Raw genomic sequence first — 144,179 nt, forward strand, 5'->3', positions numbered from 1 at the left:
CTGAGATTCTTCTATCTCTTGTATTCTGTTGTTGATATTTGCATCTATGGTCCCTGATTTCTTCCCAAGGTTTTCTATCTCCAAAGTTGTCTCCCTTTGTGCTTTCTTAGTTGTTTCTACTTCTGTTTTTAGATCCTGGAAGTTTTTGCTCAGTTCTGTCATTTGCTTGTTTGTGTTTTCCTCTAATTCTTTGATCGATTTTTGTGTTTCCTCTTTCATGACTTCTGCCTGTTGATCAAACTTCTCCTGTATTTTTTTAAGTGATTTTTGCATTTCCTCCTTATTGGCTACTAACTTCTGACCCATATTCTCCTGAATTTCTTTAAGTGATTTTTGTGTTTCCCTGGTAAGGGCTTCTAGCTTTTGATCATTTTTCTCCTGAATTTCTTTAAGAGATTTATTTATGTCCTTCATGTGTTCCCCTAACAGCATTCTTACCAGTGCTTTTAAATCCAACTCTTGTTTTTCTGGTGTGTTGCGGTATCCAGGACTTGCTATTGTTGGGGAACTGGGTTCAGATGCTGCCATAATGCCTTGGTTTCTGTTAATAACATTCCTATGTTTGCCTTTAGCCATCTAGTTCTCCCTGGTGTTAGATGGTCTTATTGTCACTGGCTGGTGCTTCAATCTACTGTGGATCTTTAAGGTTATTTCTGCAACACTGGATGACTGGGTTTCCTCTGGCACAGATTACTTCCTCTTTTGCGACTTTGGAGCCCTGCTCAGTCTTGCCTCAAGCAATGTTATACTTGGGTTGTCAAGGTGAACCAGGTGTTCTCTGACTGTTCTGTTATGGGGCACAGATGGTGTGGTGGGGGTCACTCCCTGTGTTGATTCTCATGTAGGACACAGGTCCCGAGACTGACTGGCTTGCAGATGTACCGCCTATGTGCTCAGTTCCTGAGTGCAGGCAGACCCCTGGCGGTTTGCACCCCTAGAGATCTAAAGCTCAGGGTGATACAGTACCTAGTGATGCTTTTCTGTCCCAGCTGGGAGCGAATATGGTCGTGGGGAATCTCTTCCTCTGCTGCTCTCTCTTCCTGGTCTTTAGCCTTAGAGAAGGGAGGACACCAGGAGATCCCTGGGAGGGGCTCACAGAAGGTGGCATCAGGAGGTCCTGAAGGCCTGAAACCTCACACTGCCAGGTGAAGGGGATAGGCGAGGCTGTTTCCTGTGAGACTAATGTGTTGACACGGTCCATTTCACCCGCCCAGCTTCCCTGCATCCTCCGGCATGTTTATGTTCCCCTTTCCCAAACAGAGCTGTGGAGCCCAGAGATTTTGGGGTGCTCTAGCAGGGAGCACACAAAACTGGGGCATCTACTTTAGCCTGGCACTGGTCTTTTCTGAGATTTGGAGGAAAAAAAAAAACCCAAGCCTCCTCAGCTCCGAGAGTTGACTAGTGGAAGGCATATTTCACATTTCCAATTATGACACAGTCTGGTCCGCGTGGAAGTGGGAACCTGGTGCCTTTAACAGCCCAGCTGTTCCTGCCTTCCGGACAGCAGTCAAAATATCTTCCGAACAGAGGGGTGAACAGTCTGAAGTTCTAATGGGAGCCCTCCAGGATGTCATAGAGGAGCAGTGTATTATGCTAATGTGTCTCTGGGGACCTCTGTGTTCCCCGCCTGTACGACACAGATGGGAACCACTAAGCCTCACTATGTCAGGGGTGATGTCCTAAATGTCACTCTTCTCTGATAGGAATGAGAAACACCCCCTTGGTTCTTTGAGACAGAATCTTATGCCATAGCTATGACTGACCTGGAATTTATTCTTATAGGTCAGTCAGATCTGAAACTTTTAGCAGTCCTCCTGCCTCAACTTCCAGAGGGCTGGGATTACAGGCCTGGGTCACCTATACCTGTCACACTATCTCTTACCATGCCTCCAGGCCTACATTACAGTAGTGCCGTTCATCCCAGCTTCCCAAGGCCTGGTCTGCCACCACCTTTCAGCCTCTCACTCTTCTTAGGAGGACATAGGATTTTCAAATGCAATAACTTCATTTCTTTCTGATCGTCATATACTCAGGTAGCCTGCTTTCCCCTGGGCCTTCAGTGTTTGTGCCCCTTAGCCCTGATTCCTGGTTCGTGACTCTCTGGCTCTACTGGGAAGAGACAAGGTCTCTCTAACAACTAGGGTTTTATTTTTAATTAAGTAATTCATTTTTTATGTGAGTCTATATCTGAGTATGTCCTATAGTGAGTGTGTTTGTGTGTACCTGTCTCTTTCTGTATATGTGTGTAGGGTGTCTCTCTCTGTATGTGTGTAAGATATGTCTGTGTGTGCATGCTTGAGTGTATGTCTCTCTCTCTTTCTGTGTGTATGTGTGTAGAGTATGTTTCTCTGTGTGTTTGGGTGTGTGTATGTATGTATAGGGTATGTCTCTCTGTGTGTGTATGTGTAGGGTATGTCTCTGTGTGTATGTATATGTTTGTGTGTGTGTGTGTCTGCACATGAGCACATGTGTCTGTAGGGTGTGTCTGTGCATGCTGAGGTTAGAGGTGGTGTTCTGCTCTTACACTCTCATCTTATTCCTTTAAGGACATGGTCTCTCATTGAACATGTGTTTTGTCTGTAGCTGACATGTCTTGGAGAGTGAGATGTCCTCTTGTCTGCACTTCTCACCCAGCACCAGGGTTAAGGGCACACATGGCCCAGTCTTTTAAAAAAAATATTTATTTATTTTTTATTTATGTGTTTTGCCCGCGTGTCTGTGCCATGTGTGTGCAGTGTCTGAAGAGGCCGGAGAGTATGTCAGATCCTTTGGAACTGGGGTCACAGAGGCTTGTTACTCACTATGTGAATACTGGGCACTGCCATGTAAGGACCAATCAGGTCCTCTGCAAAAGCAACGAGTGCTTCTAACCACTTCGCCATCCCTCCAGCCCCCACACCCTGCTGTTTGCACGGTTTCGGGAATCTGACCTCGGGTCTTCACGCTTGGGTAGCAAGTCCTCCGACCCTGAGCTACCTCCCCAGCTCCGCCACTCCACCCAGTGTTAAAGCTGTGGCTTCAGAATCTGCTTTTGGCTCTTGAGTTTCTAGCTTCTCACCCCATTTCAAGGCCTGCCTTCTCTTCCCAGACATCTTTCAAATTCCATTACCAATTTGCAGCATCTGGGAGACGGATTCACTGGGTTAATGGCCAACAATAGGAAAATATAACAAAAGGGATAAGAACTTATCTCACAATATAATTTGAGAAATTGAGAATGGAAAAATACAACGAATCCTGCTTTTGAAATTAAGGAGCTGAAGGGGTTTGCAACCCCATAGGAAGTACAACAATATTAACTAAAGCAACCAGACCTCCCAGAGCTCCCAGGGACTAAACCACCAACCAAAGAATACACATGGAGGAACCCATGGCTCCAGCTGCATGTGTAGCAGAGGATGGCCTTATCTGGCATCAATGAGAGGGGAGGCCCTTGTTCCTGTGGAGGCTCGATGCTCCAGTGTAGGGGAATGCCAGGGTGGTGAGGTGGGAGCTGGGGGTGTGAGTGGGGGAGCACCTTCATAGAAGCAGGGTGGGGGGGAGATGGGATGGGGATTTGAGGAGGGAAAACTGGGAAGGGGATAAAATTTGAAATGTAAATAAATAACTAATAAAAAGTTAAAAAAAAAAAAAGAAACCACGATGTGGTTAGAGATGGTTTGCTCATTTGAGCCTCAAGCCTCTCCTGAGTAACAGCAGGAGGTACTGTTCTCCCTTCCTGCTGAGAGTCCCACTGCCAGTTAAACCTCCCACACACATTTGCTTGATGCCCCACAATGCAGTCAGTATGCTATCTCTGTAGTTATACCAAAATTTTATGAAATGAAAGCTCTCCTCTTCAAAGTTGCTGACCTGTGAGTCCTTTACCCGTGCCAGTTATGTGCTTGGGTGATGCAAAGAAGGCTTCTTCACCAAGACGCCATATGTTCCTGCTCAAAAACAAATGTTACAGAAGAGCCAATATTCCAGCCTCTTATAGTGTGAGATAAGCTCTTGTACTTGGATGTGGCTTTAACATGTCATTGAAAGAAAGAAAGAAAGAAAGAAAGAAAGAAAGAAAGAAAGAAAGAAAGAAAGAAGAAAGAAAGAAAGAAAGAAAGAAAGAAAGAAAGAAAGAAAGAAGGGAGGAAAGAAAGAAGGAAAGAAAGAAAAGAAATAAGGAAAGAAAGAAAGAAGGAAGGAAGGAAAGAAAGAAGGGAGGAAAGAAAGAAGGGAGGAAAGAAAGAAGGAAAGAAAGAAAGAAAAGAAAGAAGGAAAGAAGGAAGGAAGGAAGGAAGGAAGGAAGGAAGGAAAGAAAGAAAGAAAGAAAGAAAGAAAGAAAGAAAGAAAGAAAGAAAGAAAGAAGACAGGTGTGGTCATTCCGTAGGCCCCATTGTTTTGCTTTGGAAAGTCTCATGACAGTGACTTGGTCTTTATTCCCCATGTTACCATGAGGTAAACACCAATCAGATTTCAGCATCAGCGTTTAGCTGGCACAAGACCCTGTTCATTTTCCAGTTGCCATTCTCATCCTGACCTTAAACTGTTTGTACTTGCTGTACTCTAAGAATTCCTGATTATTCCACATGTAGGGATGAAACTATGCTATGACCAGAGGTATCTAAAGAACTAATTACATGCTCTACACAGGTTCCCCAAGAGCTCACAAGCATTCTTGGTAATGGGCACACTACTAAAATAGACTGTGTCCCAAGTTGTCCACTTAGAGGCGATGCTCTTAGTTAGGTCAGATGACACTTCCCTTGGCTATAGATAGCCCTGTTTGGAAGACTGCTGTCTGGAATAACATGGGTTCTCATCCTTTATCTGCTCCTCCATATCAAAGGCCAAGAATAACTGAATCATGGACAGCTGGAATGAGAGACTCAGCTCTCCACTCTCTACTCTAAGATTTCTGGCTTGCAAATCTCTTGGCCTGAACATTGGGAAGATCTGTGTGGGTGAGTCCAAATAACTGGGTGATTAAGTATTAGGAAGCTCCCTTGTCCACAGATTTAAAAACCTCATGATCAATAATATTGGTGATATTTTCAATTCTATGTGACTCCTGAGTATCTCTCTGATTTGGTTTTAGTCTCCATGCGAAGCATAAAAAGGTGTTATATATTAGTACTCTAAAACTCCATCAACTATGTTCATTTTGCTGTATAAATTTCTTTTGCCTTTATATGAAACCAGCTTCCTTTGCTTTATAGTTATGCCTGATACAGTAAAAAGTAAGGAGTCACAGGAGAAGAAATCCTCCTTGGTCCTATCATTTTGCTTAATTAACTTTAAAAACTCCTCTAGAAAATATAGGGGAAAGGTAGCAGGCCTTTTCCAGCTTGTAGAATTAGGTGTGAGCAACTCTACCTGCCTCGTGTAGAAGAGGGTGATGCTTTTCTAGAATTGAAATGAGAACCAAACCACTTTGTTACACTTTAAAAATTATCTCCCTAGTCTCTCTCTCTTTCTCTTTCTCTCTCTCTCTCTCTCTTTCTCTCTCTCTCTCTCTCTCTCTCTCTGTGTGTGTGTGTGTGTGTGTATGTGTGTATGTGTGTGGGGGGGAAGAGAGGGGGGAAGAGAAAGAGAGAGAGAGAGAGAGAGAGAGAGAGAGAGAGAGAGAGAGAGAGAGAGGAGAGGAGAGGAGAGGAGAGAACGTTCACTGTACTGACTTACTCTACTGAGTTTTGTGGCTCCCCTAGCTTCTATTCTTCCAGAGCTGGGATTACAGGCAGACACCACTGCACCTAGCTTTTCTGTGGGTTCTAGGAATTGAACTGTACTGAACTTGTACAGTAAGCATTTCACAGGCTGAGCCCTCTTCTTATGTTCTAAGCCTGGAAAGAGTGGGAACATGCTGTCCTAATGAACAGATGTTCTTATGTGATCATTGCTTGATGACTTTAGCACCTCACTGGGCTTGACTTGGTGGAAATCTTCAGTGTGGGATTTTGCAGAAAGGTGGAAGGATTGAAAGGCCAGTGCTGTATGTAGCTGAGCTCTGGGATGGCCTCCTTGTCTCCCTGGTCTCTGTGAGTTCTGCTGACCCTGCAAGAAGAAAACATTCAGCTAACTTGTCTTTGTGAGTAGGGCAGGGAGAAAAAGACCCTCATTCAGGCTGGGCACTGACCTCTGTTCCCTGGCTTCGATGTTTGGGCAAGAGAATGATATCCATGTACATCAAGTTGCACTGGGTCCTGCTTATTCTATTTGCAGATTTTTGCAGCTGAGCCTCTGGCTCCTATAGACACACAGAGCAGAAGGTTCTACCAGTTTTCCTCACAGAGTCCCAGATGCTTCTGTCAAGTATCAGGATACCATCAGTGATTTCAGAATCTTTCAGCCCTGTTAGCCAGGGCTGATCTGATGAAGTATAGTACAGCCTGGGTTTAAGAGGCTGCATCCTGTGACCATATTTTTAGAAGCGGTTTGGTGACAGTGGTTTCTGAACACAGCAGAGTATTTCCAGAATTCCTGTATACTTTGTTGAGGTTCACACATACTTTGCAAAGAAAAGTTACTTTTACTTTTATTTTGAGAACAGAACGATAAAGCATGAAATGGGATGATCAGAAAAAGAAGTGAGATTGTCAAAGGAAATGGAGAGGGAATTCTGTAAGGTTCTTTTCTGTCCTTGTGTATGTCCAGTGCAAAAATCAGGCCGAAGGAAGCTTAGACTGGGGAAAGGATTTAAATAGCCAGAAAGCGAGCCTCTTGATGTCTTCGATTCTCCCTCTTCACATTGTAAAGCCAGACCCATTGGTCTGGGGCTTTAATTTCTGTTTCTAGGACAGAGACGGAAATCTAGTTTCATAACTGTAAGAAAATTAGAAGAGAGCTGATGTAAAATGTTCACTTTTCCTATTCCAGGCTACAAAAGACAGACACAGCAGCACAGTGAGACAGAGGGGACTGCAGGTCATGGGTGACAGATGTGGGACCAGGTAGCTATGGAACCAGTCAGCTGACGCCTGCTCTGTCTCTCGGTTCTCAGTGCCTGTGGGGGACACGAGGGAGCATGGAATGAGGGCTCACTATTGTACTTTTGTGGTGATGCTGATGAGGATGCTGAGTTAAAGCCTGAAAGGAGAGTGAGGGGAAATTTGTGAAAGTTTGGCACAGTACTCCGAACTGTCAAGTTTAGGTCAGCTGGTTGAGAAAAAGATGAAGAATCCATATGTTCACGAGATTCCTCTCAATTTTGCAGTATAAGGGAGTGTAAGTTATGTATTTAAAATAGTATCCTAAAACCTTATAGAAGCAGTTATGAAATATTTTGTTTTACTGGCAATGGGACAAAAAATAATTGGGCATTAAATCAAGGAAATGGGGAAAAGAGAGTCACAAATCAAGGGAAATGGTGGAAAATTAGGTCTTAGTGGAGAGAAATGTGTACATATGAGCTGCCTGGTGATTCAGAGATAGAAAGACGGCTCTGAAAAACCCCTCCCCCTTTAACCCTTTATAGTCAAGTCAAGCTTAGAATGCTGGGGCCTGGGGAGAAGGCTGCTCGCTGGTTACTTGATTGTCCCTGTCCTGCTCTGTGAGGAAGGAGAGCGAGAATTCAGCTGTGGCTCCTGCTCTAGATAACGGTCGGTCATTTGAGGTCCATGCTGCCACTCTTTTCCTGGGATTGGCATCTCATCCTCCTTCCTCTGGCCTCTGATTTGGCAGAAGGTGACTCCTAACTGATGACAGAGTCTACTCATGGAGGAAAGACATAAAAGCAGTCTCCGGAGGGCACTAGGACCCTGCTGACAGGCCACCTGGTTTCACTAAATCACGCAGAAAGCATGCCTTATTATCTGTCTACTGGATACATAATTCCCATAAATTATAAATTAAAAAATAAATAATAAACACCTTTTTAATTGCCTATCCTCTTTTCCTCCTGTCAATTAAAGTGAACTTGCAAAGCTGCTTAACACAGAAAAGCCACACAGACATCAACTCTTGTTAGATGTGGTACAAGCCGCTACACTGATTTTTCCCATAGCTGCGAGGATTAATCACAGATAATCATCACAAAAGAATCACACCCCTATAAATAATATAAAAATAGCAAAATGCCCAAAGTGGAACCACAGAGAACGAAGAAAACCACTTACAAATGAATAGCATTGTGTTGTCACTGCAGGAGTCTGCGGGGAGGGAAGAACAGTCTCTCTTCTAGACAGAGCACAGATCATCTCTGATTAGAAGTTTGTGACAAGAGATAGAACCAAATGGCAGGCTGTATACATGGATGGCCTTTTAATACCTTACCTTTCAAGTTACTATTATTACTTTTTCAAGGTGGACTTTAACTCATGGTGCCTCTATGTAGCTTGGGGTCATTAAGTCTTAGCAGAGAGGGAGAACACGTACAACTGAGAATGCTACTGGAGAAACACCCCCAAAGGTCCCATTCAAGCTCCACTTATTCAAAAGGAAGGATTGTTTCAGTGAAGGTCTAACCTCATGATGCCAAACATTGAGAATTTGTCTGCCTAGCTAATTGCCTAAAGTACCCGTGTCACTCCAAAAATGACATAGGTCAGATTTGAGGTGGAGGGAGGGAGAGGAGAGCCACTTCTCCCTGCCTTGAGCTCTCTTGTGTGATTCCTGGGGCACAGGGGGTACTTACACTAAGACAAGGTGGCTATAGAAACGGCTGTGGGTGATGAACCAGGAGGGCAGGGGCTGGCAAGCACACAGTCCTGCTATGAACTGTGCTGTGACCATGGTAATAGCACAAAGGGCTAGATGGGAGAGGGCAGTCGGGATGTGCTAGTCCTGGCCATGGCTCATTAGTGAATCTCTAGCACCTGTGACCAAGGATAAGACAATCTCTGAGGCTGGGAAGCAGAATAAGCCACACTATATAGAAGCCCCATCGTATCCTGCCAACAAGAAATGCCATTGAAGGGCCACAGTTGCTCTCCTACTGTGGATGACCTGTCCCCACTTGCTGAAATCACTTGCATGCCTGGCAGGGAACGTTTTCCATGCTCTACAGGTAAGTTCACTAGGCTGTGGCTGGTGGGGACTCTGTACCATACACAAGGTTTTTCTTCTGAACTCTGTTCATAAGTGATACTTAATGGACAAGACTGTGGGCACAGGTTGAGATAAGAAAAGGTGTTTGTCTTTCAGCTTTGACTTCAAGGATGTTTGAAAGGTCAGGCTTAGGCCAAAGGCTCTACCAAGTGTAGAGGCCAGAAGTACTTAACACACCTACCTCTCACCATGCTTTGAGCTAGGTGCTTGACTAAAAGCTCACAGGGGCTGGTTTGAAGCTTGCTGTGTCATTGTCTGAGTCTATTATTCCTAGTTCTCCTGTGTAGAGCAAAATAAATCGGAGTTTGAGTGAGATCCCAGCAGACTAAACACACCGAGGCCTGAGCCGCTCAGGACCAGAGATGGCAAATGTGTATCTTCCCAAGCTGAGCCCACAGCACTATGGAAGCCACGTGTTTCAAAGACATTTGAAAGGTAGCATTTAAAAAGGAGAAAGCTTTCTTTTGATCCCTACACCCACAAGCAGCCTTTCGTGCATGCGCATAGGAGCCCTGCCTGAAGTCTCCTTGGAGAATCCCACCCTACCCCCTGCTGGGCCTACACGGGCTGAGCCCCAGGGCGCTCCGCAGAGTGCCCTGTGATCACGTTGTTCTCCAGGCAGCCCACAGTGGGCATCCCCTGCGGTTTTGCACACCCACTTGCTTTTCATTTTAACCTTCAGACAGCCCCTCTCTTCCTCCTTCTACTCTCCTGGTTTGTTGCGTGTGGAACTGTGTGGTTGTCAGTCTTGAAGATGGCAGGACGAGGTGTCTGTGGGCTAATGAACAGCTGCAGACAGATAATTAATGCTCTGCACCTTCCTTACAGCCTTTACCACCTCGCCACGACACAGCCGGCAACATCTGTGCTTCCCAGCAGCCGAGCTGTAAAACACCCTTCCTTGCTCTTCACAAAACAACTGTCAGACGTTCTGGCACCCACGTTAAGGGCAAAACTTACAAAACGCTACAAAAGATGAGCTGCGTTATTCCCAAGCTACGGATGTGGGTTTCTCCCCTGACACTAAGATCTCAAGAGCACTAGGCTGGCGGTGTAGCGGGTGCGCTGTGGATGGGAAGGTGCGCGTGGGTGGGAAAGTCAAGCGTGGAGGCACGTGCAAAGAGGCTTCCAGGCTTTTTCTTTCGGGGGAGCTTTCTGAATCTGCAGGCTTTGAACCAGTTCAGAATTACTTTGACAATTCCCAGAAGGGCAGGCAGAGTAATCTTAGATTCCCCAGTACCTCATCTAGGTTCAGTATTCAAAAGAATAGACCGAATAGCACAGACACTGGGCAGTGGGGACACTGGTGGTGTGCAGTTGTAGTGTGGATGACCTGAATAGCAGACCTGGTATCATCCATGATCCTTCAACCTCGGACTTAATACTTTTAGAGTACCCGCTTTATACCGGAAATGGGTTTATGTGCTTTTGATAAGTTTTGCACTGGAAGGGCATTCTTCACTATAACTAAAGACCCAGGACTGGGGGATTGACAAGAAGTAAGGCCCCCATCCCCTTGGTTGTGGAGGACGTGGGTTTCAAGGTGTGAGTCTCATGCTTCTACTGAGCTCAGAGAGAGGAGGCAAGTGGGTACCCGAAAAAGAGAGGGAACAGGAGAAGGGGTTTCATTGTGAATTAGGATTCCTTTCCTGGAGTAAGGAATTAATTAATCCCTCCTAACAATCTCACTACCTTTTAAAGGTTCCACCTCTCAATGCAGCTGCAATAGACAATGGAATTGCAACTTGTGGTTCCCCCCCCCATCATAATGCTTTTTATTTTTTATTAATTACTTGTTAATTTCATACAAAGCACCCTGATCACAATCACTTTCTATTCATCTTGGGTCTCCCCCACCCCCCACCCCCCCCAAAAAAAAAGAGAGGGAAAAAGAAAAGAGAAGAAGAAAAAAAGCAACCAAGTCCAATTTGTGTTGCCCATATAATCATTGGAGCATGGTCAAACTCCCAGTGGCTAGCCCCTTAAAAAAACTGAGGTCCCCAGGCGGGGCAGTCTCTGAATGGCCTTTCCTTTAGTCTCCGCTTCACACTTTATCTTTTTATCTCCTCCCATGGGTATTTTGTTTCCCCTTCTAAGAAGGACCAAAGTATCCACAGTTTGGTCTTCCTTCTTCTTGAGCTTCATTTGGTCTGTGAGTTATATCTTGGGTATCCCAAGCTTCTGGGCTAATATCCACTTATCAGTGAGTGCATACTGTGTGTGTTCTTTTGTGATTGGGTCACCTCATCTACAGTTACCAAACCCAGACACTATTGTAGATGCCAACAAACGTTTGCTAACAGAAGCCTGATGTAGCTGTCTCCTGAGAGGCTGTGCCAGTACCTGACAAATATAGAGGTGGGTACTCTCAGCCAACCATTGGACTGAGCATAGGGTCCCCAGTGGAGGAGCTAGAGAAAGGACCCAAGGAGCTGAAGGAGCTTGCAGACCCATAGGAGGAAAAACAATATGAACCAACCAGTACCCCCAGAGCTCCCAGGGTCTAAACTACCAACCAAAGAGCACACATGGAGGGACCTATGGCACCAGCTGCATATGCAGCAGAGGATGGCCTTGTTGGACAGCAAAGGAATAGAGGCCCTTGGTTTTGAGAAGGCTCAATGCCCCAGTGTAGGGGAATACCAGGACAGGAAAGCCAGAGTTGATGGGTTGGTGAGCAGGAGGAAGGGGGATGGGATAGCATGTTTTCAGAGGGGAAACCAGGAAAGGAGATAACATTTGAAGTATAAATAAAGAAAATATCCAATAAAAAACAAAAACAAAAACTGAGATCCCTTCCCACCCCTTACAAGAAGCCACAAACTGTGAAGAGCCACACGTCAGCATCTTTATCACAGTTTTAAAGGACTCTCTCTTCAATAGCTTCACGTCTGGACTGCTTCTTTCTTTCTTCGGTTGGGAAGGTTGGCCAGAAGCTGTCTGTCTTAGTCAGGGTTTCTATTCCTGCATACACATCATGACCAAGAAGCAAGTTGGGGAGGAAAGGGTTTATTGAGCTTACACTTCCATGTTGCAGTTCATCACTAAAGGAAGTCAGGACTGGAACTCAAGCAGATCAGGAAGCAGGAGCTGATGCAGAGGCCATGGAGGGATGTTTCTTACTGGCTTGCTTCCCCTGGCTTGCTCAGCCTGCTCTCTTATAGAATCCAAGAACACCAGCCCAGAGATGGTACCACCCACAAGGGGCCCTCCCCACCTGATCACTAATTGAGAAAATTCCCCACAGCTGGATCTCATGGAGGCACTTCCCCAACTGAAGCTCCTTTCTCTGTGATAACTCCAGCCTGTGTCAAGTTGACACACAAAACTAGCCAGTACAATTGACCCCTTGTCAACTTGACACACAAACACATCACTATAAAGCCTCAACCCTTTCTTATTCATCCCCAAGATCTGAATTACTTTAAAAGTCCCACAGTCTTTACATATTAAAAGTTCATTCACCTTAAAATGTCCAATATCTTTAAAATTCAAAGTTTTAAAAATTCAAAGTCTTTTAACTGTGGGCTCCACTAAAATACTTTCTTCCTTCAAGAGGGAAACATATCAGGGCACAGTCACAACCAAAAGCAAAACTCAAACTCCAATGGTTCAATGTCTGGGATCCAACTCACAATCTTCCGGGCTCCACCAAGGGCGTGGGTCACTTCTCCAGCTCTGCCCTTTGTAGCACACAGCTTGTCTTCTAGGCTCCAGCTGCCTGTACTCCACTGCTGCTGCTGTTCTTGGTGGTCATGGCATGGTATTGGCATCTCCAAAACACTGCTATCTTCCACTGTAATTAGGCTTCACCAATAGCCTCTCATAGGCTTTCTTCATGGTGACAAGCCTCTGCTCCTATGCATGACCCCTTCAAGTCCTGGGCCATCAATTGCAACTGAGGCTGCACCTTCACCAATGGCCTTCTGTGGCCTCTCACTGTACCAAGAGCCTCAGGTGCTTTTCATGAGCCCTTCTAGCCTTCAAAACCACTACCATCTGGGTGACTCTTACGCAGTACCAAGTCCAGCCACAGCACAAAATACAACTGTGACTATCTCTGGAACACAGCCTCTGTGCTCTCAGAAAACACTTCCCAGAAGATTTCACCTCAGTGATGCTGGTTTCTTCTTAATCACCGCTAATTTCTTAGCTCCAGCTAACCAGCATCAATAGTCCGAGTAACACAAAGGTTCCATTTACTGGTTCTGGTATCTTGTTACTCACAGCTGATTCTTTAGCCCCAGCTAACCAAAACCACAGAATCTTCACAATCAAAACATGGCCACTGTAAGAGTCTTTAATCTTCCCTCTGAAATTTTACAAGCCAGGCCTCCATCTTTTGCACTGTTCTTAACATTGTCTTCCAAGTTCCTACAGAACTTTCCACTGAGCTCTTAATATTCTAATGGCTTTTCTAGCTCAAAGTTCCAAAGTCCTTCCACAGTCCTCCCCAAAACATGGTCAGGTTGTCACAGGAATACCCCACTACGCTGGTACCAATTTGTCTTAGTCAGAGTTTTTATTCCTGCACAAACATCATGACCAAGAAGCAAGTTGGGGAGGAAAGGGTTTATTGAGCTTACACTTCCACGTTGCAGTTCATCACTAAAGGAAGTCAGGACTGGAATTCAAGCAGGTCAGGAAGCAGGAGCTGATACAGAGGCCATGGAGGGATGTTTCTTACTGGCTTGATTCCCCTGGCTTGCTCAGCCTGCTCTCTTATAGAATCCAAGAACACCAGCCCAAAGGTGGTACCACCCACAAGGGGCCCTCCCCACTTGATCACTAATTGAGAAAATGCCCTACAGCTGGATCTCATGGAGGCACTTCCCCAACTGAAGCTCCTTTCTCTGTGATAACTTCAGCCTTTGTCAAGTTGACACACAAAACCAGCCAGTACATTGTCTGCCTCTTTAATTCTCAAATATGAGTCTGCAGTCATCGATACCACTGTAAAAGAAGCTTCCATGATCGTAGCAGCTGGTGGCACAGATGAATCATGGACATCAACACGGTTTTCCCATGGCAGTGCTGATCATGGATGTCTTTCTAGGAGACTTAACCCAGAAAATGAACCATTCTTTACCTAAGATATTTTGTTGCTCAGAGTCAGGGTGATCATGTCGTTGGGCAGCTTGCCTAGCGGGCAGGACCTGCTGGAGCTCCAGGCTGCTATGTACAGCACCTTGGCCTTGGTCTCCAAGCCTGTACACCAGGGGTGACCGTGGTGTTCCCAGCCTGCTGGCAAAACTCTCCATCTCACAGCAGCGGGAACGAGTGGTGGCTCCATGCTGCAGGCTGGACCTGTCAGCCACCAGCCCATTGGGCAGTGACAAGATGAGGTGGCTCCAGGATGGGTCCTGCTTGGCCATGGCATACTCCTTTGTCCTCTGAGGAAGTGCCCCCCCCCCCCCCCCGTGGTGGTGGCTGTAGCGCCACACTGTGGTGAGCTCTAGAACTGCTTCTCTTCACTATACATGCTGTTCTGCTCTGCAATATTTTTTTCCCTCTTCTTCCCCAGGGTTCCCAATTTTTCCCCTAATTTGTGTTTCTGACCAGATAAACCCTAACAAAGAGTACTAAAGTTCCTTTAATGATCATGTTAATTGTTTTCTGACTTGTAAATCTTACTTTGTAGATATCAGATTTTTAGCCCTTCCAACATTTATAAGATTTCAGTCTCTTTTAAGTCTTGCTTACCCCACCCTATCACCTAGATGTTTCTGGGCATTTATAGGGGCTACATAACCAGTGACCAAGAATGACCCTTTTGAATATATGCTCCTGTCCCAGCATCCTGATGTCCTACACGCTCTTGAGGGAGGCTGCCAGTCTCCTGACTTTCTAATTAGGATGCTACCTACCTTCTGATGCTCTCAAGGACAAACGCTCCTGACATCACCACACTGATACTGTGTGTTAGGTTGCACTGTGTCCTGTGTCCTGATGTAGAATTGCTATGCCTGGAGCACCACAAAAAAACCCATGATACAGTCTCTTCTGTTTGTGCTCCTACTTCAAACAAACGAAGCTCAATCTTATGTGTAGAATTCCCCCTATTTCCTGATGTCTATTCTACTGCTAGCTTCCCAACCGGCTCATTTAAATTAGCCACTTTAGGATACTATTGCAAATCTTCTCCCATACAACTAAGTACCTGGCAGGTAAGAGGTGTGTGAATGTCACAGGTTCTGCAGAGACTGGATGAGACCACCCAGCATCACATAATTAAACTGATGTCCCATCTCACATTGCCTTTCTTGTTTATCATTGTTATGCAGAAAATAATGTTTCCTTATGCAAACGTGGTCCAAATAAGTTTGAAAGGCGTCAGAAAAAGATTCCCCAAAACCATCTCTGCAGCCACCTTTGCCCAGAGGAATACTTAGTCCTGCTAGGGTTATGCTAGTCAAAGGAACAAGACATTGAACTCAGGACGAGGCTTGAGGATGTGAGGGGGCAGGAACACAGCCAAGGCTTTTGCCATGCAGAATGAGCTCAGAAATGGAAATCAGGTCTTAGGTGGGAGGCAGAGGAAAGGCAGATCTCTGTGAGTTCGAGGCCAGCCTGGTCTACATAGAGAGTTCCAGGACAACCAGGGCTATTACACAGAGAAACCCTGTCTTGAAAACAAACAAACAAACAAAAACAAACAAACTCAGCCAAACAACAAACAAAAAACCCCAACCAACCAACCATCCAAACAACCAACCAACTAACCAACCAAGCACCCCTTAGCTCCATTCAAGCCCCGATGGAATTGGAAGGCAGAGCCAGAGAGGATGCCCAAGGGAAGGCCCACGTGGGCACTTTGCTGGCTTGTCACCAGTTCTGCAGAGAGGAGGCCCAGCACAGGGTGGTCAGAGTCGGAGGCCCAGCACAGGATCATCAGCGACTATTGCCTCTCTAGGGTGTCTTTAGTTCTCACTGAATCCTCTTACAAACCTCCAAAAATCCCTAAATTAATAACAATTCTTCATATACTGCAAAAAAAAAATACAAATATCTGGCCATAGCTGATATCCCACCTCACATAATTTAGTCTCTGATAACTAGAGATGGCAAAATGATTACCTCTTAAAGAGGTTTAATTACTTTTTAATGTACTAAATCTATTCCCTTTATCATCTAATTTTATAATCTTCCCTTTTATCCCTTCCCCTATGTGTGGATTCTGTTCAACCTTGAGCCTGACAACCTCGGTGTAATAACTGGCTTAAAAATGGCATGAAAGTCGGTTTCGGCCCTTAAACCACTCCCAGTCTACGGAGGGATGGACAGGTAGGTAGCACAGGACCATTTTAGACAGGAATTCTGTAGATGCAATATGATTCTTCAGAAGGAGGTCTGCATGAATTCATCAGGGGTCAGCAAGGGATGGGAACAGGGAAGGATTCTGAGCAGAGGTGGTTCTAGAATTGTTGAAGTAAGTGCTGATTAGCTCAACAGAATCCTCGGAGAGAATGACCTGGGGAATAAATAAATAAATAATAATAAAATTAATAGGATGCTTGAGGATCAAGATATATATATATATATATATATATAAGAAAGAAAGAAAGAAAGAAAGAAAGAAAGAAAGAAAGAAAGAAAGAAAAAGAACTGCTATCCAGCCAGCAGCAATCAGGGCCAACTTGTTAGACTTGGAGAGAACCTTACTGAGAACCTTGTAGACTAAGAACATTAATTCCAAGGGGACCATAGTTCACTCCAAAGGTAATGGAAGCCACTGGTGGATGTTAGCCCTGGTCGCTGGGATTGCTTTTCAGAAGGATCATTTCAGCTTCAAGGCAAACACAAGCTGTGTCTTTCAATATTAGAGCTGAGGATCCCCTCCCCCCAACACACACACACAAGTGTCTGTGTCTCCTCACAACTTTCCAAAGAGCACAGAAGAAGGGAGGCCCATGCTCTGGGTCCCTTAGTGGGCTCTCATAGGATATGACCTGCGAGCCCTCCACTGAGCAGTTCTTGCAGTGTGGGTGTGCTCTCTGGACTCCATTCCGGAGAGCTTTGGGTTCGGCTGTTTTGGATGAGGTGAATGATGAAAGAATAAAGCTGAGAGCTATTTTTGGCTTTGTAGAAGACAATATGTGGATGTGCGTTCATGTCACCTGTGAAGTGAGATCTCACGTGATGGTTGCTGTTTGCCTTAAGGTAATGGCACTAGCTGGTCAAGTAGCACTGCTCTCAGTCTTGTGAATTTCAAGAGTTTGTTTTTTTCTAATATATCACCTAGCACACCATTATTTAGAGAGAAGTAATACTTTTTCCACTATTATTTCAGAAAATGTGATGTATTCTTCTATTGCACTACCTGCCCGGAAGATGTTTTTCTAAAGTCAGGTAGAAGGAAACTTTAACACTGGCTGCTGAGAAGTAGATGTCCGCTCTTCACAATGCAATTACCATGACAAGTATTTCTAATTGCCATCCCACTTTCCTCAAGCCCTCTTTCTTTCCGACATTGTGAATTCCTGGTAATCGTGGGTTATTATCACACTGAGCTGCTAACCTGAGTCTTGACACTCCTCATGGAGACCCGTGTCAGAAATAATTACAGAGGAAGTAAGGTGATTCTTTCCTCATTATTAGCAGTTGCTGGTGTTGGTATCTAGCATTGATTAGCAATTTGGAACAACACGTTCTCCCGGGCCGAGTTCCCTGTGAGTTCTGGAGGATACCACACATTGTTCTCCATTGCTTCCCTTGTCCCTGCGTTTGTCTGTGTGCTTGGAAAAGGTTCCTTCCACGTCTCAGTGATTCCTATACTTCTAATGTTATTTTCTCCTCTCTTGGTCGTTTTTGTTTCAAACCATTTGCAGGTTCTGTTGATGGAGTAGCAAGAACTCACCTTTCTTCAAATTGGCTGTTTTGTGTGGTTGTAGGAATTCTGAGAGCCTAGGCAGGACCATTTAACATCCAGTGATGCTGACCACTGTCTTTGAAAAAACAAGTAGTGGAGGAAGGCTACCCTTTCCAAAAATGCTTACTTCCAAGCTACCCCGCCTGTGCTAGCTAAGGAGCCGGGAGTGGAGCGTACAGTCACAGTTCCAGAAAGGCCTGCTCAGAGTCACCTCTGCGTGCTCAGAAAGCACACACTCTGCTCCACAGTTCAGCCCTGAATGTCCACATTGCTGCCCTTCTGAAAACTCTCTTGTAGGACATTGTATAAAGTCCAAAGAATTGTCGGGAAGCAGTAGGAACATGGAAGAGCATTGCATCAGGGTCCCAAGACTTGTTTATTTCTTTTTTAAATTAGGTGAGCAAGGAAATGTCAGTAAATTAGGCACTTTCTTTCCTGGTCTGTTTATTCATTTAAAAATTCATTTAAAGTTAGAATCTTAATCCGCAGTGCTCCTATGCTTTCTTCAGAATCGTCCACAGTTCCATTTTTTTTATTTTATTTTATTTTTTTTTTTTAGGGCATACATCTCTCTTCACTTTAACTTCTGACTCTTTGAAAAGGCAATTGTGCTAGACTTCTCTCAGTAATTAGATTGGCTGAACCACAGGACTGGATAGGTTCATGGAGTAGCAGTGGCTTCTTGTGATATGCTGTTCATCTGTTCATTCATTCATTCATTCATTCATTCAATAGACTATTAAACTACTTCATCACACTAGGTGAGCATGAAGGTGTTGGTATTATTGATAACCTATTATGCTGCTGAACACCCATGCGTTATCAGAGTGGCTGTGTTTTACAGAGGCTAAAGACAAAGGTTTTGAACTTAAAATGATTTGTTTGGATGCCTCAGTTCCTGTGATTGATTATCTGAGTGACTTTAGAGACATCCACCAATTCTTTCTAGCCTCGGTACACTGATCTGTGAACTGGGAATTCTGTTAACTTCCATCAGGCAGACTGGTAACCGAAATAAACAACCAAATGCATATTAAATTCTACGCTGACTCATCTTTGGCTTATGTTAGTTGCTTCCATTTAATCTTCAAGGTGACCTGAAAAGTAGGTGTAAGGGCTTCACCATTGTATAGAGAGAACACAATGTTGCAGATTGTGGTAGTCACCACAATATAGAGAGAATACAATGTTGCAGATTGTGGTAGTCACTATTATATAGAGAGAATACAATGTTGCATTATATAGAGAGAATACAATTGTTTGTGGTAGGTTTATTGCTTGGATTTTAGGGTTTTACATTTCTATGTGAAATTCTCTGTTTTATAATGAAGGAATAGAAAGGCTGAGCTAGAGAGTCAGAATCACAGCCAGTTTCCCCAGATTCTCAGGCCAGGTCTTCGTTGTCACCCTGTGTTTCTGTTACTTGCCTTGTAATCTTCACAGACATCTAGAAGGAAGCCCTTTAACTATCTGTGCCTGACTGTCACCTTCCCGTGTTAGCATCAGTTGTCCTGTATTTTTAGGTTGACTGTATCGTTCCTACCCTCCAAGCCATTGACACTTTTTCCTCCCTATGGACTTTGTGTCTTTTCATCCTTATTAGCACTTTGACCAGAAAGGAAGTGTAATCGAAAAGGAAATTCAGACCACATATCTCCCCCCTCCTTATTAGCAGCTCTTAAAAAGAAAAGAAAAAAAAAAGACAGTGAGGCTGATTTTTAGCTACAATGGGATTTTTTTTGATGATAGTCATGGATATAAATGAGTCAAGTTACCTCTCCCGCTGTTACCGTAGATAAATGTGTCAATTATCCGAGCTTCTGGGGCCTGTGGACACTGAGACCCCTGCCCGCCCAGCCAGTCACTACAACTCCCTTGGCTTGTGACTCTCCCCACTTGTTCCCCGTAACTGATCCTGCACCAAGGGCTCTTCATTTCACATTAGAGGCAAAGAAGGGACCCAGGTTTGTGAAAAATGGTGGCCCTGAGCTGACCTGGACTGGAAAAACACGAAGCTCGAAATCAAAACACACGAGCTGCTTCCCTTCATTTGCGCTATCTTATTAGACAGCTCACTGGCTGCGCTCCATGTCCCGGCACACCCCGAGCTTGTCTCTGCCTGGACTCCTTGGGGTTTCTTGGCTGCTTGTTATGTCCTACCATGTTCAGCCAGGGCTGGGCTGCCGGTGGTAGAGGTGGCCTTGCAGCCAGGCTGCTGTTAACCTTGTCCAGTGGTCCTTCTGGCTTTTGATCTTTAGGGAATCAGTGGAATACAGTTCTCAGATTGCTGTGTTCCTTTGTCCTGCTTAACTTAAGCCCTCTGCCCAGTTGATCACAGACTTAAGCCCTCTGCTCAGTGGAGCATAGACCTGGGACACGTCCTTTCATCTGTTGTCACCCTAAGGCTTTCTCCTGTGATCTGACTTCCAGTGACTGAGTATAATCTGAATTTTGATGGTGCATGTGATGGCACTTGGGAACTGTGGAGGGCAACTCTTCTGAATGATATCAATTTTCTTATCTAGATAAGCCCAGGGCTATTCTAAATGATATCTATGGTCCCTTTGTCTGCTAATCTTTATTCTTTAAATTCTACAAATAATTGTCTTGGAAAGTTCCTCTATAGTTTTATGAAACCAAAATGGCAGAAAACTAGGTAACTTGTGTATATGCTAGTGACGGCTTTCACCAAAAAAAAAAAAAAAAAAAAAAAAAAAAAAAAAAAAAAAAAAGACAAAATCTTAGCTGAGGTTGGTCTCAGATTTGTATGTAGCCCAGGCTGGCCTTGAAGTGCTTCCCTTTCTTCTCAAGTTGTGAGATGACATGTGTGCATCACCAGGCTGGACTGAGATTTCAACACTTAGATTTCATCCTCTCTCCCTATGGGACCTTTGGAAACCCTCTGCAAGCAGTTGCTCGAGACTGGAGTCACAAGGAATATTTAAGCTATATTGTGTGAAGAACTGGCATGTTATAGGAGGAAACTCTCCAAGAAGCCCAAAGCTCATATTTTAAGATTTTTCTGATGTAACCAAAGCAGCTTGTTTAGTTTCAGGAGTTTCAGGGAAATGTTCTCTGAACATTTACGGTTGTGTTTTTCATGCTGTGTGCTTAGACTTAACAATCTTCATCCTTTTGTAGTTAGAAAAGAAGAAGGTTTTGTGGAATGCTTGAAGGGTTTTGCTAATTTTAAAATGACGTTTTCCTAAATAGGATCACACTGGGGAAATGTCTTTCAAAGAGGAGATGTGCTAGACCACCATTGGATGGTCTCTGTCTGAGTCCATGCTCTGTCTTAATCAGATCATAAACATAGGAAGGCAGGACTCTGTTCCTACTGCCCAGAGTGGTACCTGGGCCTGAGATGCCAGGGCCTGAGATAATATGTATCAATATATGGAACAGTAAATGACATCATAAAAGTGAACAGGTGGGTGTCTCAGGAGGTGCCTTGCTTAACTTCTCCATATTTTACTTCTTTAACTCAGAAAATGTGGGATTTTAGTTGCCGGGTGAGATGCAGGATAGAAGTGTCTAGTTTTTCTTTTAAGAAGCAGCTACTTTAAGAGAACACCCCCGTAGGCTACGCAGTGAGGTGGAGCGAGGAAGGAAGCCACTGAACCTACTTGTTAGTAGGATGTGGGGGATTCTGGGTCTACCTATTTCTGGAGACCAAGAGTGATTAGGAATCCTGTCACAGTGGGACAGAGACTCCCTCTTTTCATTCTGTTTTCCTTTACAAGGCTCCACCACCCCGAACAGGTAGAATTCATCTTGATGAAAGAAAGGACCAAGCCTTCACTTCTTTGGAAATCCTCTGCAAAGAGTTGTTGAGACTGAAGCCTGTAGCTCTGTAGTCACAGGGACTATTTAAGAAGCTTCTGTGAACACAGTGGGCCACAAGATGTGGATAATGTAACCTTCAGGGTCTGATTGGCACTCACCTCCTGCCCCTGTCTTTCCACTCCGAAGGTATTTGAGTCTATTTGCTTTATCCTCTCTCCCACTCCCACTAAGATTGGAGATTGCACAGCATTTTAACAGTCTGAGAACAAGAACATTTGGAAACAGGGAGATGAGGGGTGAGCTCATCACTAGATAGAGCTTTTATAGTTGAGCCGTAGGGAAGACAAAAAGAAGAGAAACGGTGTTGTCCACTGCGAGGAAGGAAGGGAGGGAGATGTACTGAGGGCTGGCAGAGCCGGGGGCTCAGAGTCTGCTGACTCTGGGCTCAGACATGGAATGTCTCAAAACGCATCACCTGAAGCCAGCGCTTTCTCTATTGGGGGAAAGGGGTGGATGGGACCCTATGGTGAGTAATGAGGACTGTCCTCATTGACATGGGGCACTGTGCTGTGTAAATTCTCCCCCAGCTTTCCCCTGCAGCAACATCTAAGTTACTTGACATCTCAGAGATCATAAATGGACTGGAAAAAAGAAGTTAACAAACAGGTCTTTCTTCAATTCTCCAAGACAGCCATGCTATATAAGCTTAACAAATATATTTTAAACTCTGCTGGGTTTCTGATTACAAAAGTCATGCTTGTTCATGGTAGAAAATAGAAAAACCATCTAGAAGAAAATAAAAATCACCCATAATTCTCTCTTCTTTTTCTTTTTCAGAGATGGTAACTGTAAACATTCTGGTGTGGGGCTTGGCAGTATACACATATGTTTCTACCAAACTGGATTGCAATACCTGTGTTGTTTTGCAGCTTGATTTTCTAACGTATCGGTAATTTCTGAACGTTTTTTGTGTTCCTTAGCAACTGGCATGGCCAAAGCCTGTTGCATACGTGCCACTCACTGTTGACTGACTTACTATGACTTCAGTGTTGCTAAGAGCCTAGGACACATGCACTTTGCCCCTAGGAGTGGTCTCTGGTGTTTCTTTCCTGCAGTGCCCCACTGCAGAGGGCACTCCCTGTCCACCAAGGCTAACTGTTGTCCTTACTCTTGGTCAGTCTCTTAAAGACCTTATGTGATGGTTTTGTGTTAACTGTCAACTTGACAGGATCTGGAGTCCTCTAGGAGACAAGTGTAGAGGCACCTATATAAGGGGCTATTTATCCTCTGGGCATATGCCTTAGAGGGATAGAAGAACCAAATTAAACCTGGGTGACACCATCCCTGGATAGATCCCAGCCTGTATAAAAAGGAGAAATTAGGCTGAATATAAACTCTCATTGATTTTTTTGCACAGACCAACTTCCCTCAAGATTCTGCTCCTGTGACCTCCCTACCATAATAGATTATAATCTGGGGCTGTGAGCAAAATAAACCCCTAATTAAGCGACTTTGCTCCGGGCAATTTTAGCATAGCAACAGTGAAGTGACTATTGTCCCTTGCTTCCATTTGCATCTGACTCCCCCAGATTTTCACAGACTGTTTGTAACTCTCCCTACCTCGCATCAGACATGCCACCATGTTCCCCACCACTGGCTCTTCCTCAACCATTGCTTTATGTATTATGGGCGTATTCCCTTAAACTGAAGTCCATGATCTTATGACTCTTCTACTCAGACACATTTAGTGTCATCCCATTGTTTACCACGTTTAGGCAAAAACTTAACACACAGGACCTCTGATCACATGACCTGCCTTCTCAGCCATGGGTACAAAATATAACCCTGTTCTTCCTGCAGAATAGAAATGGTCACAGTGTCCTCTAAGCCCTCTACGAGTGTCTCCCCTTCTCCTCCTCCCTTTTTCTTCTTCTCCTCTTCCTTCTGCTCCTCTTCTTCCTCCTCTTCCTCTTCTTCCTCTTCCTTTTCCTCCTCCTGTCTGCATCTGCATTGACTCTCATTCTCTTTGTTTCTTTTTTTGATTGTTTGTCTTTTTGTTTTGTTTTTGTTTTTTTTTTTGAGACAGGGTTTCTCTGTGTAGCCCTGGCTGTCCTGGAACTCACTCTGTAGACCAGGCGGGCCTCAAACTCAGAGATCCACCTGCCTCTGCCTCCCAAGTGCTGGGACTAAAGACGTGCACCACCACCGCCCTGCTCTCTTTGTTTCTTATCCGAGTTACTACAGGGATCTTGCCTGGGCTGTCTTTAGAGACATTTCTTCTACATTGGTCTGCATACTGAATGATTGCAAATGGAGAAAAAGACCATTATGCATGTCTTAAAATATGGTTCCCTAGGGGATCTGGTAAATGTCCTAATTTCCAAGAGTAGCCTAAAGGCTTTTCCTGACTGGGCCTGCTTCCTCCTTGATGTGGAACTTGAATCACACCGAATGCCTCCCAGTGCTCCAAAGGGCTCTCTGTTCTGATACAAGCTCCACCCCTTTTCTCTTTCCCCACTTTCCTTCTCTGCAAGTCTGCCCCCAGCTCTGGGTTAATGGCTAATCTTGAGTATTTCTCAGATGCTTCTCCTCCCCTTTACTCTAGCTTCAGTTGTACTGCATGATAATTGTTCTCTTCACTGTGAAATCAAGAGCCTTGAGGTGGTATTTCATTTGTCTTCCTATTTCCCCAATGCTCAATACAGTGGTATAGCAGATTCACTCAATAATATTTTTGTGTGTATCATGAATGAATAAGTATCTCAATATTATGTAGTAATGCATCAAAGATTCAGACCTTGAAAGAGAAGGGCAGGGCATGCCGATAGTCCCTTATGGGCAATATAGGCTAAAGAAGTGTGATAAATAGTCAGTTGTATCTAACATTCAATTCCCATGATTGCTTTAAGTCTTCATCCTTCCGCACACTGCTTGGGGCTATTTGTAAGTCTCTTTCTCTGGGTTTCTATGGCCAGGGTTGCTTTGGGTGTCTGTGTATGTGTGGTAGCAGAGGTGTGGTGCTGTCACTCTGATGGTAGGCCCCTCCTCTGGGAGCCTGAGTGGAGTGAAGACAATCCTGGGACCTCTCTCATCATGTCCTGTGTTCTAATAGTGTGCACAATGGCAGTGATGAAGATGATGGTGGTGGTGGTGATACAAAAGCAAGAAAAGAATTTTGTCTTATCCTTTATGGGAGGTGAACCATGTCTTAATTTCACGATGGTCACAAAGTATGTTCGTCGTCTTTGATGCTTTTCTGGCATAAGCCACCCCATATTATTACAGCCATGCTCTAAGGGCCCCTGCTTTCACTCACATCTCACTTAATCAACCAATCAGATTAGATGACCTTTCCACTAAGGCCCTCTGGTGGCTTTCTGCTGTATACAGTGCTGGCATTCCTTCTAGGCTCCGCCCCAGTTACCTGGGACCAGCCAGGTATGCCTGACTCAGGATCTTTCTCCCTCCTCTCTCTTGCTCTTCTTCTCTTCCTCTCTTCCCCTCTTCTCCCTCAGTCCCTTCCCTCCCCCCTCACCCCCTCATGGCTGGCCTCTACTTCCCTCTCTCTTTCTCTGTCTCTTCTACTCCCTCAGCTCCCCTCCGCGGGCTGTAAATAAACTGTATTCTATACTATACTGTTAGCATGGGCTTGCAGGGTTAGCATGGGCTTGCAGGGTTAGCATGGGCTTGCAGGGTTAGCCTGGGCTTGCAGGGTTAGCCTGGGCTTGCAGGGTTAGCATGGGCTTGCAGAGTTAGCATGGGCTTGCAGGGTTAGCATGGGCTTGCAGGGTAGCATGGGCTTGCAGGGTTAGCCTGGGCTTGCAGGGTTAGCCTGGGCTTGCAGGGTTAGCCTGGGCTTGCAGGGTTAGCATGGGCTTGCAGGGTTAGCATAGGCTTGCAGGGTTAGCATGGGCTTGCAGGGTTAGCATGGGCTTGCAGAGGCACACTCTTCTGAACCACACCACTCCGTGCTTCCATCAAACATGTCCCAGATTGGAGTTTTGCCACTGTTTGTCTCTGCCTGTACTTCAGCCACCCACACTCCCTTGTTACACCGTCCCAGCGGCGGGTTTAGTTTTTTTTTGGGAGGGCCACATTTCAGTTTCTTGAACACTCCAGTGCCTCCCTCACATCAGCACTTTTATGTTATTCCTTCTGCCTGGTTCTCGCCTGGCTCTTAGCATGATTGGTGGCATCGCTTGCTTTGCAGCTTGGCTTGGAGGCCCTCACAGCCTTCCCAGCGGCACCTGCCCCTCTGTTCTGCTCTTGTAGATTTTTCATTTCCTCCCTAGTGTTTCCCCACCAGCTGTAATTATGAACTTACTTTCTGGCTTGCTTATTATTGCTGATCTTCAATTCTAAGCTCTGGCACTCAACAGCTGAATGACCTTGGGCAAATTATGCAACTAGCATTCATTCCAATGTCTGCTTTTGAACATGGAACCCATTTGGAGGATCAAATAACAATAACGCACATCAGCACCATAAAGGTGCCCGATGTTAAGTAAATCGCCAACACATGATAGGGACTGGCATCATTAGGTTTCCAAGGGTGTGGTCTATATGTGGTCTCTCTACTCCTGGCTCTTGCTGTTGCACATGCATCTCAGCAGCTGATTTTTCTGGAGAACTAGTGTTCTGTGCCAGGCACTGTGCTCACTGGGTTCTACGTCATGGGTTGAGCTCCTTGGAACCTGTGCCCTTACAGCTTTGGAGGCTCAGTGAGAATGTTTCCTGACTCTGTGATGGGAAGACTATTACTCACCATGTATCTCAGCTTCCCAATGATTCTCCCTGAGAACATTCTCTTGATCAGTAACTGGGGTACTAGCAGCTCTGTAGACCCAACTAGCACCCATGAAACCTCCATGGTACCTCACATACCTTCTTTAGATGGAGACACAGCTTCTCTGTTCCTGGAAGGAAGGAAAGAAGGAAGGACGGAAGGAAGGAAGGGAAACTAAGCCCCAGGCCAGGGTGGCCCTGGAGCTCCTGAGGCTGAGGCCTCCCTCCCTGGTGCAGCGGGTGCAGGCTTCAGACAAATGTGCTGTGTGCACGCCTGCATCTGCTACCTCCCAACTTCCCACTCCAAGGAATTCACTCTGGGCTGATTCTTCTTTTCTTTTCCTTGACAAAAGGCAAGAACTGCACGGGGAGGAAAGCCTTTGTTCTGAGAAGAATTTTTCAGAGCAGAGTTGGTCTTACTATTCCATTGATCAATTCACAGGGCCTGGCAGCTGGGCAGAGGCAATACTTGACAGGGCCCAGGCTCTAAAGCCCTAGTTTCTTTAGTGAGATTTTACCTTAGCCCCCAGATGAGGGCTGAGAGGTGTTGAGGGAGGCACAGTGTGGGGCAGATGTCATCTAGGCCTGAAAGGCACCCGAAGCGATGCTGTGTGAGGCAGAATCCAGTCACACATGGGCACAGTTCCATTTCCAGCCCGTTTCTCCTTTTTAATGAACAGAACATGTTTTGGGTATGTGGGATTCTTTTTGAACTCCCTTCTGCAGGACGAGCCTCAAGTCTGTGTTTTTGTTCTGTGTTGTTCCACTAGGCACAAGGCCTACTGGGATTGCATCTCCCAATGTCTCTCAGATACCATGGACAGATCTCCCCGGAGGACAGAGGGTGTGAATGTGGACCTAGGATCAGGCAAGGCAGTGTGAGATAGGAAATGTTTGCTGTGGCACTTGCCTAAAGACTGGGTGGGAGGATGCAGTATGCAGTTTATTCTCCCAATGTCCCGTGTCTTAGTCAGGGTTTCTATTCCTGCACAGACATCATGACCAAGAAGCAAGTTGGGGAGGAAAGGGTTTATTGAGCTTATATATCCACAATGCTATTCATCACAGGAATGGTCAGGAGCTCACACAGGGCAGAAATTTGGAGGCAGGAGCTGATGCAGAGGCCACGGAGGGGGGTGCTGTTTACTGGATTGCTTCCCTTGGCTTGCTCAGCTTGCTTTCTGATAGAACCTAGGACTATCATCCCAGGGATGGCCCCACCCACAATGGGCCTTCCCAGCCTTGATCACTAATTGAGAAAATGCCTTACAGCTGGATCTCATGGAGGCATTTCCTCAAGGGAGGCTCTTTTCTCTGTGATAACTCCTGCTTGTGTCAAGTTGACACACAAAACCAGCCAGTATACCCTGCCTCTCTAATGTATCTCTTCCTGTCTCTTCTCTGCGTCTCAGGCATATGACATCTATGGATGGACTGCATAGGCTTTCTTGCCCTGAGATCTCTTGGGAACATGCTAAGGCATCAGGGCAAGGATGGTGGGATGCCTTATTCCCTGTCCTCTTGCTATTATCTTCCCACTCCCACAGGCCACGGTTCTGCAGAGGCTACAGTCCTCCAGTCACACTTCACTGAGGCTCCTCTTCCTCTCAGTCTGGGAGGGGGCGTGGCTGACCACCGCTTTTATCCCTTGCTCCTTCTGGTTTAGCACAGGCAGGGCTTTTAACTGGTGTCTGATTTCTGTGAAGTCACTTTCTGCAGCTTTGATGCAGTCCTCCCGATGCTAGCTAGACACACCCTGTTAATGGTCCCACGAATGGGTTCTGTACCGTTAGACCTTTAGTGTTAGAGCAATCTACTTTCTGACAGAACTCTGGTCAACAGACAACCCCATTTGGATAGGAGGCGGGGCAGAGGGCAGGATGATAAAGATGAAACACAGAGACTGTAGAGGAAATTAGGATCATTAAATGGTTGTGGATTTAACAAGGACTTGAGCACAGGTATATGACATCAGTCCCCCGGAGATCATAGGATGCAGAAAGGAGGTGATGGGGAGGTGATTAATGCAGACATTAATGCAAGTGTCAACTTACTGGCTCTGTGAACAGAAAACCTTTGGGAGTGGATCCGTGTCCCCAGGATCAGGAATGCTGAGCACATAAAGTGCCAACAGCAGAGAGGATGGGACCGCACAGGAGCCATCTGGGTTCACAGAAAACAGCGAGATTTCAGATGTGTTTTGTGTGTGTGTGTGTGTAATTTAGAAATGAGTGGGGGCAGCAGAGCATATCATTTAAGGCCATCTTGAATTGAGGGCTAGTGGGTCCAGATAAGATAGGGCTGAGGGGATAAGGAGTCTGTGTCACACCAGAGGGCAGCAGAAGATTGCCAGGGAGGCAAAGCCCAGAAGTGCCTTCTTCTAAAGACCTACTCTGTCTATTGGATCCCCCACACAATGGTAGGCACTGAGTTTTCAAAGGGATTAAACTGAAGCTAAATGCTTGCTGGTCAAAAAGAGACCCCCCCATCGCGCTGTAAACCAAGCTGAAGAAAGTCACATCACATTCCATTTCCTGCAGTTCCAGCCGAAGGAGCCAGGGATTATCCTCATGCCTAAACACAGATGTGGTGCGGGGGTGATAGCCACAGGCTGGAAACCAGCAGCTGGCCATTTTGTAGCTTTTCATTACAGGTGTGGTCTACAGGGATTTGACAGGACCAAGGATAAACAAAAAGAACTCTTCGTGGGTCAGAAGTTGAATAACCTTATTTGTTCCTGTTCCTCCACCAGGGCACACTTTGTTTCCTTTAAATAATGACCCATTTCCTTTCAATGCAGATTCACAGTGTGAGTTTGATTGGTGGGCCACGTGGGAATGCGTAGAAGAGAGAACAAATGGGCTTTGATTCCCTAGTGGTTCTACCAGCTGGGGAGTTTCAAAGATTTCTTTTTAAATCTCAATTGAAGACAGAATAAAGGAAATGTTCTGTGATAAAAGCATGTCTGGAATGTGGAAAAGTGACCAGGGAAAGATTTCTTCAGTGGGGCCATTGAAGATTCTCGTTCTTTGGGGCGAGGGGCATCATGAAGATACATGATTACCTAGAACCATAGTATCTTGACACCCACAGCGTTTCCCACCATGCTCTTCCATTTAACAAATCATCTGGCCTACATAGGAGTTGACTTTCCAATGAGTGGGTAGTATCTCATCTTATCCCCTGAGGTAGAGGTTGCTGGTAGTTCCATTCTTATTGGTCCAGTGAGACTAAGGCCAATTCTCCTGTTCAGTGTCATGCAGATGACAAATTTGGTTTGGAACTTGACTCTCACAGTCTATCCACTACTTCATAATGAACATTTAGGTGGTACTCTAATAGTTATTGTGATTAAATTTATTCTATGAAGTGGGCTAGGCACATCTCATAGGTTAGTGTAAGACCCCCCAAAACCAAGGGTGCCCCGGAAAGCAACACCCAAATCACTCTCGAGAAAAGGTCTCAATGCAATAACATGAGGATTTCTTTATTCCAGAATTCTGGGTTCCACAGCCATATACCGCACAGGGTTAGAGGACTGTGGACCCCGTGCAACTGAAGTCAGGGGTATTTAAAGGGGAAAAATCACAAGACAAAGGTTGGAGGCCACAATTCACAAGGCAAGGGGTGGAGGACAAAACATGCATGGAATGGGGAAGTACAGAATGAGGAAGTAAGGAAGGTTAGAGATTATCTGGAGCAAACGTCCTTGGGGCATTGTATAGTTAAACATTGGAACTAGAACTGGGTGGGCTATCTTTCCCAAGCTGAAAGCAGAAAAACAAGTTACTCTGTGCTGGGCTAGTTGTTTAGAGGTCTAAAAACATTGAGTTGGGGGTCTCTCATTATCTCAGTTAGATCTTATAGCAGTTCCCATTCTCCGGGTGTGGAAACTTAGGATGCTCTCTACATTTTTCTGGCACTACCAAAGCAGAGAGTACAAGTGTAATATCAAGAATGTTACAGGGTCACCCTAACCATAACACCAGGATGAGAAGAAACATAGCAACCTTCAGCTCATGTGAGTATGCACATGTCCTTCCTTATGTGTACAGAGTGTGTATGTGCCAGGGCCCTTCAGTCTTGAGTCCCACAGTATCTTTAACTGTTTGGCAGATTCTCTACTTGGTTATATTCTTGAAAACTAGAGGCTTCATTTCTTAAATGAAACTTCTTATCCTCTACTTCAAACTGTGGCTCTTTTCACGGTCCCTATCTCAGCGAGTGCCACCACTCGGGCTTATCCCACACCTGCTGACTGTTTTTAGATTTGACCCGACTGGGGCTGGTTCAGCCAGTAAAGTGCCTTCTGTGAAATGTGTCCCTGAGTTCAGTTCTGAGTTCCTACCTAGAGACAGAGGGAAATTACTTAGCTCCTGTAACCCCTGCTCACCAAGATTTGGTAGCCTTTCTACTTGAATTGGTCAGAGACACTGTCTCAAAAATTGGTGAGTGACTTAGAAAGACATCTGACATCAACCTCTAGTTCTATGTGTGTATGTATTCCCACCCTTGACTAGATTTTGTTAGCATTATGCATGGCCATCTAAGCCTTCCCATGTTCCCCCTCATTGTGCCTTGGGCTAGACTCTTGATCAACTAGACTTTGGCAATACATTTTTAATGATGTCTTTCTAGCACTTCATTTTCTGTTTCTACAGATTTTTCTTATATTATTAAAAAAATAACATAGCAAGTTACTTTTTCTCCAAAACTTTCTTGGATATGGTGAATAGGTCCCCATAGACTTATGTATTGGAATGCTTGGCCCATGAGGAATGGTACTATTAGGAGGCGTGGCCTCGTTGGAGTAGGTGTGACTTTCTTAGGGGAAGTGTATCACTGTGGGAGTGGGCTTTGAGTTCTTCTATGTTCAAGCTCTGCCCAGTAAGGAAGACAGTCTCCTGTTGCCTGCTTGGCTCCAGCAGGCCTGGAGCTGCCATGCTTCCTGCCATGATGATAATGGACTGAACCTCTGGAACTGTAAGCCAGCCCCAATTAAATGTTTTCCTTTATTAAAAGTTGCTGTGGTCATGGTATCTGTTTGTAGCAATGAAACCCTAACTAGGACAGAAGTTTTGGTACCAGGGACTGGGGTATTTCTGTGATAGGTCTGGCCATGATTTTGTTTGGAGGAATGTGGATTCTGGTACTTTGGATTAGAGAATCAGTTGAATACTTTAAATGGGACTTAATGGGCTGTTTTAGTAGGAGCATGGAAGACAGTGGTGCTGAGGATGATTTGAACTGTGGGGGCCTGGCTCAAGAAGGGTCAGAGGAGAAGAATTTTAGTATGTTGCTTAGAGATCATTCTTGTGATATTTTGGTGAAGAATGTGACTACTTTTTGCCCTTGTCTGAAGAGTCTGACTGAAGCTAAGTTGAAGAGAGATTTAGAGTAATTGCATTGACAAAGGAAATATCAAAACAGCCTAGTATAGATTCTCTTCTGTGGTTCACTCTTATGAAGAGTGTTTTGATGAAATGAAGCAAGCTTAAAAAGGAAAAAATACAAAATCTATGGTGCAAGGATTAAAGGGGCACTAGGAAGTGGGATAGAGCTACATCCTGTGTTCAAGGAGGTAGACAGATTAAAGATATTAAATGGAATTAAGGGAGTGGTGACCTTGGGGCACGACCCCACCCAGCTAAGCTTCCGTATATGAAAAGGAATTAAAGAAAAGCATAGGCCCAGGTGTGGTAGTACATGTCTAACATTCAGGAGGCAGAGAGATGCAGATCTCTGAGTTTAAGGTCAACCTGGTCTAACAGAAGAAGTTCCAGCTATACTTAGGTGGTGAAGGAAACCATTGGAAACAGAAAGCTGGTGAAGATGTAATGAACACAAGGGTCATGTTCCAGCCCCAGCAAGCAGCAGAATTTGGCAGCTTTGACCTTGACCTTCTGGCTTTAGAGTAAAGAATAGAAGAAAAGGATTATAGTCTCCCTCCTTGTTAAGGTAAGTCACCGAGGCTAAGCTTGTGGCAGAGGCGTCTCTGCATGGAGGATCGGAGTGGCTATTGTGTGAAGTGGTGAAGGTGAAACCTGGATTGCCGTGGAGACCGCAAGGGGTTAGAGATGCCAGAGCCCTGGGGTACCTGCTGAGGAAGACTGATAACACGGATTTGGACCTGCCCAAGAGAAAGGAGTGTGTAGCAGCCAGCAGAGCTGAAGGTAGTTGGAGATCTAAAGAGTATTTTGACATCAGACCCAAAGATGTAGAGGTTGGAGTGTGCCCAGATGGTTTCCAGCGTTGCTTTGGTTCAGTATTTCCTCACTGTCTTCTTTTCCCTATGTTTGGGAATGGTAATGTCTATCTGTGCCATGATATGTTGGAAGAAGCATGAGATCTGCTTTTTTTTTTTTTTTTGATTTTAAGAGATTACAAGAATCTTGAAGAGACTTTGAACTTTGTAATTTTAAACATTGTTGAGACTGTGATAGACAATGGAGACTTTTGAAGTTGGACCAAGTATATTTTGCATTATGTTATAGCTACAAGTCTATGAAAGCCAGGGAGTGCAATATGGTGGTTTGAGTAGGTATAGCCTTCAGAGACTCGAGTGTTTCAATTCTTGGTCCATGGGGAGTGGCACTATTAGGAAGTGTGGCCTTTTTGGAGTAGGTATGGCCTTCCTGGAGGAGGTGTGACACTGTCAGGCTTTGAGGTCTACTATGCCCAAGCTCTGCCCAGTGTGAAAATAGTCTCCGGCTACCTGACAATCAAGGTGCAGAACTTTGGGCTTTGTCTCTAGCACTGTGCTGACCTATATTCTGCCATGCTTCCCACCATGATGATAATGGACTAAACCTCTGAAACTATAAGCCAGCGCAATTAAATGTTTTCCTTTATTAAGAGTTGCCACGGTCATGGTGTCTCTTTATAGCAATGAAATCTTAACTAAGACAATGGGCTTCCTGTCATAGTCATTTATTGCACAAATTGTAATTGAGCACCTGCTAATTGCCAACCTCTCCTCCCAGCCTTCGACATCCCTGAATGAAACTTACAATGTTCTTGTTCACTTGAAAATTCTTGTAGCCTCTCGTTCAGAGTCAGGGACAATTTAGACCAATTCTGTCTTCTGATCTTCATTGTTCCTTTTCCTATAGATAATATCTGCACAGCAACCCAGTCTCAGCGAGCATTCTTGGTACATTTTCTAGATGCCATGCACCATTTGGTGTTTGCTTCAATCCGGATTTCCCTGTGATGCCCAGATTCCAATTTCTTTGTTTCTTTGAGTTCTGGCTAGATCATAGCCTTCTCCCAATTTCTCTGGTCAGAATTAATCTCTCCTTTACTTCATCATGTGCAGGATGCATTTCTACATTGACTAATTCCCATTCTTCATGTTTTATGTGTGTGTTTGTCTCTTCTCTCTAGCCTGAGATCTTTGAGCAGAAAAGTATAATCATATCTATGTTTATATTCCTAACACCTCTCAGTCCTCGCTGTACAGTAGCCATTTCATAAATACTACCCACTTTGATATGGTTAGATGCTGAAATTCTTGGCGATTCCCTACCCTGTTCCCTCCCACAACCGGCTTTCCCCCTTTTGTAAGTCTCCTACAGGAACATACACAAGTTTTGCACAGTGGTGTTCAAGGGAAGCGGGTCTCAGCCTCTAGGTGGCAGTGTTACTGTGCTCAAAGTGAGGAGTGGCAGGAAAGTTGTGAAACTAGATCACCAAGGCAGGCGCCTACCTTCTTCCTTCTCTTCCCTTTCTGCTCTCCCTTCTTTCTTTTCTTCTCTTTGCCTTTCTTCTCATTCCATCTCATGTTCTGCTGTTGCATCAAACTCTTTACAGATTTTTTTTTTTTAAATCCCAAGGTGAAATTGTTGGATCAAGGAATGCATCCAAGCCCCGCCCTAGTCCCAGCCTCCACACTCACATACTGTAGAGCTTTCAATTTTAATATTTCTGCTACAGGCCGTTTTCATTTTGACAGTCTAGGTGGATACGATTTTCAGAGTCGGGGAGGTAGGAAGTGGCTGTTTTTGAAGCATCTAGGAAATAATTGGAAATGACCTTACCACCCATCTATCATCTCCTGTGCTCTGCACCTACTATGTGTATCTCTCTCCTGGACCCATCATGTTACAGGGATTTAGGGAGACTACTGCTTTGCCAGGAAGATCCAGATTACACTTGTTGACCAGATTTAGGAGGACTGGGACTGTCTTAAAGAAGATGTATCTGTGCGGCTGCAGACACAGGCAGGCTAGCAGGGAGCAGAGGGCGGGGCGGCAGGATAACCAAGGCAGAAGAATGCAGAAGCACTGATCCTTCTACCACGGCTGACTACCTGCCTATTCTGTCATAATGCCCATTGCTGCAAAGATTCAGTGCTCAAAGTTGGGGATGATGGTGGGAGGTGGTGGTGGTGAGGAATAGGTAATTTCAGCATGAAAAATGTCATTTTGCCTCAAGCAAACTGCCTTCCTATGGCCTCGCTCCTTTGTGTGCTTTGGATTAGGCATATCCAGAGGATCATTTGCCCAATACTAACAAGAAGGCTCGCTGAGCTCATTTGTTAGCAGACGTAATGGGACTTCCTCTCGCTGGCAAGAACAGCAGCCACCCCAGAGTCACTGACTGCTGCTCATCTGTCACCGAGGAAAATCTCTCTCTCTCTCTCTCTCTCTCTCTCTCTCTCTCTCTCTCTCTCTCCCTCTCTCTCTCTCTCTTCCTATCTCTCCCTCTTCCCCCCCTCTCTCTCTCACACACACACTCACACATTTATACACACACCACAGAATTAAATTTGCACTTGTAGGTTTCTCTTGAAGAAATCCAAACCCAGTCACTTTTACAGCCCCCCCCCCCTCCATCCCTTTCTTTTTCTCTTTGCTATTTTGGGCTTACAGCCATCTGGTTTAGGAGACAGGCTCTCCACTTCCAGGCCGCTAATGAATCTGACTCTTTCTGCCTAACTCCTCAGTATCGTTTGCTTCCTAAACGCCAAACAGGAGTTGTGTTTCCCTTCTCTTCTTCTTCAAGCGCACATGGTCCTTACCTGGAACTTTGGGGGACCGTGCATTTGTTATAGCTCAGCACATGACTTCATTTTTTAGCTCTCTGAGAACCCCAGGTATGACTTTGATGAAAATTTATTTGATTTTTCTGTTTCCTGTGGGGGAAAAATGTGTCTACTGCTGAATCTCAAAACATATGTGTGTTAGCAACATTATACAGACTGAGCAGGTTGTATTTATGTATTTAGAAATATATGTCACAACAATTAAAGTGAAAGAGGCCATGAGTTTGAGAGGGAGCAAGGGGATAAAAGAAAGGGGGATGATGTAATTATACAATAATCTCAAAGAATATAAAAATATTATTTTTTTTTCTTTTCTGTCCAAGATTTTCAGTCAAAGTCATTGATCTTGGCCAGCCTTTGCGTGTTGGACCATGTTGAGGTCCCAAGTGTTGCTGACTTTCTACCTGTATCATCTTGTCACAGGCAAGGTCATACCTCTGTATATTTGTGACATAGGGAAATGTAGAGTAGAGCTACCCAATCAGGAATATGGTTACACTCTTAACAGTTGTACCAAATTGCTTGGGAAAAAAAAAAAACCAAAAAACAAAAAATGCTTACCTTTCCTTTTCTTTTCTTTCCTTTTTTTTTTTTTTTTTCTTTCTCAGAGTGTGTTTTGAAGGTGGCTCAAACTACCACATTCTTGGGACTGGTTGTTACCCTCTGTAACTGTGCCCTGACTCTTTCTTTTTCTCTCAGATGTTTTGACATTTGATAGTAGTGTTGGGCCTCACGTCATCTCTGGAACCCCGAGGAAACTGACAGCTGCCCAACAAGGCCTGCTCGAAGAGCCACCCTCTGCTGAAGGCATTTTAAAAGCAATTGTCTAAAAATCCAGTTCCATGGAAAATAAACTCTTCCGAAGACATCGTGTCCCCAGAGGGCAGTCAACACCCTAAGATGTATGGTGTAGGCAGAGTCTGTGTGGTTTTATGTTGGAGAGCTTGCAACAGCTCCTGTCCCACTGTGTGATACCAGGAACCTCGGTCTTCCCTTGCCTAAAGTAGAGACAATCCTAGCAGCTCGAAGGGCGCTCTCCCATACCACCCGAGACCATGAAGGCAAAGTGTTTAGCCTAGTGCCTGAATTATGTGGAGTGTTCAGCGGACCCTGCCTGTGACTAAGAGGCGGAGGCTTCATGCTGCAAAGAAACCGAAGAGATCATCTGGCCACCTCCACCAGCTGAGCACATGCCACTCTGCAGCTGTCCACAGCCACCCAACCTAAGGGTGACAGCTGCCTCTGTCAGGAAGCAGGCGTCCACATTCTGCACTGAGCATGCGCTCTCCACAGGCCTCACATCTCCCGAGTCTGTTGGTGGTAGTGGGAGGCAATATGGCAGTGGGCGACGATGTGCTACTTAACGCTGCGCAGCCCCTCATGCAATAATACTTACCGAGCAGATCCCGCTGTGCCAGAGGGAAATTTGATCATTGGTTCCGTGGCCTGGTCTTCTTGCCTGGCTTGGCTACTCTGTCATAAAGCAAGCTGAGAAGTTTCTGGTGGGTTCTACTGCTTTAGCTGGAGGGCTGAGAGGAACTGTGTGGGTAGATTTATTTTTCAAATAATTCTCCCCAGAAACCAGCGCTGGCTGTCTTTGTGGAACGAATGGATCTCATCAGCGGTGTGGACTTGACCTTCTCCCCCTCCCTTTGGACAGCATCTGTGCCCACGTTGCTTGCATTTGGTGGGTACGGAGAGACAATTCAGAGCTATTTCTAGGAAACCTGTGCTCATCTTCCCTTTGGCATTTTGGAGAAAGAAAAATATTTTTGACATGAACACAATGTAATCAGGTTGTTACACCCCAGACTCCCGTCGAGTGCCACCAGGTCACAGGGAACGTTATTTGGAGGACACAGTTTTAAATGAGCGTTTCCCATGGAGGCCCTCTTTGCTAGGGACTGGTTGGCTGGCTGGACTTTCAGGGATTTTGGCTGATGTGCAAAGGAGAATGTTCTGCATTTTCCTCATCCTGTGCGGAGACAGGAATGCAGGCTCAGAGAACATTCCTTCTGTCTGGCAGCTAGGTTGTTGTGACCAGCATTACTGTGCCTCAATCATGGGGAGGGAGGGACTCCAGAGAAGCCTAGGAATAAAAGTCTGGGTAGCACAATCCACTTGCGCACAAATTACCTTTCTGCTGTTTTGCTTTCTTACAATAGAAATAATAGATGTTCACTGGAGGGAAAAAATCAGGAATCAGATAAACAAAATTAAGGAAGAATGATTAAAATACTAACAGCTTAGAGATATTTATCTTTCCAAACCTAATAGGGCCATATTTTGGGGTCAGAAGATATCAATGGCATCAATTCTCTCTCTCTGTCATTAATTAAAAATAGAACCAGGCAGCTTTACGTAAACAGAAGTGCAATACTGAAGACACTTTATATCTGTATAGTCTAGTTACAATCATGTTCAAATATGTTATCGAGTCTTCTAATGACTTTTTAATTTAGAATTTTTATTTTTAGTTAGTATATAAAAAGTATATGACATTTTTGCGTATAATTTATTTTTGTGGACCCTATTCTTTCTTACCGCCTAAATCCCCAGATACCACTGGTGTGGGACTGACTCTGTACTGTTCATTTTGTAATCAACCCAGGACTCCAAAAAGTATTGTGACTTTGTCTAATTAAAGAACAGATGAGTGACAGAGTTGAGATCTGCATAAAGGTTTTTGTGTTTCCAGACTGAAAAGCCATCTGCTGGATTCTAACTACCTTATCACTTCACGGAAGCCTCGTATGTCAGCCACCTGGGTAGCAAGTCACAGTTGTTGGTGGACCACAGTTCTTGTTGTCAGGGATGGATCTGCAGACTGACTATGGTTACATGATTTGGTCTGGGCTTACTTGGAAACATTGCTCCAGGCTCCAGGCTCAGTAGATTTGGCCCAAAACTGAATCTTTGGTTCAGTCTGCTTAATTTGAGTTCCCTCTAAACACCAGGTTGATGGGATGCTTCTCATGATAGACGGTAGAAATACAAGGTCCAAAACAGAGCATATAAACACATGGAACCTTATGTACTCACATGACTGATGACACTCCTTTGGCCAAAAGAAGTCTCCTGGCCAATCCCTTGTCATTAAGCTACAGATTACAGGTTACAGGCTACAGGCTACAGGCTACAGGCTACAGGCTACAGGCTACAGGATAAGGGAATACAATAACAGCACAAAACCTTATAATCTGGCTTCTTATTCACTGTTCTTCTACATGCAGGATTTACTTACTGCCTTGCCAATACGTTCCACTCTCCCATTCAATCAATATCAGGCTTGAAGTCTGAGATCCTGAAATCATTCCAAATTCCGTCATGACTTCTGTTGACTAAGATACCCATAAACTGAAAAGACAAGCAATTTGCCTTTTAACCTCCCAACAAGTAATGTTGAATGGAGGCGAGAAAAATGCCTTGTGTATTCCCACTTGGACCAGGGAAGAACAACACTGGAATAAACTGATCTACAGCCATTCTGAAATCTCACCGTGCAAGGAAAGCCAGCTTGCCTCATTCTGTGGCTGCAGAGGTTCTGTTCATCACTTTCAACTATGAAGGGCCAGATACTAAATATTTTAGGTTTTGTAGATCATACATATTTGTTACAAGTTAAGAAAACAGAGGCAATGTGAATATGAGTGTGTGTGTGTGTGTGTGAGTGTGCGTGTGTGTGTGTGTGTGTGTGTGTGTGTGCGCCCGCACGCCTGCTCTTTGGCCTTGGGTCATAGTATGCTGACCTGTGGGTGAGACCCTGTTTAATCTCTGGGGGTGGCTTCCCCTTTAGCTCTCTCTGTGTCTTTTGGCTCCGTCCTCCAGGAGGTCCTTCCCTTTTCTCTCATCTACCATGCATAGCTACTTCTACAGAGGACTTTAGAGCTCAAGCCTTTCTCTAACTCAGCAACTTACAAGTCTGCTTTCTGCTCTTAGCAATTGAGAAGGCAGGGATCATTTTCCACTTCAAACGGTTATCTCAAGCTGATAGCATTTCATCGATATAGCTACTTTGAAGGGATTTGATCTCAGTCGATTCCCTGCACCGAAAGTTAGCCTTACGATGCATCTGAGATCTCTCTCTATTTCTCTTAAGAATTAATTTCAGCTACTTTGGCTATATTAGGTCTCTATAGTTTGATACCTTTGTTTCCAGGAGCACTTTGCTCAGCCAAAGAGCATAGTTAGGCATCACTTTAGTCCTTTTAGAAGTTGTTACAAAGGATGCGACAGCCACACCCTTGATTTAGGCTTTGTCCTGAGATTGATAAAATGGTGAGGTGAAAGATAATTTTAGTCTTCTGACATGGAAGCCTCGGAATTTTTGAGCTCTCTTTATTCACCCTCAATTCTGCTGGAAAATTGGTCAGTTCTTTTTTGAAACCTCATTTTGTTCTGTAACATCTTATCCAGCTGGTAACAAGTATATTACACCATCAATATTCTTCCTGGACCCTTTCTTGTCCAATGCTTCAAGTTCATTAGGTATATTTTCTGTCTTCCAAACCATTACAGATGAGTTTTGCCAAGTACTTCTTCTTGGAATAACACAGGGTGGCATGTTTCCAGTCTTCCATTACGATTTTCTCACCATCTGCCTGCTGCCCAAGTCACAGGTACATATTTTGGGTTTTCATTATGGCAGGCAGTATCCTGCTTCTGATCCCATTTCCCCAGTAGTCGATTATTGTTTCAATAATGTGGGAGAAGAGCTATCTTAAGCCCAGTGACCTTCAGTAGCAGGCACTTAGGTTCATGTTTCCAAGTCTGTTCAATAGATCTAGGCTGGGCACAGCAAATGGCCCCATTTTACGTTACACAGGGGTTACACTGGGGTTAGCCTCATTGTATGTTGGCTTTGAGTCATATATAATGTGTTTGTTGCTTTCAGCTCAGGCTGAAAGGGGAAGCGACTTTTTGGGGGATAAGTCCTTCTTGCAGTGTCCCTGTAGGGCAGTAGCCCAGTTGAACCAGTGAATACATTTAAAGCGTCTTCTTGTGCCACGCAACATTCCACGGGACACAATAGATTCCACGGCTGAGGCTAACATGGTGCAAGAAGGGTATCCCATAGTCCTCAGTGGAGCAACAAGACTCTATGATGGTCTGAATATTTTTATGCATGTGTCTATTAATATCTGTGAAGGTAAACATGTGTATGTATATAATGTATTGTGTGTGTGTGTACATGTAAATATAGAAGCTATAGGACTACCTCATTTATTATCCTCGGTAACATAGTCTACCTTTTCTGAGACAGGACTTCCCACTGGCTGGGAGCTGATCAATTAGACTAGACTGGCTGGCCAGTAAACTCCAGCAATCCTCCTGCCTCTGCATCTCCACTGCTGGGATTATGCATATACCCAACCATATCTAGTTTTTTTGCTTATAAAGCAAGTGCTTTAGCAACCCAGCTCTTTTCCCAGCCTAGGGTCTACATTTTTGAATGGTAGGAACTAAAATGATGATATGAGGATGGTTTTTAAGTTATTAGTGTCAAAAACAGGAAGAAAAGAAAGGGACATCTATGAAAATCACTGTTTTCTCACTCATTCCTTACATTGCTCTATGGCTAAGTTCCTGTCAAGGAGACACAGGTGATGTGACCTGCTTCTGCAATTTGTTCGTAGGAAGAAGTGGGCATGCTCTCTCATTGCTCTTTCCAACTGCTAGCTGGTTGGGATGCGCCTGTGTGAGATGTCACTCATTAGAGGGATGGCGGGCTGACTAAGCCCGGGTCACTACAAGAAAGCAAATACAAGAAAAAAACTTATCTTCAGCTACTTATTCTGTGTCTTTGTCAAAGCAGTTTAAACTGTACATAGCACTGCTTCTTAACTATTACACAGTAAGAGACTCTTGTTTAAATAACTACTTTTTAGGTATCATAGTTATAGCAACTAAACTAATAGTGTATTGCTACTATTTATTCATGATTATTATAGCGTTTAAATGAGACAATGTGGAAAATTCAGAACCTAGTAGACTTTATTAATAAATGGGAGTTTTGATAAAATGCATTTTATTATATTAATAGTTTAATATTATGCAGCATGTTATTTGATTGGTAAGATGCATTTGGATTAATTTTAACTACATTTGTTAACTACAGAAAATATAACATATTGAAATATATAGTACAGTATATTATGGACTTAATATAAAGGTAATTATTGTTATAGGTCAGGCACCAAGCATTTTCAGAACAGTAGCTGTCTTCTGTCTTCATCCCCCTCAATGAAATAATTGTCTCTGTCTTCTTTATTTTCTATCCAATTTTAACTAATTTTTGTTTAAATATCCCTGAGAATAATGAATAGTTAGAAGCACTTAAGTTGGAGAACTTAAGAGTGAGATTTGTTCTTTTCTTTTATTGAGGCGATATCTTGCTTTGTAGCCAGCGCTGGCTTCAAACTCCTGATCCTCTTGCCTTAGCATTCCAAGTGCTGGGATTATAGATGTGCATGGACTTCTGACATTTGTTGGATTTAGTTGGAATGTTATGTTGGTTTTCAAAATAAAGGGATGGGCATATTTCACCATATACTCTTACTGTCTGTGAGAACCCTCTCAGATGCATGTCGTTTTTGAGAGTGCAGGAGAGAGTGCAGGGGCTTCAAGGGAAATTCAACACAATTTCTAGAAAATAAAATGTCAACTTAATAACCTCCTTATATATTTGGAAGAATAGTGTGTTTTCATTATATATTCAGGGCTTTTGGAGGGGGTGCTCAAGGAGAGAGGCCTCAGTGCCTTAGAGAAAACCTACCCTTCATTCTGCAAGTGAACATTTATTAAGCACCCTTAACCCTTCCCTGCCCCACACAAATGAATGAGATGCATTTTCTGTCTACAAAGAGTTCACTGTCTAGTAGCTGCAGGGAAATATATACATATGTATAATTGCTCAAGAGAGTAGACTTGATGCCTGGCAGCCTCGTGACCTGGGGCAATTTACTTTATCATTTTTGCCCCAGCTGCTTCTTAAGTCTTACAGAGATAATGGTGATGAGGATGATGATGATGAGGAGGAGGAGTAGGATGATGATGATGACTACAATGACAATGATGATGATGACAATGACGACAATGATGATTATGATATTCCATAGAGTGGTTGCAACATTACATAAGTTAATATAGGTAAAGTATACACAATACTGTGTGACACAGCATGATCATATCATTGTGTATCAGTCACCATCATCATCCATCAGTCAATAAGCTTGGTAAGGGCAAGGCATCTCGTCGTCTTTGCTTGCTGCTGTATCTTTGGTGGCTAGATTTGAACCTGGGAACAATAGGCGTAGACTAGGTATTTGATGGGTCGTCTTTATGGAGTTCTTGCTGGTCTTTAGCTTCAGTGCTTGCACTGTCTGGTTTTGTGTGTCAACTTGGCACAGGCTGGAGTTATCACAGAGAAAGGCGTTTCAGCTCACAGCCTCCATGAGATCCAGCTGTGGAGCATTTTCTTAATTAGTAATCAAAGGGGGAGGGCCCCTTGTGGGTGGTGCCATTCCTGGGCTGGTGCTCTTGTGTTCCTAGGCTGAGCAAGCCAAGGGAAGCAAGCCAGTAAGGAACATCACTCCATGGCCTCTGCATCAACTCCTGTTTTCTGATCTGCTTGACTTCCAGTCCTGACTTCCTTTTGTGATGAATAGCAGTGTAGAAGTGTAAGCTGAATAAACTCTTTCCTTCCCCAACTTGTTTCTTGGTCATGATGTTTGTGCGGGAATAGAAACCCTGACTAAGATAGTGTTCACTGACTTCATGCATTATTTGATCTACAGTTCTGCAAACTTCACGGGTCAAGTGTTGGTATCGCCATATGTACAGATGTGGAAACTGAGGCCCCAAGAGGTGAAGTCACTGGCTGAGGTCACAGAGATGCTAACTGACAGGTCCAGGTTTTGAACACCAGATTTTTTTTTTCTCAGAAGCTTTCACTTTTAAAACTGCCGCCTTTTCCTGCCTTCCTAACTCTCCGTAGATGGTTGCATTGATGAGACCATCGGTGTGTTGAGAGATGCCAAGTCACATCCCCTCACACAGGTGCCATTCACAGGACAAAGGAGTCTGGATGGGATGGGGGGGAGACAGAAACCAGCCCTCAGCGTCTTGGCTGCCATGTGTACTTCACATGGTTTGTCAGCTGAGGAGAGAAGAGGAGACTCCGGCTAAACGGCCCATTGCTTCTGCTCTTCCTGTCTTCCTTCACGTTAAGAAAACAGAAGATGCAGTCAGACTTTGAGTTAATGGGTCTGCTCCATTCATCATTTACCCAGGGTGGTGCTTTATCACCGAGGCTCCTAAGTGTTTGACAAAGAAGGCATCTCATTAGCGCCTGGGAGGTTACGGGTTGGCCAGATGGTGGCTGTTTTCATCTTTTCCTGGAGAGAAGCGCAAGTGTCTCCGACTGTGTGGCAGCGGTTTCAATTCTGAGGATTCTAGCAAGCAAATCACGTGGCTTCCTTCCTGCTTCCTGCCTTACACTTTGGTAAATGTAAAAAGCAACCACTTTCTAGTTTCTTGCTGGCATATAAGTGCTGCAGAGATGGTGTTTATGTGCGACTGAGTCCTACAGAAACAAGGGGCCAGTAGCTCCCAGGTGTAGCCAGTATCCTTGACCTAGTAGCTATTCTCAGCCCTGGGCATTCTGACAAAGGAAGTGGGGAGGGGTGACTCATCACCTTTGATACTTAGCTAGTGGCATATGTCTGTCTGTCTGTCTATGTCTCTATCTCTATATCTATCCATCCATCTATCTATCTATCTATCTATCTATCTATCTATCTATCCATATATCCATATATCTATATATCTACTTATCTATATGTTATTCAGTATCAGAAAACTAGTTAAATGTAGGTCTTTTAGAAGAGAATCACACCCTAATAAATTAATACACGAATAGGAAAAATTTTATTATGGTACAAAATGAATGGGGAGCTAATTTACAGCTTTCATGCTGAACAAAAACTAATAATTCCAACAATAATACTAATTGTTGCAGAGCAGCAAGGACTATTTATTGAGTACTTCTGCATGCCTCTGTTGAACTAGGGGCTCGATGGGCGCCTTCTCATTTAGTCACTGGACCAATCTTAGGAGGTTTGCATGTGACAAAGATTAAAAATTCCCATCATTTTAGGGTCTGGGAATGAGACAGAAGGGGATACTAAGCAGTCATCATAATAAATAAGTTATATAGAATTCTGGAATGTGGTAAGTGCCAAGGAGAAAGAGAGAGTAGGACAGTATTTGGAGTGAGCAGATGTTTAGTGAAGCAGTCATGGAGGGGCTGGTAGCACATCGGAGACTTTGAGGAGATCTGGGAGGGAGATGGAAGCGAAGGCAGAGCTGGTCAAAGGCTGAGGTGCGCTTTGTGGAGAAGGTGGTGTGGAATGCGCTGGCTGCTGGGTGCACCAAGAGATGCCATCAGGGAGGCACTGGAGGGGTGGATTATGGAGAAATGCAATGGGGAGCGATGGAAGGGTTTCTAGCAAAAGGCGAAGATCTGGTTCACTCTGGCTGTTCCTATTTTACGTTACAGCTTGGGTTGGGCAATCGTTCCAAAGTAACAGCTAGTTAGTGGCAGAGTGAGACATTCTCTGACACAACTTTAGACCTCATAGCTTTGAGCACACTATTGTCTCTGTGATATGATCGAAACCACCCTTCCTGCAAACAGATGATTGTCCCGCTTCTCCCATGCCCCATCTACCATGCAGGGACGTAGTAACCTAGAGGTTTGATTTCGCTCTGTCAACGATCCCTTTGCCTGCTTGCCCACTTGCAGACTTGTCTCACTGTGAGACAAAATGCTTTGAGATTCCCGTTTTGCTTTCCATTGCTCCATAAAGGAGTGGGGACACACGGAAACCCCACTTCCCCTCTGGGCCCCATCTGGGATGGAGACTGATGGCAGGCTTTGGACACCCTTAACATCCTCTTCAATGGCCTAGGGAGTTGATGGCAGAGAGATCATGGCTACTCAGTGGGAAACGGGGGCTCTATTTCATTTCTTCTCTGAAGTTAACACTCCCCTCTCAGCAGGGGCTCCTTTAATGAATCAATTAAGGAGGGTATTATTATTGGAAGCTGTTTTCAGCCCAATTAAGACCTTTTGGCATGTCAGTAAGGATAATAAAAGTGAGTTAAGTCTCAATTTTTCTTTATTAGCATGTTTATTAGAAGATTGAAATGTTCATTAGGTGAGGAAAAGAGATAACATTCATCTTTGCTCATCAGAAATAACAATGGAACCTCAGTTACACTCAGTGTTACTGTGGTTGTGTGTGTCTCTGAGTGTGTGTGTGCATGGGTGTATGTGTGTGTGAGTACATGGATGTGCAATGTGTGTGAGTGCATGTGTGTGTGTGTACATGCACATATGCTGCCAGGTCATAACTCTACTTTGACTCCATATAAAAACAATTTTGAGCCACAATTAGTTAGTTAGTTAATTAATTAATTTGCCATAAGAATTCATGGTTGACCATGTCTCTTGCTTTGGAGTGAGATGCTAGGCCAGTGTCCAGAGCAGGGAGGAACCAAGTCTTGGAAGGTTTGGGAACACAGAAGCTTATATTGGACCCATTTTGAAACTTCATAATTTTGGACCAAAAATAACATGTAGAAAAGTAGAAGAAGTAAATTATTTAAACTTTAACGTGTTCCTCATATCTACCCTCTTCCTTTTAAAAAAGAAGCCATTATGGATTCAGCCGAGGCTTCTCATGGAAGCCTTCCTAATTTTATTTCCTGGTCCTTCATATCCTTGTTTCCAAGAATTTTTTTATGCTTATAAATCTGGTATTTATCATGCTCTACAGGTTTTTATACCATTGCTGTACTGTTCTTGTTTGTGTTTATAAGAATATGAAACATTGTTTTGCTTTATTTCTGTGTTGATACATATATGTGAGTTTATTTTCTTTATTGTATAACATTTTTCTGAATTTCTATTGACCTCAATTAATTTACCCAGCACTGTTCTTCTGAACATGTTTCTAATTTTTAAAATCATAAATCACACTGCAGTGTACATTCTGAAACATGTATCCCCCTGTGTGAATGCAAAAGTTTCTCTAGACTTGAGTTATCACATCTTAAAACAAGGTGGAAATGGATTTGACGTAACATTTCCTGTATTAGTCATTCATATCAGCAAATAAAAGTTTTATGAAGTAATGTTCCTGCTGTATCCATGGAGCACTCTGATATATAGTTTGGTACCTAGTGAATCCTGTTCTGTTTTATCCTATTCTGCCCTACTCTATTCTTTAATTCTGTCTTTTAAACAATATTCATTTATTTTTATGTGTAGGAGTGTTTTGCCTGAGATTATGTATACACATCATGTGTATGCAGTGCCCATACTGACCAGAAGAGGGCGACAGATCCCTGGTAAGTGGAGTTACATAGTATTGTAAGCTGATAAGGCTGCTGGGAGCTGAGCCTGAGTCATTTCTAAGACCTCTGTGTGCTTTTACCTGCTGAGCCATCTCTCTAGCTTCCACTGGTCTTATCCTTTCTATCTTATCCATTTGATTTCATTTTCATTTCCAACCCCAAGTATTCATGTTCTGGCTTACTAAATTGTTTCTGTGATCTAAAAATGGATCACAACATGCAATTTGAAAACAAAAAGCTGTTCAGTAGTATATGCATTCAAAGTGAGAATTTTGTTCAATTTAAAATTTTCTAGGTAGATACTGATAATTTGCTGTCCTAAATGGCTTCTCATATTAATTTTCTTGGGTTTTTGCTTTGAGCAGGTCTGTTGTATGAAATGATAGTTTGTTTAAAATAAATTCTAGTATGATAACCCTTGTTTTATTGACAATTTCATCTGTATATCTACTGTGGTCTATTTAGATGTATGTTTTATGTTTTGATTATTCTTTTCTCCTCGATTCTATTTTCTTTTCCCCTTTCTCTTTCTGTTGGTTTGTAAGTTCCTGTATCCCCATCACCAAGCCCTTGCATTCTCTCTGCTTGTCTGGAAGATAAAGACTAGGTACTATTCCTTCCTGGATAGCCTACTCTGCCCTTCAAAAGGCGCTTTTCATTGTAAATGTAGGTAAGGAACCTCAGCTTGTTCAACAGTAATGGATACCAACTATCTGCAACCCATTTTGCTCTTGTTTGAATTTTAGCTTCACTCTTTTAAAACATATGAAATGTTACCGATTTTTATGGTCAACAGTGTCAAATTTGCTGGCCTTTTAATGTCTTGTATTATAATGACCCTCTAAATCCACTTTGTTGTTGTTGTTGAAGTGTCTTCTTTTGTGGTTCTTGGCAGTAAAGACATATGGGTAGGTAATACGACATATTTTTGAAATGGGAAATTACCTCCTTTGGTTCATACTCTTAAACGCGTATTTTGTTTTTCTCTCAGCATTGCCATAACTCCATCGCCATCTGCCCTCTTTGTTGCTGCTGAGAAGTCGGCTGTCATTCCAATTACTTTTGCTTTTTAAGTAATATGACTTTTCTTTGTTTTTTAAGTAATATGACTTCTTTGTCTGGCTCTTAGGGGCTTTCTCCTCCCTTTCTTTATGGTGTCACCATTCACTAAATGGGCCAGATATAAATTTGTACTCCCTTTCCTATGTAGGTATCAGAGATAAGTTTGATTAGATGACACTCACAGTAGGTTTGGAAAATTTTTAGTTCTTATCACTTTTGTTCTCTTTTGATAGACACATTTCTCATCCCGTTAGAAATCTGTCATTCTATATACATAACTGCTTTGTATCATATTTCCATTAATTTTAAGATAACATTTGAGTGAATTTCTCAGTAAAGTCTTTTCAATGTATGAACTTCCTCTTTACATGTTTATCCAATAATATCTTATTTGTAAGTTTTTAAATTGGGATTTTTTTGTTTCTCTAGTCTTACAATTTCTAGCACTTGAAAAATGGAAATGCAGACTTTATTAATTTCTTTTAACTGATAGTTTCTTTGAGTTCTCTAAACATAGTCAATCCTTCTAGTTTATAGATATATATGTCTTCATAAGGTAAAATTAATATGAGTTGGAATTATATTCCAGTGGATGAGTCTATTAGACATTTCCCCTAGCAGTGTATTTGTGTATTTTAGTGTGGTGACCAAATGTTAGCTTCTCTGTGTCTTTCTCTCTGTGTCTCTCTATCTCCTTTCTTTCCCTGCCTTCCTTCATTCATTTTGTTAACTGGCGTTGACATTTTACTCCATCTCAATCCTGGAAGCTGACGTTAAAATTGCTTCTATCTCTTATTCTGGAGGACACGACTGATGGAACAGGTTAAATGCCCGTAAGCTCCGGGTTCACCTTTTGGTGGAGAGACCATGCTTGGTGTTCTGGCCATTCCAGGCTTACAGTTCGTAAAGAGGAGTCTCCTTGCTAATGGGGTCTAAGGTGACAAGTGCCCATCTTTTCTATGTCTACACCACTGACTTCTGACTGTGATGCTCTGTGTACAGATCCAGAACCCAGCAAGCTGTGGCTTTGTCCTCACTCATCACTGTGTTTTAATTGCAGTTCTTGTCTATAGAGACCTTTATCTTGGTATTAGGCCTACCTGTGACATTTTACTTGAAATTTTTATGTTTGATCTTTTATTACAAAATTCATAAAGTAGAGGGTACTACAAAACATAAAGTTCTTGTATACTCTTTGATATTATTGCTTATCTTTTAATGGCCTCTTTTCCTTCCCCCCCTCCTTCCCCAGGTCTTTTTTTTTTTTTTTTTTTTTTTTTTGGTAAAGGAAGAGCTTCTGATATATTCTCTGTTTCTCACAGATCTAAGAACAGGCCTACTGTTTAATTAGTTCCTAATGCTGTAATCTCATGCTTATTCTTTTTGTAGAACTCTACTGTGGGCTATCTGTCACTTCCTCAAGAACGTCAGGGTGTCATAGACTTATCTAAATTGGTGTAGGCATGTCAGCTCTCAGGTTCGACATGAGTCTGGGTCTCCAGAATGACTACTAACTTGGTTTGAGAACTAGGGGAATAGAAACAATGTGCCTTGGTTTAATCAAGAGTGAACTAGAAATCTCAATCAAACTGATCTTTAAAATTTGTTAAAAGGAGACAGTGTTTATCAAAAGCTTGGTTGGTTTAACAATTTTTGTTTATTAATATTAATTATTAATTATTATTATTATTATTAATTGTGTGCACATGTGTGCACATCATGATATTTATGTGAGCAAACACAAGAGGACAACTTTGTGGAGTCAGTTCTCTCCTTCCACCTACACGTGTATTACAACGATTCAACCTGGATCATCTGGCTTGTATCCTTGAGCAGCAAGCACCTTTATATACTGGGCTCTATCTCTAACCCTTAGTTGTTGTGCTGATGTAAGTATTCAATACATGTTGAACATAACAACAGTCTTATATTTATGAACAACTCCAGATATAATCCGTCAGCATGGGAATGTTGCTAGGATATTATTCAGAATAGAAGACAAGGAACAGGAATGGACTGTTTGTGAGGGTGAAGTTAGAAAGGAAACCTGGAAGTAATAAAAGATGGCCTCTGATACATTTGTCTTCCAAGTCTGTTATGATTCTTAATAATTATAGCACAAATGACTCTTATGTATTTTAAAAACCGATAGAATAAAGGTAACATTCTGCTTTCATTGGATCAAAACCCAAAGCTTGAGGCCAACGGGAGCAAGGGTGCAGTAGAAATGGCACTGACTTTTCTTTGTAAAGACGATGGCTTGATTTTGGCATTTCCAGGTTGGATTGCTTATACCATTTCTTCAAGTTTTATTTCCCCATCTGTAAAGCATAAGTGATGGCCCTGCTTCTGAGGGCCGGGTTGAAGATGGACTGAGATGACATGTCTGTCCTCGCATGATAGCTAAAAAGCAATGCGAGACTAAAGAGATGTGGTGACAAGTGCTCCAAGCATTATCCCCTCGTACTCTAGCCTCAATACCTTTATGTAATTCTATCCAATGCACTGGGCTCATTAGGCCCATTTTCAGAAATTCTGTAGGCAGAAGGCAGCAGAGGGACAGACTGAATTGGCGAGGGAGCTATGTGACCAAGGTGGCAGAGCCCCATTTTACACCCTCATGATAGACACTGCCCTGAGGATAAAGACTTTCTGGACTGCTTAAGGTTTGTTTAATTTTAGAGGTGGGGGGCATTTTCTGTTCAAGGCTTGGAGTCTCAGTGTTCTGAGATAGAACACGGAGTGGATCTTACTTTCTCTTTGATGTTTTTCTTTCTCGATGTCAAATTCTCATTGAGTATAACAATATACTTTCTTACTGGAATTCTTTTCTGTCCCTTCTCAAATTCTTTTCTACCTTATTCCTCTCCTCCTCCTCCTACACACACACACACACACACACACACACACACACACACACTGTGTCTGTGTGTCTCTGTGCATACAGTGCATTCATGTGTTCATGGACACATAGAGGTCACAGGACAACCTCAGTTCTCATTCCTAATACATAGCTCACCTTGCTTTTAGAGGCAGGTCCTCTCATAGGTCTGATGCTTACCAAGTATTAAGCTTACTGGCCAGCAAGACCCATGGATTCACACGCCTCCACATCCTCAGTGCTGTGATTGTAAGTACTTGCCACCTTTGACATAAAAAAACAAAAAAACCAAAAAACCTTGGTTCTGGGCATCAAACGTAGGAAGGACCTCATGCTTGTAAGACAACCACTTCTGCAACTGAATTATCATCCCAGCCCTCAAGTCTCTTTGAAGGCTTCTCTTATTTGGGTTGCACTGAGGAATGAACAAGGAAGTAAGGAGATGGGATACAAGGAATGTCTTCTCCTAGGCTCGGAAGGGCACCCGTTGTGACCGGAGCACGGAGGAGAGTGCCAAGTCCTTCTCAGCTTCTTTTTGCCCTTCTGCTTCACTTCTAATCCAGCAGGGACTCATCGCTGTCCCCAGTCTGACACTCTAACGTCACTAATTTTCTTTGAGGGGTCGATACTCTTAACTTATCTCAGCCCTAAAGTCTTTCTTATAATTTTAAACACAAATTCTCCCTAAGTGTACAAAAGCCATGGTCTATTACACTTTTAGGAGGGATGCTGGGAAAATGGCATTAAACATTATTAACACAATTCACACTTTTCATGTTTAAGGAAGAAAAGTACTGCATTCGCCAAAGCATTCTACCCATTTAGTTTAGAGAGAAGCCGTCCAACAGCCTGCCCGAACTGTACATCAAGTCTAGACAACCTGCTGTAGCTTTGTACTCCTACCCTCCACTCCAGGCTTACTGAACAACTCACAAAATCTTAGCTATTCCTTCATATGCGAATCCTAGGAACTTTTGTCCTCTTTTGCATTGTTCTCAAAAGAGGGATACATTGGGTTTGGCAATATCTTGATATGTCCTCAATCAATAAATATCTTCATTAAAAAGCATCTTCAAACAAAATAAAGGAAACACAAGGTGGGCAAACCATTAGTATAACTGGGGCTCTGACTCCAGCAGAACTTGGAAGATCATAGTTGTTTGTTGAGGGTGGGAGAAATAGATGAATAATTTCCTTCTCACATTACAACAGTTTTTCTTATTCTGGCTGAATACTAGAACTTTTCTCCAGAGCAATTAAGCCAGAGTCTCTGAGGGCTGTCCTCAGACATCAGTACTTTTTAAAAAAAAGTACCCCAGGTGATTACAGTATGCAATTGGACCACATTAGAGAGATGCTTGCTCCCTGAAGGAGGGGGGATGACTGGCAGGTTGTTAGTGCCTGTCCCAGGCTAAGAATAGTAGCTCCTTTCTCATTTAAACAATCAAGCCTGTTGGCTTAGTCTCTGACACCTCTGTAGAGTCTGAGCAGGAGTGGAGAGGGAGAGAGAAAATGAAATAGACACGACTTGCACTTTAATCGAGAAGAAAGCTACAGATGCTGGGGGAGCTCTTTCACATGCCCTGGTCCCTGAACTACTAAGGTAATGGCTCTGAAGTTTAACCTAACATCAAAGGATCCAAAACTGGACAGTAATATTTACAACAGCAAGGACATAGAGCTACTGTGATGAGTGGATATGTCTGACTGTAGGGAACCTTACCTGTGCCTTGTAGAGTCTAGAAATGAGACAGTGTGGAAGGTGGGGCTGAGAACAGGGATGGGCTCTGTGTTCTCACCTGATCCTCAAACTCCTAAGGTGTTTCTGGCTTGTATTCATCAATGAAGCCACGTCCTTAGAGCAGGGGGCGGAAATTTCAAACCCAAATTTGATTGCCTCTTATATTGTATTCATCATATAATGATAAAAATCTACTACATACACACCACTCCGTTATGTAATATAGCTTCAAATGTGCAATGTGTATATGCATACAGATTTACTGTTCAGAGATCCCTTGTAGGAATTTTTGACTATTCCTCTTTATTTTCTTCCTTGTTTTCTACACTCTCACCTGCCTTCCTGAAAAACACTCTGATAGTCAGAACGGATGCTGTGGTAAAGTAAGAAGTGTTCCAAAACTTATAGGGTTTAAGATTCAAAAGATCTGCCCTCTCCCAAAGCTATATGATAAATGTTTAATAAAACTATTTATGCCATTTCTTGGAGTCAAACCATGTCTCTTTATTGACTGGCCACTCAATTTTAGGAAGTATGACTTCAATAAACACCTCCTCTTAGAATTGAAGTCAGAAATCCAGTCCTATGTCTTCAGCCACAAATCTTTTACTTCTGATTTCTGGCTGTATTTATCCATTTTATCTGCTAATACTGTCCCTTCGCAAGGAAGCTGAAAAGATTCTATTCTATTTTTTGGCCCAGCACAGGTTTCCACTTTCCGATTGTCTCTCCACCAGAGCAATGTGACCAAGGGGCCACCTGTTGGGAATTTTATCTCTACTGACTCCATCTGAGTCACAGCCAAGTAAACAGTGAGCTGCTTCTTCTGCCTAGGCAATTTGAAAAAAAAAATCTTCCAGCCCAATTGTTGAGTTGAAAGATGTTGGTCACCCAACTTTCACACCTCTTCCGTATAGGTCTCTGGAGTCTTTCTATTTCTTGCTTACCTTTGCTAGACATGCGGTTTGTCTTCATGAAACACTGCCTGCTGTTGCATTGTCTCCTGTCCTTTGAGGGCAGAAGGCATGGACTCTGCCTCTACTGTTTCCAGTCAAATGCCCAGTGCCACAGGCAACCACAAGTGCTTCTTGGTGGAATGGATTCCCTGCTGCTCTGCTTCCTTCACGTCTCCCTTCTACCATTTACTTTTGTTCTATAGCAGCAGCCTGCTGGGAAAATGCTCACTTCTAGCAATGCTCTTTCAGTGTGAGTTAGCGAAGAGAGCTTTGACCTCCAGAACATCAAGATTTAGCTGAGGGGGGGGGGAACCTCAGTAAGCAAATGTTAGCTACTGGCTGAGTCACTGTCTAACAACAGGACATTGTGATATTATGAGTGATCCTGGGGACCCCTGTGTTGGGGTTTTGTCTAAGCTCCACCCCACACCTACCTGGCAATAGCCAGGTATGCCCTGCCCCAGAGATCTGGCCCACAATAAGAGGGTCTACTTGCCCCTCCTCTCCCTCTTTTGCTCTCCGCTCTCCCACACTCTCTCACCTCTCTGCCCCTGGGGCTCTTCCCCCCTCCATGTGGTCATGGCCGGCCTCCACTCTCTCACTCTCTCTATTCTCTCTCTCTCTCTCTCTCTCTCTCTCTCTCTCTCTCTCTCTCTCTCCCTCTCTCTCTACCTCTCTCTACCACTAACTCCCATCCCCTACTCTGAATAAACTCTATTCTATACCATGTCTGTGTGTGTGTGGTCCCTCAGAGGCAGAGGTGCCCAGGCAAGGGCCCGCCTGGACACCTTCCCCCACGCCGCCTAGCCACACTCATCTAACCCCCTATACTCTCCCCTTTTAAGCCCTTTCATTCTGGTGCTGAAAGTCCTATCACCCTGCATCTGCAGAAATGACCCTTCTTCTTTCTTGAAGGCACTGTGGGAAGAGAGTGGATGAGCTGAAGAGGTACCATGGACTTGGGACAAACTGGGGCATCTTAAAGATCTCAGACCAATCAGAAATATACAAAACACCTAGTTGAAAACAGAAGGGTGACTTCCTCGGCGTCGGAGTCCCCTGAGTGTGCCTCATAGAGAAGGGCTGTGCTAGCAGGTTTGCAGAGAGAGCAAGGATGCTAATGATACACAAACTGGCTGCTTTTAGTAGAGCCTTCCGGGCACTGTGCCACCATCACGATTTCTCTCCTATCCACTTATTTATTTATATTGTTAATTAATGGAAAATTTGACTCCCATTAGACCTAGAGGACTCACTAATAAACAGTCACAGCATTAGGCGGGCAGGGCCACTGGGGACGGTCAGGGGTCTTCTGTGCTCTTGGATTCCAGGCACACAGCTCATGCATGGGTGTGGGGGGGCACAGTGCTGGCTCTACATGAGATCTGCTCAGTCTTGGGCCACAAATCTCCCACTATCTTTGGGTCTCTTCCCCCTCCATCTCTCTCTCCTTTTTTTAAAAATAGTCTTAGTAACCTAGGATGGCTTAGAAGTCACTATGAAAACAGATTGGTCTCAGATGCATGGTAGTTCTCTTGCCAAAGCCATCTGAATGCTGGGATTACAGGCATGAGCCACCATGCCTGGCTTGAGTTTGTTTTCCTTTGGGTTTCATAGAGAAGTGTCCTCTGCTAAGATCAAGTTAACTCACCTTTCTGTGTCTCAGGTTACTCTAGTAAATCAAGTAGTAGTACCTTCCGAGGTTCACTAGGAGACTTACTGAAAGAGAGCCTGGGATGTGATTAGCACTCTGCAGTACCGGGGACATGGTGAATACTCACTGGCTATTCTTACCACGATCAAGAACTCTCATATGTGTGTGTGAACATAGCTCCTAGGTGGAAGCTCATTCTAGGTGTAGCATGGTGATCACCCTCCTTCAGCAGAGTCTCAGTGTGTCCCACCTTGCTTTTTGAGTTTGGTAACTAATTTGTAGGACAGGCCCTTGTGGGTTATAGTCATGGTGTTGACTATAATTTTTTTGCTCTTATGTACAAATATTCTGTATGGATATAGCTAAGGTTGTGGTATCAATGTGAGGTTCAGGTACAGCCAAAACGCAACCAATGAACACAGTGCAGATAAGTACAAAGAGACCAAAGAAGTGATTCATGACACGTAGCAAGAAGACCTCTATCCTGATGTCAGCTCTCAAGAAGGATTTGAGGGCTCCAGGTCACCGGCTGAGGCAGTCAGGAAAGGGCTGATTGGAGATTCTCTATGAACTTTCAGTTGCTGAGTTTGACTCCCAACTCTATATTCATTAGCTATGGGAGCCAAGGCAAAGCTTTTAACTTTTCTGTGCCTTAGTTTCTTGATATAAACTGTTGGGTTGTGTTGCCCTATGTCTGCTCTGCCCCAGGCCATGGCCTCTTGGGAGGCAGAACATGGGGAGTTTGTGCTTTGCACACTCTGCCTCTGGGGTGGGTACTGGGTTATAGGGATGCTCTGAGGCACCGCTCCATGGGTGGGAAAGCTGGCACTGGTTCAGGGGTCACTGGGCCTGGAACAAGGCTGGGGCCATGGGGTTCTCAGGCTCTTGGACATCCAGGAGCTACTGGGAGTCACAGAAGAGCAGAGAACTGGAGTTGCTCACCCCTAGGCTGCGTCTAGCCCAGGGCCTGGGGAAAGGGAGAACTTGGGCTAGTCCCAGAAGTGATAGTTCTTAGCTTGATAGCAGTGGCAAGCTCGGTGGCAGTTGTGGCTGGGAATGCAGAGAGGCCTTCTACAGGAGACTAGGCTATGGCTCTGTAGGCGAAGACTTTCTCCATGGCTTCCCATGGCGGATCTCAATGAAAAGAGGCAGTCCATGGTTCCAAACAATTTATGATTGTCATGGTTAAAAAAAAATGAATGTGTAAAAACATACCCCACTTCTCAGGGTGGGCCTGAGATTAAATCCCTTTTGCAGGGAGGAAAGTCTGGGAAGGGAAGCTTATTGGCTGAGCCTCTGGACCTCTAGCTACCTCATTAGCATGGAGAACTCTGTTTGGAGCCTACTTGACTGTGGTCCTCTCTTTTTCTGTTATCTTGCTCTGAGATGCTAGGGATGCCTCATCTACATGTGCAAGGGCTTGGGGCGTTGCCCTTATGTGACTGATGGCCACAAATCTGTGGGGGAGCTGTGGCTATGTGACAGGGGCCTGGTTCTGGGAGCAGGCAAAGTGCCTACTGTTCCTTCAGGGTTTCTGGGGCTTCTAGCCTTTAGCTTGACCTTAGCAGGCTTCCTCTCACAGTTCACGGCGCCACAACAAATGAAGAAAATAATAAGTGTTCTCCTACTAGAGTAGCGGAGAGGATGGCATGCGATGAAGAAGCTGTCAACGGGGGACGCTTGGTGAGTTCTCAGGAATGTTAGCTGTAATGATTCTGTTTTATTGATCGTTGCACTTTACTCCCCACCCCCATCCTGAGGACTTGGGTAAGGTACTTTTTTGAGATTATGGGATCACGCTTGTAAGAAGTTTTAGTCAAAGCCCCGAAGGCCATTTCTAGGTCACTATACATTCCAACAATACTTAGTGTTGTGTTGGTTAGTTTTTGTTAACTTGACATAAAGAAGAGCTACCTGGGAAGAGGGACTCTTAATTGAGGAATTCTCTATCAGACCAGTTAGTGGGGGAATATTTTCTTTATTGCTTATTGATGTGAGGGGGCCCAGTCCACTGTGAGCAGAGCAGTACCATTCCTGGTCAGGTGGACTTGGACTGTATTAGAAGGTAGCTGAGCAGACCAAGTGAACGATCCAGTAAGCAACTTTCTGATTCTGCTTGAATTCCTGCCTCGACTTCCCTTAATAATGGACAGTCATTAGGACGTGTAAGCCAAATAAAGCCTTTCCTAACCAAGTTACTTGTGTGTTTTATCTTAGAAACCAAACTAGAACCTTGGCTCTGGGTGTTCTGGGTCCTCTAGATTATCCATTTTTGTCTGAGTAGATTTTTTTCCCTCCCTCTTCCATCTATCTCCAAAGAGCACAGTACCTAAGGTCCTTCAGACCATTCAGACCGCTATGTTTTAGTCTAAAATTGTCAGTCCCCTTTGAGCTAAAAAGGATCCACTGCTTATCTCAGACATGCTACTGGACACTGCTTCCAAAGAGAAAAGGTAATTGGCGAGCCAAGCAGGGGAGGTATCTGTGTTAAGAAGGAACTGGGGCATGATTAGAAAGCACTGGGACTCCCACTGGTAAATGTGCACTCTCACCTCACCTTGACCGCTCCATTCACTTGCAGTTCACCTAATCTTGGACAGGACAGAGCAGAAATAGGAAAGGTTACCGGGAGGGCAAAACAGATGGGTGTGGGAGGAAGGGATTTTTTCCATACCAAGAAAGATGACAAATTTAGTTCTGAAAAGAGTGAAGGAAAGGGGCGGGCGCTCTCCAAGGTGCTGAGGATAATGCATGGGGTGCAGCAAGCCAATTGCTGGCTCCTTCTCGCCCTTTCCCCTCATCCGAGAAAGAGGCAGCACTTGATAAAATTAAAAGGGAGCAAATTTAGAACTGATGAAAGGAAAAGCTTTCCACACAATGTATAATTAACCTATGAAGGAACCTAACCTGCTGGCTATTAACTGAGGCAGGTGGTGAGCTGGGCTTTCAGAGGGGTAGAAGAATAACAGCTGCTTTCGCAGTTATCCTGGTTAAGGCTCTGATTCCTGAGGCAATTCATCCTCTGCTGCAGGACATGAAATGGTCCCTAGCTTGAGAAAAGGTGCATCTCTGGGGATGGGGAAAGGGTTGAAGTGAGATTGGGCATTTAGGTGGAGAGGATATTAGCACTGTAAAGGGCCATAGAAATGATCCAGGGTGGCACAGATATCTTACTGAGGGAACATAACCACTTAATGGAAGAGTCTGGAAGAAAAGATTCTTTGCTCTGTAGACTTTATCTTCTTCACTACCTCCTGCGGTTCCAGGAAGTATTCAGAGGTGGAAGTGGGTGCTGTCACTGCTTCTGCACTGGTTTTTGTCCCCTTCTAACTTTACAATATGGCCAGTGGATATTTGCTTTATACTCAAGACAGCCCAGGGATAGAAAAACATCCAAATAGGCTGGTCTGGGATATTGTTCAGGTTTTATGAGTTCTAAGCAGGAATTTGGACCTGCTTAAAGTCCATTCAATCTTAAGACTCCCACAAGGAACAATAACAACAGCCAAAGTATCTGACATAGACAACTCAATGGAGGAAGGATTAACCGGGCTTGCACTTTTGGGGAGTTTAGTGTACAGCTAAATGTCCCTATGCATTTGGGTGGAACATCATGGCAGTGAAAGTATGTGGTGGGGGACTCCTGTTCACCTGTGGTGGGCAGAAAGAAGAGGAAGAGGAAGAGGAGGAGGAAGAGACTCACATACGAATCTCCTGGTGACCTATTTCCTCTCCCTAGGACACACAAGTTCAGCATGCAAACTCATAGTGGAGTATTTTATATTAAAGCCTGAAGAGTCATAGAATAAAGTAGATGGGATGTGGGTTTGTGGAGGAGGTGTTAGTAGATTCAGATGCCATCAGTACATCTTAGATTCACAGCAGTCTCCCAATTTCTGTTTCATTATCTTACTGTCTTCTTTTCCAGAGATATGTGAATGTTAAATGAAAACAGCAGAATTATTTAGTACAAAGCAGTATTGTGTTTTATAGTAAAAACTGATGCCATACATACAAGCAACGCAGAAACACACATTAAATAGACAATGCATTTAAAAATTTAAAAACAAATTAACTATATACTTCTCTGTAACATAGATTCAACACACTACTTATCAAATAAATCTCACCTTCACAGAAAGTGATGCTTGGGAAGGGCATTCTGTACTTATTGAGGATTGTAGAAAGCATTCCTAGAACCCAAGCTTTTACTACAGTAAACCATAGCTCCAAGTTAGGACTATTTGTTACGAGGAAGTATTTTGAATCACTCAGAAGGAGTTTAAGATAGCTTTTGGTGTCTGAGAGATGCTGATCAAAAAGTCTTAGTAAATGATGAAGAATGACTCTGGAGGAGAGCCAGGGCTCTTATAAGAATTTTTCAGGTTCTTTGCTTTCCTGCTTTAGAGACATCATCCCAAATCCTCACAAACATGCTAAGCATACAGTATGTTGAAATAGTCCTCCATGTTCTCCACTACATTATTATTATATTTATCATTACCATTATTATCATTAATCTATTTGCTGTAAAATTTAAATTATTATCTGATTCTGGCTTAAATATTATTTATGACAGGTGAATTTTTGGCAAGTATGTTCATAATCAGGAAGCCTGATGAGGAAACCTCAAATGACCATTTCCAAAATAATTTTTTTAAGTAAATACCAGACTGAACAATTGGTGAAGTTGACGTAGTGTTGCACCTTGTAGACCTCCAGTTAGATGCTAATTTCAGTGGGATACTGTCTTCTCGTGTTTGGAGACATTTCCCCTTGCTGTACTTTTTTAGCTCTAGAATATTTGTACAGATTATTAAAGGACTCTAAGAAAGGAGGCTTCCTGTCTCTGGGTGAGCAAGCCCACCAAATAAAAGACTTCTTCCTTCAGTAGGCTAAAGAGTATGGCTAGGTATCATCTGAATAGACTAAGCACCTGGTGGTGGGACCTTCCTCAGCTCTCTAAGGAAGCTTGATTCTTCTTGTGTCCTTCCTTCTTTTCTATACTCTAGTCCTGTTCCTACTTCTTGTCTCCCCCCTGTGGCTTCATCTATTAACAAAGCCAATGGCTCTCTAGGTCCTGGTCCACTGTGCTGGTGCTAGTGAAGTCATTTTTGATATCAGTGAGAACTTCCTAGAAGCAGGGTTGGCTAGCCAACCATCACTTTCAGAAGCTAAGATAATGGTGCAGACAGTTTGATTAAAATAGAAAATTAAACATTTTTTTGATATACATGCTTTCTTTACAAAACCGTCATTGAGATGTCTTTTCAGAGTGGGCTGTGTGAGGTGAGCTGCAGGATTTTTATTCCTGGTTTAAAGTATGCAGTGGAGCGAGAGCTCTGGCGTGGCCTTTTAGACTTCATTAGACATATGGTGCTGTTCTGTAAATGTCCTTCTTTCCATGTCTGCACAGTGTCTACAAATCCTACATCTTCATCTCAAGTCTCTTCCTGTACATCCTCTCTTGACCTCTCTAGGGTGACCCAAGTACTACTTCTTTTGTGTCCCCACTGATCTTAATAGAACACCCAGTGAAGCAATGCCCATTATTGGAACATTTAATTCTCATTGTGAGATTTTCTTTTCTTTTCTTTCTTTCTTTCTTTCTTTTTTTTTTTTGTGGGTAAAGCCCGTACTTCTTTCATATTTGTTTTTAATATAAATGCAACATTCATCACTCAGACTGGAATTAAAGGAATGAGTTAACCTTTTGGAAGTCAGGGATCCTTTCTTGTGCCCCGATGTTGATTTCTGACATGACCATTGTCATCTGGAAACCAGAGTAGCTATGATTAATCAGAGGAGACATTCCCAAGATCAGAATAATTTCAGCTCTTCAGAAGCAAAGAAGAGTCTTCTTTGTCTACTTAAGTCAGGGAAGGCTGCATGTTCCATCTGTTTCCAAGAAATCATGATGAACATCATTGCCCCATCATATAGCATTCCTTCTTCCACAGGTCATTAAATTGTAAGTGGTTGGCTTTAAGGTCTAACACTAGCACAGGTATTAAAAACAGGATGAAGAAGTAAAAGTGCATATAGGAATAAATTCCACCAGTGTGGGAAGCAAAAACGAATCAATATCACTTCTCAGTGTCCAGAAATGCTTAATAGGCATAGACTATTGCCAGACTGTTAAAAAAAGGTGTTTAGGTGGCAATGAAGGTAGATGTAAGCTGCAGGAATGAAGAGACCATCAACTTTTCTCATCTCAGGAAGAGAGAACTTTTTCTTCTGCATTAGATGAGTCTCAGTCCATGGGACTCATTCTGGAAGTGCTGGTTTTTGCTTCCTGGGTCTAGCTGGTGGGAGCTGCTCAGGGTGGTCAGCCAGTTCCAGATGAGGTTAGAGATAGCTCTACATGCATTGCCCTGAAAGACTCCAGAGGGTCAGTAGTCCCTGAGTTAATCATCTCATGCACTGTTGTTGGAGTAGAATAGACTCACGTTTCTGGTAGTCTGCCTTCCTTTCTAGTCTCCTTGGCAAGCTTCTTCCTAGGCATTTCCCTCTCAGGTTCTGTGAAGGTTTTACTGGACTACAGGTATCACTCTGTGTCTCTCTCTCAACCTAGACAGGTTCTCCTTCCTCTTTCAACTCATTATCTGTTCTCTACAACCCAATTCATATCTGACCCTTCATCTTCTGGAAGGCACTGACTTATCTTCTTTGCCACACCCAATCTTCCTTTATCCCATGACTATGGGCATGTTTAAATTAATTCATATTTATTGTATATATAAATGGGCACATTGGGACTGTCTTCTGGGCATGACATAGGCATTGGCATTTTGATATAAGAGCAGCTACTTAATCACAAAGGACACTCAAATACCAGGTCCATTTACATCCCATCACAGGTTGGGGGAGTCCTCAGACTCTCTCTCTCTCTCTCTCTCTCTCTCTCTCTCTCTCTCTGATTTATTTATTATACATAAGTACACTGTAGCTGTCTTCAGCACCCCAGAAGAGGTCATCAGATCTCATTGCAGATGGTTGTGAGCCACCATGGGGTTGCTGGGATTTGAACTCAGGACCTTTGGAAGAACAGTCTGTGAGTGCTCTTAACCACTGAGCCATCTCTCCAGCCTGAGTCCTCAGACTCTCATTTGAGATTCTTCATCAACTGTTCAGAGTTCTACTCTAGCTGACCTTGTCTCAGGAGTTGTTAGGGCACACATGGCACAGAACACCGAGGGAGGTTGAGCTGCAGTAATGCAACTTTCTTAAGGCATCACAGTTTTTGGTTTTTAGGGAGGCAGCTGTGTTTGATTCTCCCCTGATGCTGTAAATAGGTAATAAACTCATTGGTACATTAATCTGGATTTGGATGAAATACTTTTCTTGTTAGTTTCATGTCTGGGGTAAATAGCATTTCTTTGTGTTTCTCATCAGTGATGTTGGCCTATAGTTCTTTGCTGTGTCCTTGTCAGATTTGATAGTAGGGAAAAACCAGCCTCAGAGGCTGAGTTTGAAAGGGTACCATCTAATTCTTTCAAATAGATTGGGAATTAGAATGTGTTTTCTTTAAGTTTGGTAAACTGAACAGAGAAGCCAGGACTTCCTATTATGAATTCATTATTATTCCTTTTTCTAAAAATGTGTTTTTGTGTACAACAATAAGACATTAGAGATCAATTTAATATTAATGTCTATTTAGCAGAACATTAGAGTAAGTTCTCATCCTAGGCCCTATGACCTGTCTAATCCCAGGATCCTGGACCTGGTAATAATGTCAGATGTGGGTTTTATTTTGTGGATCAAACCTTCAATCCAGCCAGAAAGTGGTTGATTACTTCTATGACATTTATGCCACTGTTGCACCAGTGAGCATGTCTTGCTAAGCTGGTGCAGAGTAGATAGCTGGCTAAGATTGGTGTTCCTCTTTTTCTTTCTATGCACAATATTTTTTAGCACCAGGAAAGCAACCCAATAGGGTTGAAGCTTCCAGGAAAGTACCAGCTTGATAGCTTCATGTTCTATAACTCAAGTATGTGATTGTGATATCTTCAGCAATAAGGCTTTTACCACCAAGTTCTAAAGCGCAAGCAATAGCGTTAGCTATAGCCTATGATATTTAGAGGTGTATGGGTCCTCACTGACCAACAAATCCACATCAGGTAGCTAATTGTTGGCATTGGGCTTTTATTGATTAGCCTTTGTTAACTTGTAGGGGAATTGGGTAGGGGATTATGTGTGCCATATGCATGCCTGGTATTTGAGAAGGCTAGAAGAAGGCATTGGATCCTCTGGAACTGAAGATATACATGGTTGTGAGGGGCATGGAGGTTCTTAGAACCAAATGCTAGTCCTATGCAAGAGCAGAAAGTGTACTTAACCACTGAATCATTACTCTAGTCCCCAAAGCAAGTAAACAAATATTGATCAGGGGAATCTACCTAACAATATATAAAGATATACATGGAAATGAAAAGCAACTAAGTTCAGGATACAGGTGTGATTCAGTACTACAAGTGTGAGAATAATGAACAATTTGAGAGGGAAACAAGGATATTTTCAACAGTATTGGTAATATTTTGCTTCTTAAGTATGTGGTGGATGCATACATAACCCTGAATTACTTGTGCTCTTAGGTATGGTATAAATACTACTTGAAAATTTTCTTTTATAACATTTTTATTAATAATTGAGAATTCGACACAATCTTGATCATGGTCCTCCTGATAACTCCTCCCCACCTCCACTTCCCCTCCTAACATCATAGACTCTTAACTCGGTAAAATATTATTTAAATTTGTAATGCTCTTTAGCTTATTTCCAGAGACCATTTCTTTTAAATTAAAATATATTTAAATAATTCTTGCCCTTCTCTTTTCACCCTCAAACCCATCCCAAGCACTCCCCACTTACTCCCTCTCAGAATCATCGCCTCTTCTTTAGTTGTTACTGTTGTGTGTGTGTGTGTGTAAATATATGTATGTACATGCGTGCATTCATGAATGTGCATGCTTGAATATTAGATACAACCTGCTAAGTCCACTTTATGTATATAATTTCATGTCTGTCCTTTGGTTCTGGAGAGCAGATTAGGAGGCATATTCCTGGGGAGGACTATTTCTCCCAGTCTCAGCAATCCTTAGCTGCCTCTAGGTCTTTGTCTGTTAATGAGACCTGTGAGATTTTCCTTTTTAATGCTAACATGTCTATTGGTATTGTACTTCTTCAGGTCTTGGCTAGGCAACCCCTCACACCCACACCTACACGCCTACACACCTATACACACACACATACACACCTACACACCTACACATACACTCATTCAAATTCATGTATAAATAAGGCAGCAACTTTGGTGGGTTAAGGGGTGATTTGATTGACAGTGTGACTTCAAATGTAGTTTTCCCAGGACAAGTAAGATACAAAATTAAAATATATTTGTGCTTAAAGGTTTATCTTTGGTAGATAATGCAACGTCCTACTTTCTTTTTAGCGTTTAAGCTTTTGACAAGTGGTGTTCATTAGCATCTTCACCAGAGAAGGAAGAACTCAAATCAGTCCCTTTGGATGCTAGAGAAGATTATTTAGTAAAAGACTCAGTTGGGGAGGAGTCGGAAACAACTCATTTAAATGAGATTTGGGATTACCCTTGGTTTAAAATGATGGAGCTTTGAATAAAAACATCGCACGGAATGTGTAAATTATTTCAGGTGTTTTAGAGTGTATGATTTCTGGAATTAGGAAGGTTTTCGAATAATAGGTAAAAGCTGTTTCTATCCCCGGCTTTAGGAAAGTAGACTGGGGAGATGCTTGATGTAATTGTTATTCTGCATATGAGATCTCCTCCCACTAGGGAATGGATACTGAGATTTTGTTTTTCCCTAATAGCAGGTGTAGATTTATAAGGATTCGTTCCCTCTATTTCCTAGAGCCCATTTGGATCACACATATCCATTAGCAAGATAGTAACTATAACAAAATGCATAACTATACTAAATACAAAAGAATCTATTGTGGGCTATGCGCTGCTCTGGGCTTGGGGGGGATTTTAAATACATTCTTTTAACTTCCATGCAAAGTAAATTTTATGACTTCCATTATTTTGTAGATGAGAACTGAGGAGGAGAAGAATTTTATACCAACTTTTAGGACTAAGGTTGGAATGCAAGGTGTTTAATTTCAAAAGCTGGTTTCTCTACTTTTTTTGTGCAGCCTTTAAGAAAGACTTAGAGTCCTAAATACAGGATCATTTAAAGCCTATGCATCTCAAATTCCTGGCCAAAAGAGCAACCTCTCCCTTCTTTCATGATGCTTGGTGTGGTCATTTCACAGGAGACAACAGGGAAAAAAAGGCTATTGTGGGAACAGAGAAGTATGTCAGTTAGATGTCCTGAAGATCTGGAATGAATTGGGAATGAAACTGTGCTACATGTTGAGGTCTTTCCTTTGTAAACACCCTGTTTCTAAAACATCCACACGGTGATTGTTGTTGGGCATTATTTAAATGAGTAAGTGTCCTAGTTTCGGGAGGCAGAGATTTTTATTTCATCAAATTTATTGCACATCTGTTTAAGGAATGTGGCGACACTATGCATAAATCTCCAATCAAAATATTACAGAACAAGCCAATTTTATAATATTAAAAATGTATGGGCCCAGACACTATGTGCAGAAAATAGGATATTGCCCCATGGTGCTTTTTCTGCTCTGCTTATATTAGACTGTTTGGCCTCAAATTATATGTTGTTAAAAAGAAATCCACCAACAAAAAGTGGAGTTTAATGGCTCAGAACAATTAAACTGATGTTATAAAAGTATGTCTGTCTAATATGCCAACATTGCATATTATATATATATATATATATATATATATATATATATATATATTGCGTAAAGCAATAGATTTTTGTAGCATCTTAAATAGATTTCGAAACATTTGAATTATATATGCCATTACATGGAATGATGTTTTATGTGTATTGGAAAATATCCTAATGTAGAAGAATTTTAAAGTCCCTTTCCCACAAGATAGTCAAATCTTTTCTAAGTAATAAGGAATCTTGTTTTAGAGGAGTCCTAGTGAACACTGGTATTTTATTTTTTTGGACAATGTTGGCACTTGAATAGAAGCCATCTTAGGTGGAAAGCTGGCTGATATCCTGGTTGGGAATAGGACTGTGCCATTATTCTCTGAGGATTATAACTACTTCATCTACACTGTACCAATGCTGAGATTTGTGCCTTTCTAGTTGCAAGGGCACTACTAAGAAACCACATCTCATTTAATTCTCAAAGTGCCCCTATGAGACAATTTTTCGACCTATTTCACAATTGAAGAAACTGAGGTTTGGGAGGTTAATTGATTTTCAGAGACCTCTGGCCTTGACGTCTCTGCATGCTGCAGCACTTGACATTTATAGTCTTAGCCAACTACATTACCCTGGTTACTTCTATACCGGTGTTACATGTATGTTAAAATAATTGTATGGCACACTAAAAGTAAATGGCTCCCCCAAGGTCACTGGTGTTGGGACAAGGCTTTGGACTATGAACTAGAATTTTCCATCAAACTACACAGAAATTTTCACTGTGAACCAACATCTCTAAGATGCTTGGGCCTGTGAAAGAACTCCAAAGAAGCTATGGATTACAGAGAGGAGAGTATAGAAAGAAACTACTTGAGAATTCTCCCAGCAAACCAATCTCTATGGTCTTACATCTGATCCAGGGAAGAGAGAAGCTACAATTAAGGATGTGGACATGCTGCTGTGTTAGAAATGCCTAGAAGTTCTCTTGTAGGATTATATAGTTGTGTGATGGCACCAGAGGGCAGGTGGATGTTGTCTCTCTCTTGAGTGGTGCATCTTCAGCTCTGAGTGGAACTAGCCAAGAGAAACATAGAGTAGAACTACACACACAAATATGGCTGTATCATCCAGTGGCGGAGTCAGCATATAGTAAGTGCCTTGTGGATAACATTGCTGGTGGGACTGGTCCAAGAAAGACAAAGCCCTGGCTACAATAAGGAAGGGAAAAGCTCACATGTTCTTCCAGATCTATCTGGAAAGTTTTGAGTGACATATAGTATTGAGAGAGAACAAGACACAGCAACTATAATCCAAGACCAAATCTTGAGTACATTTAGAAGGGGAAGCACAAATACATGTACTTACGTTTGGAGGGTAGGGACTGGAATAGGTATCGGTTAGAGGAATCAGAGAGAAGGATATGAGTATTGGCCACAGGGCTGTAAAGTAGCATTGGCATAAAAGAGAAAGAACTCCAAAAAAGATATTCTAAAATGGCCAGAATCAGAGATAAGAACATAAAGCAGGTTAATGTACACCTCAGGAGGCCAAACTTATATGACTTGAAGAGTTTTAGATCAAGGTAATAGGGAAAACAGGGCCAAGCCTGAAGGAAATGAGTGAGAACTATTGTTTTTAGAGTGGAAAGAAACTTGGAAGCCAATGACATTGGTTGGGAATCATTAAATTTAGGATTACTTATTCAGCTTTGAATATAAGTTTTGAAAAGTGAAATGCTCACTGCATTATCTCTGTGAAGATTCAATGCAGCATATCTGCTTTAACATGGAGTGAGAGGGTGGAGAGAGGTCACTTGGCTGGGAGTCCCAGAGAAGAAGGGCTGGTCTTATGGGTGTAACTAAGTGCGGGAACTCGAAGGCAGAGCTTTGTGTGATGGAGACAGTTTATTCTTCGAACATGAAACAATTTCTGGTGAAACAAAACAAATAAACAAAAAAGAACAAAGTCTCTGAGTAGAGATGATGTCTGCCATTGAGAGAGTCAGGGTCTGCTCCCCCCTTCGTTTGGAGAGTCAAGACTTAGTGATCCAAAGATATAATCAGATGAAGAGCAGAAGGGGCAGTAGATGATAGCGCCAAAGATGGTAAACACATCACAGGAACAAGAATCTGATCTGGGCAAGTGAGATAGTCAGATGCTGGTCGAGAGTCGCCGGCAAGGGGATTCTGGGCCTGACTTCTAATTCTAAATGAAGTAAGCTGATATGACTGTATACATGTGGTGATGACAGGATAATGCTATGATACAGTATAAAGAGACACTCACTGAAGAAGTTGAGATGAAATAGATGTGAACTAGAGATTCAGAGAACACAGGGCAAGGATTTGGGAGATGTAGGTTTCAGAAGTTCGATAGTGGGAGAACATTCTTCCCTCTAACTCCTTGGTCTCTTCCTTTAACCCCTCTCATGTCCTCTCTTCTTCCTTCTCACATTCCTGGTCTTTTTCCCTTTGATTACTATTGTTACAACCATACATGCATAAATATCTAAATACAGCCTACAGACTCCATTTAGAGTTGCTTGTATATGTATGATCGGAGTTTTTTCTCTTTTTCCTCCTACTTTCCTCCCTTCCACATAGTATATTTTGACTATTCAATCTTTGTGCTATACTCCCCTCCACCAGGAGGCATGATCACCCACCTCATGTTGGATCTCATCTCTTGATAGAAATTTATCATTGTCCATACCTCTTTCTATTAATAGTCCCTTATCACCTCTGCCATTAAACTTGCCACATAATGTGTGCTCCTTTTGTAGAACATCTCCAAGGGCAGTCAGTTCTGAGAAACTTTCAGGCAAGACTCATGTCTTATTCACCATCACATCCTCCATATTTTTCATGATAGCTGGCACACAGAAGACTCCCAATAAGTATTCAGAGAATTATTGGGATAACAGCAACTGAATTAGGTTGGTGCTGCAGGGGAGTGAAGTGAAGAAATAAATTCCAGGGGCACCATGCAAGAAAATTGACAGGACCTAGGGAATTTATTAATGAGTGTGCATAAGTGCACAGGAGTATATACATTTGTGAGAGATTAGTGGGAAAGACTCAGAGCCTTCCGGGTCTCAAGAAAGAGTCTGACATCATTAGCATAGATGGGGAAGAAACCTGGAGATAAAAATGGGAGAAGAAATGCTAAGTTCAGGATCAAAGCTGAGCTGAAAACCAAGATAGCTAAGAAACAATTCAAAATGGTTGCCTTGTGGTGGTAAATTAATCAAAGAAAATCTAAGGAGAAGAAAGAAACCAAAGGGAGAAACTGGAAGGTTATAATGCAAGTACAACTTCCAACAATTTCCCTTCTTTCCTACAGGCACACATGCAGCACAGAATTACTATTTCTTGCCACTTCCATTCTTGTCAATACATGGACAGAACATGTTTGCTTAGGCTTAATTTTGTTTTAATATAAAACACACTAATTTCTGTTACATCAGCTCAGTCTCCAGCACTTTCCTGAAAAGGGATGGAAAGGATGTTACCAGCAAGTTGCAGATGAGAAAGAGATGCAGATGTTTAAATGCTCAGCCTGGGCAGAATAGCTAGGGGAGGGACTCTTACTCTTCTGCACTGCAACTTCCTGCTACCTCCCAGAGAGCAAAGGGCATGGTAGATAAAAATCTTAGGAGTTTGCCTGTGTGTAAAAACTTCTACTTAATTCTAATTTTCAGTAACCTACTAGAGTTGCAAATATGCTCTGTGTTATCTGTGGTTCTTCTGTCTTTGTGATCCTTGTCATAGAGAGAAGTCACTTCCTGGTGGTGAAGCATGGCCATTTGTAATGGCAAGGCTACACTTTTGCCAATAGCGCCACAATTTCTTCCTTGAGGTCCTTTTTACTCTTGAGTGGATGCCATCTGTGTTACATGATTTACTGTTTCTAAGTCTGCCAAAGAAGTCTGAAACGCCAAGCATTTTGTCACTCCACTTTTCCTATGTTCTAAGAGAAATTTGGGGCTAAGAAATATTTTAATTTTCATTCAATTCAAAATACTTTCTAACTTCACCTTTGCTTTCTTATTTGATCCATGAGTTAGTTAGAGTAGTTTTTGCTTAATATCTAAACATTTTGAGCTACTTCCCATATATGCTACCTAAAATATTTTTAAGTGTATTCTATGACAGCTTCAATATGTTTGTAATTGGAGGGTCATGGTCCCTCCAATTACCCTACCTCTCTCACACTGTTTAAACTTCTTCCCAGCAAGTCCCTCTTTTCCTTTAATGTGTTTTCAAAATGATGCACAGAGTTTAATTAGGGTTGTTTGCTTGAACATGGGCATGGGGTTATTTTCTGGAGTTTGGGCAACTTACCAGTGGCTAGACCACTGAAGAGAAAGGACTTCTGGTTCCCCAGTTCTCCAGGGAGAGGCGAGGCCTCATGAAATCTGTTTCTGTAATTTCATTGTGATCAGAGAACATACTTTGTATTACTTGAATCTTTTAAAAGTTAGTCAGTTTTTAAAACAACCAAATGGTTGTTGGGTTGTTGTTTATTCGCTTGTCTTTTTTTGTGATGCAGAGGGCTTCAGCTTTGGGGAAATCCCAGCTATGGTGGTCAGGAAGCCGTGCCTGGACTAGTAATTTCCTGCTTTTAGGATACACTATATGAATGGGTTGTTTTCATAAAAGCTTTGCTTCCTGTCTTCATCTTCCAAAACCTTTATGCCCCTCAACACCCACACAGGCCTCTGCAGAGCAAGCATGAGATGCACTTGGCCTATTTGACAGGATGGGAGGGAAGAGCGTGGAGTTAGGCTGAATAAAGCCAGAGAGAGAGAGAGAGAGAGAGAGAGAGAGAGAGAAGGAGAGAGGGAGAGGGGGAGGGGGAGGGGGAGGGGAGAGAGAGAGAGAGAGAGAGAGAGAGAGAGAGAGAGAGAGAGAGAGAGAGAGAGAGAGAGAGAGAGAGAAAGAGGAGCAGAAATAAAGTAGTAATCCAAGGAAGGCTGAGCAGTGGCTGTAAAGTGATATTTTATTTCTTTTGGCCCTTAAGCTGACTCAGAAGGCAATTCCAAAAATGTTTTGAGCAATGGGAACACTTCTGGATGTAGAGCATAGCCCTGGGGATTACTTTGAATGACAACACTTATTTGGATATATGAGCTCCAGAGTGCTTCAGAAAAAAATTAATCATTATTTTTAGTTAGGTATGGAACCATTTTTGTGAACATTCTAAACCTGGCACAGCACTGACTTGAAGCAATTATTCTTCCTTTGATCGTTGCTTTCAGACAATCTGTGTCAAAATAACTTTCCTCTCTAGTAATGGGTCCATGGGTGTTTTCTCTCAGTTTTCTGATCACCTTTGGTTATTAAAAGTCCAGCACAATCTTACTCAGTTTGAAGTCTGGTTTCTGGAATTGACAATGTCTTGAGGGTCTGCAATGAGCAAAGAAGAAAAATCTCATCTTTCCCCTCCCGTTCCTTTATCTTCCAACAGAGATCATCTAGGCCAAGAGAGACAGAGATGAACAGACAGCTCAAATTCTGCTGTTGCTTAGGATCTATAGCTCTGCCAGGCTGTGTGTGTGTGGGTGGTAGGGAGATGGTCTTTGTGAGGAGACCATGTGAGGGTCAGACTGGTGCCAACATTTCCTACCTGGATGCTGGCTTTTCTAGTTCTGGAGATCTGTGCTCAACTGGAGCAATTTGTCAAATTTTTCTTTTTGATTCACAGGAATTTCTCACATCCTAGGTATGAAACACAGTGAATATATTAAGTCAGCTCATGTTAGCCTCATCTCTACCATGGATGCCTCCCGCCATGCTCACATAGACACAGCATCCATTACATAAGCATACATTTAACAAGGAAAGAGACAGCATTCTATTTTATTTTATGTTTTCCTGGTGTCTTCAGTTTCTGAAAATAACTGTTGAAGCCTCCCTGCTATTTGGCTTAGAGAATCATAAGGCCCACGAAGGGAAGGAGAAACCAGTGATTCTTTTCTTTAGTATAATCTCCAGGAACTGTTGGGTTTTGCTACAGTATTCACAATCCTCTAGATTGCATAAGCTTAGGGCAACACGGAATAATTCTTATTAGGTGCTTAATCTATTGCTTGTTGTCAGGGAGACTGTGCTCATGAACCCTCACTTAAACCACCAGGAGAATGGTACACTGTGGGAGAAAATCTGGGCTCTGGAAGGTTTTACTGACAGGTTGACACTCTGGCCTAGAAGTAACATGTGGTCCACAAGCAGATAAAGTCCTAAAAGAACTTAAAAGTGGGGATAGATGACTCCACTATATGCCCAAAGGGATATACAATTCTTTATTGACAGTTCAAGTGATTTCCATGCTTTCTGATCTATGTTCCCAATAGGTCTATCTTGAGTCTCCTATACTTCCCTAACTTCTGCCATCACAGAGAGTTGGGAAGAAGATGAGGGAGGGGAGGTCACAGAATATAGATAGTGAACGGAATCAGAACCCCCAGCAACCCATCCCTTACTGAGAAGCCATTTGAAGTTAATCATTTTGGGGGCAAAGGACAATCATTCTATTTTGAAGATATAGCCACTAATAAGGTTTTTATGCTCCCATGGTTGACCCCATACCATATACATATGGGCAGCACTATTTGGACTGAGTGCATTATATAAAATAAAAAAAAGAACCCAAATAGATGTGAAGTTGAAATGGTGAGTTATTGGGGCTATTGGGGTGAAAGAGAGAACAAATGGGGGTGTTGATATGCTCATAAGCCATTGTACACACACACACACACACACACACACACACACATATATATATATATATATATATATATATATATATATAATTTCCAAGAATAAAGAAAACGGTGGTAAAATAATAAAATAGAGGGCAAAGGAAGAACGTTCAAGGCATAGACTTAGTTAATATCTGTTAAGGCTCAGGTGCATCATGTACAGGCTAAGGATGAAAGTGAATTCGAGGGTCAAGAGGAAGCTACTGACCTTGATGGCTTGATAGCATGAGAAAACTGGCATCGTCTTACTTTAAAAATACCAGAGTGGCAAACTGGGTGATTGCAACATCTATCCTTATGGTGTAAAAATTCCTAGTGAGAAAAATGGATCAAACTAAGAATTAGGAAACAGCTGGTATGAAATCTTTAAGGTTTTAAAAATTTCACCATTAGAGCGAGGATGCCTTTTCCTCCTTAGAATGACACATCACTCTACCTCACCCTCTGTGGCATTTCTACCTCTGCAGTTTTGTTCTTGATGGGCCTGAGTCTCCCTAGAACACAGCTCACATTCTTTCTTCTGAACTACTGCTCTGGGAGATATTGCATCCCAGTTGTTCTTTCTTGGGCGGGGCTGGATAGTGGTCTGGGGGCAAAGTCCAATACTCTTAGAAGTTCTGCTGTTTATGGATCTTGCTAATATTAAAACAAGTGCAGGACAATATGTGTCTTTGATGGGTATTCAGGAGTTACTATGATTTTATGAAGGAACTTTGATTTCTGTTCACTTAGGCAGATTTTAGTCAGAAGTGAGATATTTAGTAACTTTTTGGTATTTGGTGGAGGTAGGGGAGCAATGTGTTGATTCTGGAAACAGCATCTGAGACATATGGATTTAAGCTCCCAGGCACCAGAAAGCAGTTTAGGGAAGATAGATGTGTGGGGAGGAGCAACAGAACAAGCCTTGATCCCTTGCAATTCTTATGTTACATCGTCTCAGCAAATATTTTGCAAAAGGATTTTCTCAATGAACTTCAAACAGTAAGAGGTTTGGTTGGGTGGCTGGAAAAGTCAAGAAAATGATTTTTCAAAAAAAAAAAAAAGAAAAAAAAAGAAGCTTGTTTCAGATGACATTTAAACCTCCAGTCTTCTTTGCTAGCTTGTCACTTTGCTTCATTTGTTTCAATCAAACAAACTTCCCAGCATAAGAAAGACAGTTATGGGGTATAAGACTATAGCATGCAATCCTTGTGTCTGCCATAATACAACCCAAAACGCTGGCAAACTTCTCCCTTATAGATTCGATAGCTCCCATGCAAACAACAACTGAAAATACTACTACAGTTTAAAGAAGAATGACCTAGTGTAGAGAGGTTTTCAACTCTATCTTCTCTTTTAGCTGAAGCCTGAGAAACTCAAGGACTACGTGAGAATGTCTGGTTCTTATTCTTTCTATTGTTTACAAATATATGTTTGAATATTTCAGACTACATATTTGCATTTGTAAATCTTTCCTTCAATACAAAGAAAATTTTAACGCAATTCCTGTTTTAATTAGTTCTTTCAGAATTTCCTATGATGTGTTTTGATATTATTTTCCTCCCCTCTCCTCCAAGACCCACATCCCAGTTTCCTACCCACACAATATTTTGTCCTTTATTTTGTTTTATATTGGGATTTGGTCTGTTTGAGCATGTGCGGGGCTTGTACTTGCTGTCACAATGGCTGTGACTTTATATGTGCAGCTGTCCTATTATGTCCAGAGGACACTCTTTCTTTCTATTCATCCACCATGACTGCCTCCTCAGGAATGAACCCTGAGCCTCTGGAGAAGAGATTGTGATATAGATGTCTCATTTAGGGCTGAACATTCTCCAACTGGTTTTTCTACGTTCCTTTGCCATTTGTCGGTCTCTGTGTTAATCAGTGTCTACTGCAAACAGAAATTCCTCTGGTGAGGATTGAGAATTGCATTAATCTATAGATATAATGATAAGATATCAACAGTTAGTTTAATATAGATAATAGTACCAGCTTCTCCCTTAGGGCCTATAGCATGTCTAACCATAGGTTCTTAGCCTATATAATGGTGCCAGGTATGGACTTAAAGCCAATCAGAAAGTAGTTGGCTACTCCCATGATGTTTGTGGCTATGATTCACCAGTAGGTACATCTTCCCAGACCAGTCATTACTGTAGCTAAGAGGATTCATGGCTGGGTAAGACTAATGCTTATTTTTCTCCTCTAGTAGCATGCACAGCCCCTTTCAGCATCATGAAAACTAGCCAGTAGGAATAAAACTTCTAGGTCAGTACCAGCTCCATATTTCTTTCCCTGCAACTTGATATTTCTATCTTTTATGAGTCACATACATGATGTCCTCAGCAATAGGATCTTACCATTGAACTTTGGAGGGTAACCAATAGCACTGGAAATAATTTGTGATATTTTGGAGTCTATGGGACCTCACTAGAAAGCAACTCCAAAAGAGGTAGCCCATTCATGGTCTTGAGATTTTTGTTTGTTATCCTATAGTGTCTAGTAAGAGCATTGTTGCTGAGTCCAGCTTGGCCATGACAGGGGCAGCATGACATGGTTCCTGCCCCTGGAACAGAGCCAGCAGAGCTTAGCCTCTACATGTGTCAATGGTTGCTGTAGGTATAAGGCTTATTTGTATAAAAGAATATATATTTTACTTCATGTTCCTTCTTCTGGAAATATTCTCCTTGCCAAGGTTATTGGGGAATGTTCTTCCTGCCAATGTTAATGACTCCATGATATTAGAAACAGCATGAGTCTAGGAGTCAAGGGTATGCCTATGTCTCAGCAAAATGATAAATGCTGAGAACTTCAGGACAGCCCTTAAGGCTGTGGGAAAGAACTCTGAAAACATAAGTTCAAAAAATATAATTTCTTAACTATTCAAAATATAAGCATGCGATAAGAATTATATAAGGAGCTTCACAGATCCAAGAAAATGGAGGCAGCTGGACTATGAGCCAGCTTGTCAGAAAGATACTAAGGAAGAAGATTAAGAGATTTAGGGAGTAGTGAGTGCAGGGCAAGATATCACCCAACAAAGTTTTTTGTTTGTGCTTACAAAGGCAGGCAAATTCCTGAGTTTAAGGTTGGTCTGGGACAGAAGGTGTTCAAGTCCAGGCCCAGGAATGGTAAGAATAGTAATTTCAAGGCAGATTCTCACACAGCTAGCTTATTGTCTGTGCTTAGCAAAGGCAAAGTTGATCTCTGAATTCTTTTGCAATGTTCAAAACCAAACCAAGCCAAACCTGCTTGCTGTCTCTTTCTATGAACCAAGAGGCTAGGGTCATGGGATGCTGATTCCTGAGATAAACAGAAGGGATCCTGGGGCACTGACTGAATTGATATGTAAGTAAAATACTGAACTTTGAGATATGAGCTATCCAGAGAGTTTTTAGAACTGAAAGAAAAACCTGTCTGAGAATAAGAGCAATCAATCTGGAAAGCTGTCTACAGCAGAACTTAGGCCATCAGCTTGTAACCCAGGACTTGACTTCAAGTTGTTGCTCTTGCTGCTCCCAGACACCACTTCCTCAGAAACCCTCTTCAAGCTGAGGCTGGTCCTTGGCACATTGTCACCTCATTACAGGCTAAGTCTATTTAACTCTTCATATACATAGTAGTAGGTAGGCTTCTATATTACTTTTTGAAATGTCTTTAGTGTTAGTTGTCTCTCCCCATATTCCCCCTTGTATGCTGTCCTTTGGAACCTCAGCACAATTTAACCTTTCCTATTTTGTTGATCCTCTTTAAATGTTTAATCCACTTCATTCTATCTCCCCTTTCTTGAAAGCACCCTCACAGCCCCTTACTAATTACTTGACCTCTACAAGTACTCCAAATGAACCATAGATACCACAAGATTCAAAGCTAACATCCACAAATGTGATATTTGTTTGGATTATCTTATTCAGGATGATTGCTTTCAGTTTCATCCATTTGACTAAGAATTCCACAAGTTTGTTTTTCTTAATAGTAGATCAATATTTAACTGTATAAATATACCATTTTCTATGTCCTGATTATCGTGAATAGAGAAGCAATAAACATGGATGGCTGGGAACCTCTATGCTAATTTATACTATAGAGAGTTATTTGGGTATATATCATAGCTGTATCATATATTACATCTATTACTAGTATTTTGAGGAACCTCTACCCTGGTTTCCATGGTGGCCACACCAGTTTTCATTTCTATCAGTAGTGAATAAGTGTTCTTTTCCCCCTGCATCCATGCCATCATTTGTTGTCATTCATTTAAAAAAACTAAAAAAAAAATCTTAGTCATTTTAATTGGGATAAGGTAGAATCTCAAAATATTTTAAATTTTCATTTCCCTGATGGCCAAGGAAATGGAGTATTGAAATGGAAATTTCTGTCTTCTTTGGAGGCTCAGTTATATCATGTGATATTTTTCTGGAAACTGTCTTATGAGAAGATGTTTTTGCTGAAACAGACATGTGGGAAGGTGTTTTACTAAGAACAGACACCTGGTATTTTTCTGGAAGCATCCTGGAAAAAGGGTATGTGATGTTTTGCCAGAAGAGATGCACGAGAGAGCGCATGGTGTTTGGAAAGGATATAAATATAACCCAACAGACAGTGGATTATGCTGTCTGGTATTGGTATGCCTTACTGTTCTTTGCTGGTCATTGTTTGTTGTGACTTCATAGAGAGAAATGCAGCAAAAAGACTTCTGGTGGTGTTCTGTAGGCTTCTTGCTGCTTCCATGAACTCAGACCAATTGGCAGAGCCTTGAGGCTGATTCCTGGGAGCTGAACTGCTGATATCCTGACAACATAGATTGAATTTGCTCCAAAGAACTATTTCTAAACAGGTCCACATCCTCCTTTGCTCTATTAGCCTTTCCTTTCCACTACCTCTGGTGGGTGGCGGGCTAAAGGCAGGTCAACGCATTTAAGTATACTTATTAAAAACAGGTTTTGAAAAAGTCTAAGCCAACAGAGTATTTTTAGGAATGTTTTTCAGTCATTTGTAGTTTATCTGTTGAGAATTTTATGTCTAGTTCCATGTCCTAGTTTTTAATTAGGTTGTTTGTAGTCTTGATGTTTCATTTTTTTTAGTTATTTGTATATCCCATACTCTAACCTTTAGTCAGCTATGTAGCTGATAAAGACTCTTTTCCTATTCTGTAGACTGAATCTTCACTGGAATGATGGTATTCTTTGCTGTAGAAAAACATTTCTTTTCTTTTTTTGTTGGTTTGATGAGCTCCCATTTATTAATTGTTGGTCAATGCTTGTGATATCAGGGTCTTGTACAGAACGTTCTTTATCATGCCAATGATTTTGAGCATAGTCCTTCATTATTTTCTCTATCAGATTAAGGGTATCAGATCTCATGTTGAAGTCCTTGATACATTTTAAGTTGAGTTATAATGTAGGGTGAGAGGTAAGGATGGATTCTCATTGCTCTGTGTGTAGGTATCTAGTAAGACCACCACCATTGCTTAAGATCCTGTCACTTCTCCAGTGTGTATTGTTGGTCTCTGTCAAAACCCAGGTGGCAGTAGGAGTGTGGGCTCATGTGGACATTCTTAGTTCTATCCCATTGATTAATGAGTCTGTTTTTATGGTACTATCGTCCATCTTGAAAACTGGGATGGAGCTACTTCCAGCATTTAAAAAAAATATTGCTCTGCATTGTTTTGGCTAGCTTGTTTTATTTGTATTTCTATACAAAATTTAGATTAATTAATTTTAATTCCCATGAAGAATTGTTTTAATGTATTGCCATGTGTAAGCTTTGTGCTTTGTGTCAGTGTGTCAGCACACTGTGGCTTATGTAATAGATTTAGCTTTGTATCTATTCAGTATAAAGATGGTTTAGGGCATAGGAATACTCATTCTATACACACTGTTGGTGGCTGTTGGCTATCTTACAATGGCAAAACTAAGTACAGCTTATGAGGCCTTAAATATCTCCTATCTGTGGCCCTTTGCAGAAAAATCTTGCCAGGTCTGGTCTGAGTTAATTTCAATACCAATACATGAGAACATTAATTTCCCTTTATATTTCTCTATTTCCATTCCCTTATCTTCCTCTCTTTGGTTAGGAATCTCCAGAGAGAGTGCACTGAAATAATCATGGCTTTTAATTCACAAATATTATTATGACTCTGAGAAGGACTTCCTTTTATTTATTTTATTTTATCTCTATATTTGAACTGCATTTCTTTCCTCCCAATAGGCAGGCAGTCATCCATTTTTGCAATAGTAATCACTGTGTTTATATATATTTCTATAAAATATAGATTTCAGTTTGTAAATGTAGATGTGGTTTTATTTTTTGAAAGTCATATTGAACCAGATATGGTGGTACACACCTGTAACCTTAGCAATTTGGAAGTAGAAACGAGATCAGACATATAAGGTCATTAGGAATTTGACCCCATGAGGCATGAGATGCTGCTTCAAAAACCAAAACAATAGGTGTTGTATTAAATATCTCATTCTATTTTCATAGTTTTTCTAATGGTGATGCTTTATAAGCTTGTATGTTGGTGTACACACATGTTGATTATAATGCTGCACAGCTTCCTATAGCATGTGCTTCCATACTTGTAGGTGGATATATTCATGCCTTGTTGGCAGTCATCTGCCAAGGCCAGAAGCTGACATTCACCCAGGCTACAAAGTTCTTTAGTTCATAATTGAACATTACGAATTGGTCTTCATTTAGACCTGTGTGAAAATTCTTTTAGGTATATATTCTATAAATAGACTTGGCAAGTTCTTTATATATATATATATATATATATATATATATATATATATATATATATATATATATAAAAAGTCACACAACATGTTTCTTTGACAGTGGCATTGATTCATATTCCCATGAGCAATGCATAGAAGTTCCATTTTTTGCCCCACCCCCTTTCAAACACTTGACATTATCTAATTTTCTAATTCTTTCCAGTATAATTGGTATAGAGCAAACTCTCAATGTTTCTGTAATTTGCATTTTTCTGGCTGGTGAGGAGTTTGAGTGTCTCTTGGTATGCTCCTCAGGCTTTGAATTTCCTCTTGCAGGAGCTGATTGTTTATATTTGTTGCTTTTCTTTCTTATGGAGATATATTCTTCTTGATACCAATTTGCAGTCCTATGTTCTAGATATTAATTACTTGTACTTTAAAACATGGAAATCATCTGCCTTTTAATTAAAATGGTCCAGAGTATTTTTAATGCAAATAAATACTATTTTTGTTGCCTAATATTTATGATTCACTGAGTTTAATGTTTTATAATTTATACAAAAGTATTATTTATGGAGTTATATATTCATATGCAGCAAACATTGGTGCACACCATGCAGAAAGAGCTGCAGTTGGCAAGTGAGCTTCCTGGTGGCCCATGGTATTGCTCTGCTATGATGGGTATACCCTGGAGAGGAATGGCCCCAGTGGCTTTGTCCTTGGATTGCTTCTTGCTCAGGACGCGGCTTCTCATGTTTGTCATTGCTATATCTTTCATATACCTGACATAGTGTGAGTGGGCATGGGAATCCCTCACTGCCTATATAGACTTGTGTGATTACTTCCTGGGTGACAGGGCACTGTGTTGGGCAAGTTTCTTAAAGATCAACTTGAAGATGAACACTCTTGAGATAATGCTGTTTAGATGAATTAGTGATTTTATGGAATTCCTGATTTGATTTAAGTAGTTTTAAGAATGTAGTTTGATTTAAATAATTTGGGAAGTTAGGGTAGTGGATAGAAAATTTAAAGTTAAGATAGAGTGTGCTCCTTTCTCATAGAAGAAGGATGCATTGATGGGAAAAGGAGTATAGTGACCTTTCACGCCTTACAAGCACATGATTGTGGTAGCAAGAAAAATAGGCTTGGGACAAGTTAATGATCAAAGAAAGCATTTATTTTAGGTTGGACCTGAGTTCCTGGATCTTACGATCTAAGGGTGTGGCCATAGGTTTTGGTGTGTACCATGAATATACAAGGTTATGAATAAAGAGTAATAATTCTATTTCTGAGTATAAGAATAGAGGGTGATTAGCCAGTTTAGATGAACAAGGCTTTAAAAATAAGACATTAGATAGATGACAATCTGTTTCTTGGTAACAATAAATTGTCAGCAGCTAAGCATAGGAAAGAACTTGTTATTATGGACTAGCTTGCTTAAACTTTGTTAATGTATGACTAAAGAATTATTGCTTTGGGGTTACAGTGAACTTGTGGAGAGAAAGGTAGATGGGAAATGTTTAGTTAGGTATGAGCTTCAAAAGAAGTATACGTCATCAATCATCCTGTTGCAACTCCCTTTTGTATAGTGACTTTAATCTGACTTTTGAAGAATATGTTTTTGTGGTGATTGTTTTTAGAAAACGTGTCACATGTGGCTATGACAAAATTTTCTTCTTACATCGAGAACTCCGTATTGGGTGGTATAAAAAGGCTAAGAGAATAAAAATAAAGTTGCTGGAGCCAGCTCATTGGAGTTTCCTTCATCCACCAAATATGTGTGTATGTGTATATATGTAAAATGGTTACAATCCAATTGTTGGAGCTTGCTTTATCCATCCAACATGTCTGTCTGGTTATGTATGAAGCTGTTGGAGTTTGTCTTGCTTTATTCATCTATCCATCCATCCATCCATCCATCCATCCATCCATCCATCCATCCATCCAGTGTGTGTGTGTGTGTGTGTGTGTGTGTATGTGTGTTTGTGTGTATAATTTGGACTTCTTTTCTTCTTCTCACCACCCCTCCCCAAGAATTTAAAGATTTCACAGAGTTTCTCATTGGCCACAGGATGTATTGACTCCAATGAATCAAGCTTAATTCCCTCAGAGATAAGTCTGCTGAGCAACTCTAATTGCTGCCTGCCATTGACAACAGTCCCCACTGACTGCTGTCTGAACCAGTCCCTGTCAGCTTTGCCAGTGCTGCACTTCTCCCCCATGGGCTGCTATTAGAACTGGCCCTAATCTCTGGCTCTACACTTACTTGGCCCTCTCTGGTTTACCCTGTAGTGTCAAAGCTGGTCTTCAAAAAAACATAGTCTACATTTCTCTTATAGAGTGTTAATAAGGGGGTCATGTATTTTTCTTCACTGAGCCAAATTACAGCTGTCAAAATAGCTGTAAGTTTGTATGTAGCTGTGGCCAAAATACTGGTTAGAACAACTTAAAGGGAGAAGGATCTATTTCAGCTTACAGGTTCAGAGGGTTCATACAGTCCATGATTTCTTGGTCTCAGGAGCTTGGGCAGAACAGTGATGGAGCATGTGGCAGTGGCGGGGGGGGGGGTGTGGAGAGAGGGATATCATTCATCTCTGACTTTAGCCATGGTATCCCAATAAGGTCATCACATTACCAGTCAGTCAACAGATCAACTCATTGATTAGGTTAGGGTCTATCGCTTAGCAAACAAACTCAAAATATAAAAGGTCATGGGGGGATTTGGTATTTAGGCCCTAAAAATGACTAAATTATTTTCTTCATTGACTGACAATATTGCTTTATTGAAGATTATAGTTCTATTACATCATAAGTCTCTGATAGCTTTTTTAGACTGTTTTAATGTTCATGCCACAGGATGTTTAAAAATGCCATCCTTCCATGTAATCTCTTTTAACAACAACTTACTTATTTGTAGAGATACTTTTCCATATTCATGTTAAAGTATGTTTATCATGTTGTACAGAAATTTGACTTACAATTTTAATTTGGTTGATTTATATGTAATTAGGAGGTAATCAACACCTTTAGACTTTTAAATCACCCCATCCAAGGGCAAGAAATTAACTTCATTTATTATATTTGAATTATTCTTTTCTCTAACTTTTTGTTTTACATTTTCTTATAAAATCGGAACATCACCTTTCACATGCTTTGTGGTTTTCTTGGTATTGTAACTGGTGATTTCTTGTTTTAAAATGATATTTACATGTTGAGTTTTGCTATCATGGAGAAGTTGTTTTGATTTCTTCAAGTTGACCTTGTGTATAGAATTGTATTAGTATTCCTGGATAGGTTATCACATCTATTTAGAACATTATTATTATTTTCTTACTATTTTTATTTTTCTTTTCTTATAACACTGATATCATGTGCCAAGTTCGAATAGTGGTAATAAGGGAATGAGAATATGCCTTCCTTCTTAAGTGTTAATAATTAATTAGCTTTTTTGGTATCAATTGATATTATTAAATACTACACATATAAAATATATATTATATATTTAAATATATGTAAATAAATATAAACATACAAATATAAATATATTATTTAAACATATAAATGTAGTATGTAATATATATAATATGTAATATTTATGACATATTATATAATATATAACATAATATATAATACATAATACATAATACATGATGCATGATGCATGATACATGATACATGATATATGATACATGATATATGATAATAATGTATAAATATAATATATAATACATAATACATAATATATAATGTATATGTATGTAAATAATTTTTCTCATGTGAATTTGAGAAACTATTGCTTTCAATGCACTCCTGCATAACAGTGGTCAGGCTTGACCATGCACTCACTCACATACTCACTCCCTTCCTCCCACCCTCCCTCCTTTCCTCCCTCCCTCTCTCCCTCCCTCCCTCCCTCCCTCCCTCCCAGTTGTGTAAATAAAACAGTATTTACACAACATACTGTTGATTCTGTTTCCTAATATTTTAGTATCTTTATATCTATTCATGAGTAAAATACTTCTAGAATTTTCGTTTCTCCTATTGCTGCGATCTGCTTGAAGAATCAATATTTTTCTCATAAAATTATCTAGATGGCTTTTGTATTTTTAGGAACAGCATTTAAGACTGAAATGCACAATGCATTGGAAACCATTAGCATAGACTTGTCCTATAAACAAGCTAGGGCAGGAACTTAACTTCCAAAGGATTTGTTGTGTTTGTTGCTTAAGAAGAATTAACTGAAGACTGCAGGAATGTCTGATCAAAAAGAAAAGAGGAGAATGGGCACCACTCTCCCACAGGAGGATTTCCCCATTACTGTCATGCTCCGGGATTTCTGCATTTAGTGGTATTGTTTTCATTTCTTTTGGTTTTCTTCAAGTCTCTTTTCAATGTCCCTCTCTAGCTCCTGCTTAGTTATTGTGCTTTGAACTTTTTATATTTCTTGATAATTTATTTAAAACTCTAAAAATTTCTCTAGGCACGACTTTACTAATGTCCTACAGATTTTGACAGGTGGTGTTTTTAATTATCATTCACTCCTAAGTGTCTCCAAATTTCTTCTTTCACGTTTAACACAAGAACTGTTTAATAAAATGTGGTTTTGATTCCAAATATGCTGTGTCTGTCACTCTTTTTGATAATTTTGAACTCAATTTTGTTATTGTTGAAGAAATAGTCTGTTTGATATGGTTCCTTGGAAATTTACTGAGATTGTTTTAACAATTTAATATAAAGCCTATGTTTGTAAGAGGGTTTGGATTAGAACTACATTCTCTTCCCGTTGTGGGCAGAGTTCCCTGCATTTCCTTTCTTCCTGGTAGAAATCCCTGACTGTGGTAGTTAGGGTTTTGATGACTCTATTTTCTTTTCTTTCACATATTGTTTTCTAATGAATTTTCCATAATGATCACTATTCACTAGTCCCCTTTCCTTTGTAATCTAGGTTGCTGTTATTTTATAAATAACCGTATGAGATGTGTGCCCATGCATCTTAGCTGAACCATTGTTTGTCTCGCACCTCCTGTTATGAGTTGCCTTTCAAAATCTTTAGCTTTGAATTTTATCTTGTCTAGATATCAAAGATCACTACTAAGCTTTCTTTAGGTTCATGTGTTACTAATATGTATTTACTATACTTTCATATCTAACACTATTGCGTGTGTGTGTGTGTGTGTGTGTGTGTGCATGTGTATGCTTGCATGTGTGTGTATTTTACAGGTGATATATTGTTTACTTAAAAAATCAAAGAAGTTCTTCCTTGTAATTAATGAGTTTGATTAATTTTTAGGTATCCTAAATTACTATAACTAGACCTTAGTTCTTTTATCTCACTTATTTTTCCATTTACAGTATTTTCTTTTCCTTATACATATTTAGTTAATTATAATTTTGATCTTCTAATAGTTGCCTTTAAGACCCTTACTGAGAGGACTGAGTTAGCCAGAGCCAGGCTGACTCCATGACAGGCTGCACACTGGCAGTTTGGGAGACTTAGGCCTAAGTGTCTGTTTCCTAGAGATGAGAACCTGCATCCAAGAACCTGTGATCAGCCATAGCGGCAGGCAGCCAGAGGACGTCTTGTCATTTGGCCTAAAGTAATAATACTTGTATTAATTTAACCTGTTGATGTTTAAAGCCAGGTACTCATCTCCCCTCTCTCCCCCTCTTCCTCTCTCTCTCTCTCTCTCTCTCCCCTAACAAGAAAAACATATTGACAACTCTAATATCTCTTAATCTCTACATTTGCTCATGGTGATATGTCCTGGGATTTTGTTTTTGCAAATATTAATATTTTCATTCCCTTGGAAAGAATTAGAATTACTTGGTTAATTTTAATTTCAGTAATACCTGCTATATTTAGTGGACTTACATTGTTGCTTTGAGAATTCTTCCATTATATCTTTACTGTAGGTCCTTGATTAAACTCTATGATAGTGTATGCTTTGTTATTCTGTGGTGGCCAATCTCAACTTGATTGGATTGAGAAATGCCTAGGAGACTAGTAAGGCATGCCTCTGGTTGTTTCCGGAGGCCTTTGGCGTACTGAGAAGAATAATCCCTTAATATAATACAGTGACATTACTGGAAGACAGTGAAAAATAGGAGACAGCGACTAGTTGGAAGATGTAGATAGTTGGAGGTGAGCCTTTGAAATTATATATGGTCCACACACCCTTCCTTGTATGCTGTGAGCTGAACAGTCTCTTCCTCCATGTGCTCTGCCAGCATGATGTGCTGCCCCTCCACAGGCCCCTGAATCAATGAAGTCAAGGACTGTGGACTGGAGACTCTGAAACTGTGAGCCAAAGTCAATTCTTTTGTCCTGAGGGTGTGATGAGAAGGGTAGATGATACAGTTGGCTGCAAGTGTGAAGAGCATGTTTCCTTACTTAGTTCTAGGTGTAAAGTTCCTACAGGCACTTTATACATCTTACAGCATTGTCTCACTGCTTCCAATGTTGTCACCAAGAAATCCAATAGCAACTTGATTATTTGCAAATGCTTTCTTTTATCTCTCAAAAAATTTTAAGCATATAATGTGTTTTTAATTTTTTTGTTTGACATTCCGGATTGTCTTGATATGTTAGGTTAATTAATAATCCTTATATAGTCTTCTTTATTTTAATTCATTATCTTTGCAGAATACTGTTATTTGATGTTGAAATTCTACTTTCACATTTCCTCTGATTTTGTGCCACATAGATTGTCATCTTGCCACAGTGGTAATTTGAGTTTTCAGAGTCTTCATGTTTAGACTGTGAGACTAATTGAGAGATACTGGCTACTCTGGTAATGTGCTTATGAGATGAAAAAGGTCAGTCTCTCATGTGCTGGTCTTGGTGAGCTAGAGGACAGACAGGAAGGTTCTTTCAGGACAGAAGCTCCAGGAATCAGATCACCTGGTTTACACCATGCCTGTCTCTTCCCCCAATGGCATCTTCAAGTCAGCGTTTCATGGTGAGGTTTATTATTTTTTCTCTGAATTTGTAATTTCACGCTTGTCATTCTCCTCTGGTGCATTTATTTCTTCCAGAGATGACATGGTGGAGGGAACCAGCCCTCTGTGCTCATCCACCATATTGTCCAAAACTGAAAACAAACAAACAAACAAACAAACAAACAAACCACTTCGGTTTCGAAGATTACTTCTGATTTATGAGACAAAATAGAGTCTCAAATATCTTCCTTGTAAAGCCCAGATGAAAGGCAAAGCAAAATTCACGATCATTTGAAGTGTTTAATAAAAAACCCAAACATTCTCAGTGTTTAATTAAAAAAAAAATCACATTGAGAGCATAGAAGGACTGCCTGTGGTTAGAGAGAACAGACCTTTGTTCCTCCTGATAGGAACTCCAAGGCTGCCATGTGACCTACCTTAAATCTCAGCAGCAGCTTCTAGAAAAAAGTTCTCCACAAACACACAAGACATAGATTACTGCCTTAATTTATTTTTAAAAAATGCCTTATATATTCTTTTTTGTTAATTTAATAAAAACAGAGCAGTTAAACAAAATGTCAACTTTAAAGTAAAAGAGACACAAGACAACTTGAAAACATAAATTTGCCAGATTTATGCTCAGTTACATTTGAGATAAACAACAAAATACTTCTTTTTTAGTGTAATCATGTCTTGACTAGAATTTTTGCTCTTCTTCCAAGGCAGTTACTCCCCACTGAGCTTCCCCCATGAATAAGGGAACTACAAAGTCTCTCTTCCTTTCTAGCTGGGTGACAGAGAAGTCGGTTTGATGACATCTGCTTCAGAGCTGATGATCAGGGCCAACTGCAATAAGGTCTGCAAAAAGACCCCGTGAAGGAGGACATACAATGGGTGTCTGATGATCTTTATTCCCCTTTTAAAGCAGGTGTTATGCTGCCCTTTCCAAAATAATGTCAATGATTGCCCGGTACATGAGCATGGCATCTGAGGAACAATGTGCCTATGCTATTATTAATTGGACCTAGTAAATTTTCAAAAAAAAAAAAAAGGCACAAACTTGGAGGGAATATGTTGGAAGGAACAGGAGGAGAGTTGGAGGGAGGGAGCTGGAATAGTCATGATCATATTTCACCAAACACCTGGATGAAATTATCAAGAACAAAGAAAAAATAGGTTTGCTTTCCTAAAAATATAGCTTTGTTTAAAAAAAATAGAAAGAAGTATAGATAAACCACACACTTTGATGACTCCAAAACATGTGTGTGTGAGCATAGGACATATGAGCTTTGATTTCTTTTTCTCTTGTCCTTAGCTCTTTCTTGACATGCCTAAGGGCTAAGGTAAGATCACTTTGAAAATCTAGTTAGATCTAAAGAGAGTTTCAATTTAGTGTCAAATGACTGAGCTACATGTTATCTATGTGAATTAATTTTCAAAGAAACTGAATAAAATAGTTAATTCTACTTGTAGCCAAAAGACTGTAGTTGGTGCAGTCACTTTGGTATCACACATGACAGCATGCTTTGGTGTTTTCTCAGGATTAAGCTCTTCAGTCATACTCATAAAAATAACTGTGCAATAACAAGATGATAATCCAGTAAGAACCGGGGATATCTGTGAATGGTGACCATAATGGAGATTCATAAGCACTAATCATCTTTCTATGCATACATAGGTGCACACATGCATGTACACATGTGTATATGCATGTGCACATGTATGTGGGTATTTGTACATGTGTATGTGCATGCATACGTAGGCCAAAGAACAACCTCAGGTGTTGCTGACCTATGGTACTTTTCTGCTTTTCATAATTATTCTTACATGGATCCAAATATTTTAAGTAAGGAACCCTCCACATACTCTAAATGTTTCCTTATTTAATTTCAACCAATTATAAGGACAGACCTGGATGGAAGGTGACAGCATCCATAAACAGTCTTGCACTAGTGGTGCAAAATTATATTGAAGGTCCGTTCTCCTGTGAGATGAAGAGCTGTAGTGTCTTGCACTTCTGGTTTCGTGCTTTAAAATAATTTTCTCCAAATTCTCTCATTGGTTTCTTCTGCTCTAGTGCCGAGGCAGCAAACCGGGCTGGAGGCTGCCAAGAGAGCTAGATGAGGGAGGTAAGACTTGCCTTTCTTTTCTTCACAGCATAAGGACGTTAGTCACTTAGGAAGAGCAAAATCCTTGCTGAACTTTACTTCCAGCATGGCCACTGGGGCACAGGTGGGTACTGTGGGATGATTTCTTAGACTTTGCCTTGAAGGTGAGAGGTGAAGGATCCCTTCTTTATTTCCAAACAGTTTCAAAAAGATAAAGGCAGGAGAGTCTTCAGGGGAAAACTGAGATGTCATAGCTTGGTAGTCCCAGTATGGCTGAGATATCTTCTCTTTCTGGAGAGTATCACACTCCTATGAGGATCTAAGTCTCCCCAGAACCGAGGAACATAGTACACATTTCTGAAAGTCACAGTGACAGGTGAGAATGCAGCCAAATATCCCACCATTTTTTCATCTCATGTAACCAACTGCTGCTGTACAGGGTTCCTATGCGTCAGCATGTGCCAGGCATCTCCTCAGCCTCTGCCTTCCTCTCGGGAGACAGCTGACTGTTTAACCTTGATTGACCTTGGGCTAGGTGCTGGAGAAGTGGGTTGACTTCTCCAGAATTCCTGTCGAACGCTTCAGTTTGTGTCCGTTTTATTTTTCTGATAATTCATAAGATAGACATGACTTCCTGTTTCCGGAAAGTTTAACTGAGATCCCGGAAGTTTTTAAATCCTTACAACTAGAGTGGCATGCAGCCTCTGACTTGACTTCTTACAGTCTTTCTGGCAAGAATGACTCCTCTCAGCAGTGCTCATTCAAGTCTAGAGGACAACTGTCTTTAGCTCGTGGGAAATGTGTATCATACTGAGCAAGGATGGTGGTCATCCCAGGGAGAACAGACCAACCTTCCACCGGAAACCCTCGGATTCTGTTTGAATTTGACTTGTCTGATTCATGGAAATTAATGAGCTACTAGATCTGGACCTGCCTTGATGAAATGACTTATTTTTAGTGCCTTAGCATTTAAAAGAATCTGTTATAATTTCATGCTTAAATAACACTGAATAAGGGCTTGTGTTTGTCTAGCATAATTGGAAGAAGCAAAGGAAAAGGGAAGCCTATTTCTAAACAAATGGCATGAATCCATTTGGGGAGGCATTTGAAGATAGAGGGTCCCCCGAATAAAACAAACACCCAGAATGCTGCACTACCTGAAGGCTGTAAGTGACTTAGAGGACACAAGGACTCACACAGCCAGAAAAAAGACAAACAGGGTGAGAAGCCAGGGGGAGGTGGCTTTAGTTAAGAAGTGTGTCTATCCATCAAACAGCCAACTAGGGCTGCTTGAAGCTGACGCAGAAGAGGCAGGAGGGAGTGTTCTTTCCTTCTAGGACTGTCTTAGGGATGATTTATTGACTTGTTCTTTTGCTTTTTCATCAGTTTCCCCATGGCCTCTGAGACCACTTGTCAACATATCCGAGGCAATGGGGAAAGCTAGCTGAAATTAAGATACGGGGGCGGGGGTGGGGTGGGGGAGATTAGGGTGCATGTGTTCCTGATTTAGGCAAAACCCATGTGACAGACTGTCTCCCCGCACTGCCTTCTCCTGAGGCTTCCTCTTGAAGCTCTGAGGTCTTCTGTTCCCTCCCTGTCCTGTGGCCACGCCCCTTATCTGTCTCAGAGGCTCTCCACCCTACCCCGACTGCATCCAGCCCTTTTCTCCCACGGTAAAATTTTGCTCTTTGTGCATTTGCATTTCTGCTGACTGCAAGGATCAGTTTAATTTCATGGGTGTCATTTCCTTCAAGAAATCTCTGTCTGAGCAGCGGCCCATCGAATCCTCGATAAAACATATTTTCCTACGGTAATGATTTTATGGGCCCATAAGTCATGAATTTATTATGATCTCAGCCCCTGCTGCTGATTGCTGTAAAATGCAAAGTAATTAACAGTGAGCGGTAGCAGTTATTCCCACCTGGTAACGTGTTCCTTCGTTCGCTGATGGGTTTGATTAAAGTAATGACTAAAGAGTGAAGCCGGGCTGTAAAGTATTAGCATGATTAATGCTGTATCCCAAATAAGAAACAAAACTAACGGGGCACTGTCTGAGAAGTTTAAAAATAAAAATATACAATCCGTCCTCTCCCCTTACTCCCACTTCCCTTAAGCAATTGTTCCAGCTCATTTCTGGCATGTCTTCCTTCCCATTAAATAATAAATAGACTCCAAGGCCAGGGGCTGCCTAGTAGAACATATTTGGAGGTTTTCATAACACCCGAAGTACTGGAGTTATGCCTCACACCCTCAACCCCCAATTTTCCTCTTGGCCTAGTGGGGACGGATATTTTGAGCTGGAGTCTACATTGCTGAATGCTTCCTCAGGCAAGGCGCTGTTATACCAACCACGGGAAAGACAGACAGGGTCAAGAAGAACTTAGAAAAAAGATGGAGCCAAGAGCAAGCTGTGGGATGTGAAAAAGCGTTGCTAGAAGCACTGCAGCCAGAGAGATGGCAATGAAGAGAAATCCTTAGCCTCACCTTTCCAACATTAAGAGTAGTCCAGGAACCATTTTAACACAGGTTTTGAGATGTACAAACATTCATACAAAATATGTTCTCTGGTCCTCCTTAACTTCCTTGTATCTCCATGTGTCTCAGAAGGGGTCTGAGTCTTTCTTGGAACACCGAATGGAAGACTCTCTGGGTAGTGGGCTCGGAAGAAGCCGTACTGACAGAATGTGTGCTCAGTCCTGATTGCTCAACTCTGAGAGAAATTCAAATTACGGAGGTCCAAGGCCCCACTGCCAGACATTAGTCTCGAGGACTCGCTGTGGGCGTGGCAGGTTGGAGGAGGGGCCTACTGTGTTGGTCCTGAACTGGCAGGAGAGGGATATCTTTGCTCTTCTCTATTGACTATGAAGTTGAACTCTCATTTTGGTGAGCTGGGGAAGAAAGAGTAGGAAGAAAGTCAGGATATACAGGAGGTTTCTGTAGAAGGAGAATCCATTATGGTTGGCTTTGGAAAGATAGAGGAAAGCCTTTCTGGTGAGAGGTTTGGCTGAAGGCTAGAACAGTGGAGCTTCAGGAAGACGAGTCCCTTTCATTAACACCTTACTGGATAGCTCCTGGATGCTAAACACAAGGAAACAGTATTTACTACTAAAGGAAATCTCCTGGTATAGAAACATAAGATAAAGGGAAAGGAAAACTTCATGGTCAATGAGCCAACACAGGAGATTGAGACCTGAGGCAGGGATTCTAGGCCATCATGGCTTTGAAAGGCATAAAGGAGGGGCTGGGGAAATAGTACCATATTGTCTCCCTCAGTAATACCATGTCTGTCTATCTAACCCCTCTGAATCCCTGGCAGATTTAGAAGGGAAAGACCATCTTATATGAGGACAAATGAGTATCATGTACTAATTCGGAGCTGTGGGGAGCAGGGGAAAAATTCTTAGTGAGTCACAACTCCTGCTTCAGGAGAGTTCAAAACATCTAGGAACTCTGGGATCTGTATGGAGGAAGAGATTAAGAAACAGGACCATATGAGTTCATTTTGAAGATTCTAGAACCTGAGCCAGGAGTGTATCTGGTCAAGTGCTTGGAAGCATGTGCAAAGCCCTAGGGTCAGCCTTCAGTATGATGTAAACTAGAAGTGGTGGAGTCGTCCTGTTAGCACTCAATGGGCAGAGTCAGGGGGACTCAACCCTCCAGGTCATTCTTGTTTGCACAGGGAGTTTGAAGACAGCCTGGAGTACCTTAGACCCCCTTTCACAAAACATGTATTTGAGGCTCTAAGAATCATCAGTTCAAATTTTCTCTCAGGAAAGAGCAGGTGTGAGGTCAGATCCTCAACAGTCCCTATTAGCTGGTGAATGGCCAGTCACTTAATGGCCTATGTTTCACATGCCAAGTTCCTAGGGGTCTTGTGTTTGGTCAATTAAAACACTGACTCTGCTACCAGTCCAGGGGATGTCACCTGTGCCACCCTGGGAAGGGACTCAGCAGAACAGGTTTCCCTGTTCAGCCAAAAGCAGTTGCTTCCCAAGGGGAAGGTCTTCCTGGGTTTTTCTAATCATGGATGAAGCATAAACAAGAAGTTATGGGCCAGGAGATAGGAAGCAGATTCCCCTCCCCCTTTCTTAAGCCCTTGAAAAGAATCATTTCTGTTGCAGGATGCTTCAGAAAAACATAAAGAACTCATGCCATTCCACCTTTTCTCCACTGGCCATTGCTCCTCCCAGGGATGGAGAAAGGAAAAGTTATTGAGATCAAGGTGCGGGCACAGGAAGACAAACGCAAAGCCCCCTCCACCACCACCACCGAGCAGGTCAAAAAATGATTGCACTGGGCGTGAAGGATTTACGCCTGCCTTGAGTCAGTCAGAGTGTCAGGGTAAATCAAGGCTGACATTTTTAGCATCTGGGAAAAAAAAGCAATTGCGTTTTATGTCTACATTTTGCTCGGCTAATCAAGGTGTGGAAGAGAGTCTGCCTGGGGAAACTTTTCCACTTTTTATTATTTAGGAAGGGTTTGGTTTTCTCCATAGAAACATGGAACGGGCCTGTAATGGCTTCAGTTTAGAGTATGGGAGAAAGGAAAAGGTCTCCCTGTCAAACTTGATTTGGAAAGATTCATTGGCAAAATGTCCCAATGGCTGAGGAAAGGGACCTTGGCAGGGCTAGTTGAGAGTTATTTGAGCAGTCTTAGGGACAACTCTGGACAAGGACGTGCATGGCTCTCTTTGTAAAGAATTTCTTCTCGCCACAGGCCTCCATTAGGACCTGGGACTCGGCAGAAACACTGGGGGAAAACTAGTGGGATGCTTCTGAGTAAATTGGCCATCTGCTAATTGTCTATTAATCAGTCCTTTAGCAGAAGCAACCAGCGGAATAAATGAGTAGATCTGTTAACATTGTAAACCAGTTGATGCACACTGACATAAGCCATAGCTAATATGTGCAAAACGAAAAGAAAAACGAACAAATTAGTAGTATTTCTTTTTAGCTTTCGATTTCTAAATTATTGGTTTATCTAAATTCTTTGCCTTAGTAAATGGACATGTATTTGAATTTCAAAAGTTTATAGTTTCCACCAGGGATTAGGTTCAGTATATAATACTTTCATGTGTTGATGGACAGTAATTGTGACAGAAAACTTTTAGTGATGAAGGGACTAACTATATAAAGCACTTAAACAATTTATACACATTACCTCATTATGTCTTCAAGGCTCCTAGATCCACTTACAAGCTCTGTTTTACCGATAGAGAAATCAGGGCTTAGTGAGATTGGCTAATGAACTCAGGGTTCTCTCCAGCTCTTTGGGGCTCAGAGAGAGCTAGTAAAGTTCTTGAACCAAGGTAATTCTGACTCCATCAGCTTCTCCCCTATCTTCTATGCACACAGTTTCAGGTTTGATCTAAGCAGAAATGCACAGCTTTCTTATAATAATGTTGGGAATCAAAGATCCAACAAGAACAGATTGCCATATGTTTCTGGATTTTCTTCTTTCTGGCTCTGAGAATGTTTTGGAAGTAGCTCCTTTTCCTGATCACATGCACTCCCAATGAGAAGTAAGAGCTAAGAGCCTTGTCCACGTGCCAGGTGCCAAGCCTTAAAGCTCTTTGTAAGGGCACACCCACAGAACTCCCACATAGGTCTGTGAGCCTGTTATGATCCTGTTTACTGGGTGAAGGAAGAGAGGCTTCCAGAAATTCAGAAAAGTTCCCAAGTGACATCCAGAATTGGAAGCCTGGAACAACACCAGGGTGCCCTTAAACACTCCACTGGACAGTGGTAGCAGTGGCTTTGACTGGTCTATGAAATATGTTCTTGGTGAAAATAGTATCAGTCGGGATTATTTACCTTCTTATGCACTGCTGTGTACACATGTATTTGAGTGTCTGTATCTTCACATAATTGATTTGTGATGTCTGACTTAAGAGATTTCAAATTCTCTTTTTTTTGTATGTGTTGTATGTATGCACATATGTATTCACGTGTGTGTGAACAATACATCTGTGTGATTGGTTGCTAGAGACTGACTTTGGGTGTCTTCCTCTTTGATCTCTCTCCACCTTAGATACCAATATTGAGACCCAGGACTTGGTCATTCTGCTGGTCTAAGCAATTGGTTTGCTTTTGAGAGATGCTATCTTTGCCTCAAACTGGGCCATACCCACCTAGCTTTTATGTAGGTGCTGAATTCCAGTTCTCACAGTTGTGTGGCAAGCCCTTATCTCTCAAATCCCATTTAAAAAAACATTAATTTCTTTATTAGTACATATAATTTAAAAAGGAATATGGAAGAAGAAAATATTTTCCGAGATTTATTTCAACCAGTTCTTTCTTGCCTGGAGCCTTCAAAAACCCTACAAGTCTTTTAAAGTGGTAGTGGGGACCTTAAAGTTATGCTTAACATATCAAACAAGCTAAACTAAAGTTGATTTACTCATAATAATGCATTAGAGAGAAACTCAAACACCAAGTTCATGGAATTCCATTAGCTCAGTTGGGTGTTGTGAACTATTGTACACTGCTTGTTCCTTGATGAATAAAGATAGGGAAGTGGAATATTCTACAATAAAGATTCTCAATTAGACAAAATAATATCCACAAAAAACAAGCTCCTAGAGAAAAGAACAAAGGGGGTCTCTGATGACAAAAGGACAGGGAGCTCCCCCGACACAAAGGTGTTTTTTCCCCCTCAATGCCTGGCTAATTGTTGGAAATGTTAGCAAAATACCTTTCAAAGTTCAGTGATATAATTATGTAAAGTGTTATGCAAATACTGGTTTTTGTTATTAATATGAACAGTGATAGTTATGGTGATGATCTTGAGGGAGCCTGTGGTTTCAAGTAACAATTTTATCAAGAAACTTTAACTTTTAACTTTTTTCTTCAGTCCCCCATTACCCCCTGCATTATCTTTGTGAAGTGCTGTGAGGTGCTGTGGACTCTAAGTATCTGTGTGTAGCACTGTGCCCCCAGACCCGCAGTGGGCACTCACCTGTGTGGGGTTGCCTTGTTGCCCCTCCCCCACCTCTTTGCGTTGCATTGCTGCATATTACCAAAAGGCAAAATAAACAAACCAAATCAAACCAAACTAAACCAAATCTCTGGTCAGAAAACCTATTTGATAGGGTGGTAAAGCATTTGGGTAGAGGTGTGGGTTTCACCCTCACGTTTTTCTGCTATTAATTAAACTTAGTCACCAACCACCCTTTCAGAGGAGGATGAAGGCTCTGCGAAAAACAAGCTGTGAGACTCTGGAAGCCGTCTTGTCGGTCCTGTGTCTACCCGCAGGAGATAGTTCGCACACCACAGTGGTTGGGAAGCTGGACATTTCCAGACGTGCTTCAACACCTACTCTAATGTCAAAAAGACTCTAGTTCCTCTCAGCCTTCCATCCTTTTAAGCTAGTTGTTTCTAAACACGTTGGAGAATGTCTGAATAACGCTACTAATAGGTTACAGATTAGCATGTAATCAAATCACATCTGCTTTAAAAAAACGATCAGAGCCCCCTTTTTATTAACGTAGCATACAATGTAAATTGATCTATGGCAAGCTACCTACTTCCGGTTTAAAAGACCAAGAAGGCGAGCGGGATCCGTAGTTGCTCTAATCTTTAATTGTTCCCAATCACTTTTTAACTTTACCTCTGAATTTCTTTCATTTTCTTTCAAAGGGAACTCTCACATCCTCTCCCCGCTGGCTGAGGTTTATAAAGTATATCCTAGATCTTTCCCCAGTTCCTGGCTCATGCTTATCAGAGTCGAGCCCCAAGGTCTCCTGAGCACCCCACCTCCCCTCAGTGTTCTGTTCGCTCTAGACTTTCTTTTTATTCCCCCAGAAAGCTATTTGTTTATTTTTCTTTAGCTGAGTCTTGGGTTCTGTAGCTCTGAAGCATGGAAAGCAGTGGGCCACCCCTCCCGATGCCTTTGTGCAAGGTGATCAGGGCCTTTTGGACCCACAGCCAGCCAGCCCTCTTTCCAACCACCCTGCAGCTTCTTCCTCGCTCCAAAGCTTATTTGCTTTCTTCACATGGAGTAGGCCTCCTGGCCACATCGCTTTTCACAGCCTGCCAAAGAATTTGCCAACACTTAAAAAAAAATCCCTCCTTCTTCTTTCTGTTACTTAGATTGAATAATCTAGTGAAAATTCAGTGTATAGGAAGGGAAGGTGTGGCCTGGCCTTCACAGGTTGCCGTGTCAGGTATGGGGTCATGTGCTGGTTGGTTCTTATGTCAGTTTTACACAGACTAGAGCCATCTGAGAGGAGGAACCCTCACTTGAGAAAAGGATCCCATAAGGCCTGGTTGCGTGAGAGCTTGTATAGCAATTTCTTAATTAGATTGATGTGGACCCTCTCCATGGTGGGTGGGGCCACTCTGAGCTGGTGGTCCTAGGTTCTATAAGAAAGCAGGCTAGTCAAGCCAAGAAGAGCAAGCCAATGAGCAGCATCCCTCCATGGCCTCCAGATTCTCCTCCTGTTTGGGTTCCTGTCAAACTCAGCAATAGTAATCCTAACACAAGTTAGGTGTGTAGGGATGTGAGTTCACATGCAGTGGTATTGTGTTTTTCAAGGTCTTTTCTGCAGATCCAAGAAGCCAGACCTCACATGAAATACACTAGTGACTGAAGAGTATGTCAAGGACCTGCTTTCTAGCCCAGCAAAAATAGGAAGGTTTTAGGGTTTTCAGTTTGATGAGTCTGAATCTGGGCTTCCTGATTTAGTTCCGAGTCTCAGCTTTCGAGTCAATAACATGGGGATACTACTTACAGCACAGGAGAAGGTCTGAGAATAAATGTGATGATGTGTTTATGACTACATAGGAGGCCTATGGGAGTCATGTGCTATAGACAGACGGTCAGGAGGGTAATGAGGAGCCTTGGGCTCTACAAAGCTCTCTGTTGTTAGTGCAGTCATGCCTTGAATGAATACATGAAAGAAGAAGGTGCCAGGAGTGAGTTCCTTATGCAACCCTAGGCTTTGGTGCTAGCAGCACCTTACATTGACTGTGCACAGTGGACACCTAGGGGACTTTGCCCCTCGGGTGGCAATGAGGCAGGGGGCATGCAGCTGTCGTGGATTAATTTTCTTCCCCTTCAGGCAGTGCCTCTAGTGGGAAAAGGACAAGACTTAAATCTTTAGAAGCTAGGAGAAGGGAACAGAAGATAAGTCCCCAGGAAGATCAGCAAGTCAGAAAGAGCCTCAGAAGAAACCCGGCGTGGAAACTTCTGAGAAAACCACGCGCAAAGAGCCTGAATATTAAAGGACAGAAAAAGGAAAGATGCAAACATACGAAGACCAAAAGTAAGCGTGAAAAATGCCAATCTGTTGGAATTTCAGTTAGACATCAAGGTTGTGAGAGCATATATGAGAAGCCCTATTCCAATGTATGGTGTTGATTCTAGAGACGTGCATGTTGGGGTATGGGGGAAGGGTGCAGGCATGCAGGCACAAATGCGCCCATGTTTTCTCTTTGCAGGGACTCAATCCATCCTCCAAACGTTTCCAGGACCCCAGGTTTCCCCATCACAGTCTAATCTTCCACTCCCTCCTTCCTTCAGCAGCACCAGTCTCTCCATTCCGCACAGCATTCCTTCCAGCAGTCTGAAACACACTCCAGCAGTTTCCTAGTTAAAGTCAAATGGAAACAAAAAGTCTGTCTTCCTCCACTTTCCCCTGCCAGCTAATCTTCAACATATGATTTGTCAAATTGTGCCATTTAAATTTTCTGCCTCCTTAATTCATTCTTCAGTCTTCTCCTTTGTCCTGAAGGTAACTCAGGTTTACTGACCACACCCAAGGGCACCTCTGAGCCGCCATTTTTATCAGTCTCCCAGTTATATTCCCCAGGGCTGGTTACTCTTTTCAGCAAAGTCCTTGGCTTCTCACATTTGCTAGTAATCATTCCCCCTGGCTGCTCCCATGGGTCTCCTTCTCCAGCACTGGTTCTTGAGTATAGGTATATCCCAGGGTTTATTCCTGTGTGCTAGTTCCCCAGGGGAACATAAGTGGTAGAATGAATATATATTACAAGAAGGACTTCTGAGTTTGGCTTATAGGATAGGAGCTGGGTCCAATGATGGCCATTTGTATGCTGGTGAACTAAGAACTAGATACCTGCCTGGTCCACAATGCAGGATGCCTCTGGAGTTCCAGTCATCCTAGTCTGGTGCTGAGGGTACAGCAACCCCTCTAGGTGTTGAGCAACCCTTTCACAGGGGTAGCCCAAGACCATTGGAAAACACAGATATTTACATTATGATATATAACAGTAGCAAAACTGTAGTTATGAAGTAGCAACAAAAAATGATTTTATGGTTGGAGGTCACCACAACATGAGGGTCTGTTAAAGGGTCAGAGCATTAGGAAGGTTGAGAAGCACTGGTAGAGGCTTCTTGGAGAGCTGCTGGTCTTTAGTCCATCTTGGAAGGCTGAAGAAGTTGTGTTCTGGTGGGAGCAAAGGGTGACAGTGGCAGTAGTAGCAACAATATGACGGGTTTACCAGCAAGAAGTGAAGGCAGGTAGGGACACAGCACAGCTCTTCCCTAGGACCTGGGTCACCATTGGAGAATTCTGCTCGCTCTGAGGAAAGGGCTTCTAGATCTCAGCGGATCCTTTCTAGATCTCAGAGATCCACAGAGAGATCTCCTTGTGTGGGTATCATATCCAACCAGGCTGCTGGCCCAGACTGCCAGTGGCACAGGCCTTTAATCCCAGCACTTGGGAGACTGAGGCAGGCCAATCTCTGAGTTCAGCCTGGTCTACAGAGTGAGTTCCAGGACAGCGAGGGCTACACAGAGAAACCCTGTCTCAATAAAACCAAACCAACACCAAAAATTTAGCTGTTACAGCTCTGGGTCTCTCTTTTCTCCCAGTCTGTTTCCTAGGTCAACCACACAATCACTGGGGCTTTAGATGCCATCTGTATTCTGATGGCTTATACATTAGTGATTCTGGGCCAGAAGTCTCCTTTGAGAGTCAGACTTATGTATCCAACTTACTTCTTGACATCACTATGTGAATGAACACAGGCATCTGTGAAGAAATGTAAAAATGGCACTTCCCATTTCCCTCCCAAATTTGTCCCTTTCCCAGAATATTCTGTTTTCCCAAATGATGTTACCATTAATACAGTTGTTAAGCCTTTATCCCTCAAATCATTAGCAATCCTGTCATACCTACCACACCAATCCATTTATTTCTTTCTGTTAACAGGTACAGTCAGTTGTCCTTGCTTGTGGTAACTATATGCTATAAAGTTTCTGTGAACCCTGATTTAGTGCATACCAAACTGCTGCTCTTAGGGAAAATGCAAGCCTCTCTTCACAACATTTGTTGTTGTTAAATAATCGATACGTTTTATGTGTGCTTCTGTTTAAAGGATGCCCTCTTTAATAAGTGTTGTTTGTTCATCGACATTGACCTCTCAGTCAACAGCACCACAGCTCACATCTGAATGAATCTTATCTAACACTTGCGTTTCCCCTATAAGGCACATTGATGTCTTCTTGTGTGTTCCAACACGAAACAGCACTTCAGCTTTATGCCTGGGCCATTTTAGAGCAGTATGTGCACACATACCAATCCAGACAAATATGAAAGAGGTGGCAGGCACCGAATAGATCTTGGGAAGGACACTTAACTATGATGTGACACCTGAAAAAGACATCACAATCTTACCAGGGACTGTCCACCTTTCCATTTTTTTTAAACCCATCTCCAGTTCTGCCAATGATGGACAATAACCATTGATTTTTGTAGTTGCAAATAAATCTAATGAGTGGATTCACAAATAGGAGATCTGTGAGCAATGAGGTTCAACTTTAAACATGTTTACATTTGAGACTGTGTGGAGAGCTGAACACACTGCTAAGCAAAGCACACCCGGCTTTTTCTTCACGGAATCTAACAGTTCAGACTCCTGAGTCTATTTTGAACCCATTTGCTTCGATCAAGTTCTTCCACCAGCTACCCTTGCTATGGTAGTTAATTTTGAGTGTTAACGTGACCAGAATAAGGACACCCATAGAATGGGTATAGCTTTGCTTCTGGGAGGTTGGTGTGTCTATGGGTGGACTGAGTGTGTGAGATCTGCCCTCACTCTAAGCTAGGATCTAGGCAGAGGAAAGATTAGCTCCCCCCTCCCACCTCCACCTTTGTTCTGGAGTGGAGACATTCTGTCCTTCCATTGACTTCAGTCTTTCAGGCTATCTGGCTTTAGACTCCAGGGATTATCTAGTAAAATCCTGGTTCTGAGGGCTTTGGCCTCAGGCTGAGAAAGATACCACTATTTTTGTTGGTTCCGAGGCCTTTGTACTTGGATTGGGCCATGTTCCTGCATTTTCAGTGTCTCCAGCCTCCAGGGGCTGTGGTGGAATTTCTCAAGTGTCTATAAAGAGACAATTGCCCTAATAAATACCCCCTCAAATGTTTAGCTATCTACTTACCTATCTGTTTTTCTCTGCAGAGTCCTCACTAATACACCACTAATATTTGTCATTCCAGCAATTCCCAATGAAATAATCCACTTACATTCATCTTCCAAATATGGCTGGAGTGACTGCTTTACCCAGAAACTGAATTGTACCACTTTCCATAGTGATGCTCCATCCAGACACTTGCCAGGGCAGTGGGGCCCTGTTTATCTCTGCATCCTCGTCTTAAACCGCAGCCCCCTCTGTGTGCTTACTTTGCCCTGGCTCCCTTTCAGGTTTTTATGTTGTAGAAAGCCTTTTACTGCTTCTGAGTCTTTGCACCTGCTGTCTCAGTGCCTGCAGCACTCAAAGAGCTTCCACATATCCTCCGATCTACCTCTTAGAGACCCCCCTGAATACCAAGCCCTGCTTGCTTATTCTGTACACAAACACATCTCGTTTATTTTTTAAACCTCCGTTTATAGCACTTATTCTTTCCCCTTACTATTATTTTGGTATGATGCCCTCATTAGATTTTAATCCCATGAACACAGAGATTTTGTTAATTTTGCTTACCACTCATTCCTTAGCCCCTAGTACACTGCCTGGTATAGTAAGTATGTGATCAATATTTAGTGAATAAATTAGTACATTGCCTAATAAATTCCTTAAGAGAGTCAAAACAGTGCTGTGTACCAGCTTGTGTTAGCTCAGGCAGAAAAACTGAAGTCTTACTCTCATCCAGCTTGTTTTTTTCTACTTTTCAGTCACATGAGGGGTCCTGACACATTCAGTCAATGTGCTGACTTGCATTAGGCCCCGTTATAGGGGAACGAGAGATGTCCCATGGACCATGTGTTCTAAAACATCACTCATACCAAACATCCCTGTCAGTGGTTTGTAGTTCAGGGCTAAAACACTTTGAACTGCACAAAAGAGAACTGATATCCATAGCTAGAAATCTCATAAAGTCCTGGCTGGACCTTATCTAAGGAGACGGTTTTGAGCAGGCATCTAAACCCAAAGTGGGCTAATTGTGGAGGTAAGCATACAGTCTTTGGAAAGCTGGAAGCCTCTGGCTGCAATGCTGCATAAAAGATTCTTATTTATACTTTGATCTATGCCCTGGGCTTTCTTAGTGTGCTACTGTGTACTGCCCACAATGAAATCATCTATAGTTGTTAGAGGACAGTGAGATTCAAGAATGGTGGTCTTGAACGGTTGTTTAAAAGCCATTTGCCCTTACAGATGCTGTGGAGATGAAGTGTGAGCCTCTGAGGCCTCGGAATTTCAGCCTCAATGGATTAAGGCTGAATTGTACTTTCACATTTGGGACTTTATGATCCCATAATTATCTGGTTCATATCCAATTGGCAAATGTTTATTGACAAGTTCTAAGTGACACACTGCTTTTGGATTTGGAGGTCATGATTAATTTATGTATCAAGTTGACTGGGTACTTTCATGTAGATCTTGAGTATCCTCCAAATACTTATGAATGAAGGCTTGGTCTCCAGTCTGTATCAGTAAGAGAGGTTGTGGAAGTGCTAGGAGGGTGGGGTCTAGTGGAAGAAGGTTAAGTCACTAGGGGTGTGCCCTCGAAGGAAATAGTGTGACTCCATCTCCTCCTCCCACCCCGTGCCTTTCTTTCCTAATTATCATGAAGTGAACAGTTTTGCTTATTAGGTTTCTTTCCTGCCCCTGTCATGTACAGCGTTAACTCAGGCCCAATGCAGTAGGGTTAGCTGATCCTGAGCCCCAATCAACATTTCCTCCTTATTAATTATTTATTTGAGGTATTTTGTCACAGCAACAGAAGTCAGACTAGCCCATTAGATTATAGTACCTAATGACTTAATGTAGCATTAACTAGATGTACCAGTGAAGGTATTTTGTAGATATAAGTCATTGCATAAGGAAGGCTATACATAGATGATAACATTACAACCAGTTTCCATATCTGAAGTGGGAACTTAAGGGTTCTTGGGAAATTGAGTTGTGTTGGATGGTGTTTTGCTGGGGCAAACATATGAAGGAGTGTTTTCCTGAAGTGGACACAGGTGAAAGGCTAAGGCAGACTCATGAAGGAACATTTCACTGAAGCAGACACAGGAGAAAGGATGTTCTGCTAAAGGAAACACGTGAAAGGACACAAGATGAAGGATTCTTTGCTAACAACACACATGTATTGGTCTACCTTACATTGCATAGTTGAGCTCCATTTGTTGAGACTTCATAGAGAGAAATACACCCAAAAACTTCTGGTGGTGTGCTGTGGCTTCTTGCTGCTTCCTTGGACTCAGGCTGATTGGCAGTGATGTCAGCTGAGACAAGACATGCTGAGACAAGATCGGTGGGAGGACACTGCTGTTTAGAGGATATAAATAGGACTCAGCAGACAGTGCAGGAGGCTGAGCTAGCTCTGCAATTCTTGTTGGTCTCACGTCTTCACTGATTTTGACTTTGCTGAACCTAAAACTTTTCCTGGCATCCTCCCGGGTCCCTCTGGCTGACTTGTGCTGAGACTGAGACATGGCTGTCTCTGCTAGGAAGCACTGCCTCTAGCAAACCAGACTGCTGGTGTATCCTCAAAATGTTTGTGAGTGGATGGAGCTGACGCTACTCACTAGTGAACTGAACTGCTGATTTTCAGACAACACAGTTGGGAGTTGCTCCAAAGAGCCTTTCTAAACAGGTCCACTCCCCACCCCCTAGTCCTTTCTTTTCCACTGCCTGTGGCGGGTGGTGGGCTACAAGGCAAGTTAAAGCATTTAAGAACCATCATTAAAAATAAGATTTGAAAAAATTAAACTTATACCTGTCTCCTGCCCCAGATTCTAATTGGCCAACCTCCACAATTATAAGACATGGATAGATGTAATATCCAATAGAACGTAAATAAAAATGACATAGCTGGAGGATTTTTGCTATTCAGAAATTAAACAAAGTTTCACAGAAAACTATGACCTTTTCAGTGTTTTTAAAGTATGTTCAACCCTTTTTGTTTTTGAGATAGAATTTTATGGCTTAGACTGCCCTCAAAACTGTCTATGTAGCTTCATCTTTAATCTCTAGCTCCTGAGTTCTGGGGTTATAGGTGTACACCACCATAGCCAGTTAAACAGTGCTGGGGGCGTGGTGGTGCACTCTAGCAACTGAGCTACACACCCATAGCCCTGTTGAAACTTTTATGGCCTAACACATGGGCTGTCTTCATGAACATAGCATGCACTCTAAAAAACCATGTATTATTAGTTAACCACAGAAAGTGCTTAAAGTGTATCTGACGTTATATATATATATCTTTAACTTCTTATCTAAGAGTGCTGTTAATGATTGAGAAGAGTATTAGAATCTCTTACCTGATTCTGTGTCCATTTCTCTTCTACTTTCATCAGGCTCACACGACATTGGTGATTATTGCTCTATACATCACACTACTGTCAGACATGCACAACATCTATGATTATTTTCCCTTCTTGACAAGCCAGCCTGACTTTTATTGGAGGGTTTGGTTCATTAACATGTAATATGATTATTAATATGTGTGGAATTAGGTTAAATATGTTTTCCTTTTGTTTTTTGATTTGTTTTCTTGACCTTCAGTCTGAGTAACTTTTAGAACTTCATTAAATTACATTATATTTTATGTCTGTAGCTTTGCTTGATTAATTTATGTATCAACTTGACTGGGTACTTCTGTTAGATCTGGAATGGACTCCAAAGGCTCGTGAATGGAGGATTGGTCTCCATCCAGTATCCATACAAGAGGTTGTGGAAGCTGTAGGAGGTAGAAAGAAGTAAAGCCACTGGCATGTGTGCCTTCCAATGGGATAGACCCTGCCTCCCTTCTCCCATTAGCTCTCTTTCCTAACTACCACAAATCAACACTTTTGCCTTGTAAGAAGCTTCCTGTCTCCATCAGGTCCAGCTTTGGGAGCATTATGTTATTTCACAAAAATAAACTGAAACTTTCTGTGAGTTCATTTTCTGTTCTTCTCTCAAGTATCCTCTGTCAGTATCGCTGACATATGTATAAAAATCTAATGACATAAATTTTTAAAAATATGAGCATGTATTTAATAAAAATTCAGAAGGAAACCATCTTTATATTTATGCAGATAGCTACAATTTTCAAAGTCCTTCACTCTTTCCTATAAAATGTGGACCACTCTTTGGCCATATTTTCTGTTACTCTCAGAGACAACTACTTCTTCTTAATGAATCCCTCTCTTACCTTCATGACCTTTCTTGAGACCCACTGAATTTAACTGGAGTTGCTTGCCTGAGCATGGATGGGATCTATATACTGGAGTTAGGGTACCATATCAATAGCTACACCACTAAGGAAAGTGAGTCCCTCTTCCATGACAACACATTGTCAACAGTTCTTTGAGGGAGAGTGGAACCAAAATAAGCCTATTACTCATCCATGATGGAGTGTTGATGGGCCCAACATAGTATTCAATATCGTAATAGTCTTGTGGAGGTAACTGTAGCTTCTATGGGTTCATGATGGCAGTAGCCATGTTACTATGTTCAGAAGAGAGTGTTTTACAGTACTCTTTCCCATTCTCCAGCACCACTACTTTTTTTTTTTTTTAATTTCCCTTCCTCTTCATTATTCCCTGGGTCTTGGAGAGGGTGACATAGATATCCTATTTAGGGTTTGAATACTTGTCTGTCATGTAGTTTTAGCTCTTGGACCAGTTATGAGTGTCTACGTTAACACTTTCCCATTGCAAAAAGAAGCTTCTTTGACCAAGGCTGAAAGCTTCACTTCTCTATGAATATAAGAACTATTATACAGGATTTTGGTAACACATCTATTTATCTAGACAGCTATGGATTTCCCCAATAGGGTCTGGGATCTCCTCAACCATGAACTTTTGAGATTTATAGTGCCACACATGAATTCTCTCTTAGGGAGCTGCCCTCAATTACAGCAAGAACATGGTTAGTTATATATAGCATTTACTATACTAGTAGATGTATTTTCCTAGTAGGTCAGTATTACAGCATGTAGCATTTATGGCTGGTTAATGACTATTGATAACCTCTCCCCTCAGCAGCCTACATAGCACTTCCTGATGCTGTGAACACTAGCCAACAGATAGGAAGTTTCAAGTTTAGTTCAGTTTCATTTTACTGTGTCCTGCACCAAAGTGTGTAGTGGTTTCTTAGCAGTAGAGTCTTATCATCTAGTTCTGGAAGGTAGCCAGTAGCAATGGCAATAGCCTATACTGTTTTGGGACCTCTGACTCAGTGATTTCATGACTCATGTGGAAGTAGATATCTTACACATAACAGTGGGATTTTTGTTACATAGTATTTGGATTCTGGGAGCATCATTATCTATTTATTCAGAGTAAGTCGTCTCAAGGTCTTTTGTATGTTCTTTAAAAGTAAATCATATTCTTATTAATTTCTTAAGATAGTTTGGTTCAATATGTCTTATAAGGTTCTTAGTTCTTGCTAACTCTTCCTCCCTACCTCATTACCCTACTCTCCCACTCTTTTCTCAGTTTAAAACCTCCCACGAATATTTCCTCCTTTACTTTCATATCACATATATGTATTTTACTATCCCCCTTAAGGTCCCTTTACCTTTTCCACATGCTTCCTCCTGGCATCCATGATTCCCCATTCCAACTTAAACATAGACATCTAAAATTTTGAAGCCAGAATTTGCATATGAGAGAGACTATATGGTGTTTAACTTTCTAGGCCTAGATTACCTCCCTTAGTATAATATTTCCAAATCACATCCATATTTCCATCCATGAAATTTTGGTTTTATTTTCTGTATAGCAATAAAATTCTTTGTGCATATATACCACATTTTCATGATTCTGTACCTACCTGTAGTGGCTATTCCTAGTGTCAACTTGATTATATCTGGAATGAACTCTGACCTGGATCTTGATTTGGAGATCTTGAAGCATATAGGAATCCTAGAAGATTAAGACATGGAGATCTCTGAGTTCAAGGTTATCTGGGACAAAGCAAGTCCCAAATCCAGGCGTGGTAGCACACACCTTTAATCTGGACCATCCCTTCTTCTGGAAACCTACATAAGGATGTTGGAAGAAGGAAGATTCATTCTCTCTTCTCCACCTACTTGCCTTGTGGGACTGAGCAACTGCTAGATCCTTGGGATTTTATTCATAACTGCTGCAGACCATTGTTTGGAGTTGGACTACAGTCTGTAAGTCATCAACAAATTCCCTTACTATATAGAGACTACCCATAAGTTCTATGACTCTAGAGAACCCTTACTAATACAGAATCCAAATAATATAATAAATTGGCATAAGTTGAACCACTCATATCTCAAAATAAAGCCAGCTTGATATAAGTAAATAACTTTTTAATATGTTCCTATACTTGATTTGCAAGTATCTTGTTGAGAAAGTATACATCTGTGTTAATTAGGGGAGATTGGTCTATAGTTTCCTTTCCTTTCCTTTCCTTTCCTTTCCTTTCCTTTCCTTTCCTTTCCTTTCCTTTCCTTTCCTTTCCTTTCCTTTCCTTTCCTTCTTCCTTCCTTCCTTCCTCCCTTCCTTCCTCTTTCTCTTTCTCTCTCTCCCTCTTTCTTTTTTTCTTTCCTTCTATTAATCTTTGTGTCTGATTTTAATATTAGAGAAATACTGATTTTATAAATAAAGTTTGAAACTGCTACTTCATTTTGTATTTTATGGACTAATTTTAGAGTTTTTTTTTTTTTTTTTTTAAAGATCTGTTAGATTCTTTGGTGAATCCATCTGGACCTGTACATTTTTAGGCAGCATATCTTTTTATTGCTGCTTCAATCTCATTTCTTGTTATCAATCTGTTAAATTATTTATCTCATCTTGGTTTAATGTTGGTGGGCCATATGCATGTAAAAAATTGCACTTTTTAAGTTCTCCTTCCAACTTAGTGTGAATACTGGCTTTTTGAATTTCATTGGTATCTGTTGTAATGTCTCTGTTTTCCCCTTTAATTATGTTAATTTATTATTTTATCTATTTTTTCATTAATTTAGTTGAAAGTTTGTTGGTTTGTCAATATTGTGTATCTTTTCAAAGAGCCAGCTCTTTGTTTTCTTGATCCTTTGTAGTTTTTTCATCTCTATTTTATTAATTTCTCTGACCTCAATTATTTCTTCCTGTCTGCTCTTTTCAGAGTTTTTGAGCTGTAAACTACATTATTATTGTTTTTGTCAATTCTCTCTGACTCCTTTCTTTACTGTAGGATCTTAGATCTAAAATTTACAAACTTTGTTTTTAGGACCTTCACTGTTTTACATAGTTTTTGTTACATTGTGTTTTTATTTTCACTCAATTGTAGAAATGTTTTATTTCCTTATTAATTTCTTTCATTTAATGTTTTTGAGATTTTGTTTTTATCTTATGGATATGGGTATTTTGCTTGTATGTGTGTCTGTACATCACATATGTGCCTTGCTCATGAGTGCCAGAAGGTGGCATTGGATCCCTGGAACCAGAGCTAGAGGTAGTGAGGAGGTATTATGTGGGTGCTGGGAATTAAACCCAGGTACTTTGGAAGAGCAGTCAATGCTCTTAACTGTTGAGCTGCTCCAGCTTCTTCTTGATTTCTTCAATGACACATTCATTATTTAATAATGCATTGAGTAATTCCCTTGAATTTGAGTATTTTCTTTAGTTTCTTTTGTTGATTTCAATCTTTTTATTCCAATATAGTCAGATAAAATGTAAGGATTTTTTAAAAAAAATTATTTATGTTTGTGGAAACTTTATTTATGTTTTGTAATGTAATCTACTTTAGAGTAAAGTTCATGAGCAATTGAGAATAATGCATATTTTATAGTGTTTGGGCAGAATTTTCTGTATTTTTGGATATATGTCCAGTGTTTCTCTGTTCATTTTTTGTACCAATGTTAAGCACGAGTGAGGGAGGGTACTAATGTCACTCACTGTTTGATGGGGTTTATATATGACTTTAAATTTGTTTTATAATGTTAGGTGCATTTATGTTTTGTTGTTGTATGTTTAGAACTGTAGTGGCCCCTTGGTGGATTATTTCTTTGGCCACTATAAAGTGACTTGTTAATTTCTTCTGCCTTAAAGCAATGCAGGAAAGCAGCTATACATCCAGCAGCCAGCAAGGAAGAGGCAGCCTGCACAGGTGAGTCTGGCTCTGCAGATAGGAGGATCCTGTCCGGAGGCCTCTGGCAAGAGCCTTCTAGTTTCTGCCTCCTGATCAGGAACACCCTTGGACACAGCATGCCATCTCCAAGCAGCGCAGGAAGCCAGCTATACACCCAGCAGCCAGCGAGGAGGAGAGAGTCAGCACAGTCTGCATCCAGAGCTGATCGGGCCCACAGAGGTACCCAAATACAACTACAAGAGAGTGGGTCTCGGCCACCATCTTTGCTTCTGTGACTGTGCAACAGATTGGTAGGCAGGTTTCACCAGAGTAGAGGATCACTTGGAACACACCACACCAGGATTCCACCTGTACCCAGGAACTCGGTGGCATCACAGCAATTTGTGCCAGGGGAAAGCAGCTCACCCAGGGTTGCTGAGACAGACCTGTAGGAACACAGGAGGTGCAAGCTCCAGCCAGTGACAGTAGGCCCAACTAACACCAGAGATAACCAGATGCAAAAGACAAACGTGGGAACGTTGCTAACAGAAATCAAAGCAATATGGCACCATCTGAACCCAATTCTCACACAACAGCAAGTCCTGCATACCCCAACACACCGAGAAAGCAAGATTTGGATTTAAAATTACAGGTCATAATGCTGATGGAGGATATCATGGAGGGCTTCAAGAAGGATATAAATAAATCCCTTAAAGAAATACAGGAGAACACAAATAAACAGGGAGAAACCCTTGAAGAGCTAAGGGAAAATACAACAAAACAGGTGAAGGAATTAAACAAAGCCATCCAGGGTCTAAAGAAGGAGCTAGAAATGATAACGAAAGGGAGACAACTCGGGACATAGAAAACCTAGGAAAGAAGTCAGGAGTCATGTATCCAAGCATTAACAACAGAATACAAGAGGTAGATGAGAGAATCTCAGATGCAGAAGATACCATAGAAAGCATTGATACAATAGTCAAAGAAAATGAAAAATTCAAAAAGCTCCTGACCCAAAATATCCAGGAAATCCAGGACAAAATGAGAAGACCAAACCTAAGGATTATAGGCATAGAAGAAAGTGAAGATTTCCAACTTAAAGGGCCAGTAAATGTATTCAGCAAAATTATAGAAGAAAATTTCCATAACCTAAAGAAAGAGATGCCCATGAACATGCAAGAAGCCTACAGAACTCCAAATAGATTTGACCAGAAAAGAAATTCATCCTGTCACATAATAATTAAAACACCAAATGTACTAAACAAAGAAAGAATATTAAAAGCAGTAATGGAAAAAGGTCAAGTAACATATAAAGGTAGACCTATCAGAATTACACTGGATTTCTCACCAGAGACTTTGAAAGCCAGAAGAACCTGGGCAGATGTCATGCAGACCCTAAGGGAACACAAATGTCAACCCAAACTGCTATTTCCAGCAAATCTCTCCATTACTATAAATGGAGAAACCAAGGTTTTTCATGACAAAAACAAGTTTACACAGTATCTTTCCACAAATCCAGCCCTTCAAAGGATAATGAATGGAAAACACCAACAAATGGAGGGAAACTACACAGAAGATAAAGCAAGAAAGTAATCTTCTTTCAACTAACCGAAAAGAAGATAACCACATAAACATAAAAATTATATCAAAAACAGCAGGAAGCAACAATCACTATTCCTTAATATCTCTTAACATCAATGGACTCAATTCCCCAATAAAAAGACATAGACTAACAGACTGGATTCGTAAACAAGACCCAACATTTTGCTGCATACAGGAAACGCATCTCAGTGTGAAAGACAACAAATACTGCCTAAGAGTAAAAGGCTGGAAAACAGTTCTACAAGCAAATGGTCCCAGGAAACAAACTGGAGTAGCCATTCTAATATCAGATATAATAGACTTTCAGCCAAAAGTCATCAAAAAAGATACAGAAGACCACTTTATGCTCATCAAAGGAAAAATCTACCAGGAAGAACTCTCAGTTTTGAACATCTATGCCCCAAATACAGGGGCACCTGCATTTTTTGTAAAGGAAACCTTACTAAAGCTTAAAGCACACATTGCACCCCACACAATAATTGTGGGGGACACCCGACTCTCTTCAATGGACAGATCGGGGAAACACAAACTAAATGGAGTCACAGTGAAACTAACAGAAGTTTTGGACCAAATGGATTTGATAAATATCTATAGAACATTTCATCCTAAATCAACAGAATATACTTTCTTCTCAGCACCTCATGGTACCTTTTCCAAAATTGACCATATAATTGGTCACAAAACAGACCTCAACAGATATAAGATGATTGAACTAATTCCATGCCTCCTATCAGATCACTATGGAATAAGGGTGGTCTACAATAGCAACAAAAAACAGCAAAAAGTCCACATACACATGGAAGCTGAACATTTCTCTACTCAATGATACCTTGTTCAAGGAAGAAAGAAGGAACGAAATCCAAGACTTTTTAGAATTTAATGAAAATGAAGGCACAACATACCCAAATTTATGGGACACAATGAAAGCAGTGCTAAGAGGAAAACTCATAGCTCTGAGTGCCTACAAAAAGAAGCCGGAGCGAGCATACACTAGCAGTTTAATAGAACACCTGTAAGCTTTAGAACAAAAAGAAGGTAATACACCCAAGAGGAGTAGAAGTCAGGAAATCATGAAACTCAGGGCTGAAATCAACCAAGTTGAAACAAAAAGAACTATACAAAGAATCAACAAAAGCAGGAACTGGTTCTTTGAGAAAATCAACAAAGTCTAGCCTTTAGACAAACTAACCAGAGGGCAAAGAGACCGTACCCAAATTAACAAAATCAGAAATGAAAAGGGAAAAATAACAACAGAAACTGAGGAAATCCAAAAAATTATCATATCCTACTACAAAAGCCTATATATAACAAAAGTGGAAAATCTGGATGAAATGGACAATTTAATAGACAGATACCAACTACCACAATTTAATCAGGATCAGATAGACCATCTAAATGGTCCCATAATCCCTAAAGAAATAGAAATGGTCATTGAGAGTCTCCTAACCAAAAAAAAAAAAAAAAAAAAAAAAAAAAAAAAAAAAAAAAAAGCACAGGACCAGATGGTTTTAGTGCAGAGTTCTATTCTACAAAATAGAAACAGAAGGAACATTACCTAACTTGTTCTATGAAGTCACAATTTGCTGATACCAAAACCACACAAAGATCCAACAAAAAAGAGAACCTTAGACCAATTTCCCTTATGAATATCGATGCAAAAATACTACATAAAATTCTTGCCAACTGAGTCCAAGAACACATCAAAAAGATCATTCATCATGATCAAGTAGGCTTCATCCCAGGGATACAGGGTTGGTTCAATATACGGAAATCCATTAATGTAATCCACTACATAAACAAACGCCAAGAAAAAAACCACATGGTCATTTCATTAGCTGCTGAAAAAGCATTTGATAAAATTCAGCATCCTTTCATGTTAAAGGTCTTGGAAAGAACAGGAATTCAAGGCCTATACCTAAATATAATAAAAGCAATATACATCAAACCAGTAGCCAATATCAAACTAAATGGAGAGAAACTTGAAGCAATCCCACTAAAATCAGGGACTAGACAAGGCTGCCCTCTTTCTAGATATTTATTCAATATAGTACTTGAAGTTCTAGCCAGAGCAATTAGACAACACAAGGAGGTCAAAGGGATACAAATTGGAAAGGAAGTAGTCAAACTATCACTATTTGCAGATGATATGATAGTATACTTAAGGGACCCAAAAAACTCTACCAGAGAATTCTTACAGCTGATAAACAACTTCAGCAAAGTGGCTGGATATAAAACTAACTCAAGCAAATCAATAGCCTTCCTATACTCAAAGTATAAAACAGGCTGAGAAAGAAATTAGGGAAATGACACCCTTCACAATAGCCACAAACAATATAAAGTATCTTGGTGTGACTCTAACCAAATAAGTGAAAGATCTGTATGACAGGAACTTCAAGTCTTTGAAGAAAGAAATCGAAGAAGACCTCAGGAAATGGAAAAATATTCCATGCTCTTGGATTGGCAATATTAATATAGTAAAAATGTCCATCTTGCCAAAAGCAACATACAGATTCAATGCAATCCCTATCAAAATTCCAATTCAATTCTTCATAGACTTAGAAAGAACAATTCTCAAATTCATCTGGAATAACAAAAAATCCAGGATAGCTAAAACTATCCTCAACAGTAATAGAACTTGGGAAATCAGTGTCCCCGACTTCAAGCAGTACTACAGAGCAATTGTGTGAAAAACTGCATGGTACTGGTACAGTGACAGGCAAGTAGATTAATGGAATAGAATTGAAGACCCGGAAATGAACCCACAGAATTATGGTTACTTGATCTTTGACAAAGGAGCTACAACCATCCAGTGGAAAAAAGATAGCCTTTTCAAGAAATGGTGCTGGTTCAACTGGAGGTCAGCATGCAGAAGAATGTGAATTGATCCATTCTTATCTCCTTGTACTAAGCTCAAGTCCAAGTGGATCAAGAACCTCCACATAAAACCAGACACACTGAAACAAATATAAAAGAAATTGGGGAAGACCCTTGAGGACATGGGCACAGGGAAAGTTTCCTCAACAGAACACCAGAAGCTTATGCTCTAAGATCAAGAATTGAGAAATGGACCTCATAAAACTACAAAGTTTCTGTAAGGCAAATGACATTGTCAAAAGGACAAAATGGCAACCAACAAATTGGGAAAAGATCTTTACCAACACTGTGTCTGACAGAGGGCTTATATTCCAAGATATACAAAGAACTCAAGAAGGTAGACTCCAGAGAACCAAACATCCCCCTTAAAAATGGGGTACAGAGCTAAACAAAGAATTTTCACCTGAGGAATTTCGAATGGCAGAGAAGCATCTAAAGAAATGTTCAACATCCTTAGTCATCTTGGAAATGCAAATCAAAACAACCCTGAGATTTCACTTCACATCAGTCAGAATGGCTAAGGTCAAAAACTCAGGAGAAAACAGGTGCTGGTGAGAATGTGGAGAAAGAAGAACACTCCTCCACTGCTGGTGAGGTTGCAAGCTGGTACAACCACTCTGGAAATCAGTATGGAGGTTCTTCAGAAAACTGGGAATTATACTTCCAGCGGACCCCACTATACCACTCCTGGGCATATACCTAGAGCATTCCCCAGCATGTAATAAGAATACGTGCTCTACTATATTCATAGCAGCCTTATTTATAATAGCCAGAAGCTGGAAAGAACCCAGATGTCCCTCAGTGGAGGAATGGATACAGAAAATGTGGTATATATACTCAATGGAGTACTATTCAGCCATTAGAAACAATGAATTCATGAATATCTTAGACAAATGAATGGAACTGGAGAACATCATCCTAAATGAGGTAACCCAGTCTCAAAAGAACACTCATGGTATGCACTCACTGATAAACAGATCAGTTTAGAAGCTTGGAATACCCAAGACACAATTCACATATCAAATGATGCCCAAGAAGGAAGGAGTGGCCCCTGGTCCTGGAAAGGCTCAATGCAGCAGTGTAGGGGAATACCAGGACAGGGAAGTGGGAAGGGGTAGATTGGGGAACATGGGGAGAGAAGAGGGCTTATGGGAATTTTGGGGAGGGGGTAATCCAGGAAAGGGGAAATCACTTGAAATGCAAAAAAAAAAAAAAAGAAAGAAAGAAAGAAAGAAAGAAAGGCTATTTCTTCATATATTCGAATAGTTACATTTGCTTGTTAACCCATTCTATTTGCCTGGAATTCATTTTTCCATGAATTCTTTAAAAGATTCCAACTAAATCGAAAGGTAAAGTGTGTATGTGTGTGTGTGTGTGTGTGTGTATGTTTAATCAGCAAAACTATGGATCTTGATTTCAATCCCAGTTTTCTAGTCTATGTCTTTTTATTGGGGAGTCAAAGCCATTAACATTCAAAGTTATTGAAAAATAGTTGCTGTCATTTTTGTTGATTTAATATTGTTTCGTGTTTTCTTGGTACCCACTTGTCCAACAACTTTCCTAGCACCATTAGTTTTTTCTGTGCAACACCTTGGCTATACTTTTACTTTCCTTAATTCTGTTTTATTCATTGCTGCATCCTCTGTAGGATTGACTTTGTAGTCATACATTCTTTTGGTTTATTTTTCTTATAGAAAGATTTTGTTTCTCCTTTAATTATTCTAGTATTTTTTTTTTGTAGGATATACTGATGTGGGTTGGTTCTATACTCTTGCAGAAAGTGAAATACAATCCATCAAGCCTTTGCAGCTTTTGAAATTTTCCCTGAAAAATATAAGGTTATTCTGATGTGCCTCCTTTTATGCGTGACTCCATACTTTTGTATAGCTTTAAAACACATTCTTTGCCATGCATATTTAGTGTTATTGTATGATATTCGGAGTTCCTTTTCTGGTTTTGTCTGTTTGGTGTTATGTTGCTTCTTGTACTTGGACATCTCTCTCGCCAGGTTTGGGAAATTTTGTAGGACTTCAAGGTTCTATGCCATCTTCTCCACTTAATCTTTGCATGAAGATCTTGAACAGTCTATTCATGTATTTAAAATATTTTTATTACTTTTTTGACTAAGTGATTTAATTTTCTTACTTTGTTTCCAAGCTGTGATATTTTGCACTCCATATGATCTGTTCAGTTGCTGAGATTTTTTTGATTGAGCTTTTTAGTTGACTTACTGTGATTTTCATCTCCAGAAAAATATCTATTTGGGTTATCTTAGTATTTCTGTCTCTTTATTGAATTATACTTTAATATTCATAATTGACTTCCTTATCTTATTCATATGTTTGTCTATGTTTCCTTGGAATTCATCCAGAAATGTATTCCCATCCTCTTTAATTTTATTCAAGAGTTTACTTGAGTCCTATTTGAAATCTTTGAATATATTTACCAGTAATCTTTTGAGTTATTTGAGTTTTGTTTAGGTTCCTCTCAATGGGTACCATTACTATAATAGGGACTATAGTTTTTGGAAAAAAAAACTTGTTTATTTTTTTTTTTTCATGTTGCTTTTTTTAATGTTGGGATTTCTGCAATTGGAGCTACTTTGTTGGTTAAGTTTTTAGTATTAATTTCTGGCCAATCTGCATGAAGAGGGCTTTGGAATTTATGTTGTGGTTACTTTGGCTTAGCTGGTTTTATATTGGTTAAGAGATATTTGAAGTTCAGTTGTGGGTACACTCAGTACTGATTCATGGGTAGGGTAGATGATGATTCTTGCTTTTCTAAGCATCTATGCAAGTTGGCATGGGGAGTGGTAAGGTGCTGACATTGGCATAGTGTGATCCCTTACATGGAAACTAGGTGTATAATTCACAGGGTCCTTTAGCAGCAGATACTGGGGTCTGGGGGTCTGTTTGGGTGTTGTCTGTGACATGGGAAGTGGGAAGACACTGTTGGATTCCATGGTGGTGGAGGTTGGAGTCCTTGAGGTGGCACCTGAGTTATAACTTCTGATTTGGGGAGCAGACAGGACTTTTGGGGGGTTCTGTGGACATAGAGATGGTCAGTATGCATGTTTTCTTTGACCTAGGGAATATGTAGGTATTTTGAGCAGTCTTGCTTATGGTTGGAGGGTTTGCTGAGTTTGGAGATTCAGTGGAGGTGTGGTTTTTAACCTGGGGATCTAATCAGAGAGTGGGAAGGTGCTCTGTAGTGCCTGTTCATAGTGGTGGATGTTGGAATTCCAGGAATTGGCTGAGTGTGACCTTTGACCTGGGAATGTGATGGGCTCCCTGCAGAGTCTTATAGTGTGACAAGGACTTGGGGGTTCCAGTGCTTAGACTTGTTGTTTTGAGAAAGCGTCTCACAATGTAGACAATGTTGGCCATTAATGCCTGGCAAGTTTTTCTGCTTTAGCTTTTTAAGTGCTGGGTTTATAGGTGGGAGATGCTATGCCTGGTTGTAAATATTTAATTTAATTTAATTAATTTTAAAAATATTTTAGCTTCTAAAATTTATATCAAGAAATATGTGGTATGGTTTTGTGTTGTTGCTGTTATATATATATAATGTGTATATATATAATTGTTGTGTTGTTGCATATATATATATATATATATATACATATATATATATAATGTGCTGTTTTTACGTTTCTGCTTATGACGCTCCCCTTCCTCTACAGTTTGATTGTGACATGCCTAGACATGGATGTTCTATTAATAATTATACAGTTTTTTGATATTCTGTATGTTTATCATCAAATTAGGGAATGATCTTAGTCTATGTGTTATGTTTTGAATATATTCAAATATTCTAAGAACAGAAAAATTTTCTTCTTCCTTTTGCTTTTGTATTCCATTTTACATATCTTAGATTTTTGGATATTGTTCCATTCTTTAAAGGTTAGGTCTCTTTTTTCTCTAATTTGTTGAGTGCGTAATTCTGCTTATCTCCCTTTAAGTTTTTTGACTATTTGCCATCTTTACATTCTCTAAATTTTATTATTTCAGATATCATACTTTTCAGATCTAGAGTTATCAGTTTTTAAAAATAGATTCTTCAACGTTATTTCCTGTCTATTATTTGACCTTTTTCTTTGTGTCAAAGAGCAAAGCTATAATAGATGTTTCAAAATTCTTTTTTTGCTTATCCTGCTGATTAGAATAATTTTTAATCTATTTACCTATTCGTCTACCACTTTGAGATGTATTCCTTTACATTTAATTTTTCTCATGATTATTTTGATTTTGATGGGTCTCTGAATGCCAAATACTTTTGATTTTGTCCTTAACATTGCAACTTATTTTATTTTCATGTGGCAACTCATGATTCACTTATATTGAAATATCTTGAGTTCTTTTTTTTCCCAAAAAGTTAATATTGTTGGACTTAAACTAAAAATTGCTGTATGCAGCCCCAAAGTCTACTGTATTTCTTTTATCTTTAAGTGCTTTTGCATCTCTCTGGCACTGCACACTTCTATAATGAAACAGATGGGTTGCATAGATGACTCAGCAGTTAAAAACACACTACTCAGGTAGAGAACATGTTTGTTTGTTTGTTTGTTTGTTTTTCCAACATCCATTTTGGGATGCTCACAAACACTTGTATCTCTATCTCCAGAGGATTCAATGCCCTCTTCTAATTTTGGTGAGTTCTCGCTCACCAAACACAGACTCCACTCTTATACAGGTAATGAAAAATAAAATAAAATCATTTTTAAAAAGAATGAGGTTTTCTTTTTTTCCCCATTTTTTATTGTTTTTTTTATTTGATATATTTTTTATTTACATTTCAAATGATTTCCCCTTTTCTTGCCCCCTAGTCCCCGAAAGTCACATAAGCCCCCTTCCCTCCCCCTGTTCTCCCACCCACCTCTTCCCACTTCCCTGTTCTGGTTTTGCTTTATACTGCTACACTGAGTCTTTCCAGAACAAGGGGCCATCCCTCTGTTCTTGTACCTCATTTGATGTGTGGATTATGTTTTGGGTATTCCAGTTTTCTAGGCTAATATCCACTTATTAGTGAGTGTGTACCATGATTGATCTTTTGACACTGGGTTACCTCACTTAGTATGATGCTTTCCAGCTCCATCCATCTGCCTAAGAATTTCATGAATTCATTGTTTCTAATGGCTGAATAGTACTCCATTGTGTATATATACCACATTTTTTGCATCCATTCTTCTGTTGAGGGATAGCTGGGTTCTTTCCAGCTTCTGACTATTATAAATAGGGTTGCTATGAACATAGTGGAGCATATATACTTATTACATACTGGGGAATCTTCTGGGTATATGCCCAGGAGTGGTATAACAGGATCTTTCCTGACATGACTAGTTTTCTGAGGAACCACCAGACTGATTTCCAGAGTGGCTGTACCAATTTGCAACCCCACCAGCAGTGGAGGAGTGTTCCTCTTTCTCCACATCCTTGCCAACACCTGCTGCTTCAGAGTTTTTAATCTTAGCTATTCTGATTGGAGTAAGGTGAAATCTCAGGGTTGTTTTGATTTGCATTTCCCTGATGACTAATGAAGTTGAGCATTTTTTTAAGATGTTTCTATGCCATCCGAAGTTCTTCAGGTGAGAATTCTTTGTTTAACTCTGTACCCCATTTTTAAATAGGGTTATTTGGATTTCTAGGGTCTAACTTCTTGAGTTCTTTGTATATATTGGATATTAGCCCTCTATCTGATGTAGGGTTGGTGAAGATCTTTTCCCAATTTGTTGGTTGCCGATTTGTCCTTTTGATGGTGTCCTTTGCTTTACAGAAACTTTGTAATTTTATGAAGTCCCATTTGTCAATTCTTGATCTTAGAGCATATGCTTTTGGTGTTCTGTTCAGAAACTTTCCCCCTGTACCGATGTCCTCAGGGATCTTCCCCAGTTTGTTTTCTATTAGCTTCAGAGTGTCTGGCTTTATGTGGAGGTCCTTGATCCATTTGGAATTGAGCTTAGTACAAGGAGACAAGGATGGATCAATTCCCATTCTTCTGCATGCTGACCTCCAGTTGAACAAGCATGATTTGTTGAAAAGTCTATCTTTTTTTCTATTGGATGTTTTCAGCCCCTTTGTCGAGGATCAAGTGGCCATAGTTGTGTGGGTTCATTTCTGGATCTTCAATCCTGTTCTACTGATCCGCCTGCCTGTCACTGTACCAATACCATGCAGTTTTTAACACTATTGCTCTGTAGTATTCCTTGAGGTCAGGGATACTGATTCCCCCAGAATTTCTTTTGTTGTTGAGAATAGTTTTAGCTATCCTGAGTTTTTTGTTATTCCAGATGAATTTGAGAATTGCTCTTTCTAACTCTATGAAGAATTGAGTTGGGATTTTGATGGGTATTGCGTTGAATCTGTATATTGCTTTTGGCAAAATGGCCATTTTATCTATATTAATCCTGCAGATCCACGAGCATGGGAGGATTTTCCATTTTTTGAGGTCTTCTTCTATTTCCTTCTTCAGAGTCTTGAAGTTCTTGTCATACAGATCTTTCACATGTTTGGTAAGAGTCACCCCAAGGTACTTTATGCTGTTTGTGGCTATTGTGAAGGGTGTCATTTCCCTAATTTCTTTCTCAGCCTGCTTATCCTTTGAGTATAGGAAGGCTACTGATTTGCTTGAGTTGATTTTATAACCTGCCACTTTGCTGAAGTTGTTTATCAGCTGTAGGAGTTCTCTAGTGGAGTTTTTTGGGTCACTTAGGTAGACTATCATGCCATCTGCAAATAATGATAGTTTGACTTCTTCCTTTCCAATTTGTATCCCTTTGACCTCCTTACGTTGTCTAGTTGCCCGAGCTAGTACCTCAAGTACAATATTGAAAAGATAAGGAGAAAGGGGGCAGCCCTGTCTAGTCCCTGATTTTAGTGGGATTGCTTCAAGTTTCTCTCCATTTAGTTTGATGCTGGCTACCGGTTTGCTGTATATTGCTTTTACTATGTTTAGGTATGGGCCTTGAATTCCCGTTCTTTCCAAGACGTTAAGCATGAAAGGATGCTGAATTTTGTCAAATGCTTTTTCAGCATCCAATGAAATGACCATGTAGTTTTTTCTTTGAGTTAGTTTATGTAGAGGATTGCATTGATGGATTTCTGTATATTTAACCAACCCTGCATCCCTGGAATAAAGCCTACATGATCATGGTGGATGATCATTTTGATGTGTTCTTGGATTCAGTTGGCAAGAATTTTATTGAGTATTTTTGCACCAATGTTCATAAGAGAAATTGGTCTAAGTTCTCTTTCTTTGTTGGATCTTTGTGTGGTTTTGGTATCAGGGTTATTGTGGCTTCGTAGAAGGAGTTGGGTAGTGTTCTTCCATTTCTATTTTGTGGAATAGTTTGAAGAGTATTGGTGTTAGGTCTTCTTTGAAGGTCTGATAGAATTCTGCACTGAAACCATCTGGTCCTGTGCTTTTTTTGGTTGGAAGACTTTCTATGACACCTTATATTTCTTTAGAGGTTATGGGACTGTTTACATAATCTATTTGGTCCTGATTTAATTTTGGTATTTGGTGTCTGTCTAGGAAATTGTCCATTTCCTCCAAATTCTCCAGTTGTGTTTAGTATAGGCTTTTGTAGTAGGATATAATGATATTTTTTAATTTCCTCAGTTTCTGTTATTATATCCCCCTTTTCATTTCTAATTTTGTTAATTTGGATACTTTCTCTGTGCCCTTTTGTCAGTCTGGCTAAGGGTTTATCTATCTTGTTAATTTTCTCAAAGAACCAGCTCCTGGATTTGTTGATTGTTTGTATGGTTCTCTTTGTTTCCACTTGATTGATTTCATCCCTGAGTTTGATGATTTCCTGTCTTCTACTACTCCTGGGTGAAGTAGCTTCTCTTTGTTCCAGAGCTTTCATGTGTGCCATTAAGCTGCTAGTGTATGCACTCTCCATTTTCTTTTTGGAGGCACTCAGGGCTATGAGTTTTCCTCTTAGCACTGCTTTTATTGTGTCCCAAAGATTTAGGTATGTTGTGCCTTCATTTTCATTAAATTCTTAAACGTCTCTGATTTCTTTCTTTATTTCTTCTTTGGCCAAGGTGAATAGAGTATTGTTCAGCCTCCATGTGTATGTGGGCTTTCTGCTGTTTTTGTTACTATTTAAGATCACTCTTACTCCATAGTGATCTGATAGGAGGCATGGGATTAGTTCGGTCTTTTTATGTTGAGGTCTGTCTTGTGACCAATTATATGGTCGATTTTGGAGAAAGTACCATGAGGTGCTGAGAAAAAGGTATATTCTTTTGTTTTAGGGTGAAATGTTCTATAAATATCAGTCAAGTCCAATTGGTCCAAAGCTTCAATTACTTTTAATGTGTCTCTGTTTAGTTTCTGTTTTCCTGATCAGTCCATTGAGGAGAGTGTAGTGTTGAAGTCCCCCACAATTATTGTGTTAGGTGCAATGTGTGCTTTGAGCTTTAGTAAAGGTTCTTTTACGAATGAGGGTTCCCTTGCATTTGGCGCATAGATTTTCATAATTGAAAGTTCTTCTTTGTGGATTTTTTTCCTTTGACCAGCAATAAGTGTCCTTCTGTGTCTCTTTTGATGACTTTAATTTGAAAGTCAATTTTATCTGATATTAGAATGGCTACTCCTGCTCGTTTCCTGTGACCATTGGCTTGTAAAATTGTCTTCAAGCCTTTTACTCCAAGGTAGTTTTTGTCTTTATCATTGAGGTGTGTTTCCTGTATGCAGCAAAATGTAGGGTCCTGTTTCCTTATCCAGTCTGTTAGTCTATGTCTTTTTATTAGGGAGTTGAGTCCATTGACGTTAAGAGATATTAAGGAATAGTGATTATTACTTCCTGTCATTTTTGATGTTATTTTTATATTTGAGTGGTTATCTTCTTTTGGGTTTGATGAAAGAAGGTAACTATCTTGCTTTTTTCAGAGTGTCGTTTCCCTCCTTGTATTGGAGTTTTCCTCCTATTATTCTTTTTAGAGCTGGGTTTGTAGAAAGATATTGTGTAAATTTGGTTTTGTCTAGGAATATATTGGTTTCTCCATATATTGTGATTGAGAGTTTTGCTGGGTATAGTAGTCTTGGATGACATTTGTGTTCTCTTAGAGTCTGCATGAGATCTGCCCAGGATCTTCTAGCTTTCATGGTCTCTGTTGAGAAGTTTGGTGTGATTCTGATAGGTCTTCCTTTATATGTTACTTGGCCTTTTTCTCTTACTGCCTTTAATATTCTTTCTTTGTTTAGTACATTTGGGGTTTTGATTATTATGTGATGGGAGGTATTTCTGCTCAGGTCCAGTCTGTTTGGAGTTCTGTAGGCTTCTTGTATATTCATGGGCATCTCTCTCTTTAAGTTGGGAAAGTTTTCCATAATTTTGTTGAATATATTTGCTGGCCCTTTCAGCTATAAATCTCCACTCTCATCAATGCCTATAATCCTTAGGTTTGGTCTTCTCATTGTGTCCTGGATTTCCTGGATTTCCGGGATACAAGCTTTTTGCATTTTGCATTTTCTTTGACTGTTGAGTCAATGGTTTCTATGGTAGCTGAGATTCTTTCTTCCATCTCTTGTATTCTGTTGCTGATAGTTGCATCTATGGCCCCTAATTTCTTCTCAAGGTTTTCTAGCTCCAAAGTTGTCTCCTTTTGTGATTTCTTAGTTGTTTCTACTTCTGATTTTAGATCCTGGATGGTTTTGCTTAGCTCCTTCACTTGTTTGTTTGTGTTTTCCTGTAATTCATTAAGAGATATTTGTGTTTCCTCTTTCATGAGTTCTGTTGTTTGACTCACTTTCTCCTGCACTTCTTCAAGTTTGGTTTTTGTGTGTGTGTGTGTGTTTCTTCTTTATTGGCTTCTGTCTCTTGAGCCTTATTCTCCTGAATTTCTTTAAGTGATTTTTGGGTTTCTAGCTTATTCATGTTCCCCTGTATTTCTTTAAGAGATTCATTTATGTCCTTTTTGTTTTCTTCTAGCAGCATCATGAACAGTGATTTTAAATCCAAATCTTGTTTTTCTGGTTTGTTTGTGTAACCAGGACTTGTTGATGTTGGAGAGTTTGGTTCAGACACTGCCATATTGCCTAGATTTCTGTTAGTAACATTCCTGTGTTTGCCCTTTGCCATCTTGTTATCTCTGTCATTAGTTGGTCTTGTCTCTGGCTGGTGTTTGTGCCTCCTGTGAGGCTGTAGGGCTATTTCTGGAACACTAGATGGCTGGCTTTTCCCTGTTACAGATTGCTGATGTGCTGTCCTCCTCTTGGGTGCCCTTGGAGTCCTAGTGTGCCTTGCCCTAGATTGTCTGTGTGAACCAGGCAGTGCCCGTTTTCTCCTTCAGTGAGTGCTGATGGTCTATGCTGTGGGACCTTTTCTGAGTGCTGGTCACTCTGTTGGGCAGCAGATCTCCCAACCGGGTTGGTGCACACAAGGCTAGCCTAGCTGGTGAGGCCCCTGAGTCTAGGCAAAAGCCTGTCAGGCTAAGGCCTGAGCAAAGTGCCCCTCGGGCTTTGACTGTTAATTGGTTCTGTCAGGTGGTCAGGATGGCGGAGTGTGTATGTGCTCCCTGAAAGTGCCGGGAGAGTCTGCTGGGCTAACAACCTCCTGGCCGGGTTGACACACAGATGGCCCACTGGACAGCCCAGGGCCCGGGGGCAGTCCAAGGCCTGTCTGGCTTATACCCTGCTATGTTAGCCTTGGGCTATGACTCTTAGCTGACTTTGCCTGCTAGAACTCTCTGGTGTCTCATAGTCAAAATGGCAGAGCGCAAGCCGGGCCAGGCAAACAACCTCCTGGCCGGTTTGGCACACCGATGCCCCGCCTCCCACCCAACAGCCCAGGGCCTGGGTGCAGGCCAACGCCTGTCGGGCTTAGACCCCCGCAATGTTGGCCTTGGGTTATGTTTGCGTACCTCAGTCTGTCTGATTTCTCTGGTGCCCGAGATCCAAGATGGCAGAGAGACTCTCGTAACTGACTGGTGGGAGGCAGAGTTCTGATGTAGCTTCTGTGGGGTGAAAGGTGCCTGTAACTCTGCCACCCCTTGCAGCCCGGCTGGCCAGCAATGGTCAGTAATAGCGTGTGCAAGGCCTGCCTGGACCCTGTCACCTTGGTTCCACTGCTGATGGCCCTTCCGCTGGACCAGCTGCTGCTGCTGCTGCCACTGCCACTGCCGCCACCACCCCTCCAGTTGTCTGGGGTTTTTTATTTGAAGCTAAGCAATCTTATAAAATACTGGCTCCTTCTTAGTTATAAGAATGGGGGAACTATGCAGTTTAATGCCATCAAAATCTTAATACCCTTCCAGAATCTTTCTGCTTTTGTTTTTCACTTTTCAGAGTCTTTAGTAGCTTCCCTTTTCTGGATTTTTAGTAGTTATCAAGTTCTAGACTCTTGTGAACCATATGCTTCTTAGAACAGATGGATACAAAGGGCAAACTCAAAAGTCAAGGTTTTGGTAGCACCGTGCCAAAGAGAAGGCACTATCTCTTAATTTTGCTGACCACCATGTGAGGTGGTTCATAGAGATTAATGAAGAAGGAATGATCTCATGTTTTTGTATTGGTGACAATTGAGATTAGAAGAAAGACTGTGATTAAATTTGAATGTCAGAATGATGCAGGTCAGCTACATGCCAACTCCTTTGGCAGTTGCTAGAAGCTTCCTAAGACTCCTTGCTGGAAAACAATGTTTTCCTAGCAGTTGTAGTGGCAAAGAATCAATAAATTTTTAGAGAGCTCTGGTGTCTCAAAATAGTTTATCTTTCTCCTGGTATCTTTAGAAGTGGCCTAGTTTACCTTTCTGTAGGCATGTAATCTTTCTTAAAAGTGATATGAGGATTTCATTGGGTTCTAGAGTGAATTATAATTAATTAAGCTTTAAAATAAAGGTGCTACCATGTACAGTGGATAAGCATGGCTTTAGGAAATAAAGCCCTGGTCCCAATGCAGCCTGGACCACTTATTCTCTCTGAACTTGTGTTCTGCCTGTGAAATGGGAAAATTAAGCCCTGCCCTATCAAGTGTTGTGAAATTGCTCCTAAAATATTGCTCACTCAGCTTTAAAGCATTCACCAGCCCCTTTAGCATTGTAAGCATTCAATAAATGGCATCTTTATCATTGCTATTTGTTATCCATCTAATAAAATGAAGGGGAGTATAAACATCTGATTTGAAATTTGAAAGAACAATTCACAGGGAATAAGGTGGAGTAAGAAGTTGTGAGTGGGGCAGGGGCAAGGTCATCTTCCATAATGGAGAGATTCATTCCTCATAGTGAAGCTAAACAATCCATGGGGGAATTATGGGAGAACCATATGGTATTCATCATTGGTGTGAGGCAGGCCCACTGGGCATTTTCCTTAAGGGTTAAAGGTGAGTGAATATTTAGGTCCATTATAAGTAGGTCCTTGGAGACATTGTAGAGCACATCACACTGAGCCAGTCTCTTTTGTGTCTTCAGTTTGTGTAGCTAACATCTCTATATAGTCACTGCCCTGTTATCCTGTATGTGTTAGCTTAGTAAACAGGAGATGGTCCCGTGTCTGAGAGCACAGCTTCTGAAACTGGACTATGATTCCCATAGGTGACAAATTTGGCAACTGTAGAAATTTTCTTAATGTGTTACAACCTAAAATTAATTCAAAATTAAATCATAATGGATCTGTGGTGTTTCTGACAGGGCTCACCCATCATACCATGCATTATCAATGAATACTACCTGCAACACTTGGGCTCATATTCAAGACTGTTGCATATAGTGAGTGACAGTGTCTTTTCTGTACATAGGGGGCTCCTGCTCCTAAGAAAAATCATGGTTTAATTATGGAAAATGAAGTCAGTATTTTCCTATCATTATATCTAAGGGCATAAATATCCAGTTATAACTTGGAGCTGTGTTATGTTAGTATGCTTTTACTTTAAAACTAGTTAATTGAGTTGCTTACTTGAGTTTCACAAAAAAAAAATTAAGTGAATTTTTAGCTTGGAATCATGACAGAATGCACAACAATTTCTGAAATGATCATCAACATACTTCTGCATATTTATGGCAAGAGGCATTTTTGGTGTTGATCATATCATCAAAATATCAAGCAACTGTGAGTAATGTTGATGATGTTCTATGTATTAAATACTCAGCCAATGTTTAATATTTTACACAAAATAATAAAACATAGCTATTCCATCACTATTAAGATTTTAATTTTGCCTTTAATATGTGGTAAAATTATACAAATACGGAACAATTGTTTTAAAGTAAATATATAATTTATTTCCATTAAGTGTTGGATTTGTACATCTATCTATTTTATGGACCTGTTTTCAGTGTCCCATAAACATTTTCCAGATGAAAGGTGTTACTGGTAGAAGAACTTTAAGAATGTCTACCCTAGAGTATTTGGTAGCATCCTTAGTTAATCCTGGGAAGTTGGAAGTGGGGAAGTATCTTGCAGACTGGGGAGGAAGACACACAGGTAGCAGGGAAAATGGAAAAGGATCAGAGTAAAGCAGTTACATCTGGAGGATAGACCAGCACTGGAAACAGTTTATGGAGTAGAGACTGGTTGCTCCTCAGATGAAGAAAGAGACAGAGAGAAGTGGCAGGTGAACTATAGCAGTCTCCAAGGGCTTGTGGGATCAGCCTTCAACTGCCCCCTTCTCCAGCCTGGGAATAGCAAGATGGCCCCATGGCCTTTATACATCCACATGATGTTTTTGATCTGTCTGCCTTAAACTGTATTTATAGCTCTGAGGTCTCTGGACCTATACCAAACCATAAATTGACATATAGTGTAAAACTAGAGCATCTTTTTTAAAGATGTGAGGTAAGACAAAACAGAAACTGAACTAGAAATCAGTGACCCAATCACAGACTTCCTATGTGTCCTGAGAAAAATCTCCATGTAATGTCGTGCCTCAGCTTCTCTGTTCTATAGTAACCTCCCTGGTACCCACTGCCTTACAGGTGATGGGCACAGAGTACAGGAATGTCTGTCTGGTCTCTTCATTTCTTACCTTACACAAGGTGAGAATAGAAAAACAGATGGTACCCACTGACGACCTCTGTCTCCACTTCTGTTTTGTATCTTTGTAAATTTTGCCAGCATCTTTCTAGTAGAGAGCATTTTGCTTATTCTCTTCCCACTCTACTTGAACTGTCAGTTAACCAGTTACTCTTGAGTCTTATACATATACCTAAAGTTAATCTACTGTCTCAAAACTCTACTGTTACTGACTTGATTCAGTCCACAGACATTTTTTTAAATTTTAATTTTCTTTTTGGATGTTAATTATTTCTTTTTTATTAGATATTTTCTTTATTTACATTTCAAATGTCATTCCCCTTCCTGGCCACCCTTCCCAGAAGCCCCCATCCCACCCCCTCCTGCTTCTATGAGGGTGTGCTCTAATATCCCCCACTCCCACTCCGTGCCCTTGCATTCTCCCTACACTGGGACATTAAGCCTTCACAGGACCAAGGGCCTCTCCTCCCACTGATGCCCAACAAGGCCATCCTCTGCTACATATGTGGCTGTAGTCATGCTCTTCCCATGTGTACTCCTTGGTTGGTAGTTTAGTTAGTTGGTAGGGAGCTCTGGGGGTCTGGTTGGCTGGTATTATTGTTCTTCCTATGGGGTTGCAAACCCTTTCAGCTCCTTCAGTCCTTTCTCTAACTCCTCCATTGGGGACTCCTTGCTCAGTCCAATGGGTTGGCTAGGAGCACCTGCCTCTGTATTTGTCAGGCTCTGGCAGAGCCTTTCAGGAGTCAAGTATATAAGGCTCTTGTCAGCATACATGTCTTGGCATCCACAATAGTGTCTGGGTTTGGTGGCTGTATATAGAATGGATCCACAGGTGGGGCAGTCTCTGGAGCACAGCCTTTCTCTGCTTATCAGAGGTTCTCAACCTTCCCAGTGTTGCAACCCTTCAGTACAGTTTCTCATGTTATGGTGACCCCCAGCCATAAAATCATTTCATGGCCACTTTATAGCTATAATTTTGTTACTGTTATGAACTGAGTTATAATGTAAATATCTGATATACAGGATATCGGGCTGAGAACAACTGCTCTATTATAATATTTTCCTAAATGTTGTCCTGATTTCCAGCCTTCTTCTTATGCTTTCTATCCTATTTTCTCCTCAACTCAGAGTTCTTTCTAAAATGTAAGTTTGATTCTGCTGTGTTCCACTTAAATATTTTAGAGCCACACTTCTGTCCATAAGTTAAAACCTATTCTCCTCAACTGAGTGACAGGCCTTATATCTGTATCCTGCTGAGCCTCCATAGCCCCTCTAATCACTCGAAGGCCGAACTGTACTCTGATTTTGGGAGTTAGTCACAGAGCTCCTCCCAAGGCTCATTTGCCTGAAGCACTCCCTGCCTCCTACTCTACTTCGCTTAGCCTGTATTTTGAGTTAGCTTGCAAGTTCAGCTTAGCTCTGACTTCTATAAGAAAGTTTTTAACCTTCTAAATACGAGGTCCTTTGGTCTGGTGCTGTAACTATTGTGGTCTTTAATTACTTTCATAAGTATTTTAATTATTGTCTTCAACGAACTGTAAAACTGAGCTTGTCTGTCAATCACTCTCATATGCCCACCTCCTAAATACTGTGCCTAGTACCAAACAGGGGCTATTACATAGTTGTTAGTGAATATAGTTAGTCAAAGGTACATCATGGTTCCTCAAGTGGAGGAAACTGATTATTCATTTGAAGAAGAACTAATGAGACTATCTCCTCCAAGGTCACTGGTATTTCTCCAGAGCCTTGTATACCTCTCTAGAGATAAGGCCTCAAATGGCATCATAACTTGTCTCTGAAAACTTTGTCTGGGAGGTCTGCTTATAGGATTTACTAAATTAGTTTGTGAGGATCAACACTTGAAGATAGAAACTGGCTTGTGAGGAAAAATAAGACCTAATAGTTCTTAATTGGCTTATCTGAATAACTTTAAGAGGGAGACAGTCCAGAAGAAATGGGTTCTCAATAGACTCTGGTGTCATCTCTGTGTCTGTGGGCAGTTGAACTTGGAAAGGGCCCGCCTGATATTAATTGACCCGACACCATGCTGGAAGTATGTACTGAGCCTCAGATCAAGTCTGCAGCTTGGTTCCCTGTGTGGCTGGATGACAAGCTGTGCTCCCAAGAGCTTGACAGGCTGCCAGCATGAGCTTCCTTCCAGGGTCTGCATAGTGCCCTGCTGCTGGGAGAAGAGACACAGTGACACTTCAGTGCAGGCCCAGGCCTACTGGGAAGACAGGCATTGGGAAAGAAAAGGTTTTATTCTGTCACCTAATGTAAAAATCAAGAGGACATGGTGAAATCATAAGAAGTAGATGAAAGCCAATGTCTCCGGCTTTATTATGTACTGTGAAGCTGGTCTTACCGTGGCAACAAAATTATAGGTTTTTATAGTACCTTTCTTCCCCGGGGCACCAGGTATTTCACTGTCTATTAACAGGCTTCCAGCTGAAAAGCTCTCACTCTGGCTTCATGTATTCTTCCTCTCTCTCTGTAACATTAATCTCTCTTTTTATTATAGTGAACAAAAATAGGTTAAGGAATATGATAATCCATTATTGCCATGCACAATATACAGGTGCACAGATGGTGTGTGTGTGTGTGTGTGTGTGTGTGTGTGAGAGAGAGAGAGAGAGAGAGAGAGAGAGAGAGAGAGAGAGAGAGAGAGAGAGAAAGAAATACAACCACTAAATATTAAACAGAATAGGAAGACAGGTGAAACAAAAAAGAATGGAACTAAAGAAATAAGAAAAAATGCAGACCATTAAAATTCACATATGGTGATGGGTGTGTATTTTGTAAATAATGAGCAAATGGGATAAAGTTTTCTCTTTTTTTCTCCTCAAGGCCATTTTCTCTTCAGAATAGTAATCTCAATCTCCCTCTCCCTCTCCCTCTCTCTCTCCCTCCCTCCTTCACTCCCTCCCTTTCTCTCTCTCTCTCTCTCTCTCTCTCTCTCTCTCTCTCTCTGTTTTGAGAGAGTATAGAACTTTCACAAAGTGGGGATTAGTGAGAAATGGGTCACTAAGTGTGTGTCCTTGAGGGTATATTATCCCTGCCTGTTTTGGTCTGCTCTCTCCTCTTTGGTCTAGACATTATGTGAAGAGTTCCATTGTATGCTCACCACACCATTAATCCACTCCCCCATGCCTTCCCTGTCATGACTGACTGTTCCCCTTGAAACTAAGAGACAAGATACACATTTTCTCTTTTTTGTACATTGCTCACAATTAAAAAAATGTTTAAATGTATGAGATAGAGTTATATCACTTTCCTCTCTCCCTTTTCTCAAACAATCCCTTTGCAGGAGCCTTTCCTTCCAACTCCCCTCTTACCTTCCCCTACTCTCAAGTTGATATTCACTTTTTCTTTGATTATTATTGTTACACACACATACACACACACACACACACACACACACACACACACACACAAACACTGAAATATATAAATAATATCCGCTGAGTCTGTTTTTGTTGTTTGTGGTTTCAGAGCTGACCATTCTGCTTTGGACAACCAATAATGGGACTCTTTCCTGGGAGAGGCTAATTCTCTCAGCAGTCATTATTTGACTATGGCTCCTTGTCTAGGGTGAAAATTTCTTCTTTTTATGCTTGCATTCCATTGTTACTCCCATTGCTCTGGTCTTGTTTATGTAGCTATTCCTAGTTACATTAAGTCTCTTTCACCATGGATTTCCTGGTAATTTTGGTTTTTATAATCATTCTTCTCACTCTTTGGTAATGTTTTCTGAGCCATAGACACAGGAGCTATGATCTAGGTTTATTGTGGCTAGGGTCCCCGTAATCTGTTGTTTTCTGCATTATGTCTAGTTGTGATTTTCTGTAGTATGATTTTCTTTACAGCACATGCTGTAAAGAAAGACTTGTTTGATGTGGGGTGGGAGCTACACATATCTGGCTTATCTATAGGTTTAAAGAGAAGGTTTAGAACGTAGTAAGGAATTATGTTGGTTTAGCAAAGTGGCAGTAGTATATCCTTTTCTAAAGTTAATGGTCAGCTGGGCAGTGGTGGCACACACCTTTAATCCCAGCACTTGGGAGGCAGAGGCAGGTGGATTTCTGAGTTTGAGGCCAGCCTGGTCTACAGAATGAGTTCCAGGATAGCCAAGGCTACACAGAGAAACCCTGTCTCTGAAAAAAATTAAAGTTCATGGTCTCACTAGCCCTGGGAAGTTGCTTAGGTTTTAGTACCAGGCAGAGTTCTCTCCTGGTGAATGACAACTTGTGGTTACCACTGGTATGTGAGTGCCACTACTGCACTTTTATGCACCATGTTGATCGTTGTCATGGTTCATAGGTGTTGAAGATGGGCAGGACTGTTAAACTGCTTCCTTCATTTGTCAGCTTTCATAGTATTTCCTGGAAGCTGGAACATAGGAAAGAAGCTTTCAGGTAAAATCCAACTTGAATAATCTTACTCATGTGCTCTAAATGCAATGTGTCTTCAGCAAAGAGTCCCATACCCAACTCCTGAGAGCAACTAAGGTCTACATCAATAGTCTATATTGTTTGGGGAGTGACTTAGATTACCTTGACCAATTTTCAAAATGAAGTTTCGCAACTATTCAAAAGAAGATATTGCATGCCTGGTGCTGGGATATTTCTTAGCTCTTATTGGAAAGGTGTGTGTGTGTGTGTGTGTGTGTGTGTGTGTGTGTAAATACACTTATTATGTATAGTTTAGGTCATTATACAATAGTGTGTTTTCTTGAAACTTTTTCAAACAGCCTTTGTGGTATTTGTTCCTCATTTCTCCTTCTCTGTCTATATTGTACTTTCTTTTATCTCCCTAGTTGGAGTGTCCGCCACATTTTTCTGTTTCCTGGTAGATAATTGCCTATCATCAAAATATCTTGGAATAAACCTAACCAGGGAGGTGAGAGACCTCTATAATAAGAACTTTACATCTTGAAAGAAAAGAGATTAAAAAACATAGTAGAAAGTGGAAAGGCATTCCATGTTCATGGGCTGGCAGAATTAATATTGTGAAGGTGACCAGCTTACCAACAGCAATTTATAGGTTCAGTGCTATCACAATCAACATACCCACAACATTTTTCACAAAAAAATTGCAAGAAATATCCTACAATTCATATGAAGCCAGAAAAAACCCTAGATAGCCTAAGCAATCCTGAACAAAAAGTAGAATAATGGAGTTATAGCTACCCTTTGGATATATGATAGGGCTTTAATAAAATAAATAAATAAACAATATGATACTGGCAAATTTTCTTTTTAAAGTTGCTTTTGCCAGGCATATTTTTGCATCAAGAAAAGAAGTTATATACAGAAAATTGGTATTAAGAAGTGGTGTTATTGCTGTCATAAGCCTTACTCTGTGGTTCACAGCCCTTTGGGGTTGATTTGCTGGAGGAATGAGGAAGAGCTTGTGCCTGCAGGGCAGAGGTGCCCTAGAATTTTTATAGAGCTTAATGGATATACTGATGGGAGTTCAGAAGATAGAATACCATAAAAATATAGACATAGAGGGCATGAGGTTTCAGACATAAACAAGGAATCTATTGGGAACTGGACTAGAACCCATTGGGTTAAATATGGCAAAGAATCTGGCTATGTTTTGTCTGTGTTCTAAAGAACTTTAGTGTGGCTGGATTAAAATAGGCTGAGTAATGGTGATAGGCTGGGGTGGTAAGATCTCTGTCATCAGGTACAGACACTTGGTACCAAGCCTGACAACCTGAGTTATCAGGACCCACATCGTAGAAGGGAAGAAGTCCTCTGACCTCTACATGCATCACACACACACACACACACACACACACACACACACACACACACGAATAAGTAAATGTACTACAATTAAAAAGTTATAATAGATTAACGTATTTGGGGAGAGAGTTTCAGGACAGCATAGCATTCACGATATTATGTGGTTATTACTCATTGCTTTTAGGTAAATTTATGGAGAGCAAAAAGTGAAGAACAGAGATTTGAAAAGAATGATTTGAAAGTTTGGTGAGGGAAAGGATAAGTTCCTTAACAGTGATCAAAGTAATGCAAACTACGTGACTGTAAAGAGATTAGCGCCATCAAGTATATTCAAGTTTGTGTTGTGACAACAGGAAAGGTGGCTTGAAGATAAGAACCCACCCTCAAAGTTTCCAACTGTAAAGTTGCAAACAGATTCAAAAAACAATCCTTTGGAAAAGAATGTAATGCTTCCAGGGCACCTTGGTGGGAAAAGGGCCGTGAAGGGAGTATTTCCCCATAGTTAGATGTACAGATGTTCAGTCTTCCCTGCAGGAGTGGTTAAAGGGGCCAGGTTACATGTTGACTTGGCAGCAAAACTTGTCATTCTCCATATGGTGCTGGTCTTGGCAGTATGTAGAATGTAGGAGTGATTGGTCCTGAGGGCTTGCACCAAGGCCCTAGGAAAAATGGGGACAGGTAATGGGTAGCAGGCTTTGATTTACTACAAGAAGCTACCAAGGAAGTTATTTGTGAAGCTGAAATTTCAGTTGGAGTCTCAGCATGTTGGGAATGCCAGGAGATTGGGACATCTGGTTCAGGCACTGAGTGGCGCCAGCCCAGTAAAGTGGCCACATGTGTTATAGATATTAGGTCCATAAATGTAGAGCTATTGCAGTATTTTGGAGCCCCGATGATATAGCACATGCCCTGAAATGACAGCATTTGGTGTTTGTGCTCATTTCTGGTGTTACTTGATCCCATCAGGCCTTACTACCTTCTCATTATTCATGTTTGGAATAGAGACATTTATTCTACCACTGCATATTCTAAATGTATAAGTCAGTTTTCTGTGAGTCTCAGAAGAGACATTGGACTTTTGAACAGTGTTGGGAATGATAAAACTATGAGGACTCTTGAAATCATACTACATGCAGTTTACATATAGGCTGAGCCACGAGTCTATGTAGCAAGGGGCAGAATGCCTTGAGTAGGTAATGTGCTTCATGAGCTCATGTGTTTGGATACACACTCACCAGGTAGTGGTGTTATACTTGAAGGCTAGAGTCTCCAGGAGGTGACAGAGTGGGAAGAAAGAGGTCACTGGATGTGGGCCATGCATTATCTCTGGCTGTTTCCAGTCTGTTCTTTCCTTATTAATCTGACTGTGATGTCAAATTCTACCATAGGCTTCTGTTCCCACCAAGCCACTCTGCTATATTTCACCAGCATGATAGAGTGCTCTCCAAGTCTGGGAGCCCAAATAAATATTTTGAGTTGTTCCCATCATACATATTTTCTTTTATAGCAACACTAAGAACAGAAAGAATACACATTTATGATGCTTCAAGGAAATCGATTACTAAAAATTAAGAACCAATCAATTTAACAGTAAAAGTAAATATATCTTAGTATGGTAGGGGTTGTCAGGAATATAGAAAGATCTTATAGTGTGCAAAGCCCTGTATGGAATATCTAATGCCTCATCCTCTAGGGAAGATATGGCCTTGCACACAGATGAAGCTGAGACGTGGGCGGTCCTATATATTTATGTATATCTGTTCATTGCCCAATAGTCACTGATGCTTTGACCTTGCCCGCTTCAAGTGTTTGCTGATCCCCAGGGTCCTTGTACAATTGAGTTTGGCCTGAAATCCCACCAGGTATACCTACTTCTCTCACCAATGAAATTGTTCTATGTAGAGAGCCATATTGGGAGTCATGCCACAAGGTAGGAACTTGACATTAGCCAAGGACAATCCTTGGCTTCAGGCAGGAATCTGACCTTAGGACTATAGCAAAGTAGGTTACAGCAGGAATTTGTATCCTAGGGTGGAGAAGCTCAGAGTGAAGGTTAAGTCCATTGTTCCTCCAGGTCTATGAATTCCTGAGTTAAGCAGGTGACCCACCCAGCTGCCTGAACAGTCGAGCCAAGGACCACCAGGTGAAGCCAGATGACTTTGACAGAACTCAACCCAGAGTCTGGGGGCAGGGGCTTGCTCAAACTGTTAAAAGGTCTGACCGCCATTAAAGTTTGGGCCTCGATCGGTAAAATATTGTCCTGGCCTTCTTTCTTTTCACCCCTTCCCCATCCATCCCTCAGCTTCTGTTCCAGCAACCCAGTTCATAGTAGCTGTAGGTAGCTACGGAATACAACAGTTCTATAGTTAGCTGGCTGGATATACTATGTAGTTCTTGCCCCCTGGCTGGATAATCAACAAAGAAACAGCTCTATCTCTCCAGAGAACCTACTACCTAGCCAGCTAATACTATCAACTCATATCAGGGTCTGACTCAGCAATCAGCCAAATTATATACCCTGTATCTTTTAGGCCGACAGCAGAGCTGGATGGCTCAGGTATTCCTGAGCTCATTTCACGTGGCAGTTACACACCACTGACTTTGCTGTAGTACCAGTGTGCACCATGCTAAACAGTCATCTAGGGGGACACTATAATTAAGCTCTTCAAAGCCAAAGACAGAAGTCTAAAGCAGAAAAAAAGATGTCATGTCACATACAATGTAGTCTCTATCAGACTAACAGATTTTCAGTGGGGTCGTTAAAGAACTGAGAATGCTGCGATATATTCAGAGTGCTGAAAGAAAATAGACATTCTATCCAAGAACAATATACCTAGACAATCACTTTCTGTCACATACTCATCTTCTCTCAAACAAATAAATAAAAGTATAATGACCATAATAAAAATTGTTCAAAATTATAAGCCCATCAATAAAAGTAGATATACCAATGAAAAAGGAAAGAAATCAAATCTTATCACTGTAGAAAAGCTACCAAACAAAGAGAAAGGGAATCTAAAGCTATTAGAAAAGAGAAAAATGTCAAGAGCATGGTGTCACTTATTTATCAAGAGTGACATTAACTTTGAGTGTAAATAGATTGAATTTGCCAATCCCAATTGGCAATATACAACTATATGGTGCCTATAAGAAACACACTGGCAAATAAAATTGAATAAGAAAAAATAGAAAAAGATATTAAGACTAAACAGAAATTAAAAATGAGCAGATATCTTTATTTTCATATAGATAAGGCAATCAAAAATTAAAAAACTCAGAATTTAAAAAGAGACAATTGATAGAAGAATCAATTTGGCAAGAAATTTTAATAATTATATGATATATACTACACTAGATCACTCACATATTAAGCAAATATTATTAAATATAAAGGGAGAGAAAGACTCTGATGTAATCATTGAGGATGTCAGCACTTGCTTTTTGTCACTGTTCAGATTACAAAACAGACAAATATCTGAGTTAAGCAGTACTGCAAAACAAATGGATCTAAAAGATGTTCATAGGATGATTATAACAGTTGTGTTCTCCTCAGCTTAGGAGGTTAATTAGGTTAAACCATTGCTATGATCAGCCACAAAGTCTCAAAAAAATTAAAAAATTAATAGCATGTCATAGCTCTTCCTATATAATGGAATTAAATTTGAAGTCAAGAGCATGAGAAGCTTTAGATGCTCTTGAATGACCAATTTGTCAATAAAGAAATTAAAATGGAAATTTAAAGATCTTGAAACAAGTTAAAATGGAAACACAATATACCCATACTTGTAGTATATAGCAAAATCAATAGTAGGAAAAAAATCTCATAGCACTAAATGTCTGAATTAAAAACAGTTAAAAAAAAACAATTAACAACCTAATAATGAATCTTGAAGAATTAGCAATGCCAGAACAAACAAATCCAAAATTAGTCAATAGTTTGTCATGAAAACCAGAGGAGGAATAAATTAAAATTTTGATTCTTTGGAAAAAATAAACATTGAAGAAATGAAGCAAAAAGTTCATTAAATCATGTAGGAGAAAATTCCATTACCAGGTATAGGATAGCTCCCTCTGAATTGTTAGCCAGGAAGACTCAAGCAGTTTATAAGTAATAAAAAGTATTACCAATGTTTTGTTTGCCTACTAGAACAAATAAGGCCCTATTGTTAAAGACAAAACACACTATAGATATAGGACAAAGAGAAATCTGGCTGAACCAAGTTGGAAATTTCTTCCCTACTGACTAGTGCCATGATACTGAAGTTCTTGGGAGAGAAATTATAAGCCAGTTTTGGATCCTGTGTGCTAAAGTACTGACCTGTCAGTAAGATATTCTCAAGGTACAATAATAGCCTGATAGTTTCAGGGATTATAAATTACTTTCTGCATGGATCTGGGGATTGTTCTGCTATATGGGAGAAAATAAAAATCTGTTTCTATATACCAGAAGTTTAAGAACTATAGCTAGTGAGCTCATGGGCCTTGTGGGGGACTCCACTAATGTTCTGATAAATGGACATGAAGCTATACTTACTTCTATTAAGAATATACTACATTTATATCCATAAGCTGATACAACCTTCAGCCAGAGTCATGGAAGTCACATCTAGATACTTCTCATTGGCAAGGGTCAAAATTGAAGCTCATAACTCATCAAAGTTCTAAGAATAAGAGAATAATAAATGCTAATCCTTAAATGGGGGTGGGATGGTTTATTTCATTATGGAAACAGGAGTGGGATGATTTTAAGAGTCACAGGATAGTGAAGACTGATGTGAAACTCTGTCTTCTGTATATGACATGACTATTGCAATCAGGAGCACACAGTAGCTGTGATCACTTGCTCAAGAGAGGCATGAGAGAGATGGGAGGGGGAGATGGAGAGATGGAAAGAAAGAGGGAAGGGGAGGAAGGAGGGAGAGAGGGAAGGAGGGAGGGAAAGAGGGAAGGAGGGAAGGAGAGAGGGGAATGGGAAAATGTAGTAACTAGATATATATATATATATATATCAGATATATATCAGATATATATCGGTTAGTTAATCAGATAAGGCAATAAGGAGAGAAAGATAATCACAATACATTGTAAACAAGTAAAAGTGTCATTACAGAATAAAAAAATGTTCCTGAATTTTCATATTCCCTAAATCTATTTACAAATTTAATATAATCTCTAAAATACCAACAATAATCCTCATCAAAATAGTAAAAATAACAATACTAAAATTCAGGCTGGAGAGATGGTTCAGCCTTAAGATTTCTTGCTGCTCTCAATAGAGGACCAAGGTTCAGTTCCTAGCACTACAAACATCTGTAACTCCAATTCCAGGAGATATGATGCCTTCTTCTAATCCTTATTGGCCCCAGGGACACATATGCTCACATACATATGTGTAGACAAAATACTCATATACATAAAACCAAAATAAATAAATCTTAAAAAATTATAAAATTTATTTGGGATCACAAAACACAAAGCAAACTTCATAAAAAGCTGGAGGCACATAATACTTGAGTTTAAAACATACTGCCAAGCTATAATAATTAAAACAGCATAACATTGGCATATATGAATGGAATAGAAATAAAAATCAGAAATAAACTCACCCATCCAAAGCCAATTGATTTTAGACAAAGGTATCAAGAACTTGCGTTAGGAAAAAAATCTATTGAAGATAGTGCTTTGGAAAAACTGGTATATAAATTCAAGAGAATGAAAGACTCTTAGTTCTACCATGTACAAAATTGACTCTAAAAGACTTCAATTAGAAGTCTTGAAACTATGAAATCACTAGTAGGAAATAAGTTGGCACTCTAATGAGGGAAGCAGGTAGGCTGAGTGCAGATTTTTTTTACAGCTCATTTTATTCTTCTAAATCCATTCCTCCAGTCTCATTCCAAGCTCAGCAGCGGAATACCTGGTGTTATCTCCCTTTTTCTTTCTGACTCTACTCCCAACAGATCACAGAAGTCTTCATTAACCTTCCTTCTCCCAACTCTTACTATTATCTCAGCCTCCAACACTAGCAGGGATTCTCTGGGAGCTCATCCACTGAGTGGACTAGGGAAACAGGTTAGCCAACTGAAAACTTTCACAATTCTTTCTTCTCCTCCAAATCCAAGCCCCCAGTCTCATCCCCAGATCTTCAAAACAACATCTGCTGCAGCTTTTCTCTACCCCATATTTCTTGTGCATCCCACAAAACTTCCCCCCCCTAATCTCTATCCTCCAACTCATCACATTATCCCAGTCACTGACTCTGGAAGGCACACCCTGAGAAACAAGAGACCTCCTTGCTAAGGAGGCACGTAGGCTGACTGTAGATCTAACACTTTCTGTTCCTCCAGAGCCAGTCCCTTAGTATCCCCAGCTCTATAGCAGACTTTCTGGGGTGACTTCTCTTCACTGCCTCCCCCATTCCAAAGAGGTTTAATAAGCAAGTTTGGTGGAACACTTTGCTGCTCTCCTGCCTCTTGTGAACCCATTTAGACTCCTTAGCCTATCCCCATTCCTAAGTGTCAGTTCCCAAAACCTAGAAACACATTTTGTCTTGAAGCCCCACTGGCCATGCCTACCAGGTCCACAGAAAATTCTTTACTAAACAACACATAGCCATTACTCTTTTCTAAAGCCCAGAAAGGAAACATAAACAACGGAACAAGGTACCCACCTAACAAAGACAAAATCAGATATCGGCACCTAGACCTATAATCATTCCAATCTCAGATACCTAGATGTCAGCAGTATATGGCAAAACCGGGGTGGAGAAGTGGGAAGGGGTGGGTGGGAGAACAGGGGAAGGGAGGGGGGCTTGTGGGACTTTCAGGGAGTGGGGGGGGCGGAAAGAGGGATATCATTTGAAATGTAAATAAAAAATATATCGAATAAAAAAAAAGAAAAAAAAAAAGAATACATTCAGTAACAGCTAGAGCAAATGTCTCCACTCCAGTCCAGCAACACTACCACATCAGGCCCTGAATATTCCAATGTAGTTAAAGTACAAAAAAAGAAAATCCTAAAAGCACCTGTATAAAGATGACAGGGGTCCTTAAAAAGGAGATTAATACATTTGTTAAGGAAAACCAGGAAAACACCAACAGGGGAAGGAAATAGATAAAACTATTCAAGGCCAGAGAAAAGAAATAGAATCAGTAAAGAAACCCAAACTGAAGGAATTCTAGAAATGAAAAACAGGAATTCAAGCTGGAACTACAAAGTCAAAGCAAGTTTCACCAACACAACACAAGAGGTGGAAGGAAGTATCTCAGGCATAGAAGACATAGAAGAAATGGATACATCAGTCAAAGAAAATGTTAACATCTAAAAACAAAACAAAGCAAAGCAAACAAACAAATCTTCTGACAAAAAAAAAACATCTAGAACATCCAGGAAATCTGGAACATTATGAAAAGACAAAATCTAAGAATTATAGGAATCGAAGAAGGAGAAGAATCCCAGATCAAAAACACAGAAAATAATTTTAACAAAACCATAAAAGAAAAATTTCCTAGCTTAATAAAGGAGATACATATAAAGGTATGAGAAGCACTAACAACAGCAAATAGATTAAACCAGGTAATAAAGTCCCTTTGGCACAGAATAATCAAACTAGTAAATATACAGAACAAGCAAACAATATTTAAACAAGAAGGTAAAAAAACCCAAATAACAAAGCCAAATCTAATAGACTTCTCAATGGAGAGTCTAAAAGGCAGAAGGATCTAGACAGATGTGCTGCATACTATAAGAGACTACGGGTTACAGACCAGATTACTATACATATGAACATTTTAAATCAACTTAGATGGAGAAAATAAGATATTCCATTACAAAGTCAAATTTAAGCAATATTTATGTACAATTCTAGTTCCGCAGAAAGTACTAAAAGGAAAACTATAATCTAAGGATGTTAAGTAGAACCATGAAAACATGGGGAATATATAATCTCACATCAAAAAAAGTCAAAAGAAGGGAAACACTGCCCCCAGGCCCTGGGCTACTCGGTGGGCCATCTGTGTGCTGACCCGGCCAGGAGGTTGTTTATCTGGGCCGGTTTGCGCACCACCGCCATTTTGCCTACGGGAAGCCAGAGAGACCTAGCAGGCAAAACCAAACCAACTAACAGGCATAGCCCGAGGCGGACATAGCAGGGGTCTCAGACGGTCAGGCCCTGGACTGCCCCCAGGCCCTGGGCTGCTCGGTGGGCCATCTGTGTGCTGACCCGGCCAGGAGGTCGTTAGCCCAGCAGACTCTCCCAGCACTCTCAGGGAGCGCGCCCACGCCACCATCCTAGCCACCTGACAGACCCAATTAACACTCACAGCTGAGGGGAACTTTGCCCCGACATTGGCCTGCCAGGCTTTTGCCTAGACTCAGGGCCTGAGCAGCTAGGCTAGCCTTGTGTGCACCAACCCGGTTGGGAGTCCTGCTGCCCAGCAGAGAGATCAGCACACAGAAAAGGTCCCTGCAGCATACAGCCTCAGCGCTCCCTGAAGGAGCAAACGGGCACCTTCTGGCTCACAGCACAATCTGGGTCAAAGAACACTAGGGCTGCAAGGGCACCCAAGAGGAGGAAAGCACATCAGCAATCTGCAAAAGGGAAAACCCTGCCCTCCAGTGTTGCAGAAATAGCCCTAGAGCCCCTCAGGAGGCTGTAACACCAGCCGGAGACAAGACCAATTAGCTCCAGAGAACAAGATGGCAAAGGGCAAACGCAGGAACGCTACTAACAGAAATCTAGGCAATATGGCAGCATCTGAACCAAACTCTCCAACATCAGCAAGTCCTGGTTATGCCAACACACCAGAGAAACAAGATTTGGATTTAAAATCACTGTTCATGATGCTGCTAGAAGAACACAAAAAGGACATGAATGAATCTCTTAAAGCAATACAGGGGAACATGAATAAGCTAGAAACCCATTTAATGGAAACACAAAAAACACTTAAAGAAATGCAGGAGAATAAGGCCCAAGAGATAGAAGCCAATAAAGAAGAAAGGCAAAAAAACCTTAAAGAAATGCAGGAGAACTTGAGTCAACAGGCAGAAGTCATGAAAGAGGAAACACAAAAATCTCTAAAGAATTACAGGAAAACACAGACAAACAAATGATGGAAATGAGCAAAACCATCCTGGACCTAAAAACAGAAGTAGAAACAACTAAGAAATCACAAAAGGAGACAACTTTGGAGATAGAAAACCTTGAGAAAAAATCAGGGGCCATAGATGCAAATATAAACAACAGAATACAAGAGATGGAAGAAAGAATCTCAGATGCCGAAGATACTATAGAAACCATTGACTCAACTGTCAAAGAAAATGCAAAATGCAAAAAGCTTGTATCCCAGAACATCCAGGAAATCCAGGATACAATGAGAAGACCAAACCTAAGGATTATAGGTATAGATGAGAGTGAAGATTTACAACAGAAAGGGCCAGCAAATATCTTCAACAAAATTATGGAAGAAAACTTTCCTAACTTAAAGAGAGAGATGCCTATGAATATACAAGAAGCCTACAAAACTCCAAACAGACTGGACCTGAGCAGAAATACCTCCCGTCACATAATAATCAAAACCCCAAATGCTCTAAACAAAGAAAGAATATTAAAGGCAGTAAGAGAGAAAGGCCAAGTAACATATAAAGGAAGACCTATCAGAATCACACCAGACTTCTCACCAGAGACCATGAAAGCTAGAAGATCCTGGGCAGATCTCATGCAGACTCTAAGAGAACACAAATGTCAGCCAAGACTACTATACCCAGCAAAACTCTCATTCACCATAGATGGAGAAACCAAGATATTCCATGACAAAACCAAATTCACACAATATCTTTCCACAAACCCAGCTCTGCAAAGAATAATAGGAGGAAAACTCCAATACAAGGAGGGAAACTACACACTGGAAAAAGCAAGATAGTTACCTTCCTTCATCAAACCCAAAAGAAGATAACCACTCAAATATAAAAAGAACATCAAAAATGACAGGAAGTAATAATCAATATTCCCTAATATCTCTTAACATCAATGGTCTCAATTCCCCAATAAAAAGGCATAGACTAACAGACTGGATAAGGCAACAGGACCCTACAATTTGCTGTATACAGGAGACACACCTCAGTGTCAAAGATAAAAACTACCTCAGAATAAAAGGCTGGAAGACAATCTTACAAGCCAATGATCACAGGAAACGAGCAGGAGTAGCCATTCTAATATCAGATAAAATTGACTTTCAACCTAAAGTCATCAAAAGAGACACAGAAGGACATTTCTTGCTGGTCAAAGGAAAAATCCACCAAGAAGAACTTCAAATTCTGAACATCTATGTGCCAAATGCAAGGGCACCCTCATTCGTAAAAGAAACCTTACTAAAGCTCAAAGCACACATTGCACCTAACACAATAATTGTGGGGGACTTCAACACTCCACTTTCCTCAATGGACCGATCGGGAAAACAGAAACTAAACAGGGACACAGTAAAACTAATTGAAGCTTTGGATCAATTGGATTTGACTGATATTTATAGAACATTTCACCCTAAAGCAAAAGAATATACCCTTTTCTCAGCACCTCATGGTACCTTCTCCAAAATTGGCCATATAATTGGACATAAGGCAGACCTCAACAAATATAAGAAGATCGAACTAATCCCATGCCTCCTATCAGATCACTATGGAGTAAAAGTGATCTTCAATAGCAACAAAAACAACAGAAAACCCACATACACGTGGAAACTGAACAATATTCTACTCAATGATACCTTGGTCAAGGAAGAAATAAAGAAAGAAATTAAAGACTTTTTAGAACACAATGAAAATGAAAACACAACATACCCAAATCTATGGGACACAATGAAAGCAGTGCTAAGAGGAAAACTCATAGCCCTGAGTGCCTCCAAAAAGAAAATGGAGAGAGCACACATCACCAGCTTAATGACACACCTGAAAGCCCTGGAACAAAAAGAAGCTATTTCACCCAGGAGGAG

Source organism: Apodemus sylvaticus, chromosome 12, assembly GCF_947179515.1.
Source record: "Apodemus sylvaticus chromosome 12, mApoSyl1.1, whole genome shotgun sequence".
NCBI classification, from domain to species: Eukaryota; Metazoa; Chordata; class Mammalia; order Rodentia; family Muridae; genus Apodemus; species Apodemus sylvaticus.